We start from the raw sequence: 144,179 nt of genomic DNA, 5'->3' as shown, positions 1-144,179 counted from the left end.
TATACAACTCAGTTTACTGTAATGGTTCACGGGGGAAGTACTTTATTGTAGCCACCAAGCCATGGTAGGCATTAGAGTACCTCTGTTCCCTCTGTGTACTGGGTGAGGCATCCAGCTCAACTACTGTGTGTGTGTGTGTGTGTGTGTGTGTGTGTGTGTGTGTGTGTGTGTGTGTGTGTGTGTGTGTGTGTGTGTGTGTGTGTGTGTGTGTGTGTGTGTGTGTGTGTGTGTGTGTGTGTGTGTGTGTGTGTGTGTGTGTGTGTGTGTGTGTGTGTGCTCTGTAGACTGAAGCAGCCTTCCCTGAGGTCTCCTGAAGGAGGATGCCAGCCCTGCCCCATCTCCTCCTCTGTTCCTGTGTGTGGCTCTGACGGACACAACTACGCGTCACAGGTATAGCAACACACATAGTGACGGGGGAATTTAGTTAAATCCCAGATACAGATTAAATATTCATCAAGGGAACTGTCGACTGACTGTACGCCTTAATTCGGATCTCTCTCTGAAACAAGCCTTTAGATGAATAGAGCATAGGCATTTCATTTCCTGTTTCCTCTTCAACATATCATTTCTCAACAAGGTCAGAGACAGTCCCAGAAGACAAAGCATAAATCACTAAAAACACATGCGAGAGATGCCTCACCACAACAACCCTCTGGTCCTCCTGTTCCTCTGAGGCTATTTATCACGACCCTTTGTCATTGTGTTGTATATCTCTGGACACTGTTCACCTCTAACAGTATTTATACCATTAAGTACATGTTCTAGATTCAGGAGAGACAACACAACAGCCGTGTTTTAATTCACCGATAATTACCACAAAACCCAGAGAAACATAGCCTGATAAGAGATGTGTGTTACAGTGTAAACTGGAGCAGCAGGCGTGCCTCACAGGGAAGGAGCTGACTATGAAGTGTTCAGGTCTTTGTCCCTGTCCAACCACAGCGCCCATCACGGAGACAGAGGTCAAGCATGGTAAGTACGCACATGCAAACACACAAATGTGCACACACGCCCAAATGCACACACATGCTCACACACACACAAAACTGCAATGCTATACAATTTCTCTCTCTCTCTCTCTCTCTCTCTCTCTCTCTCTCTCTCTCTCTCTCTCTCTCTCTCTCTCTCTCTCTCTCTCTCTCTCTCTCCTTTTCAGAGAGTTGTACAGGGCAGGACCTCTCTGATCTGGGGGAGAGGCTGAGGGACTGGTTCCAGCTGCTGCAGGGCAATGCCAAGCTGAACAACAACAGCAAGACTGGAGGCAGCAACCCTGCAGGAGCTAACACTGGATCAGGTAAGAGATAGAACCGATGCAGAGCCTGGGGTCTAGAGGTAACGTATACTCCTCTCCCCACCAGAGATGGTGGTTCAAATTACGCTCCAACCCTTTCATCTCCTTATCCCACCTGTCTGTCTCACCCTATGTCATTGCATAAATGTCTCAATAAAGTAAACAAATACAGTAGATAAGAAGAAGGAAAAAGAGACAGTTAAGTTATTATAGGGCCAGCACTGCATCAGGTCAGATTAAAATAGGACCAGCAGCATACTGTATCAGATGCAACAGTGAAGACATTCTCCTTTCTTTTGCAATCTAGTGACATTTTGACTCAGCGTAATCCTGACGTCTACCACTGTTATAAATATTTGATCTGTATATGTGGATTATAACTCATTCCCCCTCCCCCTTTTCACTGTGTGTGTCTCTCTCTAATATGTGTCTCATATCTCTGTCTGTAGTCATGGACAGGAACGTGGTGGCCAGCTGTAAGGACTCTATAGGTTGGATGTTCTCAAAGCTGGACACCAACAGTGATCTGTATCTGGACCAGGCCGAGCTGGCAGCCATTAACCTGGACAAGTATGAGGTCTGCATCCGACCCTTCTTTAACTCCTGCGACTCCTACAGGGACGGGAAGGTGTCTACAGCCGAGTGGTGCCTCTGCTTCTGGAGACAGAGTGAGTATACTGTGGGGAGAGGGGTGTGTGTCTGTGAGGGAGTGACAGAGTGTGTGTCACTGTGGGTGTGTGTGTGTGTGAGAGAGTGAGTATACTGTGGGGAGAGGGGTGTGTGTCTGTGAGGGAGTGACAGAGTGTGTGTCACTGTGGGTGGGTGTGTATGAGAGAGAGTGAGTATACTGTGGGGAGAGGGGTGTGTGTCTGTGAGGGAGTGACAGAGTGTGTGTCACTGTGGGTGGGTGTGTGTGAGACGGTAAGGTCTGCACCGTTGCCTGGTAACTCTGTTTCCGGAGAGAGTGAATATGGGGGATACTGTGTGTGTAGATGGGGGGTGGAGTGTGTGTGTGTCCGTGTGCAGTTATGTGTGTTTTTCATGTAACCTGGCATTCAGAGTTCCCTACTGTGACCATGGCTACACAACGTACAGGTATAGAAAACTCTGTGTCCTCTCCCCTCTCGCCTCTCTCTCACCCCTCACCCTTTTTCCCCTCTCACGGTCCGTCACAGTTTGTCTCCCCCATTGTTGTTTTGGGGGAATGGCCACCATTGTGCAGTAACAACATGACTGTAGCTTGTTGACAGGCTGGTCCTCCCAGAACTCTCACAGACGGTATGTGTGTCAGCCAAGCAGCCGAGCAGAAACCAGACGAGACTTGTGTTTACCACTGGACCTGGCTGGTGCCACTGACTGTGTTCCAAATGGCACCTTATTCCCTGTGTAGTGCACTACTTTTGGCCAGAGCCCATTAAAGTAGTGCACTACAGTATGTAGGGGATAGGGTGTCATTTTGGGCACGCTTCTGTGGAGTCCAAGTCCACTGCATAGCCTACAGAGTGGGGAACCTGAGAAACACAGTTGTTCAAAGTAGAATTTAAATCATGCATAATAATGGGAGATTTGTGTGAATGTTTGACTTCTGAATTCTTTTCTACAGATTTCCTAAGCCTTGATTTCAAAGTTTACTGTTGACTTACCAATAAAAGCTCAACCCAATGTGTACACACGCACACGTGTGCTTTAGTGTTTGTGTGTATTGGAGTGATGTACTGAAGCATTGATGTGTTTCCCTCTCAGAGCCCCCCTGCCTGGCTGAGCTGGAGAGGATCCAAGTACAGGAGGGAGGCAAGAAGAAATTGGGTATGCGTTATGTTCCTGCATGATTCACATTTCCCAGTTGAACATGTGTGCTCTGTGCTTGAGTGAACATTTGTGTGCCAGTGTGTGCCACACGTTAGTGTGTGTATGCGCACAATATGTGTGTGTGTGTGTGTGTGTATCACTGATAGAGGAGTTTCATTAAACAGATGCCAAGCAGAAGGCAGGGATAATCCCCTGATCAGCCCGGTGGATTATAGCTCAATACAGACAAACGGCTAGGGTCTGCAGGAATCAGGGTGTGTGTGTGTGCAGTGGTGGAAAAAGTACTCAATTGTCAGTAAACGTAAAGATCCCTTAATAGAAAATGACTCAAGTAAAAATAAAAGTCACCCAGTAAAATCTACTTGAGTAAAAGTCTAAAAGTATTTGGTTTTAAATATACTTAAGGATCAAAAGTAAATGTAATTGCTAAAATATACAAAAGTATCAAAAGTACAAGTGAAAATATATGTTTCTTATTCCTTATATTAAGCCAACCAGACAGAAAAAGTATCTTGTTTTTATTTATTTATGGATAGCTAGGGGTACACTCCAACACTCAGACAAAATTGACAAATAATGCATTTGTGTTTAGTGAGTCTGCCAGATTAGAGGCAATAGACCAGAGATGTTCTCTTGATAAGTGTGTGAATTGGACTATTTTCCTGTGCTGCTAGGCATTGAAAATGTAACAAGTACTTTTGTGTGTCAGGGAAAATGTACAAAGTACATCATTTTCTTTAGGAATGTAGTGAAGTAAAAGTAAAAGTAGTCAAAAATATAAATAGTAAAATAAAGTACAGATACTCAAAAAGGTACTTAAGTAGTACTTCAAAGTATTTTTACTTAAGTACTTTACACCACTGTGTGTGTGATGCTAACCACATGGCAGTGTGTGTCTGTGACACAATGCGGACTGTGCATGTGTGTGTGATGCAATACACTGAGTGTACAAAACATTAGGAACATGACATAGACTGACCAGGTGAATCCAGGTGAAACCTATGATCCCTTATTGATGTCACCTGTTCAATCCACCTCAATCCGTGTAGATGAAAGGGAGGAGACAGGTTAAAGAAGGATTTTTAAGCCCTGAGACAATTGAGACATACAGTGGGGGAAAAAAGTATTTGATCCCCTGCTGATTTTGTACGTTTGCCCACTTACAAAGAAATGATCAGTCTATAATTTTAATAGTAGGTTTATTTGAACAGTGAGAGACAGAATAACAACAAAAAAATCCAGAAAAACGCATGTCAAAAATGTCATAAAATTATTTGCATTTTAATGAGGGAAATAAGTATTTGACCCCTCTGCAAAACATGACTTAGTACTTGGTAGCAAAACTCTTGTTGGCAATCACAGAGGTCAGACGTTTCTTGTAGTTGGCCACCAGGTTTGCACACATCTCAGGAGGGATTTTGTCCCACTCCTCTTTGCAGATCTTCTCCAAGTCATTAAGGTTTCGAGGCTGACGTTTGGCAGCTCGAACCTTCAGCTCCCTCCACAGATTTTCTATGGGATTAAGGTCTGGAGACTGCCTTGGCCACTCCAGGACCTTAATGTGCTTCTTCTTGAGCCACTCCTTTGTTGCCTTGGCCGTGTGTTTTGGGTCATTGTCATGCTGGAATACCCATCCACGACCCATTTTCAATGCCCTGGCTGAGGGAAGGAGGTTCTCACCCAAGATTTGACGGTACATGGCCCCATCCATCGTCCCTTTGATGCGGTGAAGTTGTCCTGTCCCCTTAGCAGAAAAACACCCCCAAAGCATAATGTTTCCACCTCCATGTTTGACGGTGGAGATGGTGTTCTTGGGGTCATAGGCAGCATTCCTCCTCCTCCAAACACGGCAAGTTGAGTTGATGTCAAAGAGCTCCATTTTGGTCTCATCTGACCACAACACTTTCACCAGTTGTCCTCTGAGTCATTCAGATGTTCATTGGCAAACTTCAGACGGGCATGTATATGTATTCTTGAGCAGGGGGACCTTGCGGGCGCTGCAGGATTTCAGTCCTTCACGGCGTAGTGTGTTACCAATTGTTTTCTTGGTGACTATGGTCCCAGCTGCCTTGAGATCATTGACAAGATCCTCCCGTGTAGTTCTGGGCTGATTCCTCACCGTTCTCATGATCATTGCAACTCCACGAGGTGAGAGTTGAGGCATCCAGTCTTGCATGGAGCCCCAGGCCGAGCGATATTGACAGTTCTTTTGTGTTTCTTCCATTTGCGAATAATCGCACCAAATGTTGTCACCTTCTCACCAAGCTGCTTGGCGATGGTCTTGTAGCCCATTCCAGCCTTGTGTAGGTCTACAATCTTGTCCCTGACATCCTTGGAGAGCTCTTTGGTCTTGGCCATGGTGGAGAGTTTGGAATCTGATTGATTGATTGCTTCTATGGACAGGTGTCTTTTTTACAGGTAACAAGCTGCGGTTAGGAGCACTCCCTTTAAGAGTGTGCTCCTAATCTCAGCTCGTTACCTGTATAAAAGACACCTGGGAGCCAGAAATCTTTCTGATTGAGAGGGGGTCAAATACTTATTACCCTATTTACAATGCAAATCAATTTATAACTTTTTTGACATGCGTTTTTCGGGATATTTTTGTTGTTATTCTGTCTCTCACTGTTCAAATAAACCTACCATTAAAATTATAGACGGATCCTTTCTTTGTCAGTGGGCAAACGTACAAAAGCAGCAGGGGATCAAATACTTATTTCCCCCACTGTAGATTGTGTATGTGTGCCATTCAGAGGGTGAATGGGCAATACAAAAGATTTAAGTGCCTTTGAACGGGGTATGGTAGTAGGTGACAGGCGCACCGGTTTGAGTGTGTCAAGAACTGCAAAACTGATGTTTTTCACGCTCAACAGTTGCAGGTGTGTATCAAGAATGGTCCACCACCCAAAGGACATCCAGCCAACTTGACACAACTGTGGGAAGCATTGGAGTCAATGTGGGCCAGCCCATCTGTGGAATGCTTTCGGCACCTTGTAGTCCATGCCCCGACGAATTGAGGCTGTTCTGAGGTCAAAAGGGGATGCAGTTCAGTATTAGGATGGTGTTCCTTGTTAGTACACTCGGTGTATATTGTGTGTGAGGTTTTCGGGTTTGTTTGTGTTTGCATGTTCGTGCGTGCTTGTGCATGCATATCGTGGGTACTGTGTGTGTGTGTGTGTGTGTGTGTGTGTGTGTGTGTGTGTGTGTGTGTGTGTGTGTGTGTGTGTGTGTGTGTGTGTGTGTGTGTGTGTGTGTGTGTGTGTGTGTGTGTGTGTGTGTGTGTGTGTGTGTGTGTGTGTTGCTGACTTGGCTAAGCTGTGTATCAAGGCTCTTCAAGGACACGGAGTGGAGCAGAGAGGAGGCTGGGCAAATTGTGATACTCAGACACAGTTCCCTTGAAAGCCAATCACTCAGGGACTAGAGGGCTACCTCAGCTGATAAGAACACAACCCAATGCAACGTTATGTCATTTATTTACATGAACACATTTTTCAACTTATTCTGCATTTACATTATAGAAGTCCTATGACATCCTATCCCAATGTCATTCCTTTTTGGGGAGCAAATTCTGACCCTCTGTAGGAGGCTGTTCAAATAGTAATGCATATATTATATTATTATAACATACAGTAGATGCTGATGTATTCCAAAGTGTCTCAGCAGTCTTGTAAAGGTTAACTAGTCCAGATTCAGGGCATGTCTGTCCTTGTTCTCTTGTCATTAGCCAGCCCCTTGGTGCAGCAGTAGTATGCTGACCATAGAGTATTAGAATTAGATTGTCATTCTATCTCTATGGTAGTGACTACAGTTATTCACCTCCATCTCCTGCCTCCTTAATGAATGGATATGTGTGCAGGAAATGTGAAATATGGCTGATGGTTTGCCAGAATGTATAACTTACTGGCCTACAGATGAAGGATCTTAATCACCCTGTTGCAGGAGAACGTTCCTGCAATACATGACATTTCTAACTTGTATTGTGTTTAAGGTTTAAAAAGGCTTTTAAAGTTTGTAATTTCGACTTTTTCCATTAATTATTTTCCTGCTGTAGCAAACTGGCTCAAATTAAGATCTGTATGCAGGTCTAACTGTAGATGTTAACCTGCACACATCAGCAAGTCAAATTCTTTTTGAACATGGATAAATTAAGAAAAATTAAACTCACAATTAACATTTTATTTACAAATAGCCTATTTCTCCAACAGTGATAAAAAATAAGCACCAAAGACCGAAAATAACAAACAAAAAAAGAATGAACAATGCAGTAAGGTGCCAGGAACAGGTGTGCCAGTTGAGAGTTGCTCTCTGTTCTCATAAGTTTTGCAGGGCAGTAATTTTCCTGTGTGGTTGAAGGTGGCGATGCCTCTCAGGTACTCAGCCAGTGGTTTATTCTGGTAGTCCTCCACGAGCTGCTTCAATTCCTGCTGGCTGCTGTGCAGACGTTGCAACTTTAGTAGCGGTTTACTACCAGCGAGGTACTGCTCCTTCTGCAGTGTCATCCTATGCTGCTGTAGTTGCAAGGCATCGAAGAACTAACAGATTGTGGGTTTTGTCACTGTGGAATAAGGTAATATGCCCCACAAATGACCGACAACAGCCCTTTGTGATGTTATTGGCCTTCCCCATGTCCTTCAGGACAGCATCTTAGTAGTTCCACATTTCTGAAATCAAAAGATCGAAACATGTCCGCAAAAAAATACAAAATAGTAGGCTGTTGTATGTTGATGTATACCCCCCATTCAAAACCATATTTTATGGTTTTGAATGCATCACTAACTGAAACTACCAATTTCCACTAGCATTGCTATGTTCTCCAAAAATGCTAGTCAGATTCGTATTCTTATTCTCAACCATGCTAAATAACCAGCTAACAAATGTTTTAAAGGTTTGGAGGAAACAACCACAGCCCAGGGATGTCGAAAATGAGCAAAAAAAAGAAAAAAGTAAACTATCCCTTTAAAACAACTTCAATAGGCTAGTGAATGATGATGCCTACCTCAGAATTATCAGGCAACATAATAATGGCTGCTGCAATCACGTGCTCCTGTCGCATCAGGTCGTCTTCATTTGGTGAATATGTGGGAATTCCGTGGATGGTATACACCTGCTGGAACAGACGTGGGACCTCCTTGAATGTTCCATTTGCAAGCCAGGGATCGCAGTTGCACAGGAATTCCAAGTTGTCTTTGGTTGTTAAGATCAGAAGCCTGTCTGGGCCTGGCCCACTGTTGTGCTGGAGGAACAGGTCTTGACAATGCATGGTTTGGTAGATCTCAGATATTACCAGGTTGGATAGGGTTGCAGGTCTAACCTGGCCTCCACCCACTGCCGTACCATTGCCCCCAGGAACTGGACGCAGTACCGGCGAGATCTGCTTGTCTTTGTTCTTTTGCCAGTGCCTCTGTATACACCTTTTCAAGTTATTTTCTGAGGGCAAATAATGCCTTACAACACCTGTTACGGCCGATGTAGCAGGCTCCAAAACACGCAGCGTGCTTTCCTCAGTCTCCAAACTCCTCTTCTTCAAGTTTTTCAGTACCTGTCGGACTTCTATCTGCTTTCCATCCGGGATGTGGTTGTGGTCTCCAGATACCTTGGAGATAACCCTGTCAGTGAGGACAATGCAATCTCGGCACGAGTATGAATGGTACTCGATGCATTTCCAGATTTATTTGTTGGCCATGATCTCGTTTCTTTCTATAGGTGTATCCGCCATGCCCCAGGATTCTGCTTCCACGCACAGAGGACAAACTTGAGTTCTGTAGTTCCAAAGTTGGGTCTCATTGTTGCTCCATTGGACCTCCTCAGAAATTAAAGACTGCTGAGGAAATATTTTTTTTGTTAAAAAATCTTGGGGTTATTAGCATACTAGTGATTTGCCGGTCTATTGTTGGACTATCAAGGTCCCTCCACACAATGGGCATGTGTCTATTCAGTATGCATTATGTTCCTATTCAGATGCATTTCAGAAGTGTTAATGTTGGGAAAGAATGTGCACCTATAGCTGCACCCACAGCAGTTAGGCAGTTAGGCCTATTATAGGCCACAGGTGTTCATGTTTGGATCACCTTCATGACTATATATATTACTTTCTACAATCATGTGAAAATGAGCCTTTTTATCATGTGAAACGACCAAGCTGTCTTCTAATGCAAACCACAAAATGTATAATTAAATATATAAAATCATAGGATAATGAATAGTCAGTAATAGGCTTAGAAACACAGTGACTTGATATGTTTTTTATTTAACCAGACAAGTCAATTAAGAACAAATTCTTATTTACAATAACGGCCTAGGAACAGTGGGTTAACTGCCTTGTTCAGAGGCAGAACGACAGATTTTTACCTTGTCAACTCGGGGATTTGATCTGGCAACCTTTCGGTTACTAGTCCAACACTCTAACCACTAGGCTACCTGCCACCCCATATATGTAATGGAGTAGGCTAATGAAAATGTAACATCACATACACCGCAATGCAAATATAGATTTATTCGGTCTAAAAAAAGCATCTGTGCCTCCGTATGTAACTTCCCTTTGGTTGTGTGTGTCGTAGGTCTGTTCATCCCTAGCTGTGATGAGGATGGATACTACAGAAAGCTACAGTGTGATCAGGCCAGGGGAGAGTGCTGGTGTGTCGACCAACACGGTGGGGAACTGGCCAGCTCCAGAATCCATGGCAACCCTGACTGTGGTAAGACACCATCAGGGTTCAATTGCTCTCAAATCTCAAACTGATGGTGAAAACCCTGGCACACACTCCGTATAGAACCTCACTCACATACTTGGGTTGGCTACAGACCATCACACGCAAGCGGTACGCAAAAACACACACACACCCTCACACGCTCAGTATTGATACCCATACACTGTCGAATGATCAGTATTGATCCATCACACACACTCTGTACCCCAACACATGCTCACACACTCGTTGCAGAACCTCGACACACACACAGATCCCTACACACACTCAGTACAATGCACCCTTTATGCGTCAGCTAGGGCTTAGGTCCACAGTACCACTAGCAGTCAGACACAGTGCCACATTCAAATCATGTTGTCAGGGATCATTTGCATTCTAAAGGGCCGCTTGTCGCTGAGAGAAAAGTCTTCCAAGATAAATGGTTGTCTGGCTGGACGGAACCTGCTCCTGATAAGAATGGCTCCCCTGGCAGGGTCCAGAAATAGCCATTAAAACCCAGACAAAGTCAAACACATGCCCTTTACTTCACCACTGTCAAATTCACTCAGTGCTTTTTTTTAACAAATGTATTTCTCAGATTAAATAGATGGAATTGATCAAAGCCGGGAAGTATACATGCAGGGAACAGAAGTCAACTTTGAATGAAATGTCATATTTGGATACAGGTACATTGATTAATTCAATCTCTCTCTTCCTTCTCCCATCCCTCTGTCTGTCTCTCTTCCCATCCCTCTGTCTGTCTCTGTCTCTCTTCCTCTTCTCCCATCCCTCTGTCTGTCTTTGTCTCTCTCTCTTCCTCTTCTCCCATCCCTTTGTCTCTCTGTCTCTCTTCCTCTTCTCCCATCCCTCTGTCTGTCTCTGTTTCTCTGTCTCTCTTCCTCTTCTCCCATCCCTCTGTCTGTCTCTCTGTCTCTCTTCCTCTTCTCCCATCCCTCTGTCTGTCTCTGTCTCTTTGTCGCTCTTCCTCTTCTCCAGATGAGGCGCTGACATATTCAGGTGATTTTGGCAGTGGGGTCGGATGGGAGGATGAGGAAGAGAAAGAAGCGGAGGAGAATGAAGAGGAAGAGGAAGGAGAGGCGGATGACGGAGGATATATTTGGTAGAGGTGAAGAAATAATGGAGTCTAGCTGGTCCAACATTACTACCGGAGCATCTCAACTTCTCTTGCTTTCTCTGTCTCTTACACACACACACACACACACACACACACACACACACACACACACACACACACACACACACACACACACACACACACACACACACACACACACACACACACACACACACACACACACACACACACACACACACACACACAAAATGATCCCGAAAAACCTGAAGAGAAAACACACTCTGAACAACACTGAATCAGTCCTGGACTAAGGGAGGGGGTTGGAGGGACAGATTGGGGGTGGGGGTGGTGGCGTGACAATGTGTGATATCAATAGCTAGCAACTGTGGTCTGACGAGTCAGGAGATGTGTCCTAAATACCTGGGAATATCTTGGCTCTTTTTTCTGTTGTATGTACAAGACAACTTTCTCATGGAGCAGTTTTTAGCAGCTTAAAATGTTTTATTAAAGGCAGGAAGCAACTGGAGGTTATGTGCTCATGTTAGGAACTGGAGACACAATTGGGTGCATCTCAATAGTCAAAAGTGGTGTCCTCCCCTTGCTTCCGTTCCTTAATTTCCTCCTTTCTCTGCACTGATGTGAACAAACTGGACAGGTAATTATAGTCAGGCTTTCACCTTACTGTTTTCACCAACCCGGGGCTTTCAGATCAGGGCAGATGGAGAGGAGACAAAGAGAGGAGTCCACTTTAGACTAATTGCATATTCCTATTGCATCCTTTGACTTTCTCCATTCCATCCCGTATGCTTCACCTCATATGACAGTAGTGCTCTGTCTCATCAAGTCTAATAGAATAAAGTTTCTCACGCTACACTCCTAAATGTGAATAAACTGTGTATCTGAAGACAGATTTGCCACTATTATTATTATTATTATTAGTCCTGTATTGCTAATGCCTTGAGAGACTGGCAGACTGTACTGCTTGATTGACAAGTGTCCATTGTATTATCTGCAGATCAACATTGTGTTTAATAATAAAATTAATTGGTTCTATGTGGCCCAACAAGGCCACCATATTCCTCTGTCATACTGTCCTTCCCTTGTGTAAAAACCGATGCCGGAGATGAAAAGCAGGTACGGGAAGTTGGAACATTTAATGTAGGACAGACATGGAACAGGACAAGAACAGCGTCAGAACCAGGTAACAAAATGACATACGAACATTAATGCAGCTGTGGGGAACAGAGCTGGGGAACTGACAAATACAGGGGAGGTAATAAACAGGTGATTGTGTCCAATAAATCACTGATGCGCGTGACGAGATGAGGGAAGGCAGGTGTTTGTAATGATGGTGGCAGGAGTACATAATGCAGGGCAGCCTGGCGCCCTACATTTCGCATAACCTTTTTCTGCAGTTTCTGAGGCTTAGATCTATAGGAGGCTAGAAAACATATTACATTGTATGTAAATAATGTAGTTTTTTTTTGATGGAACATGATCTAGGTCGTATATTGCACATCTGCAATTCTAGCAAAACAATACCATAGATGCCCCTTCTACCCAGCATCCTGAAGGCATTTCGCAGCTCCTTTACCTGTAAACTACTGCCATGTAAACCAGTAACCGTGGCGCTTTATGTTGTCATATGTAAGTATGAGCCTTCAGCTTTCCCAGTCCTGTAGCTCTACTGCCTGGTATTGTGCTATTTGAAATGGACAAGTAATCCATCCTTTTAAATCATGTTTCTCAGCATCATATTTCTGCCATGATGGAATCCGGTAATGGCCCGGTGGGGTCAAGAAGAAGACATAACGTAATGTATGTTACCTCAGTGTCTACAACAGATCTGGATTCAAATGCTATTTCAAATCTTTCAAAAACTTTGAGCATTCATGAAGTGCAAGTTGGGTGAGGTTTTCAGTTTTGTGACTATTCTATTGGTCCTTTGCATCAGGCAAGATCAATCAAGCCAGGCTAAAGTATTTTCAATTACTTCAAATAGTACTTGAACCCAGGTTTGGCGTCTGACGCTCCTCTCCGAGTGCAGGGGAGAGAATAACAGATGTGTGACAGCTTTTATATCTGAGCTACCCAAAGATGCCAATCAGTCTGTGCAACATGTCAGATAATCAGATTTCTCGTCCCATCCCGCCTGGCCGGATGGACGTGTAACGTTACCAGGTGTAAATGTCACACTTGAGAGGTCGATGCGATGGTTTTAGTTTTACCTCCAGACTGAAGTGCACGGTACAGTATGAAAGTAGAGAAGATGAGATGGTGGAAAACACTGAAAGTGTTAGATACTAATCTGTAGCAGAGATTGTGTATCTAAAGCTTTATGTGTGCTCTCATGCTGTGAATACTCACTACAGCTAGTTTTAAAAGCCCTTATATGCTAGGCACCTGTGTGTATAGTCTGTTACATATGAAGATAGTGTCACTGGATCAGAAAGCAGAGAGTAATATGAATGAACCATGTATGTACAAAAGTCAGACCCATTTGCAATACCAGTATTTTAGCTCTGGGACCAGTTTCCTAAAAACATCTTTAGGCTACTTTTAAGCTATTTTGGAAATACTTAGCATGTTAGCTGACCCTAATCCTAACCTTAACCCTTTTAGCTATCCCTTCACCTAATCCTAACCTTAACCATTTTAGCTAACCCTTCCCCTAACCTTAACCCTTTAACCTGTTATGGATAGGGGGCAGTATTTTCACGGCCGGATAAAAAACTTACCCGATTTAATCTGATTATTACTCCTGCCCAGAAACTAGAATATGCATATAATTAGCTTTGGATAGAAAACACTCCAACGTTTCTAAAACTGTTTGAATGGTGTCTGTGAGTATAACAGAACTCATTTGGCAGGCCAAAACCTGAGAAGATTCTGTACAGGAAGTACCCTGTCTGACCATTTCTTGGCCTTCTTGATCATCTCTATCCAAAACAGGGGATCTCTGCTGTAACGTGACACTTCCTACGGCTCCCATAGGCTCTCAGAAGGCGGGAAAAAGCTGAATGATGTCTTTGCAGGCCCTGGCTGAAAAACATTAGCGCTTTGGTAAGTGGTCGATCAGAGTACAATGAGACTGAGGCGCGTGCACGAGGCGACACCATGTTTTTATTTTCTCTGTCTTTTAACTAAAACAGGGTTTCCTGGTCGGAATATTATCGCTTTTTTTACGAGAAAAATAGCATAAAAATGTATTTTAAACAGCGGTTGACATGCTTTGAAATACGGTAATGGAATATTTAGAATTTTTTTGTCACGAAACGCGTCGGGCGCGTAACCCTTCGTCACCCTTGGATAGTGTCATGAACGCACGAACAAAACGCCGCTATTTGGATATAACTATGGATTATTTGGAACCAAACCAACATTTGTTATTGAAGTAGAAGTCCTGGGAGTACATTCTGACGAAGAACAGGAAAGGTAATCCAATTTTTCTTATAGTAAATCTGAGTTTGGTGAGGGTCAAACTTGGTGGTTGTCAAAATAGCTAGCCTGTGATGGCGAGCTATCTACTCAGAATATTGCAAAATGTGCTTTCACCGAAAAGCTATTTTAAAATCGGACACCTCGATTGCATAAAGGAGTTCTGTATCTATAATTCTTAAAATAATTGTTATGTTTTTTGTGAACGTTTATCGTGAGTAATTTAGTAAATTCACCGGAAGTGTTCGGTGGGAATGCTAGTTCTGAACGTCACATGCTAATGTAAAAAGCTGGTTTTTGATATAAATATGAACTTGATTGAACAAAACATGCATGTATTGTATAACATAATGTCCTAGGCGTGTCATCTGATGAAGATCATCAAAGGTTAGTGCTGCATTTAGCTGTGGTTTTGTTTTTTGTGACATTATATGCTAGCTTGAAAAATGGGTGTCTGATTATTTCTGGCTGGGTACTCTGCTGACATAATCTAATGTTTTTCTTTCGTTGTAAAGCCTTTTTGAAATCGGACAGTGTGGTTAGATAAAGGAGAGTCTTGTCTTTAAAATGGTGTAAAATAGTCATATGTTTGAAAAATTTAAGTTTTAGGATTTTTGAGGAATTTGTAATTCGCGCCACGCCTATCATTGGATATTGGAGCAGGTGTTCCGCTAGCGGAACGTCTAGATGTAAGAGGTTTTAACCTAACTCCTAAACTTAACCCTAACCCTTAGCCACCTAGCTAGAATTCGTAACATATCATACGTTTTGCAAATTCGTAACATATTGTACGTTCGCAAATTCGTAACATATTGTACGTCTGCAAATTCGTGACGTGGTACTTTTTGCAAATTCGTAACATATAATATTAATTGTAATTCGTAAAATATCAAAGGGGTGATGGACATCCACACATTAATACATACCATACAAAACGTAACATATCATACTAAATGGAGAGTCCAGGATTTCCGTAAAGAATAATACAAAATGCTCTGAGACCAGGTTGCCCAAAACCATTGCTATTAACATTGCACTTAAAAATGCTAGTAATCTAACGCCTACCTCTGATCACTCGTAGAACAGCTAAGTACATCGTTAGATGCTTTTTGCCCTTTATTAACAGAAGATCTCAGAGAAAATAAAATCACATTGTTATCAGTCTCTCTGTGAACACTGATACCTTCAGAACAAAGTTGACCAGAAATGCAAAGTTGCCATTATCTTTGCAATTGATACAAACAAGCGACGTGAGCTATAAAACGATGCTTCAAATGAAAACCGAGAAGACTGCATTCTAATATAAACAGTTGGCTATCGACCTATCTCAATCATATTGAAATACAATGAACAAAAATAGAAACATAACATGCAGCAACTTCAAAGATTTTACAATTGTGATTGTTGTCCGTAGCTCATGCCTGCCCATAGCATAACCCCACTGCCACCATGGGGCACTGTTCACAATGATGAAATCAGCAAACTGCCATCTGCCCGGTACAGTTGAAACCGGGTTTAATCTGTGAAGAGCACACTTCTCCAGTGTGCCAGTGGCCATTGAAGGTGAGCATTTACCCACTGAAGTCGGTTACAACGCCGAACAGCAGTCAAGTCAAGACCCTGTTGAGGAAGACGAGCACGGAGATGAACTTCCCTGAGACGGTTTCTGACAGTTTGTGCAGAAATTCTTTGGTTGTGCAAACCCACAGTTTCATCAGTTGTCTGGGTGGCTGATCTCAGACAATCCCGCGGGTGAAGAAGCCGGATGTGAAGGTCCTGGGCTGGTACGGTTACATGTGGTCTGCGGTTGTGAGGCCGGTTTGTCGTACTGTCAAATTCTCTAAAATGACGTTGGAGGCGGCTTATGGTAGAGTAATTAACATTCAATTCTCTGGCAACAGCTCTGGTGGACATTCCTGCAGTCAGAATGCCAATTGGACGCTCCCTCACAACTTGAGACACAAGTAGCATTGTTGTGTGGCAAAACTGCACATTTTAGAGGGGCCTTTTATTGTCCCCAGCACAAGGTGCACCAGTGTAATGATGATGAGGTTTAATCAGCTTCTTGATATGCCACACCTGTCAGGTGGATGGATTATCTTGGCAAAAAGAGAAATGCTCACTAACAGGGATGTAAACACATTTGTACACACAATTTGAATGAAATAAGCTTTTTGTGCATGTGGAAACATTTATAGGATATTTTATTTCAGCTCATGAAAAATAACATATAAATGCAACACTTTACATGTTGCATTTATATTTTTGTTCAGTATACAGTTGAAGTCGGAAGTTTACATACACTTCGGTTGGAGTCATTAATTCTCGTTTTTCAACCACTACACAAATTTATTGTTAACAAACTATAGTTTTGGCAAGTTGGTTAGGACATCTACTTTGTGCATGACACAAGTAATTTTTCCAACAATTGTTTGCAGACAGATTATTTCACTTATAATTCACTGTATCACAATTCCAGTGGGTCAGAAGTTTACATACTGTCACGTCCTGACCAGCAGATGGAGCTATTGTATTAGTTTTGGGGTCAGGACATGGCAGTTTTTGTGTATGTGAATGTTTGTGTTGTTGATTGGGACTTCCAATTGAAGGCAGGTGTGTTGAGTTGCCTTTGATTGGAAGTCCTATATAGGTGTGTGTGTTTTTCTTTGGGGTTGTGGGTGGTTGTTTTTGCACTGCGTTTAATAGCCTGCAGAACTGTTGCTGTTGTCACCTTTATTGTTTTGTTAAGTGGATGCTTTACTCCTTTTTTGAAATTAAATATGAGTATTCACATACCTGCTGCGCCTTGGTCTTCTCTCCATGACAACTGTCGTTACAGAACCACCCACCACCAAAGGACCAAGCAGCAGAAGAGGAGGAAGCCACAGGAGAAAAAAAGGGAGGAATGGACATGGGAGGACGTCCTGGACGGCAAGGGAGCCTACACCTGGGAAGAGATCCTGGCCGGAAGGGATCGCCTCCCATGGGAACAGGTGGAGGCACTCAGGAGAGTGGAGGCAGCTGGACAGAGGAACCAACGGGAACGTTATGCTGGAACACGGTTGGGTAGGAAACCCGAGAGGCACCCCCAATAATTTTTTTGGGGGGGGCACACGGGTAGCTTGGCCAGGCCAGGGAAGAGCCGTAAGCCAGCTACCCGTGACTACAGGGAGGTGCGTATGCTGGTGGAGGGCGCCATGTTACGCTGAGGTACGCACCATCTCGCCTATACGGACGCACAGCCCAGTCCGCCCGGTACCAGCGCCCCGCAGGTGCCAGGGCAAGGTGAGCATCGAGCCGGAAGGGGTGAAGCCAACCCTGCACTCAAGACCGCCAGTGCGCCCTTTCGGTCCGGTGTTTCCCGCTAAACGCACTAGCATGGAGGTGCGTGTCTCCAGGCTTGCACGTCCAGTACCAGCCCCACGCATCAGGAGTCTAGTGCGTCAGCCCAGCCTCGCCAGTCGTAAGTCGCCAGAGCTGCCCGCCAGTCAACAGTCACCAGAGCTGCCCGCCAGTCAACAGTCACCAGATGTGCCCGCCAGTCAACAGTCACCAGAGCTGCCCGCCAGTCAACAGTCACCAGAGCTGCCCGCCAGTCGTAAGTCACCAGAGCTGCCCGCCAGTCAAGAGTCGCCAGAGCTGCCCGCCAGTCGTAAGTCACCAGAGCCGCCCGCTAGTCACGAGCCGCCAGAGCCGCCCGCTAGTCAGGAGCTGCCAGAGTGGCCCGACTGCCCGGAGCTGCCAGAGTGGCCCGACTGCCCGGAGCTGCCAGAGTGGCCCGACTGCCCGGAGCTGCCAGAGTGGCCCGACTGCCCGGAGCTGCCAGAGTGGCCCGACTGCCCGGAGCTGCCAGAGTGGCCCGACTGCCCGGAGCTGCCAGAGTGGCCCGACTGCCCGGAGCTGCCCAACTGCCCGGAGCTGCCCGACTGCCAGGAGCTGCCAGACTGCCCGGAGCTGCCAGACTGCCCAGACTGCCCGGAGCTGCCAGAGTGGCCAGACTGCCCGGAGCTTCCAGAGTGGCCAGACTGCCCGGAGCTGCCAGAGTGGCCAGACTGCCCGGAGCTGCCAGAGTGGCCAGACTGCCCCTCCTGTCCTCCGGCCCAGCCCGAGTGGCCCTCCTGCCCTCCGGCCCAGCCCGAGTGGCCCTCCTGCCCTCCGGCCCAGCCCGAGTGGCCCTCCTGCCCTCCGCCAGCCCGAGTCCGCCCAGCCCGAGTGGCCCGTCTGTCAGGGTCAGCCCGAGTGGCCCGTCTGCCCGGCGCAGCTAACGGCGCCACCAAAGTGGGCGACGCCGAAGGTGGAGCGAGGTCCACGTCCTGCACCTGAGCCACCTCCAGGATAGGTGGGTTGGGGAGGGAGGGTGTAGCACAGTGCCGTCGGTGACGGCAGCCACCCTCCCTTCCCTCCCTTATTGTTTAGGGGTTATTGTTTATGGGTTTTTTGTTGGTGTTTTCTGTTGGTAGGTGCATTCCGGGGTCTGCACCTTGAGGGGGGGGTACTGTCACGTCCTGACCAGCAGATGGAGCTATTGTATTAGTTTTGGGGTCAGGACGTGGCAGTTTTTGTGTATGTAAATGATTGTGTTGTTGATTGGGACTTCCAATTGAAGGCAGGTGTGTTGAGTTGCCTTTGATTGGAAGTCCTATATAGGTGTGTGTGTTTTTCTTTGGGGTTGTGGGTGGTTGTTTTTGCACTGCGTTTAATAGCCTGCAGAACTGTTGCTGTTGTCACCTTTATTGTTTTGTTAAGTGGATGCTTTACTCCTGATTGAGAGGGGGTCAAATACATATTTCCCTCATTAAAATGCAAGTCAATTTATAAAATTTTTGACATGTGTTTTTCTCGATATTTTTGTTGTTATTCTGTCTCTCACTGTTCAAATAAACCTACCATTAAAATTATAGACTGATCGTTTCTTTATCAGTGGGCAAACGTACAAAATCAGCAGGGGATCAAATACTTTCCCCCCCCACTGTATATAAAAAATATACACTGAGTGTACACAGTAGCGGTCGGTGTCGTTTAAGATGAGGATGGCCTTATTTCTATTATTGCATATTGGGTGACTGTCGTTCACATTCCATTCACCCAGTTCAATGAAACATTGATGTTGAGGCTACTACATGATACTCTAATTTTCCCAATAGCCATCATGAGGTTGCTGCAACCTAGCCTATGAATGGAAGTTTACAACGTAGGTGCACACAGGTCAAGAGAAAGAAATTAGCTGACAGACAGTTACACATGGACAGACAGTGACACATGCAAAACTGCCATGCACACTCTTGCCTGCTTCTAGCTAATCTAGGGTGTAATCATTAACTAGTCCAACAGTTGCAAACAAGAGTTTCTATTGGACAAATTCAGGTATGTTTATCCCCGTTTCGTTTATTTTGCTTCCATTTAAGAAATGTTTTTCGCAGAATGAATACACCCCTGATCACACGTAAACACAGTTCACTTTCATAGCAGCCACATTGTATTCCTTCTCAAATCAATGCTCTATCCCACTCACCTTTTCCCTTCGTTTGTGGACTTCAATGCACTACACATCAGCTGTATGTGACCAGGCGAAAAAAAACTTTCCAAGCCAAACCATATCATAACCGCTACACACATTTTACATAGTAAAGTCCTAGTCAACAACATAGCTAATAGAACGAATATGTCAGTAAACCCGCTACAATCATGCAGTAATGTTAGTGTATAGTCAGTAAGAAGTTTAGCAGTTACACCGGTGGGCCCCGGTGGCAATAAATTAGTCAAACCAAAAGCTTACCTTGACTTGGGGAGTTCCAGTGTTGTGTTGGATAGTCATAGCCAGCTAGCTAACATAGCATCCGTCTGTTTGAGCAGGGTGTTTGAGTAGGCTAAACTACCTAGCTGCATTTGCTAGCTAAGTAAGTGAAACTAAAGGTAAAAAAAGCTCCCTCTCTCTCCATTTCTGTCTTGCTTCTCCTTCATTTTTGAAGAAATTAAGTTGTTCAAAACTGTTCAACTATTTCTCTTTCTCTTTGAGACAACTACTCACCATATTTTATGTACTACAGTGCTAGCTAGCTGTAGCTTGCGCTTTCAGTACTAGATTCGTTCTCTGATCTGTTGATTGGGTGGACAACATGTCAGTTCGTGATGCAAGAGCTCTGATAGGTTGGAGGACATCCTCTGGAAGTTGTCATAATTACTGTGTAAGTCTATGGAAGGGGGTGAGAACCATGAGCCTCCTAGGTTTTGCATTAAAGTCAATGTACCCACTGGAGGATGGAAGCTAGTTGTCCTCTGGCTACACCATGGTGCTCCCCTACAGTGCTGTTGAGGCTACTGTAGACCTTCATTGCAAAACAGTGTGTTTAAATGAATTATTTGATGACATCTGAATATATTTAGTATAGTTTTATCTAAAAAGGATAACTTTTCAAATGTTTTACAATTCTTAATTTTATGAAATTCACTGAAGAGGATGGTCCTCCCCTTCCTCCTCTGAGGGGCCTCCAATGGTGTACAGAACATTAGGAACACCTTCCTAATATTGAGTTGCACCCCTTTTGCCCTCAGAACAGCCTCAATTTGCCTCCCGAGTGGCGCAGTGGTCTAAGGCACAGCATCGCAGTGCGCGCTGTGCCACTAGAGATTCTGGGTTCGAGTCCAGGCTCTGTCGCAGTCGGAATTGACCGGGAGACCCATGGAGCGGCGCACAATTGGCCCAGCGTTGTCTGGGTTAGGGGAGGGTTTGGCCGGCAGGGATATCCTTGTCCCATTGCGCACTAGCGACTCCTGTGGTGGGCCGGGTGCAGTGCACGCTGACACAGTCGCCAGGTGTACGGTGTTTCCTCTGACACATTGGTGCGGCTGGCTTCCTGGTTAAGTGGGCATTGTGTCAAGAAGCAGTTCGGTTGTGTTTTGGAGGACCCACGGCTCTTGACCTTCGCCTCTCCCAAGTCTGTACGGGAGTTGCAGCGATGAGACAAGACTGTAACTACCAATTGGACACCACAAAATTGGGGAGAAAAGGGGTAAAAAAGAACAGCCTCAATTAGTCGGCACATGGACTCTACAAGGTGTTGAAAGCTTTCCACAAGGATGCTGGCCCATTTTTGACTCAAATGCTTCCCACAGTTGTATCAAGTCCATTGGGAGGTGGACCATTCTTGATACACACAGGAAACTGTTGAGCGTGAAAAAAACAGCAGTGTTGCAGTTCTTGACATACTCAAACTGATGCGCCTGGCATCTACTACCATACCCTGTTCAAAGGCACTTAAATCTTTTGTCTTGCCCATTCATCCTCTGAATGGCACACACACAATCCATGTCTCAATTGTCTCAAGGCTTAAAATCCTTCTTTAACCTGTCTCCTCCCCTTCATCTACACAGATTGAAGTGGATTTCACAAGTTACATCAATAAGGGATCATAGCTTTCACCTGGATTCACCTGGTCAGTCTATGTCATGGAAAGAGCAGTCAAGATGTTTTGTACACTCAGTGTATTTTCTATGGTCAACAAGTGCCCCCCTATGTTCAAAAAGGGTATAACTCTTTCAAAATCAGTGGTTGCCACCATCCCACCTTGAGGGTTTTGACTAGGTGGTAAACAGCTACGACCGGTAGCAGGTTAGGAGAGTTAACATAGCAGGTTTGCATTAGCTAAAATGCTCTTCTAACTTGCTACAAAAAGTGACTTCCGGTCATAGCTGTACTCCATCTAGTCACTATCCTTCTGGAGAGCTGTGTACAGGCTTTTGTTCCAGCCTTGGCCGATCATCAGGGCCTTGACCCTGAATCAGGTGTTTTAGAGCAGGGTTGGAACAAAAGCCTACAAACCCAGTAGCTCTCCCAAGAGTAGGGTGGCCTTACCTAGCGGCTCTCCTGATTCTGCACGCACCACAACTCCCCCGCTGGTGCCTGCCTGCAGTGCAACGGTGATCTGCAGCATGACGGCCGTGACAGCTGAAGGCCCTGGACAGGATGTCACTGGCCAGAGAGGGAAAGCAGCGCTGGCTGACGGCTCCGTAACCCACCCCCACCACATCCTCACCTGGGGACAGACCCAGGGAGCTATTTCTCAAATAACACCCTATCACCTATCACCTATCATTTCCAGATCATTTCAATCTCTCAGTCACCTTTTGATTATAAAGCACTTTTTACATCAAAGCGCTTTAAAGTAACTCGGCTTAGTAGACCTATAGACCCTAAAGAGAGATCAGAAGCACAATGGCAAGGAAAAAGTGCCTGGAAGGAGGAAACCGTGAGAAGATCCTGACGTGGCAGAAAGGCTCATCCTCCTCTGGCTGTCCTCTTGCGCAGAGAACAAAAATTTCCCGCCCTGAAGACTCTATATCTGTCCACTAATGCAGGACTAGTAAAGCCCCAGTGCAATACTTTTGTGAAAATATATATTTTTCAAACTACATTTTTTTAATTATTTATTTATTATTCTGCTGCAGGACCCTCAACACCCTTACTTCCCGCAACTATGCCAACACCTGGGAGAGGGTGGTTCATAGTGGTAAAATAAACATTAGTGAACCAAAGATTGTTACAATATACTGTACATACAAATACAGTGCCTTCGGAAAGTATTCAGAACCCTTGACTTTTTCCACATTTTGTTAAATTAGCCTTATTCTAAAATGTATTAAATAAAATAAAATCCTCAGCAATCTACACACAATACCCCATATTGGCAAAGCAAAAACAGGTTTTCAGAAATGTTTGCAAATCTACCAAAAAAACTAAATACAGAAATACCTTATTTACATAAGTATTCAGACCCTTTGCTATGACACTTGAAATTAAGCTCCGATGCATCCTGTTTCCATTGATCATCCGTGAGATGTTTCTACAACTTGATTGGACATGATTTGGAAAGGCACACACCTGTCTATACAAGGTCCCACAGTTGACAATGCATGTCAGAGCAAAAACCAAGCCATGAGGTCGAAGGAATTGTCCGTAGAGCTCCGAGACAGGATTGTGTCGAAGCACAGATCTGGGGAAGGGTACCAAAACATTTCTGCAGCATTGAATGTACCCAAGAACACAGTGGCCATCATTCTTAAATCGAAAACATTTAGAACCACCAAGACTCTTCATAGAGCTGGCCGCACGGCCAAACTGAGCAATCGGGGGTGAAGGGCCTGATGGTCACTCTGACAGAGCTCTAGAGTTCTTCTGTGGAGATGGGAGAACCTTCTGGAAGGACAACCATCTCTGCAGCATTCCACCAATCAGGCCTTTATGGTAGAGTGGCCAGACGGAAGCCACTCCTAAGTAAAAGGCACATGACAGCCCGCTTGAAGTTTGCCCAAAAGCACCTAAAAAACTATCAGACCATGAGAAACAAGATTCTCTGGTCTGATGAAACCAAGACTGAACTCTTTGGCCTGAATGCCAAGCGTCACATCTGGAGGAAACCTGGCACCATTCCTACGGTGAAGCATGGTGGTGGTGGCAGCATCATGCTGTGGGGGTGTTTTTCAGCGGCAGGGATTAGTCAGGATCGAGGCAAAGATGAACGGAGCAAAGTACAGAGAGATCCTTGATGAAAACCTGCTCTAGAGCGCTCAAGACCTGACTGGAGCGAAGGTTCACCTTCCAATATGACAACGACCCTAAGCACACAGCCAAGACAGCGCAGGAGTGGCTTTGGGACAAGTCTCTGAATGTCCTTGAGTGGCCCAGCCAGAGCTCGGACTTGAACCCGATCAAACATCTCTGGAGAGACCTGACAATAGCTGTGCCGCAACGCTCCCCATCCAACCTGACAGAGCTTGAGAAGATCTGCAGAGAAGAATGGGAGAAACTCCCTAAATACAGTTGTGCCAAGCTTGTAGCTGTCACGTCCCGACCAGCAGATGGAGCTGGTGTAGTAGTTTGGGGGTCAGGACGTGGCAGTCTGGTGTGTGTCTTGTGACTCCTGATCAGGAACAGCTGGGAATCGTTGTTCCTGATTGGGAGTCACATATGTAGGAGTTGTTTGTCACTGGGGTTGGTGGGGAATTGTTCTGTGTTGAGCCTATGCTTTGCCAGACTGTTTGTTGGTTGTTCGTTCATTCTCATGGTTTGTTATTTTGGCATTCATTTTGATAGTGAATAAAAGTCAAGATGAGCCTGCACATACCTGCTGCGTTTTGGTCCTCTTCTCTCCAGTACGACATTTTTAAGGATGAGTACAACTTATTTTATGACAGAATTCCCCACCAACAAAGGACCAAGCAGCGGAAGAAGGCTGGCGAGGTAAGGGAGACCGAGAGGCACCCCCAATAATTTTTTAGGGGGGGCACAAGGGCTGTTTGACGGGGCAAGAGCTGCCTGCCAGTCAGTCGCCAGAGCTGCCCGCCAGTCAACAGTCGCCATCAGAGCTGCCCGCCAGTCAACAGTCGTCATCAGAGCTGCCCGCCAGTCAACAGTCGTCGTCAGAGCTGCCCGCCAGTCAACAGTCGTCGTCAGAGCTGCCCGCCAGTCAACAGTCGTCGTCAGAGCTGCCCGCCAGTCAACAGTCGTCGTCAGAGCTGCCCGCCAGTCAACAGTCGTCGTCAGAGCTGCCCGCCAGTCAACAGTCGTCGTCAGAGCTGCCCGCCAGTCAACAGTCGTCAGAGCTGCCCGCCAGTCAACAGTCGTCAGAGCTGCCCGCCAGTCAACAGTCGTCAGAGCTGCCCGCCAGTCAACAGTCGCCAGAGAGGTCAGACTGCGCTGAACTGCCGGAGTGGCCAGACTGCGCTGAACTGCCGGAGTGGCCAGACTGCGCTGAACTGCCGGAGTGGCCAGACTGCGCTGAACTGCCGGAGTGGCCAGACTGCCCTGAACTGCCGGAGTGGCCAGACTGCCCTGAACTGCCGGAGTGGCCAGACTGCCCTGAACTGCCGGAGTGGCCAGACTGCCCTGAACTGCCGGAGTGGCCAGACTGCCCTGACCTGCCGGAGTGGCCAGACTGCCCTGACCTGCCCTGACCTGCCGGAGTGGCCAGACTGCCCAGACTGTCCCCAGCTGCCAGACTGCCCAGACTGTCCCGAGTTGCCAGACTGCCCCGACTGTCCCGAGTTGCCAGACTGCCCCGACTGTCCCGAGTTGCCAGACTGCCCCGACTGTCCCGAGTTGCCAGACTGCCCCGACTGTCCCGAGTTGCCAGACTGCCCCGACAGCCTGGAACGGCCTGCACCTGAGCCACCTCCAGGATAGGTGGGTTGGGGAGGGAGGGTGTAGCACAGTGCCGTCGTTGACGGCAGCCACCCTCCCTTCCCTCCCTTATGGTTTAGGGGTTATTGTTTGTTGGGTTTTTGTTGGGGTATTGGGGATTTTTCTTGTTTTTCTTTTTTAGGTGCATTCCGGGGTCTGCACCTTGAGGGGGGGTAGTGTCACGTCCTGACCAGCAGATGGAGCTGGTGTAGTAGTTTGGGGGTCAGGACGTGGCAGTCTGGTGTGTGTCTTGTGACTCCTGATCAGGAACAGCTGGGAATCGTTGTTCCTGATTGGGAGTCACATATGTAGGAGTTGTTTGTCACTGGGGTTGGTGGGGAATTGTTCTGTGTTGAGCCTATGCTTTGCCAGACTGTTTGTTGGTTGTTCGTTCATTCTCATGGTTTGTTATTTTGGCATTCATTTTGATAGTGAATAAAAGTCAAGATGAGCCTGCACATACCTGCTGCGTTTTGGTCCTCTTCTCTCCAGTACGACATTTTTAAGGATGAGTACAACTTATTTTATGACAGTAGCGTCATACCCAAGAAGACTCGAGGCTGTAATCGCTGCCAAAGGTGCTTCAACAAAGTACTGAGTGAAGGGTCTGAATACTTTTGTAAATGTAATATTTCAGTTTTTAATTTTATACCTTTGCAAAAATTTCTAAAAACCTGTTTTTGTTTTGTCATTATGGGGTATTGTGTGTCGATTGACAAGGGGGGGGGAAAAAACGATTTAAAACATTTTAGAATAAGGCTGTAACGTAACAAAATGTGGAAAAAGTCAAGGGGTCTGAATACTTTCCGAAGGCACTGTACATATTCAAATAAACTAGAAAAATAGCATTTAGGTATCATAATGACATGTAAGAAATGTTGGCGCATTTAATTACACAGTAGGGAGACGATGGGTTGATGGAGTACAGGACATCACCCACCACAGCATGAAACTTATAGGGAGGAAAAAACAACTTCAACAGTGATGGAACTTCCCTTTGATCTGTATAATGTTGTGTGCACTACTTTCGTCTTCATGATGGTCTTCATGCTGGTATGGAATAAATGTTACTTTATGTTATGCACCGGATTTCTCTTTTATATAGCAGCTGATATATAAAAAAATCCAGGGCATAACATAAAGTGGAACTTGAACCAACAACCCTGTAGTACATCTCTTGTACCATGAAGGCCAAGACCTCTTGGCTGTTGCACTACACTTGGGTCGTTCCACGAAATGAGTGCCTTTTGCGTCCCTTTGATATTTTAAGTAGAAATTGTCCACAAATATTGAATTTTTAAAAGCCTGTTAAATGAAACGAAGTGCCATTTAATATAGACCACATGGACAATTCAATAAATCAGATTTTTTTATATGAATAAAGACTTGCTGAAGTGCACAGACGGTATTACAGGGTGCGTTCTCCGAGCATGCGCAGAACAGCTGGCAGGCATATTTACCGTCCTTTTCAACAACTCCTTGTCCCAGTCGGTAATTCCCACGTCTTAAGCTGACCACCATCATTCCTGTTCCAAAGAACTCTAAGGCTTCATGCCACAATGACTACCGGCCTGTAGCACGCACATCTGTAATCATGAAGTGTTTTGAGAGGCTGGCTATGGCACATAACTCCATCATCCCAGATGCCATAGATTACTTAATCCTATCCCAGGTATTCCTTAAAGAGGTGGGGTTTCAGGTGTCTCCGGAAGGGGGTGATTGACTCCGCTGTCCTGGCGTCGTGAGGGAGCTTGTTCCACCATTGGGGTGCCAGAGCAGCGAACAGTTTTGACTGGGCTGAGCGGGAACTGTGCTTCCGCAGAGGTAGGGAGGCGAGCAGGCCAGAGGTGGATGAACGCAGTGCCCTTGTTTTGGTGTAGGGACTGATCAGAGCCTGAAGGTACGGAGGTGCCGTTCCCCTCAGCTCCGTAGGCAAGCACCATGGTCTTGTAGCAGATGTGAGCTTCAACTGGAAGCCAGTGGAGTGTGCGGAGGAGCGGGGTGACGTGAGAGAACTTGGGAAGGTTGAACACCAGACGGGCTGCGGCGTTCTGGATGAGTTGTAGGGGTTTGATGGCACAGGCAGGGCGCCCCGCCAACAGCGAGTTGCAGTAATCCAGACGGGAGATGACAAGTGCCTGGATTAGGACCTGCGCCACTTCCTGTGTGAGGCAGGGTCGTACTCTGCGAATGTTGTAGAGCATGAACCTACAGGATCGGGTCACCGCCTTGATGTTAGCGGAGAACGACAGGGTGTTGTCCAGGGTCACGCCAAGGCTCTTAGCACTCTGGGAGGAGGACACAATGGAGTTGTCAACCGTGATGGCGAGTTCATGGAACGGGCAGTCCTTCCCCGGGAGGAAGAGCAGCTCCGTCTTGCCGAGGTTCAGCTTGAGGTAGTGATCCGTCATCCACACTGATATGTCTGCCAGACATGCAGAGATGCGATTCACCACCTGGTTATCAGAAGGGGGAAAGGAGAAGGTTAATTGTGTGTCGTCTGCGTAGCAATGATAGGAGAGACCATGTGAGGATATGACAGAGCCAAGTGACTTGGTGTTTAGCGAGAATAGGAGAGGGCCTAGAACTGAGCCCTGGGGGACACCAGTGGTGAGAGCACGTGGTGCGGAGATGGATTCTCGCCATGCCACCTGGTAGGAGCGACCTATCAGGTAGGACGCAATCAGAAGAGTGAGCCGCGCCGGAGATGCCCGACTCGGAGAGGGTGGAGAGGAGGATCTGATGGTTCACAGTATCAAAGGCAGGAGATAGGTCTAGAAGGATGAGAGCAGAGGAGAGAGAGTTAGCTTTAGCAGTGCGGAGAGCCTCTGTGACACAGAGAAGAGCAGTCTCAGTTGAATGACCAGTCTTGAAACCTGACTGATTTGGATCAAGAAGGTCATTCTGAGAGAGATAGCAAGAGAGCTGGCCAAGGACGGCACGTTCAAGAGTTTTGGAGAGAAAAGAAAGAAGGGATACTGGTCTGTAGTTGTTGACATCGGAGGGATCGAAAGCCCTGACCTCAATCCTATAGAAAATTTGTGGGCAGAACTGAAAAAGCGTGTGTGAGCAAGGAGGCCTACAAACCTGACTCAGTTACACCAGCTCTGTCAGGAAGAATGGGCCAAAAGCTTCCAGAAAATTGGAACGGAAATGGCGCCACACCAAATTGGAAGACTTCCGACTAGCTTGGAAAGACAGTACCGTGCAGTATCGAAGAGCCCTCACTGCTGCTCGATCATCCTATTTTTCCAACTTAATTGAGGAAAATAAGAACAATCCAAAATTTATTTTTGATACTGTCGCAAAGCTAACTAAAAAGCAGCCTTCGCAAATGGAGGATGGCTTTCACTTCAGCAGTAATACATTTATGAACTTCTTTGAGGAAAAGATCATGATCATTAGAAAGCAAATTACAGACTCCTCTTTAAATCTGGGTATTCCTCCAAAGCTCCATTGTCCTGAGTCTACACAACTCTGCCAGGACCTAGGATCAAGGGAGATACTAAAGTGTTTTAGTACTATATCTCTTGACACAATGATGAAAATAATCATGGCCTCCAAACCCTCAAGCTGCATACTGGACCCTATTCCAACTAAACTACTGAAAGAGCTGCTTCCTGTGCTTGGCCCTCCTATGTTGAACATAATAAACGGCTCTCTATCCACCGGATGTGTACCAAGCTCACTAAAAGTGGCAGTAATAAAGCCTCTCTTGAAAAAGCCGAATCTTGATCCAGAAATTATAAAAAACTATTGGCCTATATCGAATCTTCCATTCCTCTCAAAAAAAAAATTTAAAAAGCTGTTGCACAGCAACTCACTGCCTTCCTGAAGACAAACAATGTATACGAAACGCTTCAGTCTGGTTTTAGACCCCATCATAGCACTGAAACTGCACTTGTGAAGGTGGTAAATGACCTTTTAATGACGTCAGACCGAGGCTCTGCATCTGTCCTCGTGCTCCTAGATCTTAGTGCCGCTTTTGATACCATCGATCACCACATTCTTTTGGAGAGATTGTAAACCCAAATTGGTCTACATGGACAAGTTCTGGCCTGGTTTAGATCTTATCTGTCGGAAAGATATCAGTTTGTCTCTGTGAATGGTTTGTCCTCTGACAAATCAATTGTAAATTTCGGCGTTCCTCAAGGTTCCGTTTTAGGACCACTATTGTTTTCACTATATATTTTACCTCTTGGGGATGTCATTCGAAAACATAATATTAAATTTCACTGCTATGCGGACGACACACAGCTGTACATTTCAATGAAACATGGTGAAGCCCCAAAATTGCCCTCGCTAGAAGCCTGTGTTTCAGACATAAAGAAGTGGATGGCTGCAAACTTTCTACTTTTAAACTCAGACAAAACAGAGATGCTTGTTCTAGGTCCCAAGAAACAAAGAGATCTTCTGTTGAATCTGACAATTAATCTGGATGGTTATACAGTCGTCTCAAATAAAACTGTGAAGGACCTCGGCGTTACTCTGGACCCTGATCTCTCTTTTGAAGAACATATCAAGACTGTTTCAAGGACAGCTTTTTTCCATCTACGTAACATTGCAAAAATCAGAAATTTTCTGTCCAAAAATGACGCAGAAAAATTAATCCATGCTTTTGTTACTTCTAGGCTGGACTACTGCAATGCTCTACTTTCCGGCTACCCGGATAAAGCACTAAATAAACTTCAGTTCGTGCTAAATACGGCTGCTAGAATCCTGACTAGAACCAAAAAATTTGATCATATTACTCCAGTGCTAGCCTCCCTACACTGGCTTCCTGTTAAGGCTAGGGCTGATTTCAAGGTTTTACTGCTAACCTACAAACCATTACATGGGCTTGCTCCTACCTATCTTTCCGATTTGGTCCTGCCGTACATACCTACACGTACGCTACGGTCACAAGACGCAGGCCTCCTAATTGTCCCTAGAATTTCTAAGCAAACGGCTGGAGGTAGGGCTTTCTCCTATAGAGCTCCATTTTTATGGAATGGTCTGCCTACCAATGTGAGAGACGCAGACTCAGTCTCAACCTTTAAGTCTTTACTGAAGACTTATCTCTTCAGTAGGTCCTATGATTAAGTATAGTCTGGCCCAGGAGTGTGAAGGGGAACGGAAAGGCTGGAGCAACGAACCGCCCTTGCTGTCTCTGCCTTGCCGGTTCCCCTCTTTCCACTGGGATTCTCTGCCTCTAATTCTTTTACAGGGGCTGAGTCACTGGCTTACTGGTGTTCTTCCATGCCGTCCATGGGAGGGGTGCGTCACTTGAGTGGGTTGAGTCACTGACGTGGTCTTCCTGTCTGGGTTGGCGCCCCCCCTTGGGTTGTGCCATGGCGGAGATCGTTGTGGGCTATACTCGGCCTTGTCTTAGGACGGTAAGTTGGTGGTTGGAGACATCCCTCTAGTGGTGTGGGGCTGTGCTTTGGCAAAGTGGGTGGGGTTATATCCTGCCTGTTTGGCCCTGTCCGGGGGTATCATCGGATGGGGCCACAGTGTCTTCTGATCCCTCCTGTCTCAGCCTCCAGTATTTATGCTGCAGTAGTTTATGTGTCGGGGGCTAGGGTCAGTCTGTTACATCTGGAGTATTTCTCTTGTCTTATCCGGTGTCCTGTGTGAATTTAAATATGCTCTCTCTAATTCTCTCTTTCTCTCTTTCTTTCTTTCTCTCGGAGGACCTGAGCCCTAGGACCATGCCTCAGGACTACCTGGTATGATGACTCCTTGCTGTCCCCAGTCCACCTGGCCGTGCTGCTGCTCCAGTTTCAACTGTTCTGCCTGCGGCTATGGAACCCTGACCTGTTCACCAGACGTGCTTGTTGCACCCTCGACAACTACTATGATTATTATTATTTGACCATGCTGGTCATTTATGAACATTTTAACATTTTAACATCTTGACCATGTTCTGTTATAATATCCACCCTGCACAGCCAGAAGAGGACTGGCCACCCCTCATAGCCTGGTTCCTCTCTAGGTTTCTTCCTAGGTTTTTGGCCTTTCTAGGGAGTTTTTCCTAGGGAGTTTTTCCTAGCCACCGTGCTTCTTTCACATGCTTTGCTTGCTGTTTGGGGTTTTAGGCTGGGTTTCTGTACAGCACTTTGAGATATCAGCTGATGTACGAAGGGCTATATAAAAATACATTTGATTGATTGATTTGATTGAAGACTTTTGGAGGATGGCCTGGTGTCAAGAAGGACAGCAAAGAAGCCACTTCTCTCCAGGAAAAACATCAGGGACAGACTGATTTTCTGCAAAAGGTACAGGGATTGGACTGCTGAGGACTGGGGTAAAGTAATTTTCTCTGATGAATCCCCTTTCCGATTGTTTGGGGCATCCGGAAAAAAGCTTGTCCGGAGAAGACAAGGTGAGCACTACCATCAGTCCTGTGTCATGCCAACAGTAAAGCATCCTGAGACCATTCATGTGTGGGGTTGCTTCTCAGCCAAGGGAGTGGGCTCACTCACAATTTTGCCTAAGAACACAGCCATGAATAAAGAATGGTACCAACACATCCTCCGAGAGCAACTTCTCCCAACCATCCAGGAACAATTTGGTGACAAACAATGCCTTTTCCAGCCTGATGGAACACCTTGCCATAAGGCAAAAGTGATAACTAATTGGCTCGGGGAACAAAACCTCAATATTTTGGGTCCATGGCCAGGAAACTCCCCAGACCTTAATCCCATTGACAATTTGTGGTCAATCCTCAAGAGGTGGGTGGACAAACAAAACCCCACAAATTCTGACATACTCCAAGCATTGATTATGCAAGAATGGGCTGCCATCAGTCAGGATGTGGCTCAGAAGTTAATTGACAGCATGCCAGGGCGGATTGCAGAGGTCTTGAAAAAGAAGGGTCAACACTGCAAATATTGACTCTTTGCATCAACTTCATGTAATTGTCAATAAAAGCCTTTGACACTGATGAAATGCTTGTAATTATACTTCAGTATTCCATAGTAACATCTGACAAAAATATCTAAAGACACTGAGGCAGCAGACTTGAAAATTAATATTTGTGTCATTCTCAAAACTTTTGGCCACGACTGTATGTAAACTTCTGACCCACTGGGAATGTGATGAAAGAAATAAAAGCTGAAATAAATCATTCTCTCAACTATTATTCTGACATTTCACATTCTTAAAATAAAGTGGTGATCCTAACTGACCTAAGACAGGGAATTTTTCTAGGATTAAATTTCAGGAATTGCAAAAAACAGGGTGGCAGGTAGCCTAGTGGTTTGAGCGTTGGACTAGTAACCAAAAGGTTGCAAGATCAAATCCCTGAGCTGAGAAGGTAAAAATCCGTTGTTCTGCCCCTGAACAAGGCAGTTAACCCACTGTTCCAATGCCGTCATTGAAAATAAGAATTTGTTCTTAACTAACCTGCCTAGTTAAATAAAGGTAAAAAAGTGTTTAAATGTGTTTTGCTAAGGTGTATGTAAACTTCTGACTTCAACTGTATGTATGGGGTACAGAGATAAGGTAGTCATAAAAGAAAATCATGTTAACCACTATTATTGCACACAGAGTGAGTCAATGCAACTTGTGATTTGTTAAGCAAATATTTACTCCCAAACTTATTTAGTATTTCCATAACAAAGGAGGTTGAATACTTACTTTTCATTCATTTGTAAAATGTTCTAAAAACAACATTCGACTTTGACATTATGGGGTATTATGTGTAGATAAGTGACACAACATCTCAATTTAATACATTTTAAAATCAGGCTGTAACAACAAAATGTTGAAAAAGTCAAGGCGTGTAACAACATTCCTTAATATAGGAAAGTAATAACTTAGTGGGCTATTAGACCACCATTTCTCTCTATGAGTATTTAGTGATCTAGATCAAACTTGAGGCAATTCAAATATCATAGATTGTAGTCTCATATCCATTGCAACTTTAAGGCAACCAACTATAAATATGTGTCATAGACCATGCATTTAAGAACATAAAATTCAAATCAAAAATGATAATATAGCAAAACAGATTGTCCAAAATATTTATTTTGATACTGATCTAAACCGAAGAAAAAATATCGAAATCAATAAACGACTGCAAGAGGTCATGCAGAATAATTTCACATTATTTACAAAAAGGATAAAAGGTACCCTCTATCTACTGCACTCTCAGATATTGTGTGTCTGTCCTACATAGCCTATTATCTTTAGTACCACACAAGTACTCTCATAAACTCAGCAAAAAAAAGAAACATCCTCTCACTGTCAACTGCGTTTATTTTCAGCAAACTTAACATGTGTAAATATTTGTATGAACATAACAAGATTCAACAACTGAGACATGAACTGAACAAGTTCCACAGACATGTGACTAACAGAAATGGAATAATGTGTCCCTGAACAAAGGGGGGAGGGGTCAAAATGAAAAATAACAGTCAGTATCTGGTGTGGCCACCAGCTGCATTAAGTACTGCAGTGCATCTCCTCCTCATAGACTGCACCAGATTTGCCAGTTCTTGCTGTGAGATGTTACCCCACTCTTCTACAAAGGCACCTGCAAGTTCCCGGACATTTCTGAGGGGAATGGCCCTAGCCCTCACCCTCCGATCGAACAGGTCCCAGACGTGCTCAATGGGATTGAGATCCGGACTCTTCGCTGGGCATGGCAGAACACTGACATTCATGTCCTGCAGGAAATTACGCAGAGAACGAGCAGTATGGCTGGTGGCATTGTCATGCTGGAGGGTCATGTCAGGATGAGCCTGCAGGAAGGGTACCACAAGAGGGAGGAGGATGTCTTCCCTGTAACTCACAGTGTTGAGATTGCCTGCAATGACAACAAGCTCAGTCCGATGATGCTATGACACACTGCCCCAGACCATGACGGACCCTCCACCTCCAAATCGATCCCACTCCAGAGTACAGGCCTCGGTGTAACGCTCATTCCTTCAACGATAAACGCGAATCGTCAGTGAAGAGCATTTGCCAGTCCTGTCTGGTCCAGCGACGGTGGGTTTGTGCCCATAGGCGATGTTGTTGCCGGTGATGTCTGGTTAGGACCTGCCTTACAACAGGCCTACAAGCCCTCAGTCCAGCCTCTCTCAGCCTATTGCGGACAGTCTGAGCACTGAGGGAGGGATTGTGCGTTCCTGGTGTAACTCGGGCAGTTGTTGTTGCCATTCTGTACCTGTCCCGCAGGTGTGATGTTCGGATGTACCGATCCTGTGCAGGTGTTGTTACACGTGGCCTGCCACTGCGAGGACGATCAGCTGTCCGTCCTGTCTTCCTGTAGCGGTGTCTTAGGCGTCTCACAGTATGGACATTGCAATTTATTGCCCTGGCCACATCTGCAGTCCTCATCCCTCCTTGCAGCATGCCTAAGGCACGTTCACGCAGATGAGCAGGGACCCTGGGCATCTTTCTTTTGGTGTTTTTCAGAGTCAGTAGAAAGGCCTCTTTAGTGTCCTAAGTTTTCATAACTGTGACCTTAATTGCCTATCGTCTGTAAGCTGTTAGTGTCTTAACGACCGTTCCACAGGTGCATGTTCATTAATTGTTTATGGTTCATTGAACAAGCATGGGAAACAGTGTTTAAACCCTTTACAATGAAGATCTGTGAAATTATTTGGATTTTTACAAATTATCTTTGAAGACGGTCCAGAAAAAGGGACATTTCTTTTTTTGCTGAGTTTATTATAGCTATGAGCAGCCAATAGTAACAAAGTACTTATTTTACAGTAACAAAAAACATTTATACAGTTGGTAGACTATAGGAAATTGCATACATTATCTGTAACCTACAACGTTGTGATAAAACCCTGGTATTACAAAATACTGCACTTTTGTATTAAACAATTTATAAATAAAAAGTGTTAATGCACTTGTAGTCACATTCATGTCATCGGTTGGTAGTAAAACAATTTGAATTTATCAATACAAAAACTGTCATTTTACGAGAAAACAACTTTGTCCTCGTTGGTAAAACCTGTTGGTAAAACCTGTCTGGTATGTAACTACTTCTAATGGTCAAATAACCTGAAATAGCATGTCTTGAGGGGTGCTGCTATATTAAGGAGTGAGACCATAGTATTACATATAGAACAGAATAATAGGATATCTGTATATTCTTGAAGGAAGTGGAATTCTACTGGAATAGCCATGAAATAAAACCTCAATTATCATCTGCATAGATTCCATGTTTTGATTTGTACAGTAAAATACATTTAGGGCACCATTGCTTTCCTTTTATAATATGCATTTGAAAAGAGAAATGCTTAGAATAAATGTAAGGGTGTAGGCCTATATGCTTTGGCAGTTATAGAAAAAAGTATCTGGCCTGGTTGGTATAGCAGACCTAGCTCAATTACAATTAGAAATAATTTAAAATACTTCCGCTGTGCTTGACTGAGCTTGTATGTTGCAATAGAACCAACAGAAAAGTCCCAGATATACAAACCTGGCAATCCAGGCAGGCAAAAAAAAAGCGCAAAGTATTTCATAGATTTCTAAAAGTATGTGAACCCAGGCCTGGTATGGAGTACAGTTGAAGTCGGAAGTTTACATACATCTTAGCCAAATACATTTAAACTCAGTTTTTCACATATCCTGACATTTAATCCTAGTACAAATTCCCTGTCTTAGGTCAGTTAGGATCACCACTTTATTTTAAGAATGTGAAATGTCAGAATAATAGTAGAGAGAACGATTTACTTCAGCTTTTATTTCTTTAATCACATTCCCAGTGGGTCAGAAGTTTACATACACTCAATTAGTATTTGGTAGCATTGCCTTTAAATTGTTTAACTTGGGTCAAACGTTTCAGATCGCCTTCCACAAGCTTCCCACAATAAATTGGGTGAATTTTGGCCCATTCCTCCTGGCAGAGCTGGTGCAGGCCTCCTTGCTCACACACGCTTTTTCAGTTCTGCCCACAAATTTGGGATGGTGGTCTTCGGCTTGCAAGCCTCCCCCTTTTTCCTCCAAACATAACGATGGTCATTATGGCCAAACAGTTCTATTTTTGTTTCATCAGACCAGAGGACATTTCTCCAAAAAGTACAATCTTTGTCCCCATGTGCAGTTGCAAACCGTAGTCGGGCTTTTTTATGGCGGTTTTGGAGCAGTGGCTTCTTCCTTGCTGAGCGGCCTTTCAGGTTATGTCCATATAGGACTCGTTTTACAGTGGATATAGATACTTTTGTACAGGTTTCCTCCAGCATCTTCACAAGGTCCTTTGCTGTTGTTCTGGGATTGATTTGCACTTTTCGCACCAAAGTACGTTCATCTCTAGGAGACAGAACGCGTCTCCTTCCTGAGTGGTATGACGGCTGCGTGGTCCCATGGTGTTTATACTTGCGTACTATTGTTTGTACAGATGAACATGGTACCTTCAGGTGTTTGGAAACAAGACTTGTGGAGGTCTACAATTTTTTTTCTGAGGTCTTGGCTGATTTCTTTTGATTTTCCCATGATGTCAAGCAAAGAGGCACTGAGTTTGAAGGTAGGCCTTGAAATACATCCACAGGTACACCTCCAATTGACTCAAATGATGTCAAGTAGCCAATCAGAAGCTTCTAAAGCCATGACATCATTTTCTGGAATTTTCCAAGCTGTTTAAAGGCCCAGTCAACTTAGTGTATGTAAACTTCTGACCCACTGGAATTGTGATACAGTGAATTATAAGTGAAACAATTTGTCTGTAAACAATTGTTGGAAAAATTACTTGTGTCATGTACAAAGTAGATGTCCTGACCCACTTGCCAAAACTATAGTTTGTTAACAAGAAATTTGTGGAGTGGTTGAAGAACGAGTTTTAATGACTCCAACCTTAAGTGTTTCTAAACTTCCGACTTCAAATGTACGTGGAAGGAGAGAGCAGCAATGTCGAAAAGACACAAACGCGGAATTGTTACACCAATAACCCCTCCTCTCTAATCCAATGCCAGCGACTTAAAAATAAACCAGGGTTACGAACTGGTTCAAAGCAATGACATGTCCTACCCTGTAACTTCATCATAAGTGGGAGGGGAAATAATACTATAATAATAAAACTGTTTGACTGACATCATGAGGTATGATTCAAAATGCACACCACCACAGTACTTTCAGAAAGTAACAGATCATTATTGAAAATGACGCAACGTGTAAACTACACAATATTGGGTTTGCAGGTTTTGAAGTTTGAATTCACTACATAGGGCTCAGACTATAAAATGGTGTACCAATTATTAATAGATTTTACTATTCTACTATCAAACAATTACTAACCCTGCATATTTCAACACTGTTTGAACCCAAAGAAATATGTCCAAAACACAAGAGTATAAATACTGTATCAATAAAAATATATTTTTCTTAGAAATATATTTACTTATTGAGGCCACACTTTCTCAAACGTAAAAATTACAATAAATATAGCACGCTAGCAGTTAATAGCTTTTCCAGCGGGTAGATTTGTGAGGCATGTCCTCTTGTGTACTTGGCTGACCTGAACTTGTTACACATCCATCATAGTTGCTTGAACCATGCTGGAAATGACTATTTCAAATAAAATGATCTAGCCCACCCAGTAAGGTTTGGGATGGCTGTATAGTGTGAATCTAGTAAGAGCAATAGTGATGGATCGATCAGTCAATGTACTGTGAGAGCCAGCGGAAACCGTCTCCGTATCCCTGCCTCTTCAGAACACTACACATGAAGATCTCCATGGGCCTAAGGTTCAGCTCCTTCAGTGACACATTACCCTGAGGAGAGAAACACATAGGCAGAAGAGACAAGTAAAGATTACCCTCCATTCCAACCTTTTCCTTTGCATTGGAGTCAATGTGAGACTACAGAGTTACCATCATAAACTACTACAATGAAGTGGATCCTAACTGTACTCTAAATCAGTCATTTGTCATCCACATCTAATCATTGTCAATACTAGACCCAACTGCCTAGCTCTGTAGTAGTGTTCTCACAATACCAGTATTGCAAAACTACGATACCAGATTTACTTGGCAACTAGGAAAATATAAAGCAGACTTAACTCTATGGTCCTTCAAAAACCTATTAAAAAACATATGGAAAATAGTGTCGATTGTGTGCTTTCAAAATAAACCAACTGTGACAACATAATGCTGTTTCTTTCAACATTAGGACTGCTTTATGTTTTGTTTCTTTTTCTTCTTTACTTCCTAGTATGATGGTACTGGTACTATCTGATGTCAGTTGCTCTGGAGGCTGCTGCTCTAGAAGGTAAATGATGTTGTGTGCATTCAACAGTAAGCCCCTCTCCTCCTCACCTTTCCGGTAGTGTGTCCAATGAGTCCGAACATCCCTCGGAGTGCGTCTTCACTGATTGCCTCTTGACGGTCGATCTTATTCCCGAGGATAAGTACAGGCACGTTGTAAATGGTCTCGTCTGTTAACAGCGCCTGGAGAGGGAGAATGTAGAGGGTCAGTTAAACTTCTAAAAGTTCTACTAAGGTAACATATGATATTGTTTGAAGATGGTCATACCATGGATCCTTCAGCTATTTCAGTTGGAATTTTAGAACCCCTTTAGGTATAAAACTAATTATAAAAAAATATCCTACAAAATATTTACATTTGACCTTTACTACTATTGCCCTTAGAAACGCATTGAATAACACATGCATAAATGGCAAAAAAGACAGTCCAAAAAAGAAATAACAAGGAATAAGCTGTCTGTCCTATATCTAGGAGATATAAGAAAGCTCACAAATATTTGATGTTTTAGACACATATTTAACCGCTTATTTTTGTTGGCCCAAAACTACCTCCATTAATTTGTATCGGTTACCTTGAGACTAGTTCTGTGACACTTGTGGGGGCCGTGTTCGTGAGAGTCTCATCTTTCCATGGAGTCGTCATATTAGTTAGTAGGCCAAACATTTTGGACGCTACAGACATTTTCGTGACGAGACCGATTTTCGGGATGTCTCCTGGTATGACAAACAGCTCTGCAATGCTGCCACTTTCCACCGCAGATGCGAAAGGGCGACATAGGCAGATGCAGTGGATTGGGACGCAGCCCATGCAACTGATATCTAGCTTAAAGATGCACTACGCAGAAATCGCTCCGACATTTCCTGTTTGCTAAAATAGTAATAGTTCGCTTAATTACAGTTTATGTGACAAAACAAACAAGTATAGTCTGGAGAATCATTGTACCATTTAAACGGCTGTGAAATACATTTTCCATAACCAAAAATATAGTATTTTCAGCTGTTTGAAGCTGGTGTACAAAACCGAAAGTAAAAAACTCAAAAGCTAAATAAAAGAAACTGGAAGCATAGAAATACTCTAAGAATGGTGCCGGAGGGCATGACCAACTGATGACCAACTCCTAACCAACTGTGCTATTTTGTTATTTTTTTCACGTTGTTTGTAACTTTGTTTTATACTTACTTTGTGCATAATGTTGCTGTTACCGTCTCTTATGACCGAAAATAACTTCTGGACATTAGAACAGCGATTACTCACCTCGAACTGGAAGAATACTTTTTCTTTAACGAGTCTGACGCAAAATATATCCTGATTTCTCGGGAACGGGCCCAAATCCCCGTCATTTGCGTGAAGAAAATACGGAGAAAAAGGGGGCGGAGGTAAGGCTGCCTTCTGAGAATTTGTAGGCGAGTGAGTAAACCTCCACTACCATCTGTTCTATTGGCCAACGTGCAATCATTGGAAAAGAAAATGGATGATATACGATCAAGACTATCCGACCAACGGGATATGAAAAACTGTAATATCTTATGTTTCACGAGTCATGGCTGAACAACAACACGGATAATATAGAGCTGGCGGGATTTTCCATGTATCGGCAGGACAGAGAAGCTACGTCTGGTAAGACGAGTGGCGGGGGTGTGTGTCTATTTGTCAACAGCTGGTGCGCAATGTCTAATATTAAAGAAGTCTCGAGGTATTGCTCGCCTGAGGTAGAGTACCTTATGATAAGCTGTAGACCACACTATCTACCAAGAGAGTTCTCATCTATATTATATTATTCGTAGATGTCTATTTACCACCACTACCGATGCTGGCACTAAGACAGCACTCAACCAGCTGTATAAGGCCATAAGCAAACAAGAAAATGCTCAACCAGAAGTGGCGCTCCTAGTGGCCGGGGACTTTAATGCAGGCAAACTTAAATCCGTTTTACCTCATTTCTACCAGCATGTCATTTCTACCAAATGCTTGTAAGTAAGCATTTCACGGTAAGGTCTACACCTGTTGTATTCGGCGCATGTGACAAATAAAGTTTGATTTGATTTGAAATAGCACACATAGAACTGATCTACCATTTCTTAGACTTGTTTTCAACGAGTGACAGATCTATAACTCAAATTTCTATGTGACTTTTTCGGGGTTGCCCAAAAAGTCACATATTGCAGCTTTAAACTGATGGATTTTGATCAGGATTTTTGTATTATGTTCATTAAGTTGATGCACAGGTGCGTCAATAGACTCTTAAGGATTAATGCCCTGCCCATCAGTGAAAAGCAATGGTGTATTGATTAGCATTAAGCCATACAATAACTACTGGGTGTAAGATACTGTATACTGCTTATTTACTACAACTATTTATTTTCTTTGTTGAATTGTGTTGGGGGGGGGGGCTTACATCCAGTTCAATTTTGGCTTCTTGTAGTCTCTCATGGTCTGCACAATCCACCAGGTAAACTATACCATTTATAGCTGGGAGGTAGTTCTTCCAGATTCTTCTGGCTGTGAGTGAAAATCAAAGCAGTTTCATTGATCACAAGTAACTTGTCACTGCCACTTAAGCCTTAGTATCACCTGAAGATTTAAAGACTTAACCATAAGTTAACCAAGTTTGAGTTCTAATGTGTACCTTGTGTGTGACCACCAAGATCAAATGTTGTGAACGTCATCCCAGCAATGGTTAACTCTTCTGATGCTGTGGGACAGAGGCAGACAAATAGACTACTTTAGGAACACCAGACAAAGGTCATTCAATGAGAGCATTTAAAAGAGAACGATGGACAGCCATAGGTAAGTAAGCAAGGTGACTGAACCTCCTTTGCCTTACTGGGATGTAGTGTTGGCACATGCTGTCCCAGTCGGTCATCTCTGAGCATGTGCAGTAGGGTTGTTTTCCCAGCATTGTCCAAACCAAGGAACACCAGCTTCCCAGACTTCTTATACAAACCTGGAGGGAGATACAAGCGAAGAGACAGCCTATTTACCATCAAATTTTATGTAGGAAAATATGATGCTGACAATACGACATGGGATTGAATACCTGATCTGACCATAATATGATTAGGTTAGGAATGTGCTTGAGAAAGAAAACACAGTTATTGGTACAGCATGAGTCAAACGCTACAGATACACTCAGAAATAAAGTTGATCACTCTTCAGTAAGTAATCTTTCTTCAGTAGTTAGTTTTAATGATTGAATGGTTTAAATTGTATTATAAACTGGGTGGTTCGAGCCCTGAATGCTGATTGGCTGACAGCCGTGGTATATCAGACCGTATACCATGGGTATGACAAAACATTTATTTTTACTGCTCTAATTACGTTGGTAACCAGTTTATAATAGCAATAAGGCACCTCAGGGCTTTGTGATTTATGGCCAATATACTACGGCTAAGGGTTGTATCCAGGCACTCCCCGTTGCGTCACGCATAAGAACAGCCCTTAGCCGTGGTATATTGGCCATATACCACACCTCCTCTAGCCTTATAGCTTAAATGCACTGTACCTAGTAACTGCAGCACACCACTGAGGCCTCTGTAGATCCAGTTAAATATAAACGACATGTCTGTTATCTTCACCTGAAACAGAACGGTTAAATAACAAACAGTCACTTACAGTGTTAATGAAAATCCTGACAGTACTTAACTCTTATCTATACTCAGCTTTATTCATTAGAGGACAGACAAGGGCCAACTACAACTCTGCCATGCAAGAGAAAGTTAGACATATTGCCTCTACCCATTTCTATACCCATATACTTCACATCTTATTTGTGAAAGAGCAAGTAAAGTGCTGGCCCCAAGTTTCCCAGACATTTTCCATATGCACAGAATTTCTCTCAAATTTTGTGCACAAATTTGTTTACCTCCCTGTTAGTGAACATTTCTCCTTTGCCAAGATAATCCATCCACCTGACAGGTGTGGTATATCAAGAAGCTGATCCTGGAGGCCCATTGTCATGCCATTCAGCCGCTGCCATCACCTCATGTTTCAGCATGATAATGCACGGCCCCACGTCGCAAGGATCTGTACACAATTTCTGGAAACTTTAAAACGTCCCAGTTCTTCCATGGCCTGCATACTCACCAGACATGTCACCCATTGAGCATGTTTGGGATGCTCTGGATCGCTGTGTACGACAGCGTGTTCCAGTTTCCGCCCATATCCAGCAACTTCAAACAGCCATTGAAAAGTGGTGGGACAACATTCCACAGAACACAATCAACAGCCTGATCAACTCTACGTGAAGGAGATGTGTCGTGCTGCATGAGGCAAATGGTGGTCACACCAGATACTGACTGGTTTTATGATCCACGCCCATATTTTTATTTTATTTTTTATCAACAGATGCATATCTGCATTCCCAGTCATGTGAAATCCATAGATTAGGGCCTAATGAATGTATTTCAATTGACTGATTTCCTGAACTGTAACTCCGTAAAATATTTGAAATTGTTGCATGTTGCATTTATATTTTTGTTCAGTGAAATAACAAAACCTCTAACAAATTGTTAGAGGTCATACAATTTGTTTGTCAATGAAACATGACGAAATAAAAATACAGATAGTCAATTGAAATAATATAACAGCTAAATCACAAATCACACACCGCAATAGACTTAGTCACACCTATATAACCTCCAATAGAGCCCCACAGTGTAGGTGTCATAATACCCATAAAACCTAGCGGTCAAACAAGACATGGTTCCAATAATTTTTCCACCATTATTGTATTCATTTTAGAAACACTTAAAATAAGTGCTGTGTTTCCTTGTAGGTTTACCCTAGCATGACGTTTTGATAACCATATAAATCACTCTTGAACAAGGTTACTTTTATCAATATTAGAGGTCGACCGATTATGATTTTTCAATGCCGATACCGATTATTGGAGGACCAAAAAAAGTCGCTGCCGATTAATCGGCTGATTTTTTTTTTATAGATATTTTTATATATTTGTAATAATGAACACTTTTATTTTAACTTAATATAATACATAAATAAAATAAATGTAGTCTCAAATAAATAATTGTCACGTCCTGACCAGTAATAGGGGTTATTTGTTATTGTAGTTTGGTCAGGACGTGGCAGGGGGTATATGTTTTATGTGGTTCGGGGTGGTTGTGTGTTTAGTGGTGTGTTTGATTTATTATTCCGGGGTTTGGGGCACTGTTCTATGTTAATGTATTTCTATGTTTAGTCTAGTTCTTTGTATTTCTATGTTTAGTTTATTGGGGGTTGAACCCTCAATTGGAGGCAGGTGTTTTCTCGTTGCCTCTGATTGAGGGTTCTATAAATAGGTATGTGTTTGTTTTTAGTAATTGTGGGAGATTGTGCTGTGTATAGCTTTGTGTCTTACCGGCCTGTTATTAGTCGTGTTTTTTTTTTTTTTTTGGTGTACGTGTCGTTTTGGTTTACCTTCTTGTCCATTTAATAAAGAAGATGAGTGCACATATTCCTGCTGCGTTTTGGTCCACTTTACCCTACGACAACCATGACAATAATGAAACATGTTCAATTTGGTTTAAATAATGCAAAAACACAGTGTTGGAGAAGAAAGTAAAAGTGCAATATGTGCCATGTAAAAAAGCTAACGTTTAAGTTCCTTGCTCAGAACATGAGAACATATGAAAGCTGGTGGTTCCTTTTAACATGAGTCTTCAATATTCCCAGTTAAGAAGTTTTAGGTTGTAGTTATTATAGGAATTATAGGACTATTTCTCTCTATACCATTTGTATTTCATATACCTTTGAGTATTGGATGTTCTTATAGGCACTATAGTATTGCCAACCTAATCTCGGGAGTTAATAGGCTTGAAGTCATAAACAGCGCTGTGCTTCAAGCATTGCGAAGAGCTGCTGGCAAACGCAGGAAAGTGCTGTTTGAATGAATGCTTACGAGCCTGCTGCTGCCTACCACCGCTCAGTCAGACTGCTCTATCAAATATCAAATCATAGACTTAATTATAATATAATAAACACACAGAAATACGAGCCTTTGGTCATTAATATGGTCAAATCCGGAAACTATCATTTCGAAAACAAAACGTTTATTCTTTCAGTGAAATATGGAACCGTTTCGAATTTTATCAAACGGGTGGCAACCCTAAGTCGAAATATTGCTGTTACATTGCACAACCTTCAATGTTATTCATATTATGTCATTCTGGCATCTGTTTTACGATTTGGTATATGCCTGCTAACATGGATTTCTTAACTAAATATGCAGGTTTAAAAAAATATATTTGTGTATTGATTTTAAGAAAGACATTGATGTTTATGGTTAGGTACATTGGTGCAACGATTGTGCTTTTTCGCGAATGTGCTTTTGTTAAATCATTACCCATTTGGCGAAGTAGGCTGTGATTCGATGATAAATTAACAGGCACCGCATTGATTATATGCAATGCAGGACAAGCTAGTTAAACTAGTAATATCATCAACGATGTGTAGTTAACTAGTGATTATGTTAAGATTGATTGTTTTTTATAAGATAAGTTTAATGCTAGCTAGCAACTTACCTTGGCTCCTTGCTGCACTCGCGTAACAGGTGGTCAGCCTGCCACACAGTCTCCTCGTGGATTACAATGTAATCGGCCATAATCGGCGTCCAAAAATGCCGATTACCAATTGTTATGAAAACTTGAAATCGGCCCTTATTAATTGGCCATGACCTCTAATCAATATATTCAGCTATTTACTCAGATTCTAAAATGCTAATTAGCATCAAAGTAGACATCATGCCACACTACAAATCTGCAGCTCCTGCACTTCATCTCTAGCTGACACCTTTGCTAACAGGAAGTGTCAATTTAAAACTTGCACAAGACAGCTCACAGAATTGTCAATTTAAAGAAATGTAGCCAATTTATTAATTGCTAAATGTAGCTAACATCAGATAGTTAATCCAGAGATTCCTACATTTACCTCGATTTCGCTGGCTCATCCAGATCATCATGGCATTTGTAGTTCTTTATGATAGCCACATTAGCATTTCATTTTTGGGGTGGCAAATACAGGTGAACATATTGTTAAGTCACCTTGTCCTAGAGAGATTTGTAGGTATATCAAAACGTCATGCCAGGGTAAGCCTACACAAGACAGACCTTATTTTATGGTGGAAAAAACAATTGAAACCATTTCTCTGTTTGACCGCTAGGTTTCATGGGTATTACAACCAATGTTCCCTCAAATTTTTTGGGCACTGAGCAGATTTCAGGTCTGCTGAGAGCAAATTTCAATGACTTGTGAAATTTCTGTGCAACTTCCAGTGTGTGTTTACTGTGACCACTGAGGCTGTACCCACTTTAAGTTAGTTTTAAGTGGCCATGTAGGCTACTGTGGCTATTTGATCATAATGTACGCCTACCATTAAAAACAATGGAGAAAATGCATCCCATTACATTTTAACATGGAAATAGCTGTTCTACCATTCAGCCTACAGTAGCAGGCAATGTGTGGTGTTCAGGCCTATATACCATGAGACTTTTGAAGAAAGAAAAACGACACTTTACAAAATAAAATGCATTATTATTCCCATACTATTATATTGGCAAATTATATTTGACTCGCTTTTCAAAGATGTCTAGAAATGTATATGTTTTGTGCTCTTGTAGGAAGCAATCACAGCCCTATTGCTGAATACAAATGATCTATAACTGGGCTAATAACTCACTAACTAGCAAAGGATATGAACAAAATGTGCACACGTGACTACATGCAGCTCTCACTTTGATCTCAAATCAAGCTCATCTACCCACGACCGCTCATGCTGTAAACACAGTCTGTGTAGAGTAAGGGCTGAGTAGTGCATGTCAACTCAATAGAATCCTACTCCGATGAGTTCTGCCAACAACAAAATCTCTTGCATAGTTCATTTTGTATAGGTATGTTGCATTGAAAGTGGCTAATATTGCATTGATTCGATCACAATTGCCACAGTAAAGGGAAACATTGATAGTGTTTACAGACAAAACTCTAGAACAGTGGACACCAACCTTTCCTGAGTGAGTCAAAATGCAAGCCTAGATCTACCGTAATTTTTTTTTTTTTAAGTCATGTTTAAAAAAACTCTATGCAACATTAACCAATTTTAAACAGTACTGTAACAATGAAGTTTGTGCAGTAAGCTATAGGCCCAATACATTATCACCGCATATTGGCTTAGCTTTAATTGCCCTTCCAATGCATTGTTGTTCTTGACCAATCTTTTTAAATTATATTTCAACATTTGAGGTAGGCTATATGTTCACACCATTAATAGATCTGTTGTTGTATTACTTGTGAAGCACAGCTGAATGAGTGTAACAGATAGGAAATCCCTGATTTTGTAGGGTTTTCCTCAGATCAGCCTTGGGAGGTTGAGCAACAAACTGAGCTGTGTCTCTGTTGCCAAACACATTTAACTTCACCACAGTATCTAGTAGTAGTGGCTAGGGTTGCAAAGAGTCAGAAACTTTCCGGTAAATTTCAGGAACAGTGAACCTTTTTTGTGGGATACACATAAAGTAATTAATTCTATGTCTTGTGGCATATTTTGGTTAAACTATCCCCAATTCAATGGAATTGCAACCCTCTGCATGCACAGTGCATTCTTCCATCACATGTACAGCTGATTCTCAAGATCTTGCACACTAATGAGATGCTTTGAGCCCACACTACTACACTGTCTGATCCAAGGACTACATGCTTTCTGGTAAGTTTTGATTACAATACTGTGTGGGATGAATATATTTTATATGACATACATGATTTTTTGTTAACTAGTAAATAGTAGACTACAGCAAAGTGTGTTTAAATCATTTCTAACTTGTTAACAATTTCTGCTAGTTAGTTTTTGCTACCATGTGGGTTTAGCTTGCTTGAGCCTGCTAACTGAGTGTTAATTCACCTGTTTCCATACATGTTTCATTTTAAAATATGTAAAAAGGAGTTTAATCTAACTGCTTAACTATTTATCTGTACATTGAATTGTATCTGTATTTTTTTACTATTTTTTTTCTAATTTTTACATGAAAATGCCACGGGCACCATCTGATGTGTGGAGACATTTCATTGCAGCTAATGTATAAGGAAAAGCTGTGTACATTTGCAAATATTGTGCCAAATCCCTCTATTCGAGGTGAAAATGATGAATCAGACACCTTATCAATAGATGGCAACAGCTCACGGTCCTCCTGGAATCAGAAGTTTTTTTGACTCAATGGAGGAACGTAGTCAGAGAAATGCTGATGAATGTCTTGCTCGAGCTGTGTATGCAACTGGTTCACCTCTGATGCTCACAGGCAATGTGTATTGGAAGAGATTTCTGAATGTTCATCGCCCAGCATACACCCCTCCAACCAGACATGCTTTATCTACTCATTTGCTGGATGCAGAGTTCAACAGAGTTCAAGTAAAGGTCAAGCAAATCATAGAGAAAGCAGACTGTATTGCAATCATCTCTGATGGGTGGTCGAATGTTCGTGGGCAAGGAATAATTAACTACATCATCTCCACCCCTCAACCAGTATTCTACAAGAGCACAGACACAAGGGACAACAGACACACCGGTCTCTACATTGCAGATGAGCTGAAGGCAGTCATCAATGACCTTGGACCACAGAAGGTATTTGCACTGGTGACAGACAATGCTGCAAACATGAAGGCTGCTTGGTCTAAAGTGGAGGAGTCCTAACCTCACATCACACCCATTGGCTGTGCTGCTCATGCATTGAATCTGCTCCTCAAAGACATCATGGCACTGAAAACAATGGATACACTCTACAAGAGAGCCAAGAAAATGGTTAGGTATGTGAAGGGACATCAAGTTATAGCTGCAATCTACCTCACCAAGCAAAGTGAGAAGAATATGAGCACCACATTGAAGCTGCCCAGCAACACCTGTTGGGGTGGAGTTGTCATCATGTTTGACAGTCTCCTTGAGGGGAAGGACTCTCCAAGAAATAGCCATATCACAGTCTGCCGATATGGACAGCCCCATCAAGAGGATCCTCCTGGATTATGTATTTTGGGAGAGTGGTAAACAGCCTGAAACCTATAGCAGCAGCCATTGCACGGATTGAGAGAGACAATGCCATCCTGTCTGATGTTGGAGGTTGGAAAGTGACAGTGAAGATGAGGCCTCAGAGTCTGATGTTCAAGAGAGGGACATTGGGGAGGTCTACATGGAAGCCTGAGAGGAAGACAACCAAAGCTTTAGTTTCTAGACTATTATTTTACAGATGTATGTTGAAAACGTTTTTGGGAGATGCGATGGATCATTGGGGATCATTCAATATTCCCTTTCTTTTGTTGTTCAGTGAAATCATCCCATGTGAAGAGTCACATTTAATTAAAGTTCAATTTGTAACAAATTGTTTTTTTTTAATTTCTATTGGAAGGATTTAATCATTTGCAATTGTCTACTTATGATAAGGTAAAAGGTTTATGTTTCTGTCTCCATATGATATGGTAAATAATCCAATGCAAAAAAAATCTACATTTAAATGGTATTAATATTAATTTGTATATTCCCACGTAAAGTTTCCACCTCTGAATATTCCCCAAAATGTGCAACCCCAGTAGTGGCACCTTCCCTAATAGTATAGGGTGAAAAATTACAAATAACTCACTGTATGCAGCCCCTCAGATTACGTGGTTAATAGCATGGCGCATCCACCCGCAATACATCCCAATACCTATGACAGGTTAGGCCCCTTACCCCAAGGCAGTAGTAATTTAAAGATAGTTCTGCTTTAAAATAATGAAAATATATTGCCAGTTTTAGGCAACACAACAGGCATAATTTCACAGAATAACCTACTGTAACCTACCTCACGTGCAAGGTTAGCCTAGCTTAGACACTATATCAGATATCCCAATAACAAACAAAAATAACGAATGACACCCGTTACTGTGTTCCTGGAGTCTGTATGAGGGCTAATAGAAGTAGACTGCAACGTTGTCACGGTAATATTATTCTCCTTTGAATGGCTAATTAGGCCTAAATGTTCATTATTAACAGTGTCCCTTCTTATCCTTGCACTACTATGTAATGTCAAACAACTGAAAAGTCCCCAACTTTAGATGTCCTCATCTTTCAGGTCATAACTGAAAGTTCAATTACTTCCACGGGAATCACTCCGGTGGGTAACGTTAGATAGCTAGCATCACTCTGGCGAAAATGACAGTCATTCGGTGGTATGGAACAATCCTCTTCCAGAACTAGCACGTCCTCTTTCTCCAACGATACTCAGAGGTAAGTTACTTTCTGAATTCGGCTCCTCTCTACTCGTTATCGTTCTTTCTCTCCTCCTTTTACAACACACTTGCCTGCGCACTCCGTGGCGCCATCTCTCCCGGGGACCTTTTTAGAACAGGTGTGCGGAAAATCTCCCCCCCTGTTAGAATTCGCCCCCCCCCTTCGCGTTCTTCATTGCTGCGACTTGCTTGCTAGTTGAGATTTCTGCTCTTCACTCCGTTGTCAGTTTAGCCTACATTTCACTGATCTTAGTAGCAGAAAGCATTTTTGTCTGCAGTTTTCGGTTTGGCTATTTGTTTCAAGTGTATGTGGCGGTTCTTGCTTGTATGACGCCCTTGGCGACCCCCCCCCTTCAACGCCCGCCCGCACCCGGGGGTCAAGATGCTGCGCTGGGCAGCTGCCCATGTCTCCCGTACCTAAATCCGCTACTGATTTGTATTAGTCTATAAATAAATATCTTTGCCAAAATTTGTCATCTCTCACATGTCTTATTCGACAAGTATTTTTTGAAAGTGTAAGATAATTCAGCCATAGTTGTTCTTAAATGTTTATTGTTTGCCAACATTTTACTCCCTCCTCTATGTTTAAGATAAAACACATACATTCATTATTCATTTCGGTTGCCTATCCTGACGTGAAATTTGTTCTATAGAAAGTATTTGACTCTAGCCACATAATTAAGGAAATTAGAAGGGAGGGGGGAATTCTGGCAGGGGGGGTATGTCACCTGGCTCACAGTAGTCTTGGAAAGCCATATTCCTAGACTCTGCCACATGAGCATACGTTTAAATAATTTGCTTTTTATTTTTCTGGGCTGATGGTGCCTGCATATCTGAAGGTCAGTCTGCCTCAACATCCCTCCACTCTCCCTTTCCTCCACTGACACTGACCAAAAAGGGCCACCATCTTCCAGCTGATGGTGAAACTCGCACCATCACATGCACAAATTCGTTACTCCTATGAACAGAGAAAGTGAAATATTCCTTGACATAACCCCCCAAAGCCACTAATAATAACACAAGCCACTTTCCTACACGCTGCTGCAGTGCTTGTTGTAGCGCTGAGTGGAAATAGGAAGAACACACATTTTATGGCTTATAAAAAGTGTTGACAGTGCCGAGTAAGAACTTAAACATGAACTCACTAATAAAAACAGCATCTCTTTGCTGTATTTGTTGACAGTCTCTGCATTGTGCATGGTGATCTTAGGCTTGTGTGCAGCTTCTCAGCCATGGAAACCCATTTCATGAAGCTCCTGAGGAACAGTTCGTGCCCAGAGGCAGATTGGAACTCAGTAGTGAGTGTTGCAACCGAGGACTGACAATTTTTACACGCTTCAGCACTGTGCTCCCATTCTGTGAGCTTGTGTGGCCTACCACTTTGTGGCTGTGTTTGTCTATGGAGATTGCATGGCGGTGTGCTCAATTTTATACTCCTGTCAGCAACAGATGTGGCTGAAATACCCTAATCCACTAATTTGATGGTGTGTCCACATACATTTGTGTATATATAGTGCAGGTAGACAACTGTCACCCATTCACACTAACAGGGAGCTGGCTAACTGATCATAGCAGTCAGACTGTCCATAAAAATAGTCCAGCAAGAACAAATTGTGGCAACAGATGACATTTGATACCTCTAGGACAGCCATGACTGACTGATACACACATCACATTCTTGATAGTGTCTACTAACTTGCTGTGTGAATATCATGAAAGTGACCTTAAGGAATGCAACAACTAATTCTAGAGTTTACCTATATCTGCCTGGCTATGATAAAACTCAAGGTTATTGGAGTAAGATTGGTTATTGACTATCGATATACACTAGACATTACAGCTGTGCAATTGTTACAATGGACAATATAATATCATAGCTATAGGCCTACTGTTGTTGACACCATATGGAAATCCAGTTTGGAAGCAGGTGACTGTAAACTTGCAACATCAGCGTTGCTGGAATAAACATCAGTGTAAACAACAAACAACCCACTCCAATTGATCAAACTCAAAGCATATTGGCCTGATTTTCTGATAAACAAGTGTGTAATGTTGATTTTCATGGAACCGATGGCAAAAATGTAATAATTTACCTTGTGTCCGTGGCTCTAACACTCCGTCCCGTTACTTTTGGTCAAGGCTTATTTTCCGTGAATGACTGGTCCAAAAATAATTTGACAGTTTACCGGAACTGCGTAACAACTGCTATTGGGACAGGCGTCACGTGAAATTACGATCCTATACCTTTATATAATTTGATTTTCTAAGACAAGGAACTCAGAGTCTCACATCAAAACAAAGTTTATATATTTTTCGAATCTAAAAATACACGAATGGCAATTTGTAGTCGCACCACTACTATGCAGAGAATGTCTCATAGGGCGGCGGACAATTGCCCCAGCGTCGTCCGGGTTAGGTCGCTGTATGCCGTCATTGTAAATAAGAATTTGTTCTTAACTGACTTGCCTAGTTAAATAAAAGGTTAAAAAAATAAAATGACAATTCCTGAGCGCCTTGGCATAGAAAATGACCGCTAGATGGCAGTAGAACACAACATACAAACGTGTCTTTTCCACAGTACAGTATTCGACTGTTCTAGCAAAGGGTAACCAAATCAGCCCTCATCTACATGTCAGCTGGGTAACAGAGTACAACTTCCTACAAAATAATGTCAGAGCAAATAAAATTGAAGGTTACTACAATTCTTTACATTATCCAACAAAACGATCATAGTATTTTTGTTTTACAGTAAAAGCTTTATTAAAGGATTTACGATCCCATACAGTACATATAGTAGCTAGCTAAAGGAAGCACACTACCTACTATCTGTTCGACAGCACATCTCCAATGAGACCTTTGTTAAATAACAGTAACAACACATTTCCTCAGACATTATTTCACTCTTTTTGTCCCATCTTCTCTTATCTTCAGAGTATGGAGAAGAAAGTCTATTCTTTCGCAGCCACACCCCCAACTGTCATTAAGTCTATGATCTACAAGTACACTTGCTAAACAGGTGAGACACTGGTCCATTGAGTCTTCGTCTTAAAGTTACTCCTTCTCATAGTAGAACCATTTATCCACTGGAAATAGAAAATCACATGATTAGATGTGTACAGAGTAAGTCAAGTGTTTTATTTTATTTTTACCTTTATTTAACTAGGCATGTCAGTTAAGAACAAATTCTTATTTTCCATGATGGCCTAGGAACTGTGGGTTAACTGCCTTGTTTAGGGGCAGAACAACATATTTTTACCTTGTCAGCTCAGGGATTCGATCTTGCAACCTTTCGCTTACTAGTCCAATGCTCTAACCACTATGCTACCAGCCGCCCCAGTGAATTCACATGAATCCATTGGGTCAATTCCATTTCAATTCAAGAAGTAAACTGAAATTCCAATTTTCCCCACTGACGAAAAATGTAATTGGAATCTTAGCTTACTTCCTGAATAGCAATGGAATTGACCGTCATAAAATAAAATACGTGTGTACAACCATGCAGTCCTTTCCTATCATTCCAGGTTGGTCATAAAATGACCATAAAGAGTGGGAGGTTTACAATACGTCAAATAAACATCTGAGTCAAGGCAGGATCCAATACGTAAATATATGATCATAGCAAGGATCATTATTAACTATGGGAGTTATTTAATTTGTTGATTCATTTAGATCCGTTTTTATTATATGTTCAAGCAAATAGGCAGAATTATCCAAATAACAATTGCATTGTCAGCGCACGTCCAACACATTTTCACGATATTCAATAAAACAAAGTAGATTCATAGTACACGTTTCACAATCTTGAGGTAAAAATGATTTTAAAGAGACATACCTGAGCAGGGGATAGGATCTTCGGTTCCACAAGTGGTTGTCTAAAAAAAAAAATAATAATAATAATAATAATAATAATACACAGAATTGGATGGTCTGATTGAGCAATTTATAAAATGTATATGCTAGACATGTTTGACCACAGCAGAGGCATGTAGGAGCACAGCACATAAAGGAGAGAGGTCTGACCCGACCCTGAAGTTCTAGAAACTAGCCATAGAGAAGCAGAAGGTACTGACCCCTTCTATGACAGCCTTGGCCTCGTCCGTGGAGCAGCAGAAGGGACTGTCACCAGCCGACACACACGTGTTTTTACTGCAGGATTTGGAGAAAAAGGTCACATCAGTCAGGTATTCATTCATTTTGTATTCAGATTCAAACAAAGTCTTGCTTGTTGCTATAGTTTTTCAGAAGTAAGGTCTAATTTCACAAATTAAGTGGCGGGGCTTACATGTTGGAATTACGGATTAGGCCTTTAAAGATTGATCTAATTTACAGTAATGATATTAAGATAATGGGACTGTAACAAATGCCAGTTTTAGAGGTATTTTACTGTACAAGGATTGCAAATGGTGTATGCTCTCCTCACCAGTTGAGTCCTCCAGAGTTGGTCTTCTGAGAGATAAGTGCCTTCCAGAAGCCATGGGTGCTCTTGATTGTCTCAATGGCAAATTCCTGACAAGGAAACACACAGAGCTGAGGCTGTTGTAGGGCAAGGAAACATCCAGTTTGGGGTGGTTTTCCAGACACAGATTAAGCCTACTCCTGGAAAATGCAAACTCAATGTAGAATCCCAAATGTGAGTGCATTTTAGTCCAGGATAGTGTTAATCTATGTCCGTGAAACCAGCCCTTTGCATTTCTGTATTTTAGCTGAACCGATCAATTTAAAAAACAAGCCTGTATTGAACTTCATTGGACACTGTATATTGTAAAAAGGTTATTGTATCCTCAGGGACATACTATGTTGCAACAGGATAATACAACCCTATGGGTCTTGCAAAATAAATGTCAGTTCTTGTACAACACACTGAATTTGCCTCTATTTGGCCAACACAATGTAGGCTTGGTACCAGACTTTACCTGCATTCAACAACGCAACATTTAACAAGGCTATTGCAGACAGACTGACATTCAGGCTAAACGACTATCCATGTTCAGTTGAAGTCAGAAGTTTTCATACACTTAGGTTGGAGTCATTAAAACTAGTTTTTCAACCACTCCGCAAATTTCTTGTTAACAAACTATAGTTGTGGCAAGTCAGTTAGGACATCTACTTTGTGCATGACATGTAATTTTTCCAACAATTGTTTACAGACAGATTATTTCACTTATAATTCACTGTATCACAATACCAGTAGGTCAGAAGTTTACATACACTAAGTTGACTGTGCAGCTTGGAAAATTCCAGAAAATCATGTCATGGCTTTAGAAGCTTCTGATAGGCTACTTGACATCATTTGAGTCAATTGGAGGTGTACCTGTGAATGTATTTCAAGGCCAACCTTCAAACTCAGTGCCTCTTTGCTTGACATCATGGGAAAATCAAAAGAAATCAGCCAAGACCTCAGAAAATAAATTGTAGACCTCCACAAGTCTGGTTCATCCTCGGGAGCAATTTCCAAACGCCTGAAGGTACCACTTTCATCTGTACAAACAATAGTATGCAAGTATAAACACCATGGGACCACGCAGCCGTCATACCGCTCAGGAAGGAGACGTGTTCTGTCTCCTAGAGATGAATGCACTTTGGTGCGAAAGTGCAAATCAATCCCAGAACAACAGCAAAGGACCTTATGAAGATGCTGGAGGAAACAGGTACAAACGGATCTATATCCACAGTAAAACGAGTCCTATATGGACATAACCTAAAAGGCCGCTCAGCAAGGAAGAAGCCACTGTTCCAAAACCGCCATAATAAAGCCAGACTACGGTTTGCTACTGCACATGGGGACGAAGATTGTACTTTTTGGAGAAATGTCCTCTGGTCTGATGAAACAAAAATAGAACTGTGGGGCCATAATGTCCATCGTTATGTTTGGAGGAAAAATGGAGAGGCTTGCAATCCGAAGAACACCATCCCAACCGTGAAGTACGGGGGTGGCAGCATCATGTTGTGGGGGTACTTTGCTGCAAGAGGGACTGGTGCACTTCACAAAATAGATGGCATCATGAGGAGGGAAAATGTGGATATATTGAAGCAACATCTCAAGACATCAGTCAGGAAGTTAAAGCTTGGTCGCAAATGGGTCTTCCAAATGGACAATGACCCCAACCATACTTCCAAAATTGTGGCAAAATGGCTTAAGGACAACAAAGTCAAGGTAGTGGAGTGGCTATCACAAAGCCCTGACCTCAATCCTATAGAACATTTGTGGGCAGAACAGAAAAAGCGTGTGCGAGCAAGGAGGCCTACAAACCTGACTCAGTTACACCAGCTCTGTCAGGAGGAATGGGCCAAAATTCACCCAACTTATTGTGGGAAGCTTGTGGAAGGCTACCTGAAACGTTTGTTTCAGCTGTTATAGATGAGGGTGGATGTGGTACAAGGTAAATAGATAAATGAAAAGTATGTTGATGAGGATGGATGTAGCTACTGTACCAAGGCTGTGACAACTTCAAGGCTACAATACCTTGCCAAATACTATAGAAACAGGAGATGAGCCATTATGGCTCGGGCCAAAGGATTACAGAACACAAACTCCTGTGTATGGGGTACAAAATGGATACCTTGTCTTTGAACTTTCCGTTGAAGGCAAAATGGTTCTCTGGTTTCCCATCTGGTACCTTGTACCTCCTGAACCAGTCCACGGTGGCCTCCAAGTAACCTGGCTTCAGCCTCTGGATGTCACCGATGTCTGAGGTACACAGGATAGGGTGACAGGTGAGGGAAAAGGAGTGGTGGGATGATTTGTGGTAATAGGAATAGACACACATGTACGCAGCCACACACACCCACATTTGGGAAAACATTGATTTATTGCATTCTTCACTTGCAGATGACTGTGGCAATAGGAATACACACACACGCACACTTGGGAAAACAAATGTTCAATCACTGCATTCTCCACTTGAGCAATCATATTCCAGTACTACTATATGCAGTGACTGGGCTAAATGGGCACTATTAAGGAATGGCCTGTTATATTAGGGATTATCTGTTTAGTCCACATCTAGCTCCTCCAATGCTTACTGTTCAGGTCCTTAGCTTCAGGGTCCTCCACGTTGATGGCTATGACCTTCCAGTCCGTCTCCCCCTCGTCGATCATGGCCAAAACCCCCAGTACCTTCACCTTGATCACCTCCCCACGCGAACACACCTGGAGGAGGAGGCAGATTCATGATCAGTACAGCATAGAAAAGTACAATATTGGTATGGGGTTAGGTCACTTTCAATAATAAGTCAGAAAGCAGATCACATGCTGAAGGAAAGTGAATTTCATCACACAACCATACACAAAGCTCACAACACATCTGTACAGGCAGCTAATGATGTAACAAACCCAGCTAAATTGTCAGACATACTTTCTCGAAATTGGACACCTTGCTTAGGTGACAAAAAGCTGCTTTGCATGACACCTTAAGCATGTAGGAATGGCAAAGATTGAATGGAAGAAACAATATCAAGATCTTAAAAACGGCTCCAAAGGTTAATAGTAGTTAGAGGATAAAGTGCTGTACCTTGGTACCGATTTCACAGACGTCGATGGGGTCGTTGTCACCACAGCAGTCAGTGTCTTCATCTTTGTGCCCGGGATCCTCCCAAGTCTATCGAGAAAGAGAAATATCACAGTCAAAAGAGATTGTGATATTTAGTTCATATGACAGAACTAGGCAATCATGGCCAATTCAACTAGGTGATCAATGAATTGAGTTGGACATGTAGCGGGGGTCTGCTTCTACAAACGTATTAGTCTGCATTGTAACATGTTTGAATGCAGAAACAGTGACACACTACAAGGATTATGTTGGAATGCCAAAAGTCTTGTAAATGTACAGTCACAAGCCTGTACTTGCATTTCAGACCATGTGCAGTTTGGTGAATGTCTGACCTGAGGTATTGCTCCATAGTTCCAGATGTAGCCTTTGTGGGGGAAAACATTGGCGACGTAACGCAGGTTCCCCTTCTTCACATCCTGCTTGATCGGGTTCAGGGGGTCTTTGGTTGCAATCTGGAAGTAGAAAAACCAAACATTATTGAATTATCTTTTGTCTTATTTTGCTTGACTAGCCAGAGAATCTGGTTTCTCATGGTCTGAGAGTCTTTAGGTGCCTTTTGGCAAACTCCAAGCAGGCTGCCTTTTCCTGAGGAGTGGCTTCCGTCTGGTCACTCTACCATAAAGGCCTGATTGGTGGAGTGCTGCAGAGATGGTTGTCTCCCATCTCCACAGAGGAACTCTAGAGCTCTGTCAGAGTGACCATCGGGTTCTTAGTCACCTCCCTGACCAAGGCTCTTCTCCCCCGATTGCTCAGTTTGGCTGGGTAGCCAGCTCTAGGAAGTCTTGGTGGTTCCAAACTTCTTCAATTTAAGAATGATGGAGGCCACTGTGTTCTTGGGGACCTTCAATGCTGCAGAAATGTTTTGGTACCCTTCCCCAGATCTGTGCCTCGACACAATCCTGTCTCGGAGATCTACGGACAATTCCTTCGACCTCATGGCTTGGTTTTTGCTCTGACATGCACTGTCAACTGTGGGACCTTATATAGACAGGTGTGTGCCTTTCCAAATCATGTCCAATCAATTGAATTTACCACAGGTGGACTCTAATCAAATGGTAGAAAGATCTCAAGGATGATCAATGGAAACAGGATGCACTGGAGATCAATTTCGAGTCTCATAGCAAAGGGTCTGAATAGTTATGTAAATAAGGTATCTGTTTTTTCTTTTTAAATACATTTGCAAAAAATTCTAAAAACCTCTTTTCGCTTTGTCATTATGTGGTATTGTGTGTAGATTGATGAGGAAAAACATTTACTCAATATTAGAATAAGGCTGTAACATATCAAAATGTGGGAAAAGTGAAGGGGTCTGAATACTTTCCGAAGGCACTGTATGTATTGTTTTTAACTGGCTAATAAAATCAATCAAGGTGAACCTACCTCCATCTTTGCATTTGTCCATCTTGGTACTTCAACAACCATGTGGAAAATGTTCTGAAAGAGAAGAAAGCAATGACTCATACTTCACTAGTAGTAAACAAATGTGTTTGTTCGCTGTTGGTCAAACTCCCCACTTGTGCCATCAAAAACCTGCAACTCATCCAGAACCCTGCAGACCGCTTGGTGTTCAACCTTCAAGTTCTCCCATGTTCAACCTTCAAGTTCTCCCTCCTCCGCACACTCCACTGGCTTCCAGACAAAGTTTGTATCCACTACAACACCATGGTACTTGCCAACAGAGCTGCAAGAGGAACTGCCTCTTCCTACCTTCAGGCTATGCTCAAACCCTACACCCCACCCCGAGCACTACGTTCTGCAACCTCTGGCCTCTTTGCCCTCCCACCCCTACGGAAGGGCAGCTCCCGCTCAGCCCAGTCTAAGCTCTTCATTGTTCTGGCACCCTAATGTTGGAACCAGCTTCCCCTTGAAGCTAGGACAGCAGAGTCCCTGTTCCTGCCCCTGCCCTGAAAACATCTGAAACCCTACCTCTTCAAAGAGTATTTTAAATAACCCCCCCCCCCCCAAAAAAAATAACATTTTGTGAACTAACACTCACACTTTTTTCCCCCCCCTTAGTAGTTCTGGCTTTGCGGGTAGCTACTTTGAGAAAAAAATGTACTTAGTATGACTATGAAATGCGGTTGTCCCACCTAGCTAACTGTTTGTCACTCTGAAAAAGAGCATCTCCAAAGTGACTAAAATGTCAAATGTGCACACAAACTGAGCATTAACAACCATGGACATTTTTTTGTTGTTACATTTACTTTAGTGATCAAGCAGAAGCGCTTATCCAGAGCGACTTACAGTAGTGAGTGAATACATTTGCATACTTGTGTCCCAGTTTGTCACATATCATAATATCAATATACCCAGGAATAATGTATTTATGCCTATGGATATGTTGGAGGAAAGGAAAGGTCATCCAACTCTGATATATTACTCCAGAGAGATAAGACAATTATTAAAGAGTTCAGTGTTGGAGTGGTAAAGATCATTGCTTTGACAAACAGACTATGACCTTGCTAGCGGTACTCCTACTCTTCCACACGCATAGGGAACAAAAATGAATACATTACAAACAATTCCAACCAAGAATGCTATGGAGATACAACTCAATGACATCTTTAAAGGTGCAATATGCAGAAACCACTAGCATTTCCTGGTTGCTAAAATTCTAAGTGATAACGAATACAGTTGTTTGTGTCATCCGTTTCAGGAAAGTACTTGCGTAATTGTCCACCCAACTCACTCAGGTGCTTCGCTATATCACATTTGACATTGTCTGTAAGCTTGAGTTCATTTGCACACAAAAAAAGTCATACAATAATGTAAAGACCTGTGTGTTGTCCTTGTTAATGCAGACAGAGAAGAGCTCCAACTTCTTCATCATAGCCTCAATTTTGTCCCGCACATTGAATATTGTTGCGGAGAGTCCCTGTAATCCTCGATTCAGATCATTCAGGTGAGAAAAAACATCACCCAGATAGGCCAGTCGTGTGAGAAACTCGTCATCATGCAAGCGGTCAGACAAGTGAAAATGATGGTCAGTAAAGAAAACTTTAAGCTCGTCTCTCAATTCAAAAAAACGTGTCAATACTTTACCCCTTGATAACAAACGCACTTCTGTATGTTGTAAAAGCGTTACATGGTCGCTGCCCATATCATTGCATAGTGCAGAAAATACAGGAGAGTTCAGGGGCCTTGCTTTAACAACGTTAACCATTTCCACTGTAGTGTCCAAAATCTATTTCAAGCTGTCAGGCATTCCCTTGGCAGCAAGAGCCTCTCAGTGGATGCTGTAGTGTACCCAAGTGGCGTCGGGAGCAACTGCATTGTCTCAGTCATGGCTTTTGTGCCATCAGAACAGATACCAACATGAGCAGCAGCTACGTTTGGCTACATACGGACCGTTAGTGGAATTCCCGCAAGAGAGTAACGGTTAATGTGATTGGATGTTCATTATTTGACTAGGCTACCTGTATTTGACATTGTGTTGTTATTTCGCTGAACACTAGATGGCTTAATTTTATTTTTGGCAGTGAAACGAGGCAACTCAGGCCAGAAAAAAACCTCACCCAAATCTATAGCCCCGTTGGAAAATATAAATGGAATCACATTTTTATTTGGCGTGCCCAGTTTGGGAATACCTGGTTTAGAGAATCACTGTACCATCTAAACCGCTGTGAAATATATTTTCATTGTATTTTCAGCTGTTTGAAGCTGGTGGAGAAGGGGGTAGCTGCATCCCAATATGGCAATTGGTGTATGGGCGAGTGGGTGTGTCGAAAGGAAAGTAGTGGGTGTATCGAGACCACTCTGCTATAGGTTAGGCGGTTTTGATTGAGCTGTTGTTTTTTGTGGTGAATGACTTCAGGATTTTTGGTGTCGGCTCCAACTTCTGTAGGTAGAGTCGTAGGAGTCGACTCTTGCTTGACTCCCAAAACACACAGAAACGAATGCGCACACACCTACACACCATCTCATTATTGCAGTCCTACTAGGAAGACAACATTTGTGTTCAAGAGGACTGACATGAGCATGATGCTGCCCATTTGCCTATAAAAAGGCCTATTTTGTTTGAAAATATAAATACTATTTAAGCGATATCTTATGGAATGATATATACAGATTACCAAGATACAGTATAGCCCAGTGGTTCTAGGACCCCTGCCCTGAGAGTACTTGTCCTATCCACAGGGGGTACTTAGACTCATGAGACCATAGGCCTACTGGTAAAATGTACATGAGGGGGTACTTCAGGGGTACTCCGGGCAGAGCAAAATTCAGTTGGTGGTACAGTAACCAAAAGAAGTTGGGAACCACTGGTATAGCCTGTGCGCACGGTTCTGACCGTCTCTCTGCCTGCGCTGATCCAAACTCTCCCTCACCTGCTCCCCTTTCTGTTCGCTATGAAAAAATCTAGTATGTGTTTGGTTTCTGGTCTGTTACGTGTAGAATAGCTTAGCATACTCACTGATAGCCCCTACTTTAGTGAACTTGCGCAAGACCTTGCAATCCAAGAAATTGCAAAATACAGCGTTGCGATAGCCTATAGCCTACATTTTTTGATTACCAATGCACTGTTCTGAATGTCTGCCTGGTGGCCGACATGCCTGCCTATGCCTGGCTGTGCCCCTCCCATCCCTCTCTCCCCTCGCTAGTTCAGTCTTTCTTTGCTGTGAAAGATGAGTTAGTGTTCTCCAAGTAGACTACGGAAAATAGTTTTCTCCGTTGCAAAAAATACAGAATCTTAGGAGTCGAAGCTTGACACCCAGAAATAGGAGTCGACGGGCAAGGAGTCAGGGATTCAATACTTTTGGAGTTCTCCCCCCAGGCAACTACTATATATTGAACTATCGTACCACGAGAGTCAGGACTTCTGTTTTTAAGTCCGAGGATGAGTCGGAGTCATATTTCACTGTTAGTTTCACACATAATTGTATATTTTCTGTTATAAAACTGACAACTGTTTTAGTTATTACAATTATTGATGATGGGTGTACTGTTGTTTCATGCGTTGCATGTGTGTGCTTACTATGACTGTCACCATGATATTGGCTACTAGGTACTTGTTGAGTGGGAGCAAAGGGCAATGTGTCCCGGTGTTGTTACTGTATTATTGCTGTTCATGCCCTCCCCATTGAGTAGTTGACTATGTATGTATGTATGTATGTATGTATGCATGTATGTATGTATGTATGTATGTATGTATGCAATCAAGGTGACATCTAGATGGTTATCAATAGGGTTGAACATTTTGGGGAATATTCAGAGGTGGGAATTAACGGAAATATATGCAAATTAATACCATTTAAATGTAGATTTTTTTTTTAATTGGATATATTTAACATATCATATGGAGACAGAAACATAAACCTTTTACCTTATCATAAGTAGACATAACTGCAAATTATTAAATCCTTCCAATAGAAGTAAAAAAAAATATTTAGTTACGAATTGAACTTTAATTAAATGAGTTGACTCTTCACATGGGATGATTTCACTGAACAACAAAAGAAAGGGAATATTGAATGATCCCCAATGATCCATCGCATCTCCCAAAAATGTTTTCAACATACATCTTTAAAATGATAGTCTAGAAACTAAAGCTTTGGTTGAATTCCTCTCAGGCTTCCATGTCTTCTCCCTGGACCTTCTCAATGTCCACCTCTTGAACATCAGACTCTGAGGCCTCATCTTCACTATCACTTTCCAACCTTGTTGAGGATGGCTCATTGTGAGGCTCAAAAAGGCTCAAATTAGCCCAGATGGCCACCAATTTGTCAACCCTGCAGTTTCCTCTGCTTGGGGTGACAGTGAAGTGGTCAGGGCAGTACGGATTTATTCTGCAAGCAGAGTGAACATCAGACATGATGGCATTGTCTCCCTCAATCTGTGCAATGGCTACTGCTATAGGTTTCAGGCTGCTTACCACTCTCTCCCAAAATACATCATCCAGGAGGATCCTCTTGATGGGGCTGTCCATATCGGCAGACTGTGATATGGCTATTTCAACCCTTGTATTGGTCAGCCTGTTGCGTGCTTTGGTGTGTGTGTTCCCAAACAAGGACCATTTGCGCTCTGAGGCGGCTGATGGTTTGTGGGATTTGAAGGCAACAGATCCAAAGTCCCTTCCACCAGGTGGCTGATGAGATATCTTGGCACGACTGCAATATTGCATCTCCTTCCCAAAGCCCTTGCTTGGAAGTGTACTCCGCCAGACCGCCAAGAACCTTGCCCTCATCCAGGCCAAGGTGGCGAGACACTGTAGTGATGACACCATAAGCCTTGTTGATCTCTGCACCAGACAGGATGCTTTTGCCAGCATACTTGGGGTCCAACATGTACGCTGCGGCGTGTATGGGCTTCAGGCAGAAGTCTTCACGCTTTTTGATGCATTTCAGAACTGCAGGTTCCTCTGCTTGGAGCAACACTGAAGTGGGCAGGGCAGTACAGATTTCTTCTCTTACATCTGCAAGCAGAGTCTGAACATCAGACAGGATGCGCAATGGATACCACTATAGGTTTCAGGAGTTTCAGGCTACTTACCACTCTCTCCTGTCCATATTGACAGACTGTGATATGGCCATTTCTTGGAGACACTCCTTCCCCTCCAGGAGACTGTCAAACATGATGACAACACCACCCCAACGTGTGTTTCTGGGCAGCTTCAATGTGGTGCTCTTATTCTTCTCACTTTGCTTGGTGAGGTAGATTGCTGCTATAACTTGATGACCCTTCACATACCTAACCATTTCCTTGGCTCTCCTGTAGACTGTATCCATTATTTTCAGTGCCATGATGTCCTTCAGGAACAGATTCAATGCATGAGCAGCATAGCCAATGGATGTGATGTGAGGGTAGGACTCCCACTTTAGACCAAGCAGCCTTCATGTTCACAGCATTGTCTGTCACCAGTGCAAATACCTTCTGTGGTCCAAGGTCATTGATGACTGCCTTCAGCTCATCAGCAATGTAGAGACCGGTGTGTCTGTTGTCCCTTGTGTCTGTGCTCTTGTAGAATACTGGTTGAGGGGTGGAGATGATGTAGTTAATTATTCCTTGCCCACGAACATTCGACCATCCATCAGAGATGATTGCAATACAGTCTGCTTTCTCTATGATTTGCTTGACCTTCACTTGAACTCTGTTGAACTCTGCATCCAGCAAATGAGTAGATGAAGCATGTCTGGTTGGAGGGGTGTATGCTGGGCAAAGAACATTCAGAAATCTCTTCCAATACACATTGCCTGTGAGCATCAGAGGTGAACCAGTTGCATACACAGCTTGAGCAAGACATTCATCGGCATTTCTCTGACTACGTTCCTCCATTGAGTCAAAAAAACTTCTGATTCCAGGAAGACCATGAGCTGTTGCTATCGATAAGGTGTCTGATTCATAATTTTCACCTTGAATAGAAGTAGAGAGACTTGTCAGAGGTTGCTTGTTGTGAGCGCTGAGGGAACTTTATGCACTTGGCCAGATGATTCTGCATCTGTTGCATTCTTCACATATGATTTGGCACAGTATTTGCAAATGTACACAGCTTTTCCTTCTACATTAGCTGCAGTAAATGTCTCCACACATCAGATAGTGCCCGTGGCATTTTCCTGCAAAGATTATAATTTGTTTTGTAAAAAAACAAAACAAATACAATTCCATGTACAGATAAATAGTTAAGCAGTTAGATTAAACAACTCCTTTGTAAGATACATGTTTTAAAATGAAACATGTATGGAAAGTTAGCAGGCTCAAACAAGCTAAAACCCACATGGTAGCAAAAACTAACTAGCAGAAATTGTTAACAAGTTAGAAATTATTTAAACACACTTGCTGTAGGCTATTTACTAGTTAACAAAAAATCATGTATGCATTAAATATATTCGCCCCACACAGTATTGCAATCAAAACTTACCAGAAAGCATGTAGTCCTTGGATCAGACAGTGTAGTTGTGTGGACTCAATAGCATCTCATTAGTGTGCAAGACCTTGAGAATCAGCTGTACACATGATGAAGAATGCACTGTGCATGAAGAGGGTTGCAATTCCATTGAATTGGTGATAGTTTAACCAAAATATGCCAGAAGACCTAGAATTGCCTTATGTGTATCCAACAAAAAAGGTTCACTGTTATAAGCTAACCTTTTTTATGAATTTAAGCAAAATTCCCAGGCTTAACTTCCCATGGCAAATTTCCGGAAATATCCCGGAAAGTTTCCAACCCTTTGCAACCCTAGTTATCAATATTAGTTATTTATTGTGTAGTCTGCTATCCTACTTGAAATAAAATTCCACGTAGCTACCGCCGGCGACACAATAATAATAATGTTACTCAGTAGGAAGCACAACACCTCGCCGGCTTACTATCGACTCGTAGTGCAGCCCAATCAGCCACGCAAAACAGTCTTGAGTGGCAACAAATCTGCCCAAATAGCTGATTTGCTTTCATACATCTACTCCTTTAACCCGGACGACGCTGGGCCAATTGTGCGCCGCCCTATGGGACTCCCAATCACGGCCGGTTGTGATACAGCCTAGAATCAAAGCAGGGTCTGTAGTGATGCCTCTAGCACTGAGATGCAGTGCCTTAGACCTCTGCGCCACTTAATATGTTTGCTTGAGCTGATATACAAAACCGAAAGTAAAAGATGCAAAAATGAAACTTAAGAATGAGAAGCATAGAAATAGACAACATAAAAACAACATATACCACTTCTTAGATTTGCTTTCAATGAGAATAACATATCTACAACTCACATTTCTATGTCCATTTGGTCAGGTCACCCAAAAAGTTTAATATTGCAGATTTAACCATGAGTCAAAAGTTAGACTAAGTGGGTATCTTTCTATAAAAGAAGCAGTTGAATTGATATCCCATCTCCATTCAGTGTGTGTGTGATATGTAATGGGGCATTGTAGCAGGATAAAGGTGACATACCTGGCTCTCATCAGCATACATAGGTATGTCATGGAATGGGGAGACATACTTTCCATCAGCATTTTCTACAGAGAACAGACAACATACATCATGAGAATGGGAGAATATGAGTGACCTTTAAGTTTAGTGTGTGTAAATGTATGCAAGAAATCAACCACTAACACATGATATTCATGATGCAATTAACCCCCAGTGTAATGGTAATTAAGTGCGCAATCATAAGGCTGCACTGTATGCAACAAATATGAGACTGCTACATCACATTTGAACAATGATACATTCAGGCTAACACTGGTCACATGAGAAACACCTTTTGTTTGACAGGTCTTAAAGCCTAGTCTTGATCTTAGAAACTGAAACTGGGTGTAACCCACACGTACAGTGGCTAAAATATGATTTATCGACGTTACTGGTGTGGTATCCCAACAAGACGAACTAACTAATATTATCGAGGTTGCTGGTGTGGTATCCCAACAAGACTAGCTAACTAATATCAGAAATACCACAATGACAGGATAAATCTAACACACTAAAACAGCGGAATTAGATCTTGATACCGGTAAGTCAAATTCATGTCCAGCAAACCGGCAAAACTGGTCCATGCAATTGCTAGTTACTGTATGTCTGCTCAACTCAAATGGGGAGCAAAGGTCAAAGCGCTGATACATGCATATACTCAACGATCCTAACTAGGTGCAAATACCTGTGAAATCTACACTTGAACTTGACATTAGGAGTATAAAACCAATGAATAAGTGGGAGGTGGGGCCCGATCCCACTAGTAAGCCGACAAATCCCCAATGGAGCGAACCTTGCAGTATTATAGACACATATTAACTAAGCTAGCTTAAGCTATATTTCCATTAAAAAGTGGATAACACTTACTGAAAAACAAACGATAGCTCAATGTATTGGGGTTTCCCCTCTCTTCGACTGTGAAGCTCATGTTTAGTCTGTGTTGGGTTCTTGCCGATGATATAGTGATGGCTAGTGCACTGGAACTGTATTGCACATGCGCATTTCTAGACAGAAAGCTTAGAAAGTGTGCTGCAACTGCGCATAATGAATAATCATAAACGCATGATGGCGAGTTCATGGCCTCTCAAAATTCAGAACCTCCGAGTTAAAATAAAACTAGTTATTTGCTTTGAGCTTTCTATTAGTTGATTCTGATACCTTTCAAGTGGGAAACGTGGGTATTATCGTTCTACAACGAGTTTCCCATTCAGAAACGTCTGCGTTTCCTATTTTTGACTAGGACATCTGAGTTGCCTAGTAAAGCAGCATCACAAACAAAATGTTATGCTGTGTTCTTAACCAAGTGGGAGGGTGGTATTTACCACATACGTCTGAAAAATCCACTTAAATGACCCTCCAACTGGTAATTACTAGTGGGGAAATCGTCTATCATCCCTGATGCTGCGTTCAAGACAACTCGGGAGTCGGAAACTCTGAGATTTATGACTGGAATCTCGTTGAAGAAAGATGAGGTCCGGTTTTACCATTTGGAAAGTATCAATGAACCAATAGGAAGCTCTACACAAAAAAAAACATATGCAAACTTTAACTGAGGTTCCGAGCCCTATGGGACTCGGAACTCCCAATCACGGGAGCCTGGAATTGAACCAGGATGTCTGTAGTGACACCTCAAGCACTGAGATGCAGTGCCTTACACCGCTGAGCCACTCGGGAGCCCCTATGTCTGACTTCAATGCGTTCAAGACAACTGGGAACTCGGGAAAAATATTTTTGAACGGTCATCCAACTCAGAATTCCAAGTCAGAAACTCAAGCATCTTTCTAGAACTCGAGTTCCAGGTTATCTTGAAAGCCCCACAACTTCTCCCACATGTTGACCGCTGACATCATCTTCTAATGAAATTAATAAAATATTTTATTTTATTTGTCCCATGCTTCGTAAATAACAGGTGTAGACTAACAGTTAAATGTTTAGTTATGGGTCCTTCCCAATAATGCAGAGAGAAAAATATAGAATAACAATTAAACGAGGAATACATACACAATGAGTAACGATAACACAGAGTTTCTAAACCCAGAGGTGCAACATCGCAAGACTTCCGGAAATGCTTGCGAAGCAGACCAAACAGACCAGGCCAGGATCAAATCCAATCGAATTTTATTGGCCACATACACATGGTTAAAATCAAATCAAATCCAAAAATAAATCGTCACTTGCGCCGAATACAACAGGTGTAGACCTTACAGTGAAATGCTTACTTACAAGCCCCTAACCAACAATGCAGTTTAAAAATACAAATAAGAATAAGAAATTAAATAAATGAAAGAAACAAGTAGTTAAAGAGCAGCAGTAAAATAAAAATAGCAAAACTAAATGCAGGGGGTACCGGTACATAGTCAATGTGCGGGGGCACCGGTTAGTTGAGGTAATTGAGGTAATATGTACATGTAGGTAGAATTATTAAAGTGACTATGCATAGATAATAACAGAGAGTAGCAGCGGAGTAAAAGGGGAGGGGGCAATGCAAATAGTCTGGGTAGCCATTTGATTAGATGTTCAGAAGTCTTATGGCTTGGGGGTAGAAGCTGTTTAGAAGCCTCTTAGACTTGGCGCTCCGGTACCGCTTGCCGTGCGGTAGCAGAGAGAAGAGTCTATGACTAGGGTGGCTGGAGTCTTTGACAATTTTTCGGGCCTTCCTCTGACACCACCTGGTATAGAGGTCCTGGATGTCAGGAAGCTTGGCTCCAGTGATGTACTGGGCCGTACACACTACCCTCTGTAGTGCCTTGTGGTCGGAGGCCGAGCAGTTGCCATACCAGGCAGTGATGCAACAAGTAAGGATGCTCTCAATGGTGCAGCTTTAGAACCTTTTGAGGATCTGAGGACCCATGCCAAATCTTTTCAATCTCCTGAGGGGCAATAGGTTTTGTTGTGCCCTCTTCACAACTGTCTTGGTGTGCTTAGACCATATTAGTTTGTTGGTGATGTGGACACCAAGGAACTGGAAGCTCTCAACCTGCTCCACTACACTACGCCGATGAGAATGGGGGCATGCTTGGTCCTCCTTTTCCTGTAGTCAACAATCATCTCCTTTGTCTTGATCACATTGAGGGAGAGGTTGTTGTCCTGGCACCACATGGCCAGCTCTCTGACCTCCTCCCTATAGACTGTCTCTTCATTGTCGGTGATCAGGCCTACCACTGTTGTGTCATCTGCAAACTTAATGACGGCGTGCCTGGCCGTGCAGTCATGGGTGAACAGGGAGTAAGGAGGGGACTGAGCACGCACCCCTGAGGGGCCCCTGTGTTGAGGATCAGCGTGACGGATGTGTTGTTACCTACCCTCACCACCTGGGGGCGGCCCATTAGGAAGTCCAGGATCCAGTTGCAGAGGGAGGTGTTTAGGCTCAGGGTGTTTAGCTTATTGATGAACTTTAGCGCACTATGGTTTGAACGCTGAAGTGTAGTCAATGAATAGCATTCTCACGTAGGTGTTCCTTTTGTCCAGGTGGGAAAGGGCAGTGTGGAGTGCAATGGAGATTGCATCATCTGTGCATCTGTTAGGGTGGTATGCAAGTTGGAGTGGGTCTAGGGTTTCTGGGATAATGGTGTTGACATGAGCCATGACCAGCCTTTCAAAGCATTTCATGGCTACAGATGTGAGTGCTACGAGTCGGTAGTCATATAGGCAGGTTACCTTAGTGTTCTTGGGCACAGGGACTATGGTGATCTGCTTGAAACATGTTGGTATTACAGACTCAGACAGGGAGAGGTTGAAAATGTCAGTGAAGACACTTACCAGTTGGTCAGCGCATGCTCGGAGTACACATCCCGGTAATCCATCTGGCCCTGTGGCCTTGTGAATGTTGACCTGTTTAAAAGGTCTTACTCACATCTACGGAGAGCGTGATCACACAGTCTTCCAGAACAGCTGATGCTCTTATGCATGTTTCAGTGTTACTTGCCTCGAAGCGAGCATCGAAGTAATTTAGCTCGTCTGGTAGACTTGTGTCACCGGGCAGCTCGCGGCTGTGCTTCCCTTTGTAGTCTGTAAGAGTTTGCAAGCCCTGCCACATCCGACGAGAGTCGGAGCCAGTGTAGTACGAGTCGATCTTAGTCCTGTATTGACACTTTGCCTGTTTGATGCTTTGTCGCAGGGCATAGCGGGATTTCTTACAAGCTTCCGGATTTGAGTCCCGCTCCTTGAAAGCGGCAGCTCTACCTTTTAGCTCAGTGAGAATGTAATCCATGGCTTCTGGTTTGGGTATGTACGTACAGTCACTGTGGGGACGACGTCTTCGATGCACTTATTGATGAAGCCAGTGACTTATATGGTGTACTCCTCAATGCCATCGGAAGAATCCCAGAACATATTCCAGTCTGTGCTAGCAAAACAGTCCTGTAGTTTAGCATCTCCTTCATCTGACCACTTTTTTATAGACCGAGTCACTGGTGCTTCCTGCTTTAATTTTTGCTTGTAAACAGGAATCAGGAGGATATAATTATAATCAGATTTGCCAAATGGAGGGCGAGCTTTGTACGTGTCTCTGTGTGTGGAGAGGTCTAGAGGTCTAGGGTGGTCTAGAGTTTTTCCCCTCTGGTTGCACATTTAACATGCTGATAGAAATTTGGTAAAACAGATTTAAGTTTCCCTGCATTAAAGTCCCCGGCCCCTAGGAGCGCCGCCTCTGGATGAACGTTTTCCTGTTTGCTTACGGTGGAATGAGTGCGGTCTTAGTGCCAGCATCAGTTTGTGGTGGTATGTAGACAGCTATGAAAAATACAGATGAAAACTCTCTAGGTAGATAGTGTGGTCTACAGCTTATCATGAGATACTCTACCTCAGGTGAGCAAAACCTTGAGACTTCCTTAGATTTTGTGCACCAGGAAGGTCAATGACGACCAGCCAACAGCGCTGTAGAGATCACAATGATGTGTTAGATGTTTCTGATTTGTAATGAACCTGAGGGATGCATGATACACTGAATCAAGTGCTCTCAGGGTAGTGGGTGAGGCCTGCATATATATAACATCACTAAAATCGAAAACCGTATCAGCTCCTTCCTGGCCTCAAAAGAAAAACAAGCCTTATGCCGGTAATAAAATCCTATTTTCAGCTTGAACTTCCTTATCAAGTTCTCTACATGCACAGTGAAGCTCAGCTTATCATCAACCCACACACCCAAATATTTGTACACTTTAACTTGCTCTATAGTATGTCCAGCCAATATAGCAATGACATGATTTGTAACATGCCTGGCATTTGAAAATACCATGCATTTTGTTTTACCTGAATTTAGAATCAGCTTTAAGTCATACAGATTCTGTTGTATGATGTTAAATGCTCTTTGGGCATTTTCACAAGCTAAAGACTACTACCACTTGAATAAAGAACAGTATGATGTGCATTAAAATGAACATCCGCTGTTTCAATAATATCCCCAATGTTGTTGATATACAAAATGAACAACAGTGGACCCAAAATAGAACCTTGCGGAACACCTGAGCACCCCTCTATGGACTCAGATTTACATTACACATTGTGTATGATTTCATAGGTAATTTATAAACCAATCTAGAGCATGACCAGTAATTCCACAACATTTTAACCTTTGCACTAACGCAGCATGGTCCACGGTGTCAAAAGCCTTCGACAAATCAATAAAAACAGACACACAATGTAACTTCTTATCAAGAGCACAGTGGATGTCATTTAAAACCTTCAATGTTGCTGAAATAGTGCTGTGGCTAGACTTAAAACCTGATTGCATTCCATTTAAGATGTTGTTTACTTGGAAGTAGACCTATAGCTGCCTACTAACTAAGGACTCCAGTACCTTTGACAGTACAGACAATTTTGATATGGGTCGATAGTTGTCAAGTAGCGAAGGATCTCCACCTTTCAGGAGAGGCAGTACAAAAGCAGATTCCCATAACTTGGGTATTTCCTTAACATCAAGCATGATTTTAAAAATACATGTTAAGGGGGGAGCAATGATGTCTGCAGCTAGGTGTAGGAGGCGGGGGTCTAGTTCATCAGGGCCAGGGGATTTTTGTTAATCCATTTCTTTCAGGGCTTTACACACTTCTGAAACAGAGAAAGATGAGAAGGAGAACCTGGTGAAGGAGTGCACAGGGGTGTCAGGTAAATTCATAGGGGGCTCAATTATACCTTTGACCTTTTCAAATAAACTGCCTGCATCTAAAAAATGCTGTTTCAAGGCTTTCAGAATGGAGGTTCTCTCAGTTACAATCTGTGCATCGACCAACAATTGTTTGGGAAGCTGTGTATCTTTTTTGCACTCCAAACCCTTCACTACTTGCCAAAACTTGGATGGATTATTTACATTTTGTGAAGTAGATTTCAGGTAGTGGTCTGCTTTCAATTTACGGATCATAGCCACACCCATATTTCAAAGATGTTTAAAAGCCTTCCAATCATCTGCCAAACCAGTCCCTCTTGCTTTAGCCCACATAGCATTTCATTCCCTTATGATTTTTGTAAGTTCCTTAGTAAACCAAGGGTTCTCTATGCCCTTATCCTGCATTTTTTTAAAGGGGCATGCCTATAGCATACATCCTGGAATGCGTTGTGGAAGTAAGAAAAGGCTAGTTCAACATCAGGGATTAATTCCATTCTATTCCATTCAATGCTAGATACATCATATAAAAAACCTTGAATATCAAACCGCATCCAGTTTCTTTTCGTAATAACACGTGGAGATTTCTTAGGAATTTTACCATCTCTCACACAGGCAATAGCACAGTGATCACTTATGTCATTTGCAAAAATACCAGAAGCATTAAAACGATGAGGAGTATTGGTTAAGATCAAATCAATCAAAGAGGATTTCAGAGGATATTTTATATTCAACCTAGTTACACTGTTGACAATCTGAGTGAGATTGTAGGTATTGCACAGAATTTTGAGTTGATCAGAGCTAGATGTTAGCCAGTCCTGATTCAGATCACCCATCAGGACAAACTCAGAATTGACATTCTGTGAGAACAATTTGAAAATACAATCCAGAGAGTCAACAGTAGCAGATGGAGGTCTATCACAACAAGATACAACAATATTTAAAGATAAGCCAAGGTTTAGGTTCAAAGACAGATATTCAAATTGCTTAGGTTTAGTAACAGAAGTCAGAACGACCACCGAGAACTTGTCTTTTACATATACGTACAGCAACACCACCACCCTTAGATTTACGATCTGTACGAAACACATTGTAACCATTTATGCCAATATTTTTGTCAGTAATAGATTTTTTAAGCCAGGTTTCAGAAAGCATAAATACATCAGGGTCGGCAGTTTTTATCCATATATTCACAAAATCAAGCTTCGGCAGAAGACTTCTTACTTCTTATGCAAAGACTTCAGGCCACTCTGACTACTTAATTCGGCAGGGGTAAGAATGTCAGGACCTGGATTAGACTGGACATTTCCAGACAATAGAAGCAGCACGATAATGGCAAGTCTTGATCGAGGGTTACAACATTTGGATTTACAGACAGCACTTGAACAAGAATCCATAGTCACCAGAGTCTTTTACGCCACATATTTCAGGAGATGTGTGAAGTCCAGAGACATGGTTAAGTACCAAGGGAACAGTCCTGACATGTGAGCGCAAGAGTCCGATTTCTCCCATATTGTTCGGGAGAAATGTGCATAGTTCTCATGTGCATTTCAGGAGCAAGCGTGGGGTTTCTCACAATACTTAAGGGAGAAACAATCATATATTTCCTCATTCACAGTGCAACGGGCTCTAAAAGTATCGCCAACATTGTAAAAGCCAAGGGTAGACACCAGCGAAATGAACAACAGCATCATGTTTGTTAAATGCCCTAAAGGTCACTAATCAAATAGTTAAACCGCTGATCAATAAAAAGTCAGCGATGTATGAGTATGATGTAGGTGAAGAAAGGTCCGGGGTGAGAGAGAGAAAGTGGCGAGGGCACCTGTACAAGAATGGGAGAGACAGACCAGGACAGGCAGGGAGCAGGCAGGCAGACAGGCAGAGAGATCAGTTCTCTGGCCAACAGCACACATGGATCGCACTGTATCAACGACAACAAATAGCCTCCATCATGGAGGTGCCAGCGAATGCAGCTGCAGCAGAGATCTGCAAACTCGCAGACGATGACCACGCAGTGGCCCGTCCGGTATCAGCCTACTCAGTGACATCCACGGTCCCAGCCACAAAACCCTGCAGCTTGATAGTCAGCTAGCTAGCAGCTAGTTATTGTGCTGACGTTGATTCCAGAGGCAGCTTGGAACTCGGCACACGAGAGGAATTAATGTCGTCGTTCAACCACAACTCCGTGAAGCATAAGATATTACAGTTTTTAATGTCCCGTTGGTAGTTTAATCTTCCTCGTAGGTCATAGAATTTATTTTCCAATGATTGCAACTTAGCTAGTAGAACAGAAGGCAGTGGGGGTTTATTCGATCGCCTACGAATTCTCAGAAGGCAACCCGACCTCCGTCCTCTTTTTCTCCGTCTTCTCTTTGCGCAAATGACAGGGATTTGGGCCTGTTCCCGTGACGCAGGTTGTCCTTCACGTCGGGCTCGTCGGACTCGTTAAAGGAAAAAAATATTCTGCCAGTTCGTGGTGACTAATTACTGTTCTGATGTCCAGAAGTGATTTTCTGTCATAAGAGACGGTAGCAGAAACATAATGTACAGAATTATTTGTTATTTTTTTTAAATAACGCAAAAAACCGAACAAAAAAACACAGTTGGTTAGGAGCACATAAAACGTCAGCCATCTTCTCCAGTGCCTTGATACATGGTTAGCAGATGTTAATACGAGTGTAGCGAAATGCTTGTGCTTCTAGTTCCGACAGTGCAGTAATATCTAACAAGTAATCTAACAATTCCACAACAACTACCTAATACACACGAATCTAAGTAAAGAGGTGGAATAAGAATATATACATTTAAATATATGGATGAGCGATGACCGAGTGGAATAGGCAAGATGCAATAGATGGTATAAAAATACAGTATATACATATGGGATGAGTAATGCAAGATATGTAAACATTATTAAAGTGGCATTATTAAAGTGACTGGTGATCTATTTATTAAAGTGGCCAATTTATTTCAAGTATGTATGTAGGCAGCCTCTCTATGTTAGTGACGGCTGTTTAACAGTCTGATGGCCTTGAGATAGAAGCTATTTTTCAGTTTCTCGGTCCCAGCTTTGATGCACCTGTACTGACCTCACCTTCTGGATGATAGTGGGGTGAACAGGCAGTGGCTCGGGTGGTAAAAAATGGTGAGGGTTTTAGATGACACACCAAATTTCTTCAGCCTCCTGAGGTTGAAGAGGTGCTGATGTGCCTTCTTCACCATACTTTCTATGGGGGTGGACCATTTCAGTTTGTCCGTGATGTGTACGCCAAGGAACTTAAAACTTTCCCCCTTCTCCACTGCTGTCCCGTCAATGTGGATAGGGGTGTGCTCCCTCTGGTGTTTTCTGAAGTCCACGATCATCTCCTTTGTTTTGTTGACGTTGAGTGAGAGGTTGTTTTCCTGACACCACACTCCGAGTGCCCTCACTTCCTCCTTATAGGCTGTCTCGTCGTTGTTGGTGATCAAGCCCACTACTGTTGTGTCATCTGCAAACTTGCTGATTGAGTTGGAGGCATGCATGGCCACGCAGTCAGGGGTGAGCAGGGAGTACAGGAGGGGGCTGAGCACCCACCCTTGTGGGGCCCAGGTGTTGAGGATCAGTGAAGTGGAGATGGGCCGCCCCAAGTGGAGATGTTGTTACCTACCTTCACCACCTGGGGGCGGCCCATCAGGAAGTCCAGGACCCAATCGCACAGGGCGGGGTTGAGACCCAGGGCCTCAAGCTTAATGATGAGCTTGGAGGGTACTATGGAGTTGAATGCTGAGCTGTAGCCAATGAACAGCATTCTTACATAGGTATATCTCTTGTCCAGATGGATAAGGCAGTGTGCAGTGTGATGGCGATTGCATCGTCTGTGGACCTATTGGGGTGGTATGCAAATTTAAGTGGGTCAAGGGTGGCAGGCAAGGTGGAGGTGATATGATCCTTGACTAGTCTCTCAAAGCACTTCATGATGACAGAAGTGAGTGCTATGGGGTGATCGTCATTTAGTTCAGTTACCTTTGCGTTCTTGGGTACAGGAAGAATGGTGGCCATCTTGAACCATGTGGGGACAGCAGAATGGGATAGGGAGAGATTGAATATGTCCGTAATATGTCCTTAATCACACCAGCCAGCTGGTCTGCGCATGCTCTGAGGATGCGGCTAGGGATGCCGTCTGGGCCAGCAGCCTTGCGAGGGTTAACTCGTTTAAATATCTTACTCACGTCGGCCACGGAGAAGGAGGGAGCTGGAAGCAAGACGTCGGTGACCGTGACATGGCTGATTTTCTTTTTGTAGTCCGTGATTGCCTGTAGACCCTGCCACATACTTCTCGTGTCTGAGCTGTTGAATTGTGACTCCACTTTGTCCCTATACCGATTTGGGGTTTAAGAAGTCAATGAGAGAAGTGAAAAATTCTTCCTTAGTTGTTATTTTTCTCTTCAGTAATTTAACACAATATCTTCATGAAAATGACAAACTGACATGTTTGAATTTTCTTCAAAAACAACTTTATATGGAAGGATTGCCTTTGATTTGACGGCCTGCGTATGAGCAGATCAACGCAGGCAACCATTAGACCTGATGAAGTGTTTCTGCACGTGAGCTTAGCTTGCCAACTTCACCATTACATCCCCTACAAGCGTGATTGTTGTTGGAGAAGCAGTTTCTGCCTATCTTCATATTGTATGGTTTTTGATGATAGCTTGGCTATATATACGTGTACCGAGTCGATGTACAGGGTACGAGGTAATTGAGGTAAATATGAACATATAGGTAAGGGTAAAATGACTAGGCAACAGGATAGATACTAAACAGTTATGGCAGCGTTTTATTTTAATTTTATTTCACCTTTATTTAACCAGGTAGGCTAGTTGAGAACAAGTTCTCATTTGCAACTGCGACCTGGCCAAGACAAAGCAAAGCAGTTTGACACATACAACAACACAGAGTTACACATGGAATAAACAAACATACAATCAATACAGTAGAAAAATCTATATACAGCATGTGCAAATGAGATAGGATAAGAGAGGTAAGGCAATAAATAGACCATGGTGGTGAAGTAATTACAATATACCAATTAAACACTGGAATGGTAGAAGGTGCAGAAGATGAATGTGCAAGTAGAAATACTGTGGCGCAAAGAAGCAAGATAAATAAATAAATACAGTATGGGGATGAGGTTGCTGGATGGGCTATTTACAGATGAGCTATGTACAGGTGTAGTGATCTGTGAGCTGCTCTGACAGCTGGTGCTTAAAACTAGTGAGAGAGGTAAGAGTCTCCAGCTCCAGCAGAGAACTGGAAGGAGAGGCGGCCGAAGGAAGAATTGGCTTTGGGGGTGACCAGTGAGATATACCTGCTGGAGCGCGTGCTACGGGTGGGTGCTGCTATGGTGACCAGTGAGCTGAGATAAGGCGGGGCATTACCTAGCATAGACTTGTAGATGACTTGGAGCGACATCATTGATGTATACAGAGAAGAGAGTCGGCCCGAGAATTGAACCCTGTGGCACCCCCATAGAGACTGCCAGAGGTCCGGACAACAGGCACTCCGATTTGACATACTGAACTCTATCAGAGAAGTAGTTGGTGAACCAGGCGAGGCAATCATTTGAGAAACCAAGGCTGTTGAGTCTGCCAATATGAATGTAGTGATTGACAGAGTTGAAAGCCTTGGCCAGGTTGATGAATACGGCTGCACAGTAATGTTTCTTATCGATGGCGGTTATGACCCATGACCAGCTCGGAAACCAGATTACATAGCGGAGAAGGTACGGTGGGATTCGAAATGGTCGGTAATCGGTTAGTTAACTTGGCTTTCGAAGACCTTAGAAAGGCAGGGTAGAATAGATATAGGTCTGTAGCAGTTTGGGTCTAGAGTGTCTCCCCCTTTGAAGAGGGGGATGACCGCGGCAGCTTTCCAATCTTTGGAATCTCAGACGATACGAAAGAGAGGTTAAACAGGCTAATAATAGGGGTTGCAACAATTTCGGCAGATAATTTTGTGTATGTGATAAATCTAAATAATTAATGCAAAGAGGCTCAATGCAGATAATCCGTGTAGCTCTTTGGTTAACTATTTAGTATTCTTATGGCTTGTGGGTAGAAGTTCAGGGTCGGGTCCTATTGGTTCCAGACTTGGTGAATCGGTACTGCTTGCTGTGCGATATCAGAGAGAACAGTCTCTGACTTGGGTGGCTGGAGTCTTTCAACATTTTTAGGGCCTTCCTCTGACACCGCCTGGTATAGAGGTCCTGGATGGCAGGGAGCTCGGCCCCAGTGATGTACTGGCCCGTACGCTCTACACTCTGTAGCGCCTTGCGGTCAAATGCTAAGCAGTTGCCAAACCAAGCGGTGATGCAGCCAGTGAAGATGCTCTCTATGGTCCAGCTTTAGAACTTTTTGAGGATCTGAGGGTCCATGCCAAATCTTTTCAGCCTCCTGAGGGGAAGAGGTGTTGTCTTGCCTTCTTTACGACTGTGTTGGTGTGTGTGGACCATGTTCATTTCTTAGTGATGTAGACCCCGAGGAACTTGAAGCTCTTGACCCGCTCCACTACAGCGGGTGGAGACCTCGATAACAGCATTTCCGGAAGTTAAATGTAACAACAAAACATTATTTATAAAAATATCTATATTTAATTATTATTGTGTATGTACTGATACTGCAGTTCATTTGTAAGAGTTTATCAATGAGTATGTTTACATGCACAGTAATAATTAGACATTAAACTGATTTTGAAAGTAGGCATTTTATTCAATAGTAATGTAAACACCATACTCTGTTTTTCTTAATCGGCGTAAAATCGAAATTGAGGTAAGCATAAAACACCTGCCTGGTTTTCTGATCTATTAGGACATGCGTTCCAGCGGTGCATGTGCTAGCACCAACCGAGTGAGCCTCGCTCTTTAGCACGAGTGAAATTAGTTCAGAACAACTGAATGTATGCGTTTTATAACATTTCTATGCGAAAACTACTTCTATGTCTGAACTCGGAATCAAATATTCTTCCCAAAAATAACATGGTCGCTGTGGTCGAACATTAATTTCAGTTGATTATTTTCTGCATTCATCAAAGTGCCATCAGGTAGCCTGATTTCAGATGTGTCCATGGAAACAGAATTATTCGGGAAAGCATGTAAACATTTTAATCAAACTATTATATTAATCGGACTATCCACCAAGGGCGTAACTTTGGTTTTAGAAGTGGGGGGGACATAATTATTATTATTTATTTTTTATCCAGTCGGATAAACACTCCAAACAGCCTTCCCAACCAGGACAAAAATGCAATTTTAGAATGTGGGAGGTACATGTCCCTCCTGTCCCCAGTGAAAGTTGTGCCCCTGCTATCCACAATAATAGCATTATTGTGTGCATGTAACCATAGGTTTTTTGCAAACCAGCTTAATATAAGTCAGGTCTCCAACCCATTCTACTGTACATTTTCTTCAATATGGGAGATATCATAATATCTTCTATCTTGATAACATATGAATCCACTAAAACTATGTGTTCTTCTTCTGCCATAAATCAGACTTTAGTTTGTTACATGTACATCATGTGCTACATGGAAACGTTAAAGCAACATTGCCCTGAACCAGAGAAGAAGATGCACTTTGCCTCAACAATTATTTTTACAGTCTATGGCAGGAATCATCAACTACACTGAACAAAAATATAAACCCAACATGTAAAGTCTTGGTGCCATGTTTCATGAGCTGAAATAAAAGATCCCAGAAATGTGCAGTTTTGTCACACAACACAATGCCACAGACGTCTCAAGTTTTGAGGGAGCGTGCACTTGACATGCTGTCTGCAGAAATGTCCACAAGAGCTGTTGCCAAATAATTTAATGTTCATTTCTCTACCATACGCCACCTCCAAAGTCGTTTTAGAGAATTTGGCAGTACATCCAACCGGCCTCACATCCACATACCAAGTGTAACCACGCCAGCCAAGGACCTCCACATCCGGCTTGTTCACCTGCGGGATCGTCTGAGGCCAGCCACCCGGACAGCTGATGAAACTGAGGAGAATTTATGTCTGTAATAAAGCCCAGTATAGATTCAATCATGGGTGATTTTTCGATGGTCAGACTGCAAATTGACTGCAAGAAACCCAAACAGATATAATTTGACTAAAATGTAATAATTTAAAACTTTGCTTACATTTGTATACGATCACATATATCTCTCTATTATGTGTGGGAATACTTTGGAACATATTTCCAAACTCAAAATCACTTGGAGCTGATTTGCTGATGTTTTTACAGTCTTTTATGTCCCCCCCAAAAAAATATATATATACTTTGGGGGGCCCAATAAAATCACCTGCGGCCGCCAGTTGGCGAACCATGGTCTATATGCCCTCGACCTATATCAAATAACTTGTTTTAATATATATATTTTTTTTTCTAAACACGTGTGCTGGCTGTCGTCCATTGACATCATATCCGGTCTGCTTGTGTTGTTGTTTTTCCTGCCTGACGGAGGGAGTGGGGATGTACTGACGGCTGGGAGGAAGAGAGGAGCGACAAGAAAGCCTTGGGAAGAGATAAGATAGAAAGGGAAAAGGTCCTGGTTTCCACCGTCCGTCAGGTTAGGTATCAACCACCTACAGATTGCAACACCGTCTGACCAGTCACTAAACCGGGGGTGAAATGTCGTCGTCTACCAGTCGTCAGCTTAGCGAAAGCAGGGCCATTCCAACCAGGACGGTGTTGATCAACGATAGAACGCAGCTACCTCATGATTATTGCACCACCCCTGGAGGCACTTTATTTTCAACAACTCCGGGAGGTAAAATCAACCCGAACCGATAAATTGTCTCTTATTACTGATATATGATGTGTGTTTCAGCAACTGTCGCCATTTCGCTATGCACTGTCGTGCATTTGTGGCCTACAGTAGCTAGACTGATTGCATGTCAAGGCATCCTCCAAGCGTTCAAAACAAAAACAAAGGTTTGCCCGGACGCTGCCGTCACCTTTGGCAATGTGATTTGTTGGTGTTCAACGCAATGATTCTGAATCATGGTGGCTCCATTTGTAACAGTGCAATATGTTATTTATTACCGTGCCTTCAGAAAGTATTCAACCACCTTGTCTTTTTCAAAAGAAATTGTTACAAGGTGAGATTAAAATGGATTTCAATGTCATTTGTTCGTCAACGATCCACACAAAATACACTATATATATATATATTATAAGGAAAAATAAAACCCTAATATATCTTCATTACATAAGATTTCAACCCCCTGAGTCAATACATGTTAGAATCACCTTAGGCACCGATTATAGCTGTGAGTCTTTCAGGGTAAGTCTCTAAGAGCTTTACACAACCGGATTGTACAATATTTCCAAATTCTTCAAGCTCTGTCAAGTTGGTTGATGATCATCGCTAGACAGCCATTTTCATGTCTTGCCATAGATTTTTAAGCCGATTTAAGTCCAAAACCTTAACTAGGCCACTCAGGAACATCAAATGCCGTCTTGGTAAGCAACTCCAGTGTATATTTGGCCTTGTGTTTTAAGTTATTGTCCTGCTGAAAGGTGAATTTGTCTCCCAGTGTTTGTTGGAAAGCACACTGAAACAGGTTTTCCTCTAGGATTTTGCCTGTGCTTAGCTCTATTCCATTTCTTATTATCATAAAAAAACTCCCTAGTCCTTGTCGATGACATTCACACGCATAACATGATGCGGCCACCACCATGCTTGAAAATATGAAGTGGTACTCAGTGACGTATTGGATTTGCCCCAAACATAACGCTTTGTATTCAAGACACAGTTAATTTCTTTGCCACCTTTTTTGCAGTTTTACTTTAATGCCTTATTACAAACAGGATGCATGTTTTGGAATATTTTTTTTTCTGTACAGGCTTCCTTCTTTTCACTCTGTCATTTAGGTTAGTATTGTGGAGTAACTACAATGTTGTTGATCCATCCTCAGTTTTCTCCTATCACAACCATTAAACTCTAACTGTTTAAAAGTCACCACTGGCATCATGGTGAAATCCCTGAGCTTGTTCTTTCCTCTCCGGCAACTGAGTTAGGAAGGACGCCTGTATCTTTGTCGTGACTGCCTGCATTGATACACTATCCAAAGTGGAATTAATAACTTCATCATGCTCAAAGGGATAGTCAATGTTTGCCACAACAACAAAAAATTCACCTATCTACCAATAGGTGCCTTTTGCAAGGCATTGGAAAACCTCCCTGGTCTTTGTGGTTGAAATGCTTGACTCAGGACCTTTTTACATTTTAGTCATTTAGCAGATGCTGTTATCCAGAGCGACTTACAGTGCATTCATCTTAAGACAGCTAGGTGGGAGAATCACAGTGATAGTAAGTAAAATGTTCCTCAAAAAAGTAGCTATCAGCAAAGTCAGCGCTAGTAAGGGGGAAAAGAGTCAAGTGCGTTGACAAAAGCTTATTTTTTTTTACCTTACAGAAAATGTAATGTGTGGGGTACAGAAATGAGGTAGTCATTCAAAAATCATGTTAACCACTGTTATTGCACACAGAGTGAGTCCATGCAACTTATTATGGGACTTGTTAAGCACGTGTTTAATCCTGAACTTATTTAGGCTTGCCATAACAAAGAGTACTTATTGACTCATGACATTTCATTGTTTATTAATTAGTAAAACATTCTTACAACATATTTCCACTTTGACATTATGGGGTATTGTATGTAGGCCAGTGACACTAAATCTCAATTTAATCCATTTTAAATTCAGACTGTAACACGCGGAAGGCCAGAGAGGACAAATTAATTAAAAAATTGTTCCCTCGTTATGTCGATCACAACGTATTTATCTTATGATCACTACATAACAAAAGTTGTTTTGTCGAGATCACAAGATAATCAAAAGTACCACGCATCATCCATTAATTTGTTCAGTACCAAAATAACAACTTCATCAAGGAGCCCTATGGCTTTGTTGAGTGCAATGTGGGGCATTTGAGCCCTGAATGATACCTGACAGGCAACACTGTCTCCCAAGCTGCGTGCCGCCCCCAAGACCACAGTCAATCGCATGCAGGGAACAACAGAGCTAACCTGGCTAGTATTGTGAGCTAGCTAGATAGTCTTGTTAGCTAGCTTGTTATCTATGCTGGTTGTTAGCTTGCATAACTGATATGTGTATAATTATAAGGGACACTTCATGTTTGTGGGTAATATTTACATTGAGTGAGCTCCATTCCTGACAGGCTTATCCGATTAAATTTCAGCCTCAGAGGCTGATAAGTCAGGAAGCTGCCTTATATGCTGTTTTTATAGGCAAGGCTTATTGCAGGTAGATTAGCTGTGAAAGTGCTTTATAGCCATATGCATATCTGATCCAGGGGGTGAGTTCTATTCCTGGCAGGCTGATCAGATTCAATAGCAGCCTCAGAGGTTGATGTCAGGATACTGCCTTGTAGGCTGTTTCATGTGTAAGGCTCCTTGCAGACAGCCTACTAGGTAGCGTCCTGACTTATCAGCCTCTGAGGCTTCTAATGAATCTGATCAGCTTGTCAGGAATAGAGAGCACCCAGTCTTGATCATATAGATAATGCATCCTGACTGCTAATCTGCCTGCAAGGAGCTTTACCTATGAAACAGCCTGCAAGGTAGAATCCTGACTTATCAGCCTCTGAGACTGCTATCGAATCTTATTATCCTGTCAGAAATGGAGCTCACCCACTCTGTACATTTTAAATATTATCTATAAAACATGAAGTGTCCCGTACAATTATAAACATATCTGTTATGAAAGCTAACACCCAGCATATATAACACGCTAGCAACAAGGCTAACTAGCTAGCTCGCTCACAAGACTAGCCAAGTTAGCTGCATTGTTGCTTCCATGCGGTTGGCTGTGGTCTTGGGGGTAGCATACAGCCTGGGAGACAGGGCTGCCTGTTAGGCATTGTTCAGGGCTTAATTGCCCCACAAAGGCTTAGATGCCCCATGAGCTCTTGGCTCAAGATAAGGGACATTTAGCTTGTTAACATTCTAACTTATAAACTGATAATGAGCGCCAAACACAAATGAAAGCATGATGTTAGGATGAAATGTACCATCCCTGAGTGTAGCAATCAATAAAAACATATGCGCTGATCCACCATGGGCTCTGCCTCCTCAGCCATACTGCCAATCTATCATCAATGCGTCTATTCCTATTTATAGAGTTAATCTTGTGATCTTGACAAAAACAACTTTTGTGATGTCGTGATCATGAGATAAATAAGTTGGGATCTCAACATAATGAAGGTATATATTTTTTTTAATTCATAGGATCTCTCTGGACTTCCGTAGTAACACAACAAAATGTGGAAAAAGTGAAGGGGTGTGAATACTTTCTGAAGGCACTGTAGGTAGTTACAATGTATTCATATATTCATCCATGCATGGCTGGTTTGAGGAAGTATCTGAATTTCATTGTCCCAGACAGTGCTTTTGCATTTAAATAAATATTGCACTTTTATTGAAATAATGTTTATAGAAAGCTAAGGTCGCTGCTTTTTGTTTCCAGCTTTTTGTTTGACGATACCGTAAACGATTATCCCAGCATCTGATGTAGGTACCTAGGCCGTGTTGTACATGACACGCCATCTTTTCATTCAAATGGGTATTTACAGTAAATATGTAACGAACCAAACAGATTTATGCTCTTCCCCTTTCCATTCACAGATGTGTGTATTGTGAATTGGTGCATCATTTTGTTTGTTTGCTGTCACCATTGTAATGATGACATTTGCAAAACAAGAAAACAGATGAATGAAATTTGACCTTGATTTGCCTATTTTTGCACTGCTGCACAGTGCTTCGCTATTGCATGTTCCATATAAATGAACAACATTGTAAGTTGAAGAAAACGACAACGACTCCATCTACACATAAAGTAATCGATGCAATATAATCAGCGTGTTATTATCGACATGATGGTGTACCAGTTCTCTAAAGCAGGTTTGTAATACATCTGTTGTTAATGCATTTCTATACATTCGATGGTTGTAACTAATATGTCAAAGATGTTATTAAATAATCACTCTCCTCTGTCATAGGGACCAGGATCATCTACGACCGTAAGTTCCTATTGGACCGGCGTAACTCCCCCATCGCCCAGACCCCCCCGGCCCACCTGCCCATCATCCCCGGGGTGACCAGCCTCAACGTCCTGACCGAGAACCGAAGGAACGAGGCCAACAACCACATAAAACCCCACAACAGTCATGGCAAGACAGCCACCGGTCAGTGGGTGCCATATCCTCTGACTGCTGTTGTCATGCCATACAACATGCTCTCTCTCTGTAGTCCATGTCAACCATGTTTTATCATGGAACACCTGAGTCAAATTAGTAATAACAAAGGTATTACACCCCCTGTTTTAGAGTACAGATGACATTGTATTTGTGTTCTTGTGTTTTAAAGGTGAGGATGCTCAGTTTGAGATGGACATCTGACCTCACCTGAGGAACCACACCAGAACAACAGAAGAAGAAACAAACCTGGTTCCTGTGCTGTGTGCTAGTGGCTTGTAGAAACCAATGTTGTGAGCTCTCACATCACTCACAGCAGCCATCTTCTTTAGCTCTCTGTCTCACCGTCACTGGGTGTGATGTATGTAAACCACGCAGATAAACTATACCATGTAATACGTTAACTGTACGGCCAACTTGGACCCATACTGTGGCTCTGTTTCAATGTCCATGCTAGCATACCACTTAGAATGAAGCAATGTATTTGACATGCATCCTAAGTGGTATGGTACTGTGGATATTGGAATGTAGCCTGCATGTGTTGTTGCCAACTCTTCTATCGTTGTCAAGCCATAGTTTGGCATGACAATGAAACGACACAAAGAGGAGTTGGCTACAATACAAACTGACTGGGCTACCAAGGCTATGGCTAACCCTGAGACCTAGCGGAAGACTCTGCTGGTCTATTTGAATAGGTCTCAGGGTTACCAATCTGCCGTATATGTATTGTATGTACTTCAGCCACACAACAAGGAAAAGGGTCTAAAGGTAACCAGAGATATTCTTAACCATTAACAAAATGTAGACGCCCAAGTCAATGCAGTAATCTAAACTGACCATTCTGTATTTCTGTATGTGTCCTTACTACCAGAGCACACTGTAAACAAAGCCGTCTTTACTGCTTTAGACATTTTATAATGGGGCCTAAGAAACTGTACAACATCTACTACTTGTACTACTTTGTAGAGCAAAGTACTGGCCTTAGAATCCTCTGTCAAAGAGATTGATATTACTTATCCTTTTCAGAACCTTTGTCATTGTTTGGGTAAAATGTTCATAAAAACAAAACAAAAAAATACTGGATATGCTCTTACCTGCCTGTTTTGTAGTCCGTTAGTTACCAGCAATTAAACTCATAAGGGATGATGTGACTGATTCAATTCTGATTAGCTGAGAATTTCATCATCATTCCAAGCCTTGAATATCTATCCATCACCAATACAAGCCTGACTTTATGTTGCGTTTTGGGTCTTTCTGGTAAAGGATTTTATAAAGATTTACCATTTGGAAAACCTTGGCTTTCCGTTTGTGGTGATGGTTTGATAGATTTGCAAAATGAAAGGAGAAAATTAATTTCTACATTATTTCAGGCTATACTAAATGTTAGACATAATCCGATAATTACTAAATACATTTGAATTAGCTACATGAATGGTTTGTATTTTGTCACAAAAGAGATTTGAAACTACAAACTTAACTGCTGTTCTAATTTGAATTCACTTCATTTTTTTGAGAAATTTCAATGCCAGTGGACACTGTTACAGCAAGATCAATAAACTTCCTTATGATGAGGATTATGCTGTTCTCCCTGTTTTGTCTGTACACATGGTTTCACATGGTTGTGATCACATTGATAACAAATGTCCAACACAAATTTGTCTTCTGCTTTATCCCATTCCCAACCCCTCCAAAAGACAGAGATACACACAGAGAAGAATATACATACATCCAGTTGCTTTGAGCAGGTGTTGGAGATTAGAGTGTACACAGTATGTTCAATAAAAAGAAAAGAAAGACTCATACTGCAATCTATTTTCCCAAGTGTTTTCAATGTCACGCTTGGGTGCACTGCGTACATTGAAGAGTCTTCCTTTTCTGTTTTAATCACAGTCACAGAGATAATTGTTTCCGACCATTCCAATTTGTATGATCGTTCAAAATTATTTTTCCCAGTCAGAGCTCGTTTTTTCCCCCAGAGTTTTCAGTCTTGAATGCACTGAAGTTTGAAGTCAGAGATTTACAAGTTCCCAGTTGTTTTGATGCAGCATAGAAAAGCCTCAAGGCTTCAGTCATAACGGTAAAAAAAAAAAATTACAGAGGGCAGTTTAATCACGTCCGAATCGTCCTCTGGAAAAACAGACATGCTTGGGTTTGTCGTGTTCGAAACGACTGGGAACTCGGAAATCTTCGACTTCAGTGTGTTGAAGACAACTGCGAACCTTAATTTTTTTTTGCTCCGACTAAAAAAAATCATTTTGAACGGTCATCCAACTCGGAATTGTCGGCAACTCTGGCCCTTTCTAGAGCTCTGGCTTTCCGGCTTGAAGATCACTGGCGTTATGATCTGACCTCGTTTTTTTTAGTTCCCAGTTGTCTTGAAAACACCAATAATGAAATAACTGACATTGTAATAGTAATACAAGTCCTCTGCAAATATGACACCATAAGGCTATATGGGTAGTAGTTCCTCAGCCCTAGGGTCAGTTATTGAATAGCCCTGGTGTAGGATATTATTTTGACCACTAGGTGGTGTGCAATGTCAAGTGTTTCAAGTACAGCAAATACTTTTGGTCTTGTAGTGTATGTGGACACATGCTCGTCGAACATCTCAGTCCAGAATAATGGGCATTAATATGGAGTTGGTCCACCCTTTGCTGCTATAACAGCCTCCACTCTTCTGGAAAAGGCTTTCCACTAGATGTTGAAACATTGCTGCGGGGACTTGCTTCCATTCAGCCACAAGAGCATTAGTGAAGTCGGGCACTGATGTTGGGAGATTAGGCCTGGCTTGCATTCGGCTTTCCAATTCATCCCAAAGGTGTTTGATGGGGTTAAGTTAGGGCTCTGTGCAGGCCAGTCAAGTTCTTCCACACCGATCTCAACAAATCAATACTTTATATACCTCGCTTTGTGTACGGTGGCATTGTCATGCTGAAAATGGAAAGGGCCTTCCCCAAACTGTTGCCACAAAGTTGGAAGCACAGAGTCATCTAGAATGTCATTGTATGCTGTAGCGTTAAGATTTACCATCACTGGAACTAAGGGGCGTAGCCCAAACCATGAAAAACAGCCCCAGACCATTATTCCTCCTCCACCAATTAGGCCTGGCTCGCAGTCTGGCTAGCATTCTCCTGGCATCTTCCAAACCCAGATTTGTCTGTTGGACTGCCAAATGTTGAAGTGTGATTCATCACTCCAGAGAACGCGTTTTCACTGCTCCAGAGTCCAATGGTGGCGAGCGTTACACCACTCCAGCTGACGCTTGGCATTGTGCTTGGTGATCTTAGGCTTGTGTGCGGCTGCTCGGCCATGGAAATCCATTTCATGAAGCTCCCGACGAACAGTTATTGTGCTGACGTTGCTTCCAGAGGCAGTTTGGAACTCGGTAGTGAGTGTTGCAACCGAGGACAAAAAATGTTATGCACTGCGCGCTTCAGCAGTCAGCGGTCCCGTTCAGTGAGCTTGTGTAGAGTCTACCACTTCGCAACTGAACCATTGTTGCTCCTAGATGTTTCCTCTTCACAATAACAGCACTTACAGTTGACCAGGGCAGCTTTAGCAGGGCATACATTTGTTGGAAAAGTGGCATCCTATGACAGTGCCACCCTGAAAGTCACTGAGCTCTTCATTAAGGCCATTCTACTGCCAATGTTTCCCTATGGAGATTACATGGCTGTGTGCTCAATTTTATACACCTGTCAGCAACAGATGTGACTGAAATAACCGAATCCACTAATTTCAAGGGGTGTCCACATACTTTTGTTTATATAGTATATATCCAAATGATGTGTGTGTGAGTGTGTGTTTTATGTGGCTGTGTGTGTGTGTGTGTGTGTGTGTGTGTGTGTGTGTGTGTGTGTGTGTGTGTGTGTGTGTGTGTGTGTGTGTGTGTGTGTGTGTGTGTGTGTGTGTGTGTGTGTGTGTGTGTGTGTGTGTGTGTTTTATGTGGCTGTGTGTGTGTGTTTTATGTGGCTGTGTGTGTGTGTGTGTGTGTGTGTGTGTGTGTGTGTGTGTGTGTGTGTGTGTGTTTTATGTGGCTGTGTGTGTGTGTTTTATGTGGCTGTGTGTGTGTGTTTTATGTGGCTGTGTGTGTGTGTGTGTGTGTGTGTGTGTTTTATGTGGCTATGTGTGTGTGTTTTATGTGGCTGTGTGTGTGTGTGTGTGTGTGTGTGTGTGTGTGTGTGTGTGTGTGTGTGTGTGTGTGTGTGTGTGTGTGTTTTATGTGGCTGTGTGTGTGTGTTTTATGTGGCTGTGTGTGTGTGTGTGTGTGTGTGTGTGTGTGTGTGTGTGTGTGTGTGTGTGTGTGTGTGTGTGTGTGTGTGTGTGTGTTATGTGGCTGTGTGTGTGTGTTTTATGTGTGTGTGTGTGTGTGTGTGTGTGTGTGTGTGTGTGTGTGTGTGTGTGTGTGTGTGTGTGTGTGTGTGTGTGTGTGTGTGTGTGTGTTTCTATGTGGCCGTGTGCATGCACAGCATGTGCCACTGTCTGTAGCAACGTAATCTCTGAAACGCAGAACTAAAATCTTACGTAATTGCGTCAGATGCTAGATTAAGTCCTAGGGGAAGACGTGTTAGAAAAATACACTACAACGAGGAACAGGGCGGTAGCTCCACCCCCATCTGTTCGCAAGTTACAGTCAAGGGGAGGGGCAAAATATCCCCTCCCCTATTGAAATTTGAATGTTTGGAACACCTGTGAGATCATGATTTGTCAAAATGATTAGCGAAGAAAAATCTGCACACCTTGTAAATCATTGGATCCCACAGTCTATTGACACGTTACGATTAAGCAATAAGGCCTAAGGAGGTGTTGTATATTTAAGTAATAAGGCGCAAGGGGGTGTGGTATATGGCCAATATACCACGGCTATGTCACGCCCTGACCTGAGAGAGACAGGTTGTTTCTCTATGTGGTTAGGTCAGGGTGTGGGGTGGGCATTCTATGGTGTTTATTTCTTTGTGTTGACCCGAGTATGGTTCCTAATCAGAGGCAGCTGTCTATCGTTGTCTCTGATTGGGAATCATACTTAGGTAGCCTTTCCCCACCTGTAGTTGTGGGATCTTATTTTTGTACAGCATGTTAAGCCTGCAAGATGTTACGGTTGTTATCATTGTTTCTTATTTTGTGTTTAGAGTTCTGATTTAAAATAAATACAAGGATGAACACTTACCACGCTGCACCTTGGTCTACTCCTTTTAACGATCGTGACAGACTAAGGGTTGTTCTTTGACATTACGCAATGTGTAGTGCCTGGATACAGCCCTTAGCCGCTATTATAAGCTGGTTACCAACGTAATTAGAGCAGTAAATCAATCATGGGCATTATAAACTGGGTGGTTAGAGCCTTGAATGCTGATTGTCTGACAGCCGTGGTATATCAGACCATATACCACGGGCATGACCCACAAAAATGTTTTACTCTTCTAATTACGTTTGTAACCAGTTTATAATAGTAATAAGGCACCTCGGGGGTTTGTGGTATATGGCCAATATACCACGACTAAGGGCTGTATCCAGGCACTTTGCGTTGCGTTGTGCATAAGGACAGCCCTAACCCTAACCCTATTGGCCATATACCCCACCCCCCGGGACTTATTGCTTAATTATGAACCAGGTGGTGCAAGCCCTGAATGCTGATTGGCGGATACGACCAAAAAATACTTTTTACTCTTCTAATTACATTGGTAGCCAGTTTATAATATCAATAAGGCACCTCGAGTGTTAGTTGCATATGGCCAATATACCACGTCTAAGGGCTGTTCTTAGGCACGACCACACCCCCTCATGCCTTATTGCTTAATTATAAATTGGGTGGTTCTATCCCTGAATGGTAATTGGCTGACATCCGTGGTACATTAGATTGTATACCACAGGTATGACAAAACATGCATTTTTACTGCTCTAATTATGCTGGTAACCAGTTTATATTAGCAATAAGGTACCTTGGAGGTTTGTGGTATATGGCCAATATACCACAACTAAGGGCTGTATCGTGCCTAAGAACAGCCCTTAGCCATTTTATATTGGCCATATACCAGACCCCTTGGGTCTTATTGCTTAAATAAACCACCCCTGATGCTGTGTTCATAACCAAGTGGGAAGGTGGTATTTACCACATACTACTGGGAAAAATCCACTTGAACACCCTTCCAACTTGTAATTACTAATGGGAAACTCGTCTCATTCCTGAGCTTTCACTTCTCCTGCATGCTGTCCTCTAACGTCACCTCCTAAGGAGGTTAAATGTAATAACAAAACATTATTTATAAAAAACAATCTATAAATATGGTCGACGGTTTCAGTATAATCATATCTGAACCATTATCTTCCTTCATTTTCAGCTGTTATTTTACCCAAAAGCTTCTCGTTGTCTTTGAGTTGTGTTAAAATATGTTATTCATTGTTATTTTAATTTGTTAGTAACCATTTTATAAAAGCAATAAGGCACGCGAGTCTGTGCTATATTTTGAATTTAGTCACAGGCAGGGGTGCAACTTTGGTTTTAGAAGTGGGGGATACATCATTTTTTAAATATATTTTTTTATCCAGCAGGATAAACACTCCAAACAGCCTACCCGACTGCTCGAAGAAGTCTGCATGGTCCTAAAGCAAACCGTTGCCTCACTTTGTATCACATTCCAATGATAAAACTGTGGGGGCCAAAAATGCAATTTCAGAATGGGGGGGGGGCATGTCTCCCCTTTCCCCAGTGAAAGTTGCGCCCCTGGTCACAGGTAAATAGTTTGACTGACCCTCTGCCTCGTGTCGGGTTGAACAACACCATTTACCTGTGACTATATCATGATATAGCGTGGCCTCTTGAGCCTTATTGCTTAATTAGCCTAATGTAGCTCAGATCTGTCTTATTCTTATCCGAAAGGACGGAGGCCATTTTGAATGAATGTTTGAAGACAGGAAGTCATGAAAGGAAGTCTTGTTTTAGAAGAGAGCCTCAAAATTGCAGTGTTGAATTTCCTAATTACTGTAGGCTAGTTCAGGTCAGCCTTATCTGAGAAGACTGAGGTCATTTTAAATGATGTTTGATGACAGGAAGTTACAAATGTTTTAATTGTATCTTTCCACTGAGGTGTTCTTCTTGTTTTACATCCTCTGACAATAACAACATAATGATCAACGCGTGGGTATGGGTGTGTCTACGTAAAACCTGAAGGTCATTGAGTAATTCAGAAACTGTCCTTTTCTGATTCATCATTAGTTAATCCCATTGAAAAGACATGGGGAGAATAAGGCTTTACAGAAGACTGTCACGCCCTGATCTGTTTCACCTGTTCTTGTGCTTGTCTCCACCCCCCTCCAGGTGTCGCCCATCTTCCCCATTTTCCCCTGGGTACTTATACCTGTGTTCTCTGTTTGTCTGTTGCCAATTCAACCAGTGTTTTGTCTCAGCTCCTGCTTTTCCTAGTCTCTCTTTTTCTCGCCCTCCTGGTTTTGACCCTTGCCTGTCCTGACTCAGAGCCCGCCTGCCTGACCACTCTGCATGCCCCTGAGCCTGCTTGCCTGCCGTCCTGTACCTTTGCCCCTACTCTGGATTACCGACCTCTGCCTGACCTGACCCTGAGCCTGCCCTCCGTCCTGTACCTTTGCCCCACTACCCTGGATTATCGACCCCTGCCTGCCTTGACCTGTCGTTTGCCTGCCCCTGTTGCTATAATAAACATTGTGACTTCAACACAGTCTGTATTTGGGTCTTACCAGAAACGGGATAACGACTGTATGGAGACAGAATTAGTATACAACAAAGTACATCAGTACTCAGAAGCATAGATGTCAGCATCTGTGTCAGGCACTGGCTTTGTTAGTGTCAGTCTTTAAGTAGTTTTTCCACAGACCGATGTATTGTCAGTGTCAGTCTTTAAGTAGTTTTTCCACAGGCCTATGTACTGCCGGCAACCAGAAAACTGATGGTTTCAGATACCAGGTAGTCTATACCATCTCCTGCTGTTGTGCCCTTAAAAAAGGTTCTTACCAGTGGAAGACCCCTAAACTAGCTCCAGGGGAACATCCAAATGCTTACTTACAGGCCCCTAACCAACAATGCAGTTAAAAAGTATGAATAAGAATAAGAAATAAAAGGAACAAATAATTAAAGAGCAGCAGTAAAATAACAAGAGCGAGGCTATGTACAGGGGGTACCGGTACAGAGTCAATGTGGAGGCTATGTACAGGGGGTACCGGTACAGAGTCAATGTGGAGGCTATATACAGGGGGTACCGGTACAGTCAATGTGCGGGGGCACCGGTTAGTTGAGGTAATTGAGTTAATATGTACATGTAGGTAGAGTTATTAAAGTGACTATGCATATATTTTTTATTTAACCTTTATTTAACTAGGCAAGTCAGTTAAGAACAAATTCTTATTTACAATGACGGCCTACCCCGGCCAAACCCGGACAACGCTGGGCCAGTTGTGCACCGCCCTATGGGACTCCCATTCACAACCGGATGTGATGTAACCTGGATTCGAACCAAGTACTGCAGTGACGGCTCTTGTACTGAGATGCAGTGTCTTAGACCACTGCACCTCTCTGGAGCCCAGTGCGCCACACGGGAGCCCAAGATAATAACAGAGAGTAAAAGCGGCATGAAAGATGGGGTGGGGAGGTGGGCAATGAAAATAGTCTGAGTAGCCATTTGATTAGATGTTCAGAAGTCTTATGGCTTGGGGGTAGAAGCTGTTTAGAAGCCTCTTGGACCTACACTTGGTGCTCCGGTACTGCTTGCCGTGCGGTAGCAGAGAGAACAGTCTATGACTAGGATGGCTGGAGTCTTTGACAACTTTTAGGGCCTTCCTCTGACACCGCCTGGTATAGAGGTCCTGTACAGTGATGTACTGGGCCGTACGCACTACTCTCTGTAGTGCCTTGCAGTCCGGGGTCGAGCAGTTGCCATACCAGGCAGTGACGCAACCAGTCAGGATGCTCTCGATGGTGCAGCTGTATAATATTTGGAGGATCTGAGGACCCATGCCAAATCTTTTCAGTCTCCTAATGAGGAATAGGTTTTGTCGTACCCTCTTCACGATTGTCTTGGTGTGCTTGGACCATGTTAGTTTGTTGGTGATGTGGACACCAAGGAATTTGAAGCTCTCAACCTGCTCCACTACAGCCCCGTCAATGAGAATGGGGGCGTGCTTGGTCCTCCTTTTCCTGTAGTCCACAATCATCTCCTTAGTCTTGATCACATTGAGGGAGAGGTTGTTGTCCTGACACCATACGGCCAGCTCTCTGACCTCCTCCCTATAGGCGGTCTCGTCGTTGTCGGTGATCAGGCCTACCACTGTTGTGTCATCGGCAAACTTAATGATGGTGTTGGAGTCGTGCCTGGCCGTGCAGTCCTGAGTGATCAGGGAGTACAGGATTACACCATGCCCAAACCGGACGTGCGCGTACGTCCGCGTGCGCCATCGTGCGCCATCATGCGCAAATGGATTTTGTCCCCCCCATACCAAACGCGATCACGACATGCAGGTTGAAATATCAAAACAAACTCTGAACCAATTATGTTAATTTGGGGACAGGTCGAAAAGCATGAAACATTTATGGCAATTTAGCTAGCTAGCTTGCGGTTGCTAGCTAATTGGTCCTATTTAGCTAGCTTGCTGTTGCTAGCTAATTTGTCCTGGGATATAAACATTGAGTTGTTATTTTACCTGAAATGCAGAAGGTCCTCTACTCCGACAATTAATCCACACATAAAACGGTCAACCGAATCCTTTCTAGTCATCTCTCCTCCTTCCAGGCTTTTTCTTCTTTGGACTTTATATGGCAATTGGCATCTAACTTTCATAATAAGGTGTATTTCAACAACCGACTGACCGACCTCTGTTCATCTTTCAAATCACCCACGTGGGTATAACCAATGAGGAGATGGCACGTGGGTATATGCCAATGAGGAGATGGGAGAGGCAGGACTTGCACCGCGTTCAGCATCACAAATAGAACTGACTTCTATTTTAGCGCTTGGTAACGCAGACGCTCATTGGCGCGCGCGAGTAGTGTGGGTGCAATGATTAAGTAACAGGTATGTGTACATTTATTTTGCAATGCTCGCGCACGCGACACAAGCGGTGTAGTCAGCATGTTAGTCCCAGAGTCCTTAGCTTATTGATGAGCTTTGAGGGTACTAGGGTGTTGAACGCTGAGCTGTAGTCAATGAATAGCATTCTCACATAGGTGTTCCTTTTGTCCAGGTGGGACAGGGCAGTGTGGAGTGCAATAGAGATTGCATCATCTGTGGATTTGTTAGGGTGGTATGCAAATTGGAGTGGGTCTAGGGTTTCTGGGATAATGGTGTTGATGTGAGCCATGACCAGCCTTTCAAAGCACTTAATGGCTACAGACCTGAGTGCTACGGGTCGGTAGTCATTTAGGCAAGTTACCTTAGTGTTCTTGGGCACAGGGACTATGGTGGTCTTCTTAAAACATGTTGGTATTACAGACTCGGACGAGGAAAATGTCAGTGAAGACACTTGCCAGTTGGTCAGCGCATGCTCGCAGTACACGTCCTGGTAATCCGTCTGGCCCTGCAGCTGTGTGAATGTTGACCTGTTAAAGGTCTTACTCACATCGGCTGCAGTCGTCCGGAACAGCTGGTGCTCTCATGCATGTTTCAGTGTTATTTGCCTCGAAACGAGAATAGAAGTAGTTTAGCTCGTCTGGTAGGCTCGTGTCACTGGGCAGCTCTTGGCTGTGCTTCTCTTTGTACAGTCAAGTACAGTAAAGCTACATCCAGGAGTAAAACTCACCGGGAAAAGGCTTAGAATACAATTTGATCATTAAAAGACCAACACATTTATACAAGGTATTTGACCGAACCTTGAACCTAGTCTAGTGTAATGAGATTTGAGTCAACACTTACACGTTTCCAGCCTCGACCGTTCCATAGGTCCACTGTGCTTTGATCTCATCCAGAAAATATAAAATCAATATTACACATTTATTAACAGAGAGATGTAGACTGAATATGAACATGCAGATTACATTTTCAAATACATTCCACCATCTATCCAATGAATAAATCAGTTCTGAAAAATGAAAGGAGCTAACATAGTTATAATGCTATGTCTGTTTCATGATCTGAAATAGTTTTCACAGTCACAGCTGGATAGCTGGTTAGTGCTCAATTAATCATTAGTTAAAATGTAGGCTATAGGTAGCCGAGAAGGTGGTCAGACTGTAGGAGGCTGTTAGTGTGTTGGTTTTAGAGGTTGAGCTATTGGGATGGATGAGGATGTTTTAAAACATAAACATAGCCTACTTTAGTCCGCTGAGGCTCCTATACATACATTTCCAAGTAAAACAAAACAAAATATTATTGTTGTTCACCTCCCTAAGAGACCAGGCAGTACTGGACACATCTGGTGATTTGGAATGAGACTATGATTACACCCAATCTTACAGAAAGAAACAGATTGTTATTTTCTTCCTGCTGAAACCTTGTTTATAACAGGCATAATCGGAGGAGTAGGTCTGCCCTGGCCCCTAAGACAAGGCCTGAGAATACTAATGCATTGGCACACAAACACACACACACAGGTGGTCTCCCGTAGAGGGTACGAAAAGTGTTCTAAAGCGCCAAACAACTCGTTATATGACTGTGTTGGGTAATTGGAAATTCATTCTATTTTGATGAAACTGTTTTCTAGCTTCAAATTAAACTGTTGTCTAGTTTTGTGAAGCGCAGTGGAAATTATTGGCACAACAACTGAATCTATAAATGCCTGGGAATCTGCCCACATAGGAAAGAACTGGGGACAAAATCAATGCAGTGAAATTGGGGTTCCCTGGGGTTTGTCCAAACAACAAAACACTAACAGAATTCTAGATCAGTAAAGTTTGAAAACCACCTCTCCAAATGGAGACAATAAGCACATTATACGAAGAAAGAGAAAAGCAATTAAATGACAGACGATCCTATTAAATGCGTACAACAAAGTGTCAACTAGATCAAGACAACTTGTGATTAAAACCCCAAACTTTCCATAGCTTTCAAATGCAGGAGGGATATCACATTTCATATTTTCAAATATGATTAGTCTAGGTTTGAAGACAGCAAAGTGCATAACAAAGTAATGTAGAGAGACATTTCACTGTCGTCTTTGATGTCTGCTAATGATGAATTGCAGACACATCTATATTATTGTGCAGGTCAATTAAAGCAGAATTAATATATTCATGCTTTATACTTTATGCATAATGTTTGGGCCCAGACTAAATTAACTAAATTAACAAAGGAGCTCTGAAATAGCTTTTCTCTCTGAGTGACAGTTCATACACTGAGCCTGTGTTCCAAATGGCACCCTATTCCCTATACAGTGCACTACTTTTGACCAGGGCCGACAGGTCAAAAATATTGCACTATATAGGGAATAGGGTGCCATTTGGGATAAAGCTTCCCAACCTTTATGACTGCCTCTCAAGGCTAAGAGTCTCCACACAAGGCTCCAGCAGTATCCATGTACACTACCTGATTAAAAACCAGAGACTGTGTTTATGTCTGTGATTGCAAACTTTAATGATACATGGATTGCATTTGAAAAGTGCCACTTACTGATTCTGCAAACACCGCCCTCAACCGAATGGCTCTCCAGAGGGTAGTGCGGTCAGCCCAACACATCACTGAGGACACACTGCCTGCCCTCCAGGACATTTACACCACTCAGTGTCAAAGGAAGGCCAAGAAGATCATCAAGGACCTCGCCACCCGAGTCACGGTCTGTTCACTCTGCTACCATTTAGCAGATAGACAGAACAGGTGCATCAAGACCGGGACCGAAAGACTGAAAAAACAGTTTTTATCTCCAGGCCATCAGACAGTCATTGCACCATCTCCTGTACTAACAGACAAAGATAGACCCACTTGCACAAAACACACACACAAGCTCTCTCTCTCTCTCTCTCTCTCTCTCTCTCTCTAACTCTCTCTCTCTCTCTCTCTCACACACACACACACACACACCTTATACACATGCAGACTCCTGTTCTCACATATAAAGACTAACACACACCCATACGCCCATACTCACAAACGCACACACACAAACACACTCACACAGCCAACGCTGCTGTCCCATGTACAGTTGAAGTCGGAAGTTTAAGTACACCTTAGCCAAATACATTCAAACTCAGTTTTTCACAATTCCTGACATTTAATCCTAGTAAAAATTCCCTGTCTAAGGTCAGTTAGGATCACCACTTTATTTTAAGAATGTGAAATGTCAGAATAATAGTAGAGAGAACAATTTACTTTTATGCTTTTATTTCTTTCATCACATTCCCAGTGGGTCAGAAGTTTACATACACTTAATTAGTATTTGGTAGCATTGCCTTTAAATTGTTTAAAACTTGGGTCAAACATTTCAGGTAGCCTTCCACAAGCTTCCCACAAAAAGTTGGGTGAATTTTGGCCCATTCCCCCTGACAGAGCTGGTGTAACTGAGTCAGGTTTGTAGGCCTCCTTGCCCACAAATATTCTATAGGATTGAGGTCAGGGCTTTGTGATGGCCACTCCAATACCTTGACTTTGTTGTCCTTAAGCCATTTTGTCATAACTTTGGAAGTATGCCTGGGGTCATTGTCCATTTGGAAGACCCGTATGTGACCAAGTTTTAAACTAATATCTTGAGATGTTGCTTCAATATATCCACATAATTTTCCTCCCTCATGATGCCATCTATTTTGTGAAGTGCACCAGTCCCTCCTGCAGCAAAGCACCCCCACGACATGATGCTGCCACCCCGTGCTTCACGGTTGGGATGATGTTCTTCGGCTTGCAAGCCTCCCCCTTTTTCCTCCAAACATAATGATGGTCATTATGGCCCCACAGTTCTATTTTTGTTTCATCAGACCAGAGGACATTTCTCCAAAAAGTATGATCTTTGTCCCCATGTGCAGTTGCAAACCATAGTCTGGCTTTTTTTATGGCAGTTTTGGAGCAGTGGCTTCTTCCTTGCTGAGCGGCCTTTCAGGTTACGTCGATATAGGACTCGTTTTACTGTGGATATAGATACTTTTGTACCTGTTTCCTCCAGCATCTTCACGAGGTCCTTTGCTGTTGTTCTGGGATTGATTTGCACTTTTCGCACCAAAGTACTGTAATGACCAGACTAGATCATAAAGGAACAATTGTCCAGACAGAGGACTGAGTTAACGAATTGACGGTTTATTAACCCAACTTTACACAGGCTACTGTTTGGCCGTAGCCCACGCCAAATAAATGAAAGATACCCTACAAACCAACCGTGACCTTCTCTTGTGAAGCCCAGACGTAAGAGGAAGTACAATGGCTAAACCTGGTCTTAACTTCCAATGCTCCATCCCCCTGCCCAACCCCCTCCACGCCACTCCGCCAACCACCAGGATGCCCAGCATCAGAACATTCCAGGCATTCCCGTGATTGGCAGATAGCAGGTTGATTGGCATGTCGGATCCCACGAACACTGGGTACTGGTAAGTACCAGACAACCAACTAATAGCCTAACACATAACACACAGCTGTCTGTGCGGGTCACTACAGTACATTAATCGCTAGCAGACAGAACACGTCTCTTTCCTGAGCGGTATGACGGCTGCTTGGTCCCATGGTGTTTATACTTCTGTACTTCAGGCGTTTGGAAATTGCTCCCAAGGATGAACCAGACTTGTGGAGATCTACAATTTTTTTCTGAGGTCTTGGCTGATTTCTTTTGATTTCCCCACGATGTCAAGCAAAGAGGCACTGCGTTTGAAGGTAGGCCTTGAAATACATCCACAGGTACACCTCCAATTGACTCAAATGATGTCAGAAGCTTCTAAAGCCTTGACATCATTTTCTGGAATTTTCCAAGCTGTTTAAAGGCATAGTCAACTTAGTTTATGTAAACTTCTGACCTACTGGAATTGTGATACAATGAATTATAAGTGAAATAATCTGTCTGTAAACAATTGTTGGAAAAATTACTTGTGTCATGCACAAAGTAGATGTCCTAACCGACTTGCCAAAACTATAGTTTATTAACAAGAAATGTGTGGAGTGGTTGAAAAACGAGTTTTAATGACTCCAACCTAAGTGTATGTAAACTTCCGACTTCAAATGTAAGTATGAATGTTGGACAACTTTAAAAGTATTTTTCCTGCTACATTTGTTTAATTCCTATATATTTGAATGAACAGTATACATTTAAGCTGGACAGGGAATCCATACTGAGAGGGAAAGGGTTAGGATTGGATGAGGGTTTGTAAGCTTCCATCTCCATTCCAGACACTGCACACAAACACACACACACAAACCGTATCTCACCTGATCTAAAATTTTCCTTGGAAGTCATTTATGGAGCTTTCTATAAAAATAGGTACATTACCTTCCACAATTGACAACACTGTGAAGAGAGGAGACCGTGAGTGAGAGTGAGAGTTTTGATCAGACTCAAACTGGGAGAGCTTAGTGCTCACATGAAAAAATACTATACTCAAATCAAATCAAATGTATTGGTCATACACATACTTAGCAGATGTTATTGTGGGTATAGCAAAATGCTTGTATGGTATACTATGGTAGGAATACTATAGTATTCACTGTAGTGTTTTTGCAGACTTTACTGTAGTATTTACTGTATTATACTGTAGTATTTACAGTTTACTACAGTATAAATGATATATTTTTTGAATATACCATATTAATTACTATAGTGTTGTTGTGGTCTGTAGTATACTGTCGTATTTACTTTGTGTTTTTGCTGTCTGTAATATACTGTAGTATTTACTGTAGTGTTTTTGCTGACTAGTATACTGTAGTATTTACTGTAGTATTTTTGCAAACTGTAATAATGTTTACTGTAGTATTTTGCAGACTGTACTGTGCTGTAGTATTTATTGTATTGTTTTTGGGGATATTACTGTAGTATTTACTCAAATGTTTTTACAAATACTAAAAGAGAACATTTTCCATAACCTGTAGCTAGGTAAGACTGCATTCTGCCCCCACATTCTGAAATAGCATTTTTGTCCCCCCCAGTTTTATCATTGGAATGTGATACACAACGAGGTAATGGTGTGCTTTAGGGCCATGCTGACGCCTCCGAGCGTTCTGGTAGGCTGTTTGGAGTGTTTATCCGACTGGATAAGAAATTAATAAAATACAAATAAATTAAAAGTTATGTCCCCCCCACTTCGGCATTTTCTCTGTGAAGTAGACTAGCTGACTGATATCTGGAATCTATCTATTTTGGATTTTTCTCGCTATAGCTTTTGGATCTTCCCTGACTCTTACCATCTGATTTGTATTTTTATTTATTAAGGATCCCCATTGGCTGCTGCCATGGCAGCTACTCTTCCTGGGACCCAAACACATTAAGGCACTTACATTACAAATGAATAATACCACCAAACAACAATCGACCTGTCATGCCAAATAATGTCTCCTGGCCAAATAGTGTCCCCCTCTGCGTCACAATGGGATTCGATAAACTATTAGCGTCCGTTGCTATATCAACGGTGTGATGACCTGATTATTCAAATTTTGGAGATCATTACAGCCTAAATTATGTTATTTTCATCATCGCTATGCAAACAAGGCTGATTTCCGCCACAATTTTGCTGTTTAAACAAGTTTTGTTTAGCTAATAAAATTAAAATATTAATTCAAACTACTTTTGGGTACCTTGTTAACATTACAACATTAAATCCATGTCTTAAACGTTGCTATATTTTGGAAATGGCAAAGAAATGTGTAATCTGCTTGACACATTAAAGTTACTTACCTTACAGATCACAAAGTCAGCTAATTTCCACTCCATTCATATGCAAATCCGTTCGATTCAACACTGGCTTGTCTGGCTGTCATGATTTTATTTTAACCTGCACTTCCCTTATCTACACTGAAATAATATCATTTCAGTAGTCCTCTACTATGATTGTTTTTTCTATCTCGCATAGCTCATCAGTACACCCTTGTGGTTGAGTATATATGAATCTATTGTAGGTTTTGGATACAACAATGAATAATATGGAACAAATAAATACCATCAAAGGATAACTTACAACTTACTATAATGAACACCTTGTGAAACAGCTGTGAAAACCAACCTGGCAATATTTAAGATTGTAATACATAAACTTTGATAGTTTTTGGTACAGTTGTGTCATTCATTTATTTTCACAGATTTTTTTGTACACTCGCATGGCAATCATAGACTAAAATACTGCATTCTGGTGTGTGGAAAATAGATGAGGTGGTTGCTGTGTGGGTGGGAGGTTCTGCCTGTCACTTGTTCTCAACAGGCAGCCAGTCTCGGAAGGGGGACTTGAAGAGGGAGACTGCAAAGTCCAGGCCCTGCTGCTCGCTTTGTTCTGAGTGTTTGCAGGACTAGTGTTTTTAGTTAATCTGTGTATCTCACATATTATGTGCCCAGTATGATAGAGCAAAACAACTTTCTTAGCAGATAATGACAACAACAGTAGCTGTAGATGATGTAATGAAAGGTGGTTGGTAATGGAGGACATCAGGTGGATCCACGTCTGGGTGTTGGGCAGAACCCCTAGCTCTTGGAGAACAGGAGCATAGTTAAAGGGAACAGTGTAGGAGACAAGACGTAAACAAGCAAATGCACAGGTTACACTTTACTGTGAGAACATTTGATGGATTCGTGCAGTGTTAGAAATGGGAGATATGTACATTTCAACACTTTTGGAAGGTATAGCCTACCTCAAACTGGTTCCCCTCCGACTCAGAGCACAGAGAATCAGACTGATCTGAACTCCCTGGTTCTGGTGGATGGGATACCTCCTGGGGGGCTCAGACAGTCGATGGTCCTAAAGTCATTTGGAGAGGTAAATTGAAGAGCTACATTTTTTATAAGCTCAGCATAACTACCATTTCTTGCTTTCTCAAATGTCAACCAAAGCTTAACATACTTTTTCTATTGGGCTTCACTGAAGTGTAGGGTGTCAGTGCTTTCAGTGGTCGACCGTCCAACTGCTCCAACTGTAGAAGATTGTTGGCTTTCACCACCGAGGTAAGCATAGGAAGACAAAGATCAAAATATTAGTGTTAGGGAAACTAATACTAGCTTCAGGTAATTTTGTGTGCAAATCATTTTTTATATTCACTTTAATAGATGGTGACCCCAGCTAGGAGCGAAAGAGCAGCGAGGTTTCCCAGGTCTCGCATTCCTTTCATCCTTCTTCCAAACCAAGTAATTTGCCGGTATGTCATAGCACTTGATCTCCTTAATGACTCTGCTACGGTAGCTCTCATTCTGTTTCTCCTGCGCCTTGTCCATGTTCAGTTTCACCTTGATTGAGAACAGGAATAAATGCAATTATATTTCATATTACAAATACATTTCTTACATATCTCTTGGCCAGTCAGAAAATAAATTAACAGTGGACAATCATTTTTACCTGGTCAAAAACCTCCACATCCTTCTCAGTCCATGCCTGGAGGTGGTCCTCGAAGGCGTTCTGATCTGGTTCGACGACTTCCACCACATCAGGTGGGGTTTCAGTGATCTGAAAGTACGTTATACAAAATAGCAATAGACTAACAACAACACTAAGTCAATCACACATTTTAAAGACTACAATATATGCAATAATTATATATACAATTGCATTGTTTACCTCAGTCAACAGCTGCAGCTCCCAACCTTCAGGTTGTTCTCCAACCCTTCCTTGTACCAACAAGGGGCTTCCATGGCAATCTTGAGGGTCTGGTTGGTCGATTCACCAAACCTGAAGGAGAGGTTAGGAAAGTGATTATTGACAATGTAAGATATTGAAATATGTCGGATTATGTACCATAGAAAAACAAAAACAAATTGTAAAAATTAATTAAACAAACCATTGGTGACAGAATATAACCTATAACATCCGTACCTTGTTCCAGCGTTCATGACCTCGGTCACTCAAGATGACCTCAGGAGAACCGGTGTTGAAGATGTCCACCATCGCCTTGGAGGTGGCCTCGCCAGTCTCGTCCTTGATAGGTATCATACAAAACAAATCTATTTTTGGTTCCAAGCACACTTTTTAAGGGTTATAGAAGGGAATTTAGAGTTAGGCACATAGTCTTCCTTTACTGACCTTAATGGGTATTGCCTTCCACCCACTTGGTAAAGTGATCGGTCGCCATCAGACACCAGTTGCCATTCCTGGATTTTGTGACGAGTCCGATGAGGTCCGCCCATAATATTTAAAGTGTTAGAGAGAAGATTACTTTATTCTTACCCTTATTTGTGTCATACAGTCTGCACATTTTCATATTTGTAAGGATACTGACACACACACACACACACACACACACACACACACACACACACACACACACACACACACACACACACACACACACACACACACACACATATTCTATAATATTGAACTCTGCTGTGGTCAAATAAAGTAACCATTACAAAACAACTTATCAGGGGAAAATTTGAATTGAGACACTTACCGATCATGTGCCATGGTGAAAAAACTTTGATGGCTTCAACTCCGTTGCCACAGTCTTCGCCCTCTCAAACTTCTGGCAGGCTAGACATGGTACTGACCTTTAAACAAAAAGTGACATATTGAAACATTTTGTGCTCTCTGATATGACGTTCATTGAAATCATAATATTTTCTGATATAATATAATGTGATTGATAAACAAAGGTTATTTCACTTGCCCAGCTGTCCATTTCCCCGTCAGAAGAAGCATAGTTTGATTTTGGCAATCATGCGCTTCACTCCGAAATGGCTAGCAGGCATATTGGTCAGCACAGCCTCCTTCTCCTCCTTAGTAAAAATCACCCTTCTGTGTGGCTGGCCATCCTTAAATAGGGGCAGCAGTTAGCCTAGTGGTTAGAACATTGGGCCAGTAACTGAAAGGTTGCTGGCTCGAATCCACGAGCTTACAAGGTCAAATCTGTTGTTCTGCCCTTGAACAAGGCAGTTCACCTACTGTTCCCTGGTAGTCCGTCATTGTAAATAAGAATTTGTTCTTAACTAACTTGCCTAAAATGTAAAAATATATGAGGACTGTGAAAGTGTTTATGCTGGTGAAATAGAACTAGAACTGCCCGCATCCTCCTTCCTTCGCAACCACTACGAGGTAAAATAGAGCCAAGCAACCAGCATTGCAATGGACACTTTGGTTCATTACGTAATCCAGTCAGAATTGTGCAAGTTCTGGCAACAGCCCTAGCAACAGAAGCTAGAACTCATCGAATCCCATTGTGATGCAGAGGGGGGGACTATTTGGCCGGAGGACACTATTTGGCATGACAGGCCCCACCCATCAATCTCTGCTCTTATGATCTGCGGTTAGGTTTCAGTTGTGTTGTATTAGTTGTATTCTAACTGATCTCCAGTAGTTGGGTTCTAGCATGCCGATCATAGCCGTGCTGGTTGTCTAGGCTAATAGCTAACATTAGTTGGCAAAATAGCTAACATCCCCACCTCTTTAAGGAATACCTAGGATAGGATAAAGTAATCCTTCTAACCCCCCTTAAAAGATTTAGATGTTGTATTGTAAAGTGGTTGTTCCACTGGATATCATAAGGTGAATGCACCAATTTGTAAGTCACTCTGGATAAGAGCGTCTGCTAAATGACTTAAATGTAAATGTAATTACCCGGCTGGCTTGCTGGCATGCTTTTTTTTAGCTGGCTGGCTAGCTTGCTGACTAAGATACCTGCATATAGCTAACATTATTTGATATATGGTTAGATGGCGTTACGTATTTCTCAAACTTTGGTTTACTTTAATGTGCCTGTAAGCTAGGTGTTGATAGAAACTGGCTGACTCATTCAGTGTTAATGTAACGTTTAACAGGCTGGTAGGGCTACAGTTAGCAGGCTAGTAGGGTTAACATTATCAGGCTAGTTGGCTAGCAACCTTACAAGTTGATTTGTAACAATAAATTCATAAAGTATTTGCTTGTAAGTTGGTTGAAAATTAAATTGAAATCAGAAGTTATAAGTGCAAACGATTTGGTTTAATTTGAAGATATACATTTGAAGTTAATTCTGTTGGAGGGAATAGGCTGGCTTCCCCGGTCCTCCATATTACATCACATCCCAGAAAAACATTTTCTGACATGACTTATTTTGAATTCTGATCGGTTTTATGTAATAACTCCAAAAATAGAAAACTTTGCACTGGTTACATTTATGCTACCTACCCTTTAAAAATGTTATTAAAACATTCAGTGAAAGTTTTAAGGTTAAGTTATTATTAATTAAACCTCCCAGGAAAACTTTCAGGGAACCATAGTATCAGAATCTCCCTGCAATCTCAAAATCAATGTTCCTAGAACAGGTGAAATGTTCACTTCCTTTCTCAGAACGTTTAAAAAATGTTCAGTTCTGCCGGTCAGGAAACTTAATTCTCAGAACCAATGGTAAATCAAAAACGTACATTCCCACAACTTCCAAGGAACCAAATGTGCTAGCTGAGAAGTGTCCATTTATATTCTTTACACTTGAAATCCGTTTTCTTTCTTTTGGACATTGAAACGTTTTAAGGGGTTAGTAAAGGCTATGCGATTAAGTTGTCCTATGCCTACTTCACTTTTATCTTTTTCTGTTTTAACTTTATTTCCTTTCAGTTGTGTTGTGACAAGGTAGTGGTGGCATACAGAAGATAGACCTATTTGGTAAAAGACCAAGTCCATATTATGGCAAGAACAGCCCATCATTACTTTAAGACATGAAGGTCAGTCAATGCTGAAAATTTCAAGAACTTTGAAAGGATCTTCAAGTGCAGTCGCAAAAAACATCAAGCGCTATGATGAAGCGGACTCTCCTGAGGACCGCCACAGGAAAGGAAGACCCAGAGTTTCCTCTGCTGCAGAGGATAAGTTCATCAGAATTACCAGCCTCAGAAATTGCAGCCCAAATAAATGATTCACAGAGTTCAAGTAACAGACACATCTCAACATCAACTGTTCAAAGAAGACTGCGTGAATCAGGCCTTCATGGACAAATATTTTGACTGGTACTGAATTTTACGAATTGTAATTCATAACATATCATATCAAATGGATGATGGACATCCACAAATTAATACATACCATATGAAACGTAACATGTCAAACTCATTGGAGTGTCTCGGATTTACATATAGAATAATACGAAATGCTCTGAGACAGGATGGGCTATAACACCGTCCTTGAACCCTAAATAGCCACTCCTTTCTATCCCATGATGATGATGATGATCATCATCCTCAATATTTCATTGCAGTTATAGGTTACATGAGGTGGTTAAATGTTCTCCTATCAACGTCCTATAGCCTAATGATGCTTGAGTGATGATGCAACATGCCAGCGCGCGATGCAGCGGAGTGGTCAAGGAGAGCTAGTAGCACAGCTGGAGTGTCTCCACACTGAGAGAGGAATAGGCTATACTCACGTATTTACGTATATATCTCTGGTGATGCATGGGACACAGCAGGGATATTATCTTGACTTAGGCCTATCGCTTCAATAAGTCTCAAATAAGGACTCCACCCTGCCTAAATAAATATGAAAAAAATAAGCCTATATACAGCAAATGAAATAAGTGGAATAAGTCACAGATTTTAGCCATACAAGCCCACGTCACCTCATGCACACCCGCACCCCATGCTACTTACACACACAGGCAGTAATGCTACTGACACGTAACATAGGCAGTACTTTATATTACAGTGTTCCTCAACTGTTACTTTATCATTGACCGGTGTAGCATAGTCCTCCTCCTTTCAACTCACCACTATAACCGGGCCCTTCGTTGCCTCCCTGTTTTCCATCTCTCTCTGCATATATTCTCTGCTGTCACTGTCTCTGTCTGTCTGTTTTTGTGTCTGTCACCGTCTGCCTGTCTTTGCTTCTCCTTGTGCTCCTCTGTTGTCACTCTGTCGGTCACTCTGTCTGTCACTCCTAAGTGTTAATTGCTATTACATATAGATCCAACATGGAACTGGCAGTACATCTGGGTCTCTCTGTTTTCTTCTGGTTGCACCAGTTAGGGGTAAAAGTTAGTCTTTAATGCTAGGTCGGGCATAGCTACGTCCAACTTTTGGATCAGAATTTATACCTGTTGTACCAACCAAAAATAAGACTTGTCGAAGCTAAGTCTGGCGTAAGCAACGCATTCACAAGATTTATGCTTCATAATGATGGTTGATAGGCAGCACCAGTTACTAGGATGTTACCATCCTCGTGGCAGTTCTTAACATTGTGAGGCCCGTCGCTTCACACATGACTTCACAAAGCCTACCACTATTCATGCATGTTTTCTTAACCACAACTTAAATCAATAATTACTGTGGAAATGAATATCACTCAATGACGAAAATATTGGAAAAAAGTAGACTAATACCATTGACGACATTTATCATGTTGTTGCTTACTGAAACTCCCAAGGTCATCCAGCCATTTTAAATACTTTAAAGAAATAGCTGTGTGTGGTTAACCATAATTTCAGCTGCGTTATGATTGGGAAAGTGTTATCGCGCTGCTTTGAGACAAGCACGGGGACTCGTCATGAAAAATCAATCTATGTCAGATTTTTGTTTTCATGGAATCTACATTTCTGACTGCGTGGCTACGCACGTCTCCAACTCAAACCTCATGTTTGCTGACAATACAACAGTGGTAGGCCTGATTTGCTGTTTTGCTATCACAGACTGGAACATGTTCGGGATTCTTCCAATGGCATTGAGGAGTACACCACATCAGTCACTGGCTTCATCAATAAGTGCATCGAGGACGTCGTCCCCACAGTGACTGTACGTACATACCACAACCAGAAGCCATTGATTACAGGGAACATTCGTACTGAGCTAAAGGGTAGAGCTGCCACTTTCAACGTGCGGGACTCTAACCCGGAAGCTTACAATAAATACTGCTATGCCCTGCAACGAACCATCATCCAGGCAAAGCGTCAATACAGGGCTAAGATTGAATCATACTACACCGGCTCCGACACTCGTCTTATGTGGCAGGGCTTGCAAGCTATTGCAGACTACAAAGGGAAGCACAGTCGCGAGCTGCCCAGTGACACGAGCCTACCAGATGAGCTGAATCACTTCTATGCTCGCTTCGAGGCAAGTAACGCTGAGGCATGCATGAGAGCATCAGCTGTTCCGGACGACTGTGTGATCACGCTCTCCGTAGCCGATGTGAGTAAGACCTTTAAACAGGTCAACATACACAAGGCAGCGGAGCCAGACGAATTACCAGGACATGTGCTCCAGGCATGTGCTGACCAACTGGCAGGTGTCTTCACTGACATTTTCAACATGTCCCTGATTGATTCTGTAATACCAGCATGTTTCAAGCAGACCAGCATAGTCCCTGTGCCCAAGAACACAAAGGCAACCTGCCTAAATGACTACAGACCCGTAGCACTCACGTCCGTAGCCATGAAGTGCTTTGAAAGGTTGGTCATGGCTCACATCAACATCATTATCCCAGAAACCCTAGACCCACTCCAATTTGCATACCGCCCAAACAGATCCACAGATGATGCAATCTCTATTGCACTCCACACTGCCCTTTCCCACCTGGACAAAAGGAACACCTACGGGAGAATGCTATTCATTGATTACAGCTCAGCGTTCAACACCATAGTACCCTCAATGCTCATGACTAAACTAAGGATCCTGGGACTAAACACCTCCTTCTGCAACTGGATCCTGGGCTTCCTGACGGGCCGCCCCCAGGTGGTGAGGGTAGGTAGCAACACACGCTGATCCTCAACCCTGGAGCTCCCCAGGGGTGTGTGCTCAGTCCCCTCCAGTACTACCTGTTCACCCACGACTGCATGGACAGGCACGACTCCAACACCATTATTAAGTTTGCAGATTACACAACAGTGGTAGGCCTGATCACCGACAACGACGAGACAGGCTATAGGGAGGAGGTCAGAGACCTGGCCGGGTGGTGCCAGAATAACAACCTATCCCTCAACGTAACCAAGACTAAGGAGATGATTGTGGACTACAGGAAAAGGAGCATGCCCCCATTCTCATCGACTGGGCTGTAGTGGAGCAGGTTGAGAGCTTCAAGTTCCTTGGTGTCCACATCTACAACAAACTAGAATGGTCCAAACACACTAAGACAGTCGTGAAGAGGGCACGACAAAGCTTATTTCCCCTCAGGAAACTAAAAGGATTTGGCATGGGTCCTGAGATCCTCAAAAGGTTCTACAGCTGCAACAGCGAGAGCATCCTGACTGGTTGCATCACTGCCTGATACGGCATTTGCTCGGCCTCTGACCACAAGGCACTACAGAGGGTAATGCGTATGATAAAGGAATTTATATGTTTAAAGTAATGACTAAACAATTTCACCCTGAAACGTATAAGACTATGTGAAATGTATTAGAATTATAAAACTATAATTCAATAATGTATGTGTGAGACAAGTTAAGGGTGAGAAAAGTATGGTTGAGAAAACAAAGGACAATTGAACTACACATGACCTGGTTGTAACTCTGAAAAACTGATAACAGGAAAGAGGGCCTTTTCAAGGCCCCTCTAAACTAGGGAGGCTTAGGCTGGTATAAAAGTGATAAACTGTCTGAGTGTGTGTGGGGGGGGAGTTATAAAATGACTGTGTATGCATTTTTGACTTTAGAGCTCTCATGAATAAAGAACCACGAACCTTTTGCAGAATCTGAGTCTTTGCCTAATTATTATTAAACCCAGGGTCTTACGAACCTTGGGAATTGGTCAAAGCTTAAATGATTGTTTAGTTATCATCATTGGGATTGAAAATTCTCGTGACAGCGTACGGCCCAGCTGCCTGCCATCCAGGACCTTTACACCAGGCGGTGTCAGAGGAAGGCGCTAAAAATTGTCAAAGACCCCAGCCACCCCAGTCATAGACTGTTCTCTCTAGTACCGCATGGCAAGCGGTACCGGAGTGCCAAGTCTAGGACAAAAAGGCTTCTCAACAGTTTTTACCCCCAAGCCATAAGACACCTGAACAGCTAATCAAATGGCTACCCGGACTATTTGCATTGTGGGTTTTGGTTAGTTAACGTGGTATAAGTTGGATAGGTGGGTTTTGGTTAGATAACCCCCCCCCCCCCTTCTTTTTACACTGCAGCTACTCTCTGTTTATCATATATGCACAATCACTTTAACTACACATTCATGTACATACTACCTAAATTGGGAGGACCAACCAGTGCTCCCGCACATTGGCTAACCGGGCCATCTGCATTGTGTCCCACTTATACCACGTTATCTAATCAAAACCCACCTATGCCACGTTATCTAACCAAAACCCACCTCTCCCACTTATACCACGTTATCTAACCAAAACCCACCTCTCCCATTTATACCACGTTATCTAACCAGAACCCACCTCTCCCATGTTATCTAACCAAAACCCAATTCTCCCACTTATACCACGTTATCTAACCAAAACCCAACTATAACACTTATACCACGTTATCTAACCAAAACCCACCTCTCCCACTTATACCACGTTATCTAACCAAAACCCACCTCTCCCACTTATACCACGTTATCTTACCAAAACAAACCTCTCCCACTTACACCACGTTATCTAACCAAAACCCACCTCTCCCACTTATACCACGTTATCTAACCAAAATCCACCTCTCCCACTTATACCACATTATCTAACCAAAACCCACCTCTCCCATGTTATCTAACCAAAACCCACCTCTCCCACATTATCTAACCAAAGCCCACCTCTCCCACTTATACCACGTTATCTAACCAAAACCCACCTCTCCCACTTATACCACGTTATCTAACCAAAACCCAACTCTCCCACTTATACCACGTTATCTAACCAAAACCCACCTCTCCCATTTATACCACGTTATCAAACCAAAACCCACCTATGCCACGTTATCTAACCAAAACCCAACTCTCCCATTTATACCACGTTATCAAACCAAAACCCACCTATGCCACGTTATCTAACCAAAACCCAATTCTCCCACTTATACCACGTTATCTAACCAAAACCCACCTCTCCCAGGTTATCTAACCAAAACCCACCTCTCCCACTTATACCACGTTATCTAACCAAAACCCACCTCTCCCACTTGTACCACGTTATCTAACCAAATCCCACCTCTCCCATTTATACCACGTTATCAAACCAAAACCCACGTCTCCCATGTTATCTAACCAAAAACCCACCTCTCCCACTTATACCACGTTATCTAACCAAAGCCCACCTCTCCCACCTATACCACGTTATCTAACCAAAACCCACCTCTCCCACTTATACCACATTATCTAACCAAAACCCACCTCTCCCAGTTATACCACAATATCTAACAAAAACCCACCTCTCCCACTTATACCACGTTATCTAACCAAAACCCACCTATCCCACTTATACCACGTTATCTAACCAAAACCCACCTATCTCCACTTATACCACGTTATCTAACCAAAACCCACCTCTCCCACTTATACCACGTTATCTAACCAAAACCCACCTATCCAACTTATACCACATTATCTAACCAAAACCCACCTATCCCACTTATACCACGTTATCTAACCAAAACCCACCTATGCCACGTTATCTAACCAAAACCCACCTCTCCCACTTATACCACGTTATCTTACCAAAACCCACCTATCCAACTTATACCACGTTATCTAACCAAAACCCACCTCTCCCACTTATACCACGTTATCTAACCAAACCCAACTTATACCACGTTATCTAACCAAAACCCACCTCTCCCACTTATACCACGTTACCAAACCAAAACCCACTTATCCCACATATACCACGTTATCTAACCAAAACCCACCTATCCCACCTATACCACGTTATCTAACCAAAACCCACCTATCCCACTTATACCACGTTATCTAACCAAAACCCACTTATACCAGGTTATCTAACCAAAACCGACCTCTCCCTCATTATCTAACCAAAACCCACCTCTCCCACTTATACCACGTTATCTAACCAAAACCCACCTCTCCCACTTATACCACGTTATCTAACCAAAACCCACCTCTCCCACTTATACCACGTTATCTAACCAAAACCCACCTGTCCCACTTATACCACGTTATCTAACCAAAACCCACCTATCCCACTTATACCACGTTATCTAACCAAAACCCACCTCTCCCACTTATACCACGTTATCTAACCAAAACCCACCTGTCCCACGTTATCTAACCAAAACCCACCTCTCCCACTTATACCACATTATCTAACCAAAACCCACCTATCCCACGTTATCTAACCAAAACCCACCTCTCCCACTTATACCACGTTATCTAACAAAAACCCACCTATTCCACTTATACCATGTTATCTAACCAAAACCCACCTCTCCCACGTTATCTAACCAAAACCCAACCTCTCCCACTTATACCACGTTATCTAACCAAAACCCACCTCTCCCACTTATACCACGTTATCTAACCAAAACCCACCTCTCCCACTTATACCACGTTATCTAACCGAAACCCACCTCTCCCACGTTATCTAACCAAAACCCACCTCTCCCACGTTATCTAACCAAAACCCACCTCTCCCACTTATACCACGTTATCTAACCAAAACCCACCTATGCCACGTTATCTAACCAAAACCCACCTCTCCCACTTATACCACGTTATCTAACCAAAACCCACCTCTCCCACTTATACAACGTTATCTAACCAAAACCCACCTCTCCCACTTATACCACGTTATCTAACCAAAACCCACCTCTCCCACTTATACCACGTTACCTAACCAAAACCAACCTATCCCACTTATACCACGTTATATAACCAAAACCCACCTATCCCACTTATACCACTTTATCTAACCAAAACCCACCTATCCCACTTATACCACGTTATCTAACCAAAACCCAGCTCTCCCACGTTATCTAACCAAAACCCACCTATCCCACTTATACCACGTTATCTAACCAAAACCCACCTTTCCCACGTTATCTAACCAAAACCCACCTCTCCCACGTTATCTAACCAAAACCCACCTCTCCCACTTATACCACGTTATCTAACCAAAACCAACCTCTCCCACTTATACCACGTTATCTAACCAAAACCCAACTCTCCCACGTTATCTAACCAAAACCCACCTCTCCCACTTATACCACGTTATCTAACCAAAACCCACCTATCCACTCAACTTATTGTGGGAAGCTTGTGGAAGGCTACCCGAAACGTTTGACCCAAGTTAAACAATTTAAAGGCAATGCTACCAAATACTAATTGAGTGGAGCTATTCAAATGGAGCTTTCCATCTCCTCAAAAGTATCACATGAGTGGCGCAGCGGTCTAAGGCACTGCATCACAGTGCTAGAGGCATCACTACAGACCAGTGTGTACAACCCAGTACATCACTGGGTCCAAGCTTCCTGCAATCCAGGACCTCTATACCAGGCGGTGTCAGAGGAAGGCCCTAAAAATTGTGAAAGACTCCAGCCACCCTAGTCATAGACTGCTCTCTCTGCTACCGCACAGCAAGCGGTACCGGAGCGCCAAGTCTAGGTCCAAGATGCTTCTAAACAGCTTCTACCCCCAAGCCATAAGACTCCTGAACATCTAATCAAATGGCTACCCAGACTATTTGCATTGCCCCCCCCCCCCCTTTACACCCCTGCTACTCTCTGATGTTATCATCTATGCATAGTCACTTTAATAACTCTACCTAAATGTACATATTACCTCAATTACCTCGACTAACCAGTTCCCCTGCACATTGACTCTGTACCAGTACCCCCTTATATATAGTCTCACTATTGTTATTTTACTGCTGCTCTTTAATTACTTGTTACTTTTTAATTATTATTATTATTCGTGTTATTATTTTTAACTGCATTGTTGGTTAGGGACTCGTAAGTAAGCATTCCACTGTAATACACCTGTTGTAATCGACACGTGACTAGTACAATTTGATTTGATTTGATTTGATCCAGGGCTGTATCACAACCGCTCGTGATCGGGAGTCCCATAGGGTGGCGCACAATTGGCCCAGCGTCGTACGGGTTAGGGTAGGGATTGGCCGGGATAGGCCGTCATTGTAAATAGGAATGTGTTCTTAACCGACTTGCCTGGTTAAATAAAGGTTAAATAAATCTTTGACCAGGCTGTCATTGACACTACTTTACTGACATCTAGCGGTACCGGTAGGAATTACACATTATGGAACAGCGGGAACTGTGAAGAGGCACACACAAAGGTAGCGACGCACACAAGCGCAAGCATACACACTCCACACACACGTATATTGTTGTATGGTGTGTATTATACATTTTGTATTGTAGATATGTAGTGGTGTAATAATGTTATATGATGTACTGTTTTATATTTTGTTTTATATGTAATGTAAGTGCCTTAATGTGTTTGGACCCCAGGAAGCGTAACTGCTGCCTTGGCAACAGCTTATGGGGATCCCTAATAAATACAAATACAAATACAAACTCAAAAATTGCGCTCTTTGTTTTGTCTACTACCGTCCATTTCCATGAATCATGTGAATAGAAATACTTACGTCGTTCAATAATAAACAAAATGATACATAAACATATACTGTATAATACTGTGGTGGGCTACTTTTGGAAAAAGGGCATCAGGGCATGATTGTGTAGCTGCAAGATGAATAAAATGTCATCAATTAATACATTTGTAATGAACAAACATGTTATTCATACTGTATTGCATACATTCATGTGTTTTGCTAAAATTACATGGGCATTTATTTGATTGAGTGACACTCTGTAGTCATATACACTTGAAAGAAATAATACATTAAAAAATACAAAAACGACACGTTCTATTTCCCTATGTGGTCTCTCAAATAATTTGAATGTACTTTTATTCAGGCAAGTATTCAAGTCGCACGGCTTGCATTCAGGCGTTTGGTTGGCCGGCATCTGGTCCTTCCTCCTTTTCCTCGTCCCTGAGAGGCTGATGTCAAGATGGTGAGTCTTGTGGCATAAAATGTAGAATTAAATCTTTTGTTTATCTTTACCATCCTCTCATCGTTATTAAAATCACGAAGTTCAAATACATGTATAAGCCATTCCTGTAGGAATATTAGAATATTGAAATGGTAAAAGTAGTTTTTAGTCTTTTATGAACTGATGAATTTCGGTGGCCTAGCCAAGCGCCCGGCTGTTGGACCTGTTCAGTTGTACAAACCATTCAGTAATACTTTTGTAACACATGGCTTCTTATTTTCCACGACTACGTGTTGGCGGCGACATTGTGGTTTTGTCCAGTCTTGTCTAATACTATTATTTGGGTAGCACAGGCAATATGGCTAGCTACATGCTAAGGTATGTGCTAGCAAGGTGTCCTCGACTGCTGTGGCTAGTGAGCCTCCCTGGCACAGTATGTCACTTGTAAAGTGGTATTAGGATTCTGGTAACTAGCTAGTTCCGACAAGATGACTAACGCTAAGTTACCACAAATGCATGATCTTTGTCATGTTCCTTGTAGTCAACCTGTCCAGAAGTGCTCCGGTGTTTGAAGTGGTTCGTTTACATGATTTGAGTAGATGGAAGCTAACTTAGCTAGTTAACTTGCCTTGGTTGGCTACAGTAGATAGCCAGGATGTTAGTTATTGATGCAGTAACCTGTCGCTATGATTTGGTTTAGGACTGTCCTCAAAAGTATATCTTGGACTTGTCACTCGTATCTATCTAGCTGCTAAATCCAAGTAATGTAGTTTGCTAGCTACCTCTTGTTGCATGGCATGATACGTTTGATGACATGACGGTGGTAGGCCTGATCAATGATGAGAAAGCCTATAGGGAAGATGCCAGGAGAACAACCGCTCCCTCAACATCAGCTAGACACTAGCTGAGAGTAGACTACAGGAAATGGAGGGCCAAACATACCCCCATTCATATCGACTGGGCTGTAGTGCAGCGGGTCGAGAGCTTTAAGTTCCTCTGTGTCCACATCACTAAGGATCTATCATGGTCCACATACCAAGACAGTTGTAAAGAGGGCACGACAAAGCCTCTTCCTGCTCAGGAGGCTGAAAGGAATTGGCATGGGCCCTCAGATCCTCAAAGTTATACAGCTGCACTATTGAGAGCATCTTGACTGGCTACATCAGCGCTTGGTATGGCAACTGCTTGGCATCCTACTACAAGGCGCTGCAGAGGGTAGTGCATGCAGCCCAGTACATCAGTGGCGGAACTCATCCAGGACCTCTATACCAGGCTGTGTCAGAACAAGGCCCTAAAAATTGTCACTCCAGCCACTCAAGTAATAGACTGTTCTCTGGTATCGCATGGCAAGTGGTGCTGATGCACCAAGTCTGGAACTAACAGGACCCTGAACAGCTTCTAACCATAAGCCATAAGACTGCTAATAGTTAGTCCGGGTAACTATTTGGTAAACTATTTAACTATCTGCATTGACCCTTTTTGCACTAACTTTTTTGCCTTGTCACATGCGCTGTTTATCTATCCTTTTGCCTAGTCACTTAATTCCTAGTTATATGTACATATCTACCTCGTACCCCTGCACATCAACCCGGTGCTGGTATCGTGTATATAGCCACATTATTGTTACGAATTGTTTTTACCTTTTTATTACGTTTACATTTTTTCCTCTTTCTCTGCATTGTTGTGAAGGGCCCATAATTAAGCATTTCACTATTAGAGTAACAGTTGATTTGTAATCTGATGTGTAATTGTAATGCAACAAGTAACTTTTCATAATGGCCTGCTAACTAACTTGCTACCTGACAAAGCCAATGTCTTGTTTCAATACTTGTGTTGATGTATACTACGTGTCTTGCTACGTGTGTGTATAGTATCTAGATGTGTGTAGGGTCCCTAAACTCTGTTCCCCCATCTACTTTCAGAACGACACAGTGACAGTCAGAACCCGAAAGTTCATGACAAACCGGCTGCTTCAGAGGAAGCAAATGGTAAGCCAAAATGTTTCTTTCCTACCACTGTATACCACCAAAACAAAACATCTCTTCATACTGAGTGTTCAGCTGACCGCTATCAGTAGATCAAAAGACCGTCATGATCTGCCCTGATGGTCTATTGATTAAATGATCTGTTAAATGTTAGGAAGCATCAAGATCACTTGTGTGCTAGTTTTCTAGTGCTGCATGGTCATAAACTTTTGTCCATTGTCTCCGCTTCCAGGTTGTCGATGTCCTCCATCCGGGCAAAGCCACAGTCCCCAAGACTGAGATCCGGGAGAAGCTGGCCAAAATGTACAAGACCACCCCTGATGTGGTGTTCGTCTTTGGCTTCAGGACCCAGTTTGGTGGCGGCAAGACGACGGGCTTCGCCATGGTCTACGACTCTCTCGACTACGCTAAGAAAAACGAGCCCAAGCACAGACTGGCCAGGGTGAGTGGATGCTGGAAAAATGGAAACAAGTGGGCCTTTGTTTGTGGAATGCACCAATTGAATGGATATAGCAGTTTTTAGGCAATATTTTCTATTTGTATGACACCAAGTCTGTACATAGTTTCTATGAGTCCCATCATTATCAAGTATTGTCTGCCAGTGATGCTGACTAATGGAAAGATAACCCACACACAGTGGACGCAGTGCTGTTTGGTTAAAATGTTTGGTTTTCTGTTCTCACAGCACGGTCTCTATGAGAAGAAGAAGTCCTCCAGAAAACAGCGCAAGGAACGCAAGAACAGAATGAAGAAAGTACGAGGCACCAAGAAAGCCAGTGTGGGCGCTGCTGGCAAAAAGGTAATGTGGCCATTCTCCCTATGGTACATTATTCTTGTTCAAGGATGGATGCATTTCAATAGTCACATTTTTACAATAGCTCCTTTTATTCTCCTTCATCTGCACTGTAAATCAGCAGAGTTGGTGAATGCATAATGCTAGATGGCTGCTTTCACCCAAGCGAATTTCACATCAGTTCAGATGGAGGGAAGAGGGAATTTCTTGAGACTATTGAAACGCACCCCAAGTTTCACTTATTTCGTATTAATCATTAATTACATGTGTATCTTTCCTTCTTCCCAAGTCTGTTAGTACTTTCTTTATTTATACGTTCTTACTGTTTTAATATGCATTGTCATCTTCTCTTATCTACTGTTCTTCGGGAATGTAGAAGGTAAATGTTGTTTTCATCAGTAGACTAACTGCTGTGTGCAGATACTACTACTTAGGGGTGATGTTCCTAGCTAACTCCTGTTAGACTTCATCCCCATCTTCCCATTATATAACCTAAAAAGCTACGGTGCCTTTTTACATGTGGATTTATCTAACATCCACATTGGGTTTCAGTTCAGTCACCTACCAGTTAATACTTAGCTGCTCATTCTAACTCATGACACTAATGTTGGCGAGTGTGAACTGAGCACTAATAGTGGTTTAGATCCCAGGTTGAACCGTATAGTGTGGTCCTAAGACTCAACAGTAGGTTGCCTAGTGGATCTCTGAAAGACTAGGAACTAGAGCAGTTTCTCAATTCATTCCTTAAGGACCCCAATGCAGTACACATTTTTGTTTTATCCCAGTACAAACACGCATAATTCAACTAATCAAGTCTCAGTGCTGGGCTAAAACACACATGTGCATCCCCCAGGGATCCTGCAGGAATGTATTGAGGGACGTATCTAGAAGCTGCATTTGTGTGCATTTATTGACATGTCCGCATCTGGCGCTCAGCATTTAGCTTTGATTTTGTATTCTTTTCCTTGGTGGAATTGGCCCCAACTGAATGAAATTCATCTATAGGCTCAAATCTTATGCCATTCAGAGATCTACAATAGGAGTGTGAATTATTTGAAGTAAAAGAGTTTAACATTACTTTCTTCATCCTTTTGCCTTTTATTTTGCCTCCCATGGATTTTTTTTTACAGAAATGAGGTGTCTGTTACAGGTATAAAGAAAACAGGGCATGGTGTGTTATATTGTGTTGAATTGCACATTGAATCTTATCTCTTGGTACCTCACCTGTAGAGATCTCACCTGTAGTCTTCCAACAACCTTATCTACAAGCACGCATCCTTACTACTTCAACCCATCTTCCATCCCCCTTTTCCCCCAAACTCCTAAACCTACCCTGGCTGGTGGTACTTATTCTCTGACAAATATTATAATATCAACTAACGTCATATCAACAAAAAAAACTATTTAATTGCTTCTAAACGATTACCATTCTTATTCTCCTATTAAACTCTTTTATTATGACTATGTATTGATCAAACGCTCAGTACAGTTATGCTAACATGCGTTATGAGCGGTGACCTTTGGTGGTTGTTTATTAAAGCATGTCTAAGATGATAATAATTTATAGCCCACTGTCTCGATGTGAGACAACTGAACCACGTGCCTAGTCATACGACTTTTCTCTGAAATGTTAAAGTTCCTAGTTTCATTTAATACAATATACAGTTGAAGTTTATATTCACTTAGGTTGGCGTCATTAAAATGTGTTTTTCAACCCCTCCACAAATTTCTTGTTAACAAACTATAGTTTTGGCAAGTCGGTTAGGACATCTACTTTGTGTATGACACAAGTCATTTTTCCAACAATTGTTTACAGACAGATTATTTCACTTATAATTCACAGTATCAAAATTCCAGTGGGTCAGAAGTTTACATACACTAAGTTGACTGTGCCTTTAAAAAGCTTGGAAAATTCCAGAAAATGATGTCATGGCTTTAGGAGCTTCTGATAAGCTAATTGACATCATTTGAGTCAATTGGAGGTGTACCTGTGAATGTATTTCAAGGCTTACCTTCAAACTCAGTGCCTCTTTGCTTGACATCATGGGAACATCTAAAGAAATCAGCCAAGACAGAAAAAAAATTGTAGACCTCCACAAGTCAGGTTCATCCTTGGGAGCAATTTCCAAATGCCTGAAAGTACCACGTTCATCTGTACAAACAATTATACGCAAGTATAAACACCGTGGGACCATGCAGCCGTCATACCACTGACAAAGGAGACGCGTTCTGTTTCCTAGAGATGAACGTACTTTGGTGCGAAAAGTGCAAATCAATCCCAGAACAACAGCAAAGGACCTTGTGAAGATGCTGGAGGAAACGGGTACAAAAGTATCTATATCCACAGTAAAACGAGTCCTATATCGACATAACCTGAAAGGCAGCTCAGCAAGGAAGAAGCCACTGCACCAAAACAGGCATAAAAAAGCCTGACTACGGTTTGCAACTGCACATGGGGATAAAGATTGTACTTTTGGGAGAAATGGTCTGATGAAACAAAAATGAGCTGTTTGGCCATAATGACCATCGTTATGTTTGGAGGAAAAAGGGAGGCTTGCAAGCCGAAGAACATCATCCCAACCGTGAAGCACGGGGGTGGCAGCATCGTGTTGTGGGGGTGCTTTGCTGCATGAGGGACTGGTGCACTTCACAAAATAGATGGCATCATGAGAAGGAAAATAATGTGGATATATTGAAGCAACATCTCAAGACATCAGTCAGGAAGTTAAAGCTTGGTCTCAAATGGGTCTTCCAAATGGACAATGACCCCAAGCATACTTCCAAAGTTGTGGCAAAATGGCTTAAGGACAACAAAGCCAAGGTACTGGAGTGGCCATCACAAAGCCCTGACATCAATCCTATAGAAAATTTGTGGGCAAAACTGAAAAAGTGTGTGCGAGCAAGGAAGTCTATAAAACTTGCCTCAGTTCCACCAGCTCTGTCAGGGGGAATGGGCTAAAATTCACCCAATTTATTCTGGGAAGCTTGTGGAAGGCTACCTGAAACGTTTGACCCAAGTTAAACAATTTAAAGGCAATGCTACCAAATACTAATTGAGTGTATGTAAACTTCTGACCCACTGGAAATGTGATGAAATAAATAAAAGTGAAAATAAATCACTCTCTACTATTTATTCTGACATTTCACATTCTTAAAATAAAGTGCTGATCCTAACTGACCCAAGACAGGGAATTTTTACTAGGATTAAATGTCAGGAATTGTGAGAAGTTTAAATGTATTTGGCTAAGGTGTATGTAAACTTCCAACTTCAACTGTACTTTGCTATATACTTCAATATTATTTTATACTCTACTGCCCTATAAATTCTTCACTGAGCTGAAAAATGTCAGTTAACTGCAATATTACAGTTTTTCATTTGGATGCATTTACATATTTTTTTTTTGAAATATGTAGGTTGAGCTTCGTCTCTAGAAAATGCATCTGTTCCCAATTTCAATACTATTACCCTTCGAACCCTCAGCCCAATTACCCCTCTTCCTCTAGTTGAGTTGTTGTAAGTGGAGATTGTGAATTTCTGTTTTGCAGGTGAACTAACTTCTCTTCCTCTGTTTCCCTACAGTGAGCCCGGAGAATCAGGGATGTTCCTCGTGCTCAAGATGTTCTTGTATATTGTCATCGAATAAAAAAAACTTTGGGAAAAAAAGTCTGAAACTGTCCTGTTTTTGTAATTTCCTCAACATGTCCTGGATTTTAAAAAGCATGTATATTTGACATGTTTATCTGTACACTATTACATTTGCAGTGTGCTTGAATATGGTTATGTTCAAAGTCGTTTTTGGGATATAGGTAGTCTGGCGCATACCTCATACCAAAGTCTTAAGTCCTCCTGACTTCAGTCTGGAAAGGCTATTTTGATGCAGTTGGCATGATGCGTCGATAATGACGCGGTGGCTCTGCTTTTACTGGTTGGTTCTCTAGTCTCAGCAAACAGCCACGCGCCGCCCCTTGCATTACACAACTTGGTTTTTCAAATCCCCCAAGAAAAACATTTGAGAACCAATCAATACATCCCCTTAATTTGAGCGAATCTTCCATTAAAGGCCTCCTGACCAGACGTCTCTATTGTTGACTGGCTATATTCTCCTTTAAAAATGTTGAATGGTGTTACCCAATACATTACATGGTGAATTACTGAGGTGGGTTGTGTTTAGCCTGTGGTGACAGTCTCATACACCGGTCCTGTGTTTTTCTCTTTGTAGACATGAAGCGCGTATGAACTGAATATTTCTAATGCATTTTCTCACAACGATAAGACTTAAATGAAGTGCTCTGTCTGAAGGGTTCCATTGTGTCCAGACTGAAGAACCTTCGTGTGAGTTCAGAGCCGAACCAATGCTGCTACGATGCAAACTACTGCTGCAACTCACGCTGAATCGTCTCCGGCTTTGCACTCTTTTTGTTGGCATCATACCTGGCACCTTACTACTGCTGTCTCTAAGGTTACTAGGTCCCCCTTGGTTCTCTGTACACAAACTCACCTGGTACTTCTATCACAGCGTCATAACTTACGTTGATGGCACTCAACTCTTGCAGGTAGGGTTCCTGTGTGGCAGGCCTGGCAGACATCTCCGCTTTGATGTTGGCCCACCACTCCAAGCTAAACAATATTGCACTGCTATTCGTTCCTGGGGGAAGCTTGCCAGCTCCTAGACCTCCATCACTGTTGAAAAACTCCATTGTTATGTCCTTTCAGACTGCGAAAAACCTCTGTGACCTTGGGCGACACCCTATTGTGTTCAGAGCCAAACTGATGCTGCTACGATGCAGAGACTAATGCGTCAACAGAGATTCAACCTGTTCATTTATATTTAATCCCTCTGCATTTTTTGTCAATTTGACACGTGACGTGAAACAGAACATGAGTTTGCTATACCAGGCTGGTTTAACGATGCTAGATTTTGGTATGACTGGGTAGTTACGGAAGCAGGAGCGCCCAGACCTTCGCCACCTAACTCTGGCAAACACGATATACACCAGCCAGTACATAAAGTAACAGTTAGTGACCCGCAGATAATCCGGTTATTTCAACAGGATATCAATTTCTAACCAGCACCCAACCACTTACATTTTCGTAATTTCAACAAAAAGGTGAAGAATATGATTTGCAGTTAATTAAACATGGGGGGGCACCCTGGACGTCTTCTGGCACCACACACATTGAGTGTAGCTAGACGGCATTATGAGACTCTGAATGACCCAATAGACTTCTCTTTGGAGGCATTGAATTTACTTTCATCATTAGCATAGCAGTAAACACTAATCAAATATGCACATAATCAGTGCAGTTAGTGACACATATCCCCTCAGGACCTCCGAGGTTTGCATTGCATTACATTTGGGACACAGCCAATGTTTATTGTCTAAGCAGATGCCCCTACTACCGATGGCAGCGCATAATAATTATCGTTATAACATCCACCTTACAAAGACTAGTGTGGGCCCAGTTACAATGGCACTTGCAAAGCGGACTTTAATGTATTTGAACGAGCCAAAATATGCAGTGCAAACTGATTTGATCATAGACCTAGTAGAACTCCTGTGTTTAGTGGTTTGTAATAGAGGTGTGCAATCCATTCCTGTGGGATGCTACCAGGATATCCGTTTTTGTGCTTACCCAGCCCTCGATGAGATGAATTATAGTGCTTGGCTAGCACATAAATGTGCAAACCCTAGCCAGGCTAGGAATGGATTGAGAAACACTAACGTAGAGTTGTTAGCGTTGATAACAACACGCACAGGTTGTAGTAACAGGAGTTGCCACACGAGGGCTCTCTTTCCCTATCTGTCAAGTGTTGATACTTTGTAAAAGACACACACAAACACACTCCCTCCCAGCGGCAGGCTTGATTCAATATGCATGGCAATCCTCAGGAATAGCAGAGAAAGGACAGAATGGGGGCAGGGTTGTGGTACGAAGAAATACCTACATCCACAGTGTCACTGCAGCAATTTTCTGAAGCCTCAGTCAATAATATATTGAGCAACAGCACAGTCACCCACAGTTTGACACACTTGGGAGAGGTACCACTATAGTCTAAAGTTGCCTCCTGTCCTTATTCTCCTTCTCTTGTCTCATTTCCTTCCCAGTAGGCTTCCACTATATTGCTTCCACCATTCCTTTGTTTATGGATAAATGCAGAGGGAGAGGAGACGAGGAAAGGAAGCCAGATGGAGTAGAGAGGAAGCCATAAGGAGAAGAGATGAGGGGAAGAAGCCATGCTAGCCGTGCTAGACTTGAGATGCACCCTGGGTCTGTGGCGGCTGCACAACAGACAGACATAAGAGGAGAAGCGAGGTGAGACGTGTAAACTGCTGATTGGCTCTAATGTCTGACTGCAGCCATTTGACTTGACGTCCTGTCTGTCCCTCTTAGTTTTCATTCAGTGTATTGTGTAAATTGGAAAATATGCCACTTGTCTGGTCTGAGCGATGCGTTACTGTGGATTATCATCCTTGTCAGTGACTTGGAGCTCTGGCCAAAAGTAATACACTATATAGGGAAAAGGGTACAATTTGGGACGAAGCCAGTCTTTGGAATAGAACACATCTCCTTTGTTTTAGTGTGACCTTTCTGGGGTAAGTTGTATTGAAATACCCTGGGAGAGAGAGAAGGAGAATCTAAATAAAGTGATTATAGTACCGGGGGATCAATGTCTCTCGCTCTCAATTCAATTCAATGTCAATTTAAGGGCTTTATTGGTATTGGAAACATATGTTTACATTGCCAAAGCAAGTGAAATGGGGTGGCAGGAAGCCTAGTGGTTAGAGCGTTGGGCCAGTAACCGAAAGGTTGCTTGATGGAATCCCTGAGCTCACAAGGTGAAAATCTGTCGTTCTGCCCCTGACCAAGGCAGTTAACACACTGTTCCTAGGCCGTCATTGTAAATAAGAATTTGTTCTTAACTGACTTGCCTAGTTAAAGAAAGATTACAAATAGATAATAAACAAAAGTTTAATAAACAATACATTTTTTTTACAGTGAACATTACACTCACAAAAGTTCCAAAAGAATAAAGACATTTCAAATGTCATATTATGTGCAAATAGTTAAAGTACAAAAAGGAAAATAAATAAACATAAATATGGGTTCTCTGTGTTTGTTCTTCACTTTTCTTGTGGCAACAGGTCACAAATCTTGCTGCTGTGATGGCAGCATCATATGGGAGTTTATCAAAATTGGGTTTGTTTTCAAATTCTTTGCGGGTCTGTGTAATCTGAGGGAAATATGTGTCTCTAATATGGCAGGAGGTTAGGAAATGCAGCTCAGTTTCCACCTCATTTTGTGAGCAGTGTGCACATAGCCTGTCTTCCCTTGAGAGCCAGGTCTGCCTACGGAGGCCTTTCTCAATAGCAAGGCTATGCTCACTGAGTCTATACATAGTCAAAGCGTTCCTTAAATTTGGGTCAGTCACAGTTGTCAGGTATTCTGCCACTGTGTACTCTCTGTTTAGGGCCAAATAGCATTCTTGTTTGCTCTGGTTTTTTGTTAATTATTTCCAATGTGTCAAGTAATTATCTTTTTGTTTTCTCATGATTTGGTTGGGTCTAATTGTGTTGCTGTCCTGGGGCTCTGTGGGGTGTGTTTGTGTTTGTGAACAGAGCCCCAGGACCAGCTTGTTTAGGGGATTCTTCTCCAGGTTCATCTCTCTGTAGGTGATGGCTTTGTTATGGAAGGTTTGGGAATCGCTTTCTTTTAGGTGGTTGTAGAATTTAACGGCTCTTTTCTGGATTTTGGTAATTAGCGGGTATTGGCCTAATTCTGCTTTGCATGCATTATTTGGTGTTCCGTTTGATGGCATAGGACCTTCCTGCCTTGTCTCTCAGATCGTTCACAGCTTTGTGGAAGGTGCATGTGGCGCTGATGTTTAGGCCGAGGTCTCTCTCTCTCTCTCTCTCTCTCTCTCTCTCTCTCTCTCTCTCTCTCTCTCTCTCTCTCTCTCTCTCATTGTTCTTTAGTGAAATATGAAATGTATTTTCCCACCTAAAGAGATTTACTACAATTGACTTATTTAAAAGTTTTACATTGTGCCTCAACTAAATGTTGACCTAATGGAATCTATTGAAGTTATCTAAAGGTTGTAAGCGGATAGTATATTTCCAACAGCATGATCAACCTGCATCGTCCTACACCTATCCTTGCGTGCCAGGCTTTAAAATAATACCATTGCACCTAGGGACTGCACTCAACCACAAGGTTGTATTTTTGGTCTCGAACCCAGGGATTTGACACACTTTCACGCCTTAACAAACTCTGAATGTAGGCCATCCAGACAACTCTCCAAGTAAAGTGTCCTCCCCTACTGTCTGGTCCTCTGAGATGTGGAGAAAAGAAATGTGTGTGTGTGTGTGTAAGTGTGTGTCTGTGTGTGGAGAGAAGAAACAGTGTCTTGGAGGCACAGTCATTGACACATTTTCTGAGCACTGAATTTCCTTCCCAGAATTCCCAGTAGGTCACCATGGCTTCCCCTATGTGGGCTAATCTTCAATAAATGCTGTCCAAACAAGATTAAACAAAGTCTGTGAATCAGGGCCTGTATTCATACAGCGTCTCAGAGAAAGAGTTCAGATCTAGGACCAGTTTTGCCTTTAGATCATAAGTGATATGATTATATGGACAGGGGGGACCTGATCCTAGATCATCCCTCAAGATGCTTTATGAACATGAAACCTGGATCTCAATTCAAACTCATAGAAAACACAAGAGACCATGCATCCGTTTAAAATATCTTTACATCCCCTTTATACAACAAACTACTTCATCAGACTAATTCTATTAACAACAGGCTCCTATATAGCCACGATGTTACATCAAACACTGTAATACCTCTGTATGTACATGCTTTTCCACAAGGCAGTACAACACAGACTTTAGTCTTACTGGGTGACCTACAAACAGGTTGGCAGCTTCATTTATCTCAGCTGTGTACTGCTAAAGTGTTGGGTTATGCCCACTGTTTAAATCACAGCGTCGGGTTGACACTGAGTGGGTGGGTGAAGACTGTGAGCTGCTGTACGATGGAGAGAGAGAAAGCAAAGAAAGACAAAGAGAGAGGGAGAGAAAGCGGTGAAGAGAGACAGAAGAGAGCAAGAGGAAGAGACTGAGTGGAAGAACAAATAGAGTGAGGGAGAGAGAGAAGGAGAGTACATGACCACATGTAGACTCATTAGTTATGCACGGTGTCTCTCTGCTGTGTTCTGCCTGTGTTGCAGTGGGAAGTTCGACATAAGTGGAGCTTTCAGCTCAAACATTTCATTTTATTCGTCACATGCTTCGTAAATAACAGGTGTAGACGAACAGTGAAATGCAGCCGCACACAAGCCTGGGATCACCATGCGCAATGCCAAGTGTCAGCTGGAGTGGTGTAAAGCTCGCCGCCAAGGGCTCTGGAGCAGTGGAAACACTTTCTCTGGAGTGATGAATCACTCGTCACCATCTTCCAGTCCGACGGACAAATCTGGTTTTGGCGAATGCCAGGAGAATGCTACCTGCCCGAATGAATAGTGGCAACTGTAAAGTTTGGTGGAGGAAGAATAATGGTCTGGGGCTGTTTTTCATTGTTCGGGCTAGGCCCCTTAGTTCCAGTGAAGGGAAATCTTAACGCTACAGCATACAATGACATTCTAGACGATTCTGTGCTTCCAACTTTGTGGCAACAGTTTGGGGAAGGCCCTTTCCTGTTTCAGCATGCACAAAGCGAGGTCCATACAGAAATGGTTTGTCGAGATCAGTGTGGAAGAACTTGAATGGCCTGTACAGAGCCCTGACCTCAACCCCATCAAACACCTTTGGGATGAATTGGAACGCCTACTGCGAGCCAGGCCTAATCGCCCAACATCAGTTCCCGACCTCACTAATACTCTTGTGGCTGAATGGAAGCAAGTCCCCGCAGCAATGTTCCAACATCTAGTGGAAAGCCTTCCCAGAAGAGTGGAGGTTGTTATAGCAGCAAAGGGGGGACCAACTCCATATTAATGCCAATGATTTTGGAATGAGATGTTCGATGAGCAGGTGTCCACATACTTTTCAGACTGTTAAATATCTATCACTAGCCGGCTACCGTCTGGTTACTCAACCCTGCACCTTAGAGGCTGCTGCCCTATATACATAGACATGGAATCACTAGCAACTTTAATAATGGAACACTAGTCACTTTAATAATGTTTACATACTGCTTTACTCATCTCATATACTGTATTATATTCTACTGTATTTTAGTCAATGCCACTCCGACATTGCTCATCCTAATATTTATATATTTCTTAATTCCATTCTTTTACTTTTATATTTGTGTATTGTTGGGATTTGTTAGATACTACTACACTGTTGGAGCTAGGAACACAAGCATTTCGCTACACCCGCAATAAGATCCGCTAAATATGTGTATGTGACCAATAAAATTAGATTTGATGTATTGTATGTACATATAACGAGGAATAAAGTTACAGATAATAAACAGTATCTTTAGAATGGCGCTCAGTTGCACAGCAGCCGTTTTACGGGCTCCTGACTAAACCTTCTATTTTGTGTGTTTTAGCACAAGGGAGGGTGTGTGTGTATCTTTGTTAACGACAGCTGGTGCGCAATCGCCTGAGTTAGATTAGCTCATGATAAGCTGTGGATCATACTATTTACAATGAGCGTTTTCATCTATATTTTTGTAGCTGTCTATTTACCACCACAAAAAAATGCTCATCTAGAGGCGGCACTCATAATGGCCAGTGATCTTAATGCAGGAAAACTGAAATCCGTCTTACCACATTTCTACCAGCATGTCACGTGTGCAAATAGAGGCAAAAAAAAACCATACACAGAAACGCATACAAAGCTCTCCCTTGCCCACCATTTGGAAAATCTGACCATAACTCTATCCTCCTGATTCTTGCTTACAAGCAAAAGCTTAAACAGAAAGTTCCAGTGAAGGGGCCCCTCAGGGGTGCGTGCTTAGTCCCCTCCTGTACTCCCTGTTCACCCACGACTGTGTGGCCGCGCAGGGACTGGTAACAGATGGCGTTGGGAAATGAGGCTCATCTATGCAGCCATCCAGTCAGGCAGCAGCCCTTTCTCTGTCACTCTTTCCCAGGAGCATATCTCTGTCTCTGCCCCCTCCCTCTCTCTCTCTTCCTCTCTCTCTGCCCCTCTCTCTCTCTTTCTCTCCTTGCTTCTCACATTCTATACCTCCCTGTATTTGTCTTTTTTCGTCCCTGCACATTCTCTTCCTCTCTACCTCACACTCTTCATCTCTACCTCCATCCCTGCACCCCTCTCTCTCCCCCTCCCTATCTCTTTCCTTGCATCTCTCTCTGGTGCTGCATATTAAACAGCCCTCTGTCTCACGCTGTCTGTCCCTCCCTCTCTCCCTCTCTCCCTCTATCTGACTGCTCTTTAACTTCTCCCCTGGTAAAAAGATAGAGGTAGAGAGAGGGTGATGTACGGAGGTAGAGAGGCATGCAGGAGAGAGAGAGAGGTAGAGAGGGAGGCATACAGGGAGGTAGAGAGAAAGAGGGGTGCAGGGACGTAGAGAGAAAGAGGGGTGCAGGGACGTAGAGAGGGGGCTGATGCAGGAGCCTGGGCTGGGATATGGTCTCTGTCATCTGGGCCTCTTTTCTGCCTCACTGGGCCCCCAGCACCAGATGGTGGAGCTGCGCCAAAGGCCTCCAGGGGCCAACAGAACACAAGCAATATAAAGAGAGAGAGTTTCATTAAAATGTTTTCCAGAGGTCTTCATTCTCTCACTACATGAGACATTAGACAATGTTGGAGAAAAGGCATCTGTCTAATGTCCTTCTTTTGGATGTGGCTTAGGTGCTGGTGTGTGTCTAAATAGAGCTGTTATCCTTCCATTGTGTGTTTATTAGACACATGATGTACTTTGATTTATCAGGCCAGGCTTGATGCCAACAAATGATTTCATGAATGATTGTACAATTAATTGAAAAGTCACTCTTGTCAGAACAGTGCACATATTTTGGGCTGTAGCTAAATGACAGCAGTAATTTTTAATAGTGTAGTAGTGGTGTATTTTATAAGGTAACCTACCGCTGTTGAGTTCCCCTCAGTCCACGGATTATCTCTGCTCATCCTGCAGTCCTGCAGCAGCCTATCAGTCCCACCAGCAGTAGTATCAGTCCCAGAAGCAGACAGATACTCTGCATCGCAAATGTACACTATTCTCTACATAGTACACTACTTTTGACCAGAGCCCTTTGGGATTTTGATCAAAAGTTGTGCACTTTATAGGTAAAAGGGTGTCATTTGAGATGCAGCCATACTCTTCAGTACAGTACAGCTGGCAGTTGCTAGGAGCTGATATGTAAGCTGATCCCCTCTTCTGTGGCCCCAGAGCACTAGGGATGTGATTTGTTATTGAGGGCAAACTGAGTTTGGTGTGAATCCTAATCATCCCCACCGCACCTCAGGCCAGATATCATTCACAACCTCCGTCAGGGCCGGTGTGTGTGGGTATGTATGTATGTGAGTGGTGTGTGTCTCTTTTCTCTCTCTCTCTCTCTCTCTCTCTCTCTCTCTCTCTCTCTCTCTCTATTCTCTCTCTCTCTCATTCTCTCTCTCTCTCTCTCTCTCTCTCTCTCTCTCTCTCTCTCTCTCTCTCTCTCTCTCATTCTCTATTTCTCGCTCTCTCTGTTTTATGTGTGTCCGTGCGTGTGCGTGTGCCATCGGGCTGCAGTTTATCCTCTCTGAAAATGGGAGAGAGGAAAACGACCTGTAGGGACCACAAACCGATGCTGGTACTAAAACCGCACTCAACAAGCTGTGTAGGGCCATAAACAAACAAGAAAATGCTCACCCAGAGGCAGCGCTCCTAGTGGCTGGTGATTTTAATGCAGGACAATTGAAATCTGTTTTACCTCATTTCTGCATTTACTCCACACACAGAGACACATAAAAAGCTCTCCCTCACCCTCCACTTGGTAAATCTGACCATAACTGTATCCTCTTGATTCCTGCTTACAAGCAAAAACTCAAACAGGAAGTACCAGTGATGCGCTCAATACATAAGTGGTCCAATGAAGCGGATGCTAAGCTACAGGACTGTTTCTAGCACAGACTGGAATATGTTCTGGGATTCATCCAATGGTATTGAGGAGTTTAACACATCAGTCCCCCGGCTTAATTAATAAGTGCATCGACGATGTCATCCCCACAATGACTGTACGCACATATCCCAACTAGAAGCCATGGATTACAGGCAACATCCGCACTGAGCTAAAGACTAGAGCTTTTGTTTCAAGATGTGCCACACTAATCTAGACGCTAATAAAAAATCCTGCTACGCCCTCCGACAAACCATCAAACAGGCAAAGCGTTAATACAGGACTAAGATCGAATCGTACTACACCGGCTCTGAAGCTTGTCGGATGTGGCACAGCTTGCAAACTATCACAGATTACAAAGGGAAACCCAGCCGCGAGCTGCCCAGTGACACAAGCCTACCAGACGAGCTAAATGCCTTCTGTGCTCACTTCAATGTTAGCAACACTGAACCATGCATGACAGCACCAGCTGTTCCAGATGACTGTTCGATCCTGCTCTCCGTAGCTTGTGTGAGTAAGACCTTTTAAAAATGTTAACATTGACAAGGCCGCAGGACCAGACTGATTACCTGGACGTGTACTCAGAACATGTGCTAACCAGCTGGCAAGTGTCTTCATTGATATTTTCAACCTCTCCCAGACCCAGTCTGTAATACCTGCATGTTTCAAGCAGACCACCATTGTCCCTGTGCCCAATAACGCCAAGGTAACCTGTCTAAATTACTATCGCCCCGTAGCACATCTGTAGCCATGAAATGCTTTGAAAGGCTGGTCATGCGTCACATCAACACAATCATCCCAGACTCCCTGGACCCACTCCAATTTGCATACCGACCCAACTGATCCACAGATGGCGTAATCTCTATTGCACTCCACACTGCCCTTTCCCACTTGGACAAAAGGAACACTTACATGAGAATGCTGTTCATTGACTACAACTCAGTGTTCAACACCATAGTGCCCTCCAAGCTCATCACTAAGCTAAGGACCCTGGGACAAAACACCTCCCTCTGCAACTGGATCCTGGACTTCCTGAAAGGCCGCCCCCCAGGTGGTAAGGTTAGGCAACAACACATCCGCTGTGCTGACGCTCAACACAGGGCCCCTCAGAGGTGCGTGCTAAGTCCCCACCTGTACTAACAGTTCACACACGCACGACTTCAACGCCATCATTACGTTTGCAGATGATACATCAGTGGTAGGCCTGATCACAGACAGCCTATAGGGAGGAGGTCAGAGTCCTGGCAGTGTGGTGCCAGACCAACAACCTGTCAAGGCAAAGGAGCTAATTGTAGACTACAGGAAACAGAAGGCCAATCACACCCCCTTCCACAGGGTTGCAGTGGAGCAGGTCAAGAGCTTCAAATTTGTCAGTGTCCACATCACTTTTATTTTACCAGGTAAGTTGTCTAAGAACACTTTCTAATTTACAACAACTATCTGGGGAATAGTTACAGGGGAGAGGAGGGGGATGAATAAGTCAATTGTAAGCTGGGGATGATTGGGAATTTAGGCTGGACACTGGAGTTAACACCCCTACTCTTACAATAAGTGCCATGGGATCTTCAGTGACCACAGAGAGTCAGGACACCCGTTTAACATCCCATCCGAAAAGACAGCACCCTACACAGAGCAATGTTCCCAATCACTGCCCTGGGGCATTGGGATATTTTTTTAGACCTCCTACTGGCCCTCCAACACCACTTCCAGCAGCATCTGGTCTCCCATCCAGGGACCAACAGGACCAACCCTGCAAGCCAGCAGTGGGTTGCAGGGTGGTATGCTGCTCACTAAGGACCCATCATGGTGCAGACACACCAACACAGTCGTGAAGAAGGCACGACAACACCTCTTCACCCTCAGGAGGCTGAAAAGATTTGACATGGGCCCTCAGATCCTCAAAATGCAATACAGCTGCACCATTGAGAGCTTCTTGACTGGCTGCATCACCACTTGGTTATACACCTGCTTGGCATCTGACCATAATGCGCTACAGAGGGTAATGCGTACAGCCCAGTACATCACTGGGGCTGAGCTCCCTGCCATCCAGGACCTTTATATCACTCGAGGAAGGCCGTAAAATTGTCCAAGACTCCAGCCACCCAAGAGAATGGATTACCAAGAAAAACAAAGGAAAGGAGGGGTGCTCAACAACAATGACAAAAATCATGAGAATGGCTTACCAAGAAAAACTTCCAAAAGGACTAATTTGAGGTAAAAAGGAGTTGGAGCACTCAACAAAAAAAAGGCAGAGATTAATTTGTTATTGCTCACTTTAATCCCTTGCATCTGCAGGGCTGCTTATATTGGTGAAACTAAACAAGCATTTCAATTTCGCATTGCAGAACGTAAGGCTGCGATCTTTATATTTTACCGCATTTATCTCCCCAATTTCGTGATATCCAATTGCGATCTTGTCTCATTTCTGCAACTCCCAAACAGGCTTGCGAGAGGTGAAGATCGGGTCATGCGTTCTCCAAAACATGACCCGCCAAACCGCGCTCTTAACACCCGCCTGCCAGCTGCACCAATGTGTAAAAGGAAACGCAGTTCAGCTGACGACCGCCGTCAGCCTGCAAGCGCCCGGCCCGCCACAAGGAGTCGCTAGGGAGCAATGAGCCAAGTAAAGCTCCCCCGGCCAAACCCTCCCCTAACCCAGACAACCCTGAGCCAATTGTGCGCCGCCCTATGGGACTCCCGGTCACAGCCGGTTGTGACACAGCCTGGGATTGAACCCAGGTCTGTAGTGACGCCTCAAGTACTGTGATGCAGTGCCTTAGACCGCACCGCCACTCGGGAGGCCAAGGCTCCTATTTTAAATAAAAACACGCGCCACTGCATTGAAGCAAACCATGGTTCACATTCCTCCCTGCGCTTTGTAGCCATAGAACATATCCACATTTCACCAAGAGGAAGTAATATCGTACATAAACTAAAACAAAGAGGCATTCTGGCAGTACTCCTTAGACCCTGTGGATCCAAAGGGACTAAACAATGATTTTTCACTGTCCATGTTTCTATAATGTTGTTGCCTTGATTTTTGGGGTCTCTGTGTCTCCGGATTCACAGACACCAAAATATCACCTTTATATATTTTGACATGGCCTATTGGTAAACGAGACACACTATTTATCTTTTTTATTTGGTCCATTAATTTGCCATTTACCTTGAACATTTTATCATTATAATTTTGTTATATTGTTGTGTCTCAATGAGCCACTAGGCTAGAAATAGGAGCTAAGTGCAAGCAATGGTCAGGTCACTCACCTGTTCGACTCCTATACAATGGATTACCTCGAATTAGTCCTTTTGGAGGTTTTTCTTGGTAAGCCATTCTCGTGATTTTTGTCGAGCACCCCCCCCCCTTTCCTTTGTTTGCTGAAGCATGAAGGCCCGCCTGAACTCCAGCCACCCAAGTCCTAGACTGTTCTCTCTGCTACCTCATGGCAAGTGGTACCAGAGTGCCAAGTCTGGGACCACCTGGCTCCTGAACAGCTTCGACCCCCAAATCAAATCAAATTTTATTTGTCTGATACACATGGTTAGGAGATGTTAATGCGAGTGTAGCGAAATGCTTGTGCTTCTAGTTCCGACCATTCAGTAATATCTAACAAGTAATCTAACCTAACAATTTCACAACAACTACCTTATACACACAAGTGTAAAGGAATGAATAAGAATATGTACATAAAAATATATGAATGAGTGATGGCCGAACGGCATAGGCAAGATGCTGTAGATGGTATAGAGTACAGTATATACATATGAGATGAGTAATGTAGGGTATGTAAACATTATATGAAGTGGCATTGTTTAAAGTGGCTAGTGATACATTACATCAAGATGGCAAGATGCAGTAGATGGTATAGAGTACAGTATATACATATGTGATGAGTAATGTAGGGTATGTAAACATTATATGAAGTGGCATTGTTTAAAGTGGCTAGTGATACATTTATTACATACATTTTTCCATTATTAAAGTGGCTGGAGTTGAGTCAGTATGTTGACAGCAGCCACTCAATGTTAGTGATGGCTGTTTAACAGTCTGATGGCCTTGAGATAGAAGCTGTTTTTCAGTCTCTCAGTCCCAGCTTTGATGCACCTGTACTGACCTTGCCTTCTGGATGATAGCGGGGTGAACAGGCAGTGGCTCGGGTGGTTGTTGTCCTTGATGATCTTTTTGGCCTTCCTGTGACATCGGGTGCTGTAGGTGTCCTGGAGAGCAGGTAGTTTGCCCCCGGTGATGCGTTGTGCAGACCGCACCACCCTCTGGAGAGACTTATGGTTATGGGCGGAGCAGTTGCCGTACCAGGCGGTGATACAGCCCGACAGGATGCTCTCGATTGTGCATCTGTAAAAGTTTGTGAGTGTTTTTGGTGACACGCCAAATTTCTTCAGCCTCCTGAGGTTGAAGAGGCGCTGCTGCGCCTTCTTCACCACGCTGTCTGTGTGGTTGGACCATTTCAGTTTGTCCGTGATGTGTACGCCGAGGAACTTAAAACTTTCCACCCTCTCCACTACTGTCCCGTCGATGTGGATAGGGGGCTGCTCCCTCTGCTGTTTCCTGAAGTCCAAGCCATAAGATTGCTGAATAGTTCATAAAATGGCCACCCTGACCCTCTTTTTAATTGCACTGACTCTCTTGCATCAGCTCTATGCACACTCACTACACTGATACTCCAACACACACACTACATACGCTCATGCATATTGACACCACACACGCACATAGACATACTTTCACATATATTGCTGCTGCTACTCTATTTATTATCTATCCTGATTGCCTAGTCACTTTTTTATTTATTTAACTAGGCAAGTCAGTTAAGAACAAACTCTTATTTACAATGATGGCCTAGGAACAGTGGGTTAACTGCCTTGTTCAGGGGCAGAACAACAGATTTTTACCTTGTCAGCTCAGGGATTCGATTTAGCAACCTTTTGGTTACTGGCCCAACGCTCTAACCACTAGACTACCTGCCGCTACCTTACCCCTGCCTACACAAACATATTACCTCAACTACCTCATATTCTTGCACATTGTAAGTCGCTCTGGATAAGAGCGTCTGCTAAATGACGTAAATGTAAATGTACCGGCACTCCTTGTTTATAGTGTTATTTAGTGTTATTATTTCCTTTTTTCTTACTTTTTAACCCTGTATTGTTGGGAAGGGGCTCATAAGTAAGTATTTCAGGGTAAAGTCTACACCTGTTGTACTCAACGCATGTGACAAATACATTTTTATTTTATTTGAGCTACAGTATGTCAGCTAGCTTCAGCCAACAGCTAAAACAGTAGAGCATTGTTCTTTTAATGTTATGTTCTTTCAACTCAAAAGTAGTGCACTGTGTTATTTTTATTCTACTTTCAGAGGTTCTGGAGGATGTGCTTCCAAAGGTAGGGGGTGAGAAGGGAGTGGGAAGTGAGAGGGGGATATAGGGGGAGGATATGGTTGGGAGAGACAGGGAGGTAGAGGAGGAGAATAGGAAAGCGAGGGATAGTGATTGGGAATGAAGGGCTGGAGGAGAAGGAAGAAGGCAACAGAAGAGAGAGAAAGTGTGTTAGGTAGAGGAGAGCAGGGGAAATAGAGGAGTAGGAGAAAGGGGAACTGAGGGAAGGAAGAAAGGGAGGGGTAAGGAATGGAGAGAGGGAGTGTAGAAAAGAGAGGTAGTGGAGGATGAGAAAGGGAAATCGAGGAAGGGAGGGAGTGGTAATGAGGAGGCAGCAGATGTGAGTGACAGTATGATGGACTGGGAGGTGTGTGTGGGCAGTCACCAGGGAATGGTGTTTGCATGTGCATACACGTGCGTGTACAGCCTGGTATCATAGACTAGACGTAACATAGTAAACAAAAATCCTGGACACTCAAATTAGTATGATATGTTACATTTTGTATGGACAGAAGGTTACATAAGGTAAAAACGAAAGGAGGGGCAGTGGTTGATTGTTATACGCCCACCCTGTCATGGACAAAGGAACTCAAAAGGTGTGATGATATAAATTAACAAAAATTTCGATCTGAATGTGCAAATAGTCAGGAATGATTTGCAAGGAAGGTGGATCTTTTTGAATATGAAAGTGGCCGAAAAAGAGATTTGGCTCATTAACCTATATGATCCAAATCAGGATGATCCATTCTTCTTTGAAAATATTTATACCAATTTATTGAACTTACAGGCAACAAATGATCAAATCATTATGGTAGGAGACTACAACACAGTGTTAAGTACCTCAATGGACCGTAAAGGAAATCACCCTACAAACTATCATCACCGTGCCCTTAAGAAAATCACAAATGTTATGGACACATTAGAAATAGTGGATATTTGTAAACTAAAAAACCCGACCTAGTGAGATGTACATGGAGGAGACTTAATCAAGCTAGACATCTTGACTACTTTCTTGTCTCTTTCTTTCTTGTATCAAAGGTTAAAAAGTTTTAATAGGAGACAGAATGCGAACGGATCGTCATCTAATTGATCTTCACATAACTCTTATAGAATTTCCACATGGACAGGGATATTGGAAATTGAATCAAAGTTTACTGGAGGACAACTTATTTTTAACTAAGACAAAATAATTTACAACTGAATTTTTCCAGTATAATATAGGTTCAGCAAATCCCAATATTGTTTGGGATACCTTTAAATGTACCTTCAGAGATCATTCAATTCAATATTCATCAATAATAAAAAAGCAGTTTCTGGCTAAAGAGACAAGACAAACAGGGGAAATACATGAACCTATAGTACAGCTAGATATCAATAAAAACAATACTACAGAGATACAAAATAAGTTATAGGAAAAATAACAAGAACTTAAGGAATTTATTCAAGAACGATCTAATGTAATCTATTACAAAAATAGAGTAAATTCTTCGTGAATCTCCAATACAGGAACACTAACAAAAATAATTTACAGAAACTCATTACTGAAGACGGAGTCATCTATGATTCTCCGAATGATATTTTAAAAGAGGAAGCAAAATATTTTAGGCAGATGTTCTCTTTTCCGTCTCATCCTCTCCCACTGAGTGAAGATTACGGTAAGGAATTCTTTCCAAATAATGTAAAAAATTTAAAATTAACATATGTACAGGAAGATCAGTGCGAAGGCAAAATTACAGAGGAAGAACTTTTTGAGGCTACGAAATCCTTTCAGTCTGGAAAAACCCCAGGGCTTGATGGCATACCGGTAGAGGTATATCAAGCCTTTTTTGATATGCTAAAAACTCCATTGTTAGATTGTTCTAACTACTCCTATAGAAATTGTAGTCTGTCAGGTAGTCAGCAGGAAGGTCTGATTTCTCTATTATTAAAACAAGACCCAGATGGCAAATATAAAGATCCAGACTATCTAAAAAACTGGAGGCCCCTTACATTTCAATGTTCTGATGCAAAAATACTAGCCAAATGCATAGCACTCAGAATTAAAAGGGTTTAACCAGGTATTTATTGTTCATCCTGATCATACAGGTTTTTTACATGGACGATACATTGGAGATAATATACTACAACTACTAGAAATAATAGAACATCATGAAACATCTAAGAAGCCAGGCCTGGTATTTATAGCAGATTTTGAAAAGGCATTTGATAAAGTAAGACTGGATTTTATTTATAAATGCCTGTATTTTTTCAATTTCAGTGATTCTCTTATAAAATGGGTAAAAATAATAATATAGCAACCCCAGGTGTAAAATAGTAAATAACGGCTACTTCTCAGAGAGTTTTGAATTGTCAAGAGGAGTTAAATAAGGGTGCCCGCTGTCACCATATCTATTCCTTATGGCCACCGAAATGCTCGCTATTAAAATCAGATCCAATAACAGCATTAGAGGATTAGAAATCCAAGGCTTAAAAAAGGTGTCCATGTTAAGTCCGCAAGCTAGATCCCTGCAATGTCTCATTGAAGATCTAGATAACTTTTCTGTACTCTCTGGACTAAAACCTAATTATGATAAGTGCACAATATTATGTATTGGATCTTTAAAAAATACAACTTTTACATGACCCTGCAGTTTACCTATAAAATGGGCTGATGGTGAAGTAGACATACTTGGTATTCATATCACAAAATATATAAATAAGCTCTCCACAATGAATTTCAATAGAAAACGTAAAAATAGCCAACATCCTGCAACCATGAAGAGGTAAATACCTGTCTATTTATGGAAATATTGCCCTGATTAATTCCTTAGTCATATCTCAGTTTACTCACTAATTTATGGCGCTGCCTACTCCTGATGATTCGTTTTTCAAATCATATCAGCAAAAAATATTTTGCTTTATCTGGGACGCTCAACCAGACAAATTAATGCGTGCCTATCTATACAATGATATGTGCACAATATTATGTATTGGAAAGCATATTATGTATATAAAAGCACTAAACCTCTCTCTATGTAACGCCCTGGCCATAGAGAGGGGTTTTTTGTTCTTTATTTTGGTTAGGCCAGGGTGTTACATTGGGTGGGCGTTCTATGTTCTTTTTCTATGTTTTTGAATTTCTTTGTTTTGGGCCGTGCGTGGCTCCCAATCAGGCACAGCTGAAGTTCGTTGTGGTTGATTGGGAGTCACAAATAAGTGCATGTTTTTCTGTTGGGGTTTTGTGGGTAATTGTTTCTGTTAGTGTTTGCACCTGACAGGACTGTTTTGGCTGTCATTTTTCTTGTTTTTTGTATAGTGTTCACGTTGTTCTATTAAATTCTAATGATGAACACATCCTCTGCTGCACCTTGGTCTACTTCCACAGACAGCCGTTACACTCTAAAAGCTTCACTTATTCAAAGATTTTACTTGAACCCTAAATGGTTCTTAAGTAGATTACTAAGAAAAGCTCATCCATTGTTTAAAAATTGCCTTTTTAAAATGGCCTTATATTGCCTTTTTAAAATGGCCTTATGTATATATATATATATATATATATATATAAGGCCATTTAAAAAAAAGGCAATTTTTAAACAATGGATGAGCTTTTCTTAGTAATCTACTTGAGAACCATTTAGGGTTCAAGTAAAACCTTTGAATAAGTGAAGCTTTTAGAGAGAGGTTTAGTGCCTTTATATTTAATAATCTCAACCCACCCAATTCATATTCATTATATAGATAGGCACGCGTTATTTTGTCTGGTTTAGTGTCCCAGATAAAGCGAAATATTTTTTGCTCATATGATTTGAAAAACTAATCATCAGGAGTAGGCAGCGCCATAAGTAAGTATATATATATATAAAATATAAACCATTAAATTAAAAAAAGAGTTGTTCATTTGGCTCCCTGATTTGTATTCTGCCACTACTGCTTTTTTAGCTCAAAATAATGGAGTTTTTTTACAGGTAAGTTAGAAGAAGAAAAATATCTAAAAAGGGTGAATCCTCACTACAGAAACAATAAGTAATGAGGAGAGTGCGATCTGGTCCACGCTGATTTTTTTTCAGTGCGTAATAAAAAAATAAAAGAATTGCAGGCCATCTAATAATTTGTCCAGGTATAAACATTGTTAATCCGCATTTCACGATCTGACATAATGGTAACCTACCTTTTTGACTTTACATTGGATATTTGCAATTTTTCAGGGTTCTACGTAGATTTTTGAGAGCGGAGAGCCATTTCGGAGCCAAATTAGCCGGCTCTCTTGAGAGAATGGAGCCAAATGAGCCGGGTCACCAAAAAGACTCAGAATGCCCATTAATACGTATAACGCGAATGCCTAGCAACCTAAAGATTGTGTGTTTGAATCTCAACATTAGCATTCATAACATATATCAAAATGATGATGGATATCCAGAAATTAATACCATACCAAATGTACATTTTGTGTCCCAGATTTTCATTTAACTATGTTACGTTTACCCCTGAGTCCAGGTTGTTGTGTATGCCTGCTTGTTCACTGTGTGCATGCATTTGTGTATGATAGGCTTAGAGGCCTTAGTACACTTACACACAATTTCCTGAGAATGTTCCAGACATGATATATTTTAAACATGCTCACTGCTCCCCTATAACAGGACCCCCGGTGCACCCCCCAAAGTCTTCCCACTTCTCCCTGCTCTCTGGGGACTCCCACAACATGTTCCTACTCTCTAGGTTCCTGTTATTGCAGTTACCTGGCTGTGTGGGATCCAGGCAGGCAGGCGGAGAATGTGACCCTCCAGATGTGAGGAAAGTAAAGAGAGAAAAACCTGCCCTGCAGTGTGTGTGGGGTGGTTCATTGTGTGTGTGTGTAGTGGCGGCTTCCTTTACTATGATTAATTCAAGCTGGTTCTGGAGACATACAGAGTCCCAAATGGAACCATATTCCCAATTTAGTGCTGCTGTACTTTTTAACAGGGCCCATAAGCATCTAATTTTAATTTAATTGTTAATAGTTTCTGACTGTGGAGAGCAAAACACAGCATTAATTATGAACAAAATGTGCAGAATTATAATTGAACAGTTTTGAATATTAATCGTCGATTGTGACAGTCAGTTGTGTGTTTGGTAGCTGTAGCTGTGATACACTAGATACTAGGTACATCTCAGTGTGACACGTAGCCTAGCGGTTAAAAGCGTTGGGCCAGTAATTGAAAGGTTACTGGTTTGAATCCATGAGTTGACTAAGTGAAAAATCTGTCGATGTGGCGTTGAGCAAGGCGCTCAACCCTAATTTCTCTGGTTAAGAGCTTCTGCTAAAAAATTACTCAAACTAAAATTCTCACAGCAATGCAAATGCTGGTATCAGTGCTTTTGAACAATAAATTACATATTTAGAAGCCTTTTTAGGAAAATTCTCTGCGACAAGAGAGTGATCAAATTAAGATAGAAACTGCACATATGAAAACCGTGTTATTATATCATTACACACACACACGCCGGGAGCTCTCTCCACCACTCATTGGCTATTCCTGTTCATATTACCCTCTTCAATCACTTGTGGAAAAACTCAGATTAATGGCAACCGTGTGAGCGATCTCTCAGGCTGCATTCAAATTGGCACCCTATTCCCTACGTAGTGAACTACTTTTGACTAGAGTCTCTAGTCAAAAGTAATGCACTATGTAGGGTATAGGATGCCATTTGGGACATAATCTCTCAGTGATTCATTAAACGAGGAATGGCATGAATAAAAAGGCAGATCTGCTCATATTGCCGCTCACATCCTATAGTATTCTGCTCCTGTCTCAGGATGGATGGATAATTAAGTATGTTGTCAAGGGCAGCGGGTAATGTCCATGTCTACAAATACATAATTATATCAGACATGGGTTCAAATAATACTCTAAATCTTTCAAATACTTTGAGCATTTGCTCTAGCCTGCCTGGAGTTTCAGATGGGCAGGGTTTGACAGGGTTTTGGGCTTTTCAATTGGTTCCATTGCGCCAGGCAAGCTCAATCAAGAGTAGCTAATGAATTTGAAGTTATTTCAAAATAGTATTTGAACCCAAAAGAGCAGTCACGTGACCTCGCCACACTTTATTGTAATGACAACAGAGACCCCCTGGCAATGGTGGAAAAAGTACCCAGTTGTCATACTTGAGTAAAAGTAAAGATTTCTTAATAGAAAATGATTCAAGTGAAAGTGAAAGTCATCCAGTAAAATACTACTGTTCTTGGGTAAAACTCTAAAAGTATCTTGTTTTAAATGTGGTGGAAAAAGTACTAAATTGTCATTCTTGAATAAAAGTACAAAGTAAAAGTAAACGCTATACATCAAATTATATTAAGCAAACCAGA

General features: G+C 42.6%; 5 protein-coding genes and 1 long non-coding RNA gene across 11 annotated transcripts in view; 3 read left to right on the top strand and 3 right to left on the bottom strand.

The window, feature by feature from the left end:
* Positions 1 to 11,097, top strand: part of spock2 (SPARC (osteonectin), cwcv and kazal like domains proteoglycan 2) — a 52,702-nt gene extending 41,605 nt beyond the window's left edge. For both annotated transcript variants that reach the window (XM_014206411.2, XM_014206405.2), the window contains 7 exons: positions 285 to 390; positions 861 to 972; positions 1,157 to 1,294; positions 1,741 to 1,959; positions 3,035 to 3,097; positions 9,655 to 9,792; positions 10,780 to 11,097. In XM_014206411.2, coding sequence (XP_014061886.1) covers positions 285 to 390; positions 861 to 972; positions 1,157 to 1,294; positions 1,741 to 1,959; positions 3,035 to 3,097; positions 9,655 to 9,792; positions 10,780 to 10,907 — 904 coding nt within the window. In that variant the 3' untranslated portion in view covers positions 10,908 to 11,097. The remainder of the gene's footprint in view (positions 1 to 284; positions 391 to 860; positions 973 to 1,156; positions 1,295 to 1,740; positions 1,960 to 3,034; positions 3,098 to 9,654; positions 9,793 to 10,779) is intronic.
* A 26,080-nt stretch (positions 11,098 to 37,177) lies between these two features.
* Positions 37,178 to 52,130, bottom strand: LOC106608453 (GTP-binding protein SAR1a). The gene is made up of 7 exons (XM_014206386.2): positions 52,025 to 52,130; positions 42,196 to 42,268; positions 41,518 to 41,637; positions 41,320 to 41,385; positions 41,089 to 41,192; positions 38,744 to 38,875; positions 37,178 to 38,200 (listed from the first exon to the last, which is right to left on the bottom strand). Exons 2-7 carry the CDS (start codon positions 42,251 to 42,253, stop codon positions 38,084 to 38,086), a joined length of 597 nt encoding a protein of 198 aa, XP_014061861.1. The 5' UTR covers positions 42,254 to 42,268; positions 52,025 to 52,130; the 3' UTR covers positions 37,178 to 38,083.
* A 536-nt stretch (positions 52,131 to 52,666) lies between these two features.
* On the bottom strand, positions 52,667 to 98,572 carry LOC106608436 (inorganic pyrophosphatase-like). Of its 2 annotated transcripts, NM_001314480.1 has the most exon segments (11): positions 52,677 to 53,014; positions 53,764 to 53,803; positions 54,002 to 54,077; positions 54,352 to 54,437; positions 56,492 to 56,619; positions 56,955 to 57,081; positions 57,443 to 57,529; positions 57,814 to 57,933; positions 58,862 to 58,915; positions 66,360 to 66,424; positions 67,245 to 67,405. In NM_001314480.1, coding segments are annotated over 11 exon segments (876 nt in total). In that variant the 5' UTR covers positions 67,306 to 67,405; the 3' UTR covers positions 52,677 to 52,982.
* On the top strand, positions 80,926 to 87,289 carry eif4ebp2 (eukaryotic translation initiation factor 4E binding protein 2). Its single transcript, XM_014206395.2, has 3 exons — positions 80,926 to 81,266; positions 85,521 to 85,706; positions 85,888 to 87,289. The coding sequence occupies exons 1-3, from the start codon at positions 81,128 to 81,130 to the stop codon at positions 85,917 to 85,919; spliced, it is 357 nt and encodes a 118-aa protein (XP_014061870.1). The 5' UTR covers positions 80,926 to 81,127; the 3' UTR covers positions 85,920 to 87,289.
* A 4,281-nt stretch (positions 98,573 to 102,853) lies between the features above and the next one.
* On the bottom strand, positions 102,854 to 104,688 carry LOC106608826 (uncharacterized). Of its 2 annotated transcripts, XR_001329591.2 has the most exons (7): positions 104,584 to 104,688; positions 104,329 to 104,439; positions 104,110 to 104,217; positions 103,816 to 104,000; positions 103,621 to 103,707; positions 103,412 to 103,518; positions 102,854 to 103,250 (listed from the first exon to the last, which is right to left on the bottom strand). It is a non-coding gene; the product is annotated as an uncharacterized lncRNA (long non-coding RNA). The 2 variants fall into 2 exon arrangements; XR_006758908.1 differs by having other exon boundaries at positions 103,621 to 104,000.
* An 11,848-nt stretch (positions 104,689 to 116,536) lies between these two features.
* LOC106608423 (40S ribosomal protein S24) lies at positions 116,537 to 123,059 on the top strand. Of its 3 annotated transcripts, XM_045722026.1 has the most exons (7): positions 116,537 to 116,635; positions 118,537 to 118,602; positions 118,832 to 119,041; positions 119,285 to 119,398; positions 119,769 to 119,771; positions 120,523 to 120,542; positions 122,973 to 123,059. In XM_045722026.1, the coding sequence occupies exons 1-6, from the start codon at positions 116,633 to 116,635 to the stop codon at positions 120,526 to 120,528; spliced, it is 402 nt and encodes a 133-aa protein (XP_045577982.1). In that variant the 5' UTR covers positions 116,537 to 116,632; the 3' UTR covers positions 120,529 to 120,542; positions 122,973 to 123,059. The 3 variants fall into 3 exon arrangements, with proteins under 3 accessions (XP_045577982.1, XP_014061833.1, XP_014061837.1); XM_014206358.2 differs by lacking the exon at positions 120,523 to 120,542; XM_014206362.2 differs by lacking the exons at positions 119,769 to 119,771; positions 120,523 to 120,542.
* The last annotated feature ends 21,120 nt before the right edge of the window (positions 123,060 to 144,179 follow it).

The sequence above is a fragment of the Salmo salar genome, chromosome ssa01, assembly GCF_905237065.1.
Source record: "Salmo salar chromosome ssa01, Ssal_v3.1, whole genome shotgun sequence".
Lineage (NCBI taxonomy): Eukaryota > Metazoa > Chordata > Actinopteri > Salmoniformes > Salmonidae > Salmo > Salmo salar.
This window is presented reverse-complemented; position numbering and strand designations above follow the sequence as displayed.

Coding starts and splice junctions, on each gene's coding strand:
- LOC106608453 (XM_014206386.2), bottom strand. CDS start 42,253: ATGTCGTTTATATTTAACTGGATCTACAGAGGCCTCAGTGGTGTGCTG. Junction 41,386..41,517: donor TGTGCCAACACTACATCCCA/GTAAGGCAAAGG, acceptor TCTGTCCCACAG/CATCAGAAGAGTTAACCATT. Junction 38,201..38,743: donor TTGGACACACTACCGGAAAG/GTGAGGAGGAGA, acceptor TTCTCTCCTCAG/GGTAATGTGTCACTGAAGGA.
- eif4ebp2 (XM_014206395.2), top strand. CDS start 81,128: ATGTCGTCGTCTACCAGTCGTCAGCTTAGCGAAAGCAGGGCCATTCCA. Junction 81,267..85,520: donor ATTTTCAACAACTCCGGGAG/GTAAAATCAACC, acceptor CCTCTGTCATAG/GGACCAGGATCATCTACGAC. Junction 85,707..85,887: donor TCATGGCAAGACAGCCACCG/GTCAGTGGGTGC, acceptor TGTGTTTTAAAG/GTGAGGATGCTCAGTTTGAG.
- LOC106608436 (XM_014206378.2), bottom strand. CDS start 98,380: ATGTCCTGGAGGGCAGGCAGTGTGTCCTCAGTGATGTGTTGGGCTGAC. Junction 54,078..54,351: donor AACTCTGGAGGACTCAACTG/GTGAGGAGAGCA, acceptor CAAATCCTGCAG/TAAAAACACGTGTGTGTCGG. Junction 53,804..54,001: donor CCAAGGCTGTCATAGAAGGG/GTCAGTACCTTC, acceptor TTTTTTTTTTAG/ACAACCACTTGTGGAACCGA.
- LOC106608423 (XM_045722026.1), top strand. Junction 118,603..118,831: donor TGCTTCAGAGGAAGCAAATG/GTAAGCCAAAAT, acceptor CTCCGCTTCCAG/GTTGTCGATGTCCTCCATCC. Junction 119,042..119,284: donor CCAAGCACAGACTGGCCAGG/GTGAGTGGATGC, acceptor CTGTTCTCACAG/CACGGTCTCTATGAGAAGAA.